The sequence below is a fragment of the Megascapheus bottae genome, chromosome 8 (assembly GCF_031878675.1).
Source record: "Megascapheus bottae isolate mThoBot1 chromosome 8, mThoBot2.hap1, whole genome shotgun sequence".
Taxonomy (NCBI): Eukaryota; Metazoa; Chordata; class Mammalia; order Rodentia; family Geomyidae; genus Megascapheus; species Megascapheus bottae.
Genome location: NC_143516.1, coordinates 21,376,154 through 21,520,332, shown reverse-complemented (window position 1 = coordinate 21,520,332; position 144,179 = coordinate 21,376,154). Strand labels below are relative to the sequence as shown.

Sequence of the window (144,179 nt, the reverse complement as noted above, 5' to 3'; positions counted from 1 at the left end):
AAGTATGCAGGGTGTGTGTGTGTGTGTGTGTGTGTGTGTGTGTGTGGACACACTCTGAACAACAGGCTTTACTTTGGAATAAAAGCCTGCAAAGGAATACATAACTAAATTTTATTCATCAAAACAGTTTAGGGACTTAGCCAGGCTCTGTCTGGCAATTCGTGCCTCTAATCCTAACTACTTAAGAGGCTGAGATCTGAGGATTTCAACTCAAAGCCAGCCTATCTGGGCAGGAAAGTCCATGGGACTCTTCTCTCCAATTAACCACCAGAAAACTGGAAGTGGAGCTGTGGCTCAACTTGGCTCAAAGCACTAACCTTGAACCAAAAGAGTTCAGGAACAGTGCCCAGGTCCAGAGTTCAATTAAGCCCATGACCAACAACAACAACAAAATAAATAAATTTAGGGATCAACTTAGCCATGCCGTGTCCACTGTTGGAGAGCTAGGCACAGTGTGACAGGTCACTGGGTTTCTTTAGAAACCAGATCAGATTTCTGTAAAGATTCCCCCACCTCTACACACACCATGGCTAAACACGTGTCTAGCCACTGGTACACTTGGTTAAGTGCATAATTAGAGGAACTAGATGAAAAAAAAAGTCACTAGCCTGGTTATTCAGTAGATTTCCAATAATGCCTGTCTCACATGTCTGCTCCTACACCTGTCAATGCTAAGGCAGAGCTTATCCGAAGCTTAAAGTGAGTAGCTTCCATCTCTACTGCCGACTTCTCCTGACAGCATTCAGATTGTAATTCCAAACAATACCAACCAATCTACTTTCCCTAATCCAGAAGTCACTTACAATCTGAAGTCCACCCATTGTCCACTGGAGTTGGTTTTACCCCTCCGCCTTATCTGAAACACGTTTATACTCAATGCACATTTTCCATTGAAACTCAAATCCTATTTTTTAAGTATCTGGGTTTGAAACAATAGGCTACTTCCAACCCTACCTTTTGTGTTTAAATCAGATGTAAAAATAGCATTTTTTCCTGTCATTTTGACTGTAGCTGTAAAGATGTGTTAAAAAGAAAAAATAGGGGCAAATTTCCAAGAGACGCTGACTTTCTAAACTCTCCAAAGAATCTATACTCTAACCTGCTCTGTCTGCTTTATACATTAACATCAATCATAAATAAACAAATAAAAGTTGTCACTCTACCCTGTGCTGTGACCTAAGGAAAGCATGAAGATTTAGGAATAAGAAGAGTCTGTGTTATATGACCTCAAGTCTGGTGGGAAAGTTGGACACATGAAATTATTTATAGCACCAGGGGCCATCAGAATCAATAAATCTTTTCCTATCTTATTCCTTATTCTGTTTTGTCTTTCTTTCTTCCTTCCCTCCCTTCCCCCCCTTCCTTCTTTCCTTTCTTCCTTCCAGGTTTTTGGTAGTTAGAGATGAGTCTCATGGATTTCAAACTTGAGTCCTCACATCTCAACCTCCTGAGTAGCTAGGACTAAAGGCATGAGCCACCAGCTCATTCATATTTCTTATCTACAATTTCCATAGAATTAAATTTAAAATTTACTTATTAAAATAGAGACTTATTTAGATAGAGCTGCCAATCTCAATTTGGAATTTCATAGAAATAAATTGAGAGTCAGCCAAGCTCCGTGGCTCACACCTGTAATCCTAGCTACTCAAGAGGCTCAGATCTGAGGATCAAGATTCAAAGCCAGTCCTAAAGAATGTGACTCTTATCTGCAATTAACCACTAGAAAAGCAGAAGTGGCTCTAGTTGTAGGGCGGTAGCCTTGAGCTGAAGAGTTCAAGCCCCATGATTGACCAAAAAAAAAAAAAGTAATAAGTAAAACTTGAGAGTCCATAATGAATAGGAAAATGGAGTGGGGTCCAGAGTGTAAGAAAGCTCAATTGGATGGGCCCAACAAGAACTTTCACACCTCCTAGAATTTACTAAGAGCCAGAGCTCTATCCAAGAAGCCAGTTTTACAAGAACGATTATGCAAACGTATCCCAATTCTCAGTGATTAGAGCATTGTAAAAATTGGCATGGTAATGTATTGGAAAAAAAATTAACTAAACTAAAGCTGTTTCTTGTACTTCACTTTTGCATTTGGCAAATGTGGCAAATGAGAAGAAAATGGAAAAATTTTAAATGCTTTTGGCATTTGGCCTCAGTCACAGACAAGAAATTAAAATGGAGAATAATACTAATACTAATACTAATACTAATACTCTAGTTTCAACATCTTCCTTGGAGTTTCTGGAATCAGAACAGGGGCCACAGTGTTCCTCACCCCGCTCTTACCTTCAGTGCCTTGAAGAAGATACTTTGTCAAATTAAGTGATATTCCTTCTTTACAAATATGATATTTGAGCCTTTGAGCTCTTAAGAGACTAGTTTAGGGACAAAAGGTGTGGCTCAGGTTATAGAGTATCTGTCCAGTAAGCCTAAGTTTTCAATCCAATACTGAGAGAGAGAGAGAAAGAGAGAGAGAGAGAGAGAGAGAAAGAGAGAGAGAGAGAGAGAGATAACTTTCAATCTGACAGCCATTGAATTACTGATTCCATTTTATTCGATCTCAGAATAGCTGAAAATATTTGTATAGAAAGGACAGATAGCTACATTTTAACTTTTCTTTGTGTTAGCATTTTATCTTCCTTATTTTGAACCAGTTTATTGTAAACTAAATTCCTCCTCCTCCTCCTCACATGATAGCATAGCTTTGTGTGAAACAAACTAAAATACCCCCCCAAAAAAACCAAACTATTCCCCATATTAGAAAAACAATCACATTTTCATCATTCATATAACTGTTCCAATGTTGGGAAGAAAGCTTGTCCAACTTTTCCCTTCCTATCCCAACTTGTAAATCTTTCAAAGAAAATCAAATTATTAGTAGCAATAATGAATTCAATGACAGGAGTTTTGTAGGAGGAAGACTGTACATAGTCTAAATGAAATATGTTAGTCCTGTTTCGGAGTGTAAATTAAGTACTTGAGGATGTAAATGGTACCTCTATCGAAAAGCCATTTAGCTTTACTTTTCACATCATTGCCACTTGCCTGCCATATTCCCACAGCTAAGGATGCTGCCAGGCATATTGTGAGTAGTCAAGTAATGTTTGAATGAAAGAATGGATGGCTACTTCAGTGGTTTATTCAACAAGGACAGGATGGTGTTACTTCTGTGTCCAAGGCCAGGACTCATTGTGGCTGGTGTTTGAGGAAGTTTATGCACAGCATCCCTTTCTGCTTGATTTCAAAAGCAACTAAGAGACAGGCATAGGTATGGTGCCAAGGGAGCTAATACCAGCTTCACACCTGGATGTGGTAGGGATGGTTTGGTTTGCTAACATTAGACCTCAGAATTAGACTGGTTCACCATCTAGCTAAGGCTGCTCTAGGCAGCTGTGTCCTGCGTCCTTGGAGCACAGCCCAATAAACCCACAGCTGAGCAGAGCAGGGAAACATGGCCGGGTGTGTGTTGCGGGGAGGGGAGTGTTGGGGGTAAGAACAGGAGATGCACATCCCTGGTTCCATCCTCCCAACTTCTGTACAACAATGGCTTCTTTTCCTCTGGAAAGACAAGCGATGATAAGTGGAAAGCAGTCAAGTGTATGACTTACATAGCATCTCTCTGCATGGAAGGGAGAACCTAGACAGAAAATAGCAAACAAGTCCTATTGTCATCAGCCTTAGAGCCTCTCTTGGTTAGGAGCTGCCCAGGGAAGAAGGTCTTAATGTCTTCTAAAATCATAAGCACCATTCCATCAGACTCCAGACTACCAGGCCCTCCTCCGTCGTGGAAGCCATCACCTCCTGCATTTCTGAGTGCTCATTTCTCCCTCTTGTGCTTACCACATCTGTCTTCTTCCCTCAGGCTCTTCTTCTAGGACAAAAAGTGAGCATGGAAGCAAAGGAGATCTTATTCGAATACCTTTCTCCTTCTGCTTTTAGTTCTTTAATTAAAAGTGAAAATCCTACTTGTTTGTTAAACATGTCATTTGAAATATTATGTAAAAATCAATGTTAATAAATTCTTTAAGAAAAAAAATAAAAAAAAAAAGAAAAGAAAATCCTAAAGTCATGATTCACAGAATCTGGATTTGGTTTCTTAGAATGTGAGGGGAAGAAAACCAGTTCTCATTCTGCAAGCTTCCTACAGGAGTCAGAATAAGATGCAGATTCCATGCCAATCATTTCTCCCACTTACCTCGTTAACATAGTATTTGTAATTTAAGTAATAGACATCTCAATGAGTTGTTTTACTATTTGTCGTTGCTAAGATACATGACAAAGTTTCTCTTCCAGCTCATGCACAGAAGCTCCATCATTGTAGGTCAGCAAAAAAGTGGTGAAAATTGCTGAGCATGGTGGCTCACCCCTGTAATCCTAGCTACTCATGAAGTTGAGATCTGAGGATCATGGTTCAAAGCCAGCCCAGGCACTAAAAAAATCTGTGACTCTTAGCTCCAATTAATCATCAGAAAATCGGAAGTGGTGCTGTGGCTCAAGTGTTAGGGTGGTACCTTGAGCTGAAGAGCTCGGGGGTAGCACCCAGGCCTAGAGTCTAGAGTACAAATCCCATGACCAAAAAAAAAAAAAAAAGAGGTGAAAACTAGTGAGTCTGGCCAATTACAAAATAGCTAATTTTTTAATGTTACTGGAGATTGTCCCCAATGCCTTAAATGTCCTAGATGATTGCCCTATTACTTTTTTGTTGTTTTGGGGGTCATGGGGCTTGAACTCCAGGCCTGGGCGCTGTCCTTGAGTTCTTCAACTCAAGGCTATTGCCCTACCCTGGAGCCTAGCTCTACTTCCCATTTTCTAGAGGTTAATTGGAGATAAGAGTCTCAGGTCCTTTTGTGCCTGGGTTGGCTTTGAACCTTGATCCTCAGATCTCAGCATCCTGAGTAGCTAGGATTACAGGCATGAGCCACCGCACCCCTGTCTGATTTCCCTATTACTTGAACTAAGACCCCCAAAATAGTCTATTTTTATTGATCCCCCATAAAAGTGGGCCTCTTGCATGCTAGGCATGCTACCACTATGACACATTCCCAGCCTGAGGAATAAATGAGCAAACATGGAATAACCCATAATAAACCCAGAGAAAAATCTTTCTCAAACTCTTCCCACATACCACTTGATACAAACCCAGACCAGATATGATTTTCTTGCCTCTTACCGTATGTTCCATCATTTTCTACAGGTATGCTTTCCTTTGCTGCAATAAATCAATTCAATCTTTATTTAGTAAACAAGATAAGTAGGCTTTGGCTAAAGTGCTTTGATACAGCTCAGGAAATTGTTTTCTGTAGCACTATGTATACTTTTCCCATATGTATGGAATATCCTGGCAAACCCTTAAGTTCCTATCATGTCTATTATCTTATGAAAATGTTCTATACATCACTGATTGTATTTTATACAACACTCGGTTTGCACTCTGTTGCTTCAAAAGCAGATTTCTTAATTTTATTCCAGAAATAGAAGATTTCATTATCTTCCTACTGTCATTGTCTTGCTGTAGTTTTCCCCCCTCTTTGTAAACTTCAATCTTTCCTCACATAATTCTCTGCTTATTTCGAATAGGTAATTGTGAATCTTATTAAAGTTGCAAAAAATCTTTCCTATTTTTTTTCTGGAAGTAATATGAAATAATTTTTAGAGATTTCTTGCTTTGTGTTCAGCATAATGAGTCCCTACTTTCCTTATTCTTGAAAGTCTTTATGATGTTTCGTATGGTAGCTTCTAGAGTTTCACAAAAAACATATTCACCTCATTGAGAATATAGTTGGTTAAGCCCAGCTTAAATCAGCCAAACCCTAAGGTCTAGGATGATAAATACTTGCTATGGCATGCCACTGAGATTATGTGCTTGTCATTAAGAATCAATTGCTAATGGGCACACTTCAGTTTCTCATTTGTGCTCATTTATTATTCCACAGATTACAATCCAGTCACAAAATTTGTTAAAAAGGATAGATGCACACCCTTTAATTTCACTGTTTAGCAGCTGGGGGCTGGCAAAGTTTTCTGTTGAGATACATGACTGGTTTATGGCTTGTGTACCGGACTCCTAGCTTAATTTTAAGTGGCTGCCAATTACTTTCATCTTGCTTTGATTCGTGCAAGGAATTTTATTCTGCATCACCTACTAGACGCTAAAGACAAGAGAAAATGGGAGCTGATTTCCTACGGCGTTGTGACTCTGTCAAAACACTTCGGTCATGGAGAGTGCAGAATCCAAGATTCAATGTCTCCCCTTCTTCTTTTCCAACTGTTTTCTGAAAGCTGAAGTGCCAAATGAGAAAGAAGAAAGATATCACAAAGCATACAGAAAAGGCAGCCAAGGTAGAATGGTAACAGCCAGAGCAGAGAAGAAGATATGGGTTTTGTGTATTTTCTTTCTTTTGCTTTGTTAACCAAGCTCTTGCATTTCTGTACTCCAGGGGATGAAGGTTAGAAGGCAGCTGCTTAGTTTTCTTTGTCATGGCACAATGGACATTTCTACCCAGCTTATCCCTTAGACTTATGGGTTTAGATGTTTGTGGGTCCTTGTTTTTGATGCTGAAGGCTTTTAAATATTGCTCTTTTCCTGAAAAATCTTAAATAAGTAGGAAAAATAGGTCAGAGGCTCCTCAAGAGATGCCATTTTAAACGAGGGAATATAATGAATCAAGTTATATAATCAGAGGATTTGTCCTTATGGAAATAAACTTTCTATATTTCTTAGCTAATTTATATAGTTCTGAGCACACAAGGATTAATCAATAAATTTTCTTTGATGGGTACAATCAATTTGATATAAATCACAGACAACCCCTAATTATCCAAATGGTGTTTCTTGGCAAGCAAGAAAGAAATTTTTCATCCATTTCTAAGGTTAAAATATCCTGCTGCCAAGATACCAAGCCAAGTCACTATTTACTTGATTAAATTAGTGCCAACCTCATAATCTGATTGTGAAGATTAAATAAGAGTATCACAATCAATATAATGCTTTATAATACACTGTACCAGCAAGTGTGTCTTCATATCCATTTAATAGGAGCTCTTAATATGAGCCACCTGGAAATCAAATTCCTTCATAGTACAGTCTTAAATGCCCTCCAGTCTCATAGCCGTGGTATCTGGGGGCTTAATACCCATTTATTAAATGGATATATTAATTAGAGAATCAGTGAATACAATCTCATCTAAAACTAAGTCCTGTTTGGAAGATTAGTCCTTTGGAAGAATACTTGTAGATGTTTGTTATATATGATAGAAATATTCCTATACAAGCTCTGCATTTGGTAGTCAGTGAAAACTCCTGTATCATTAATCTCAAAATAGAGACAGGCAGTTACATATCAAAAGAGATATTTCCTGTTTAAACTTGTTCATGATTTAAAAAATGAAAACAGAAACATGATAGGTGTTAACAGGAGGCAATCCACATAAACTGGAATGGAGGCCCTAAAATAAAACAGAGAAGTTTCCTTGAATTTGAGTCTAGCAGGTCCTTGAAATATTCAGTATGCACAGTTGTCATCTGTGTATTATAAAAGTTATTTTTGCTACTACTAGTGGGAAAAAAATTGGCTTGAGAAAAACCTAGATACATTAGGCCATATAGGATGAGGCTAATTGAAAGGACCTCCAGGATATGGAAACAAGAGCCATACCATGTGTGATAGTTGTTCTTAATGTACTATGCTATTTCTCATCTCTTTTGTTGTTCCTTGGTTATTCTCATACTGTTACAGTATCTTACCTTGTTATCTGGTATATTACATATACGTTTATTTGTTTATTTGAAATAGGAAAAGGAAGAGGGAAAATAAGATGAGGGGGAATGGTGGGGGGAGGGAAATGGGGACAAAAAGCATCAGAAGGGATATCAATGTGTGAAGTAATGCACCCTCTATCTGGCAAATAAAACTGTAACTGTTCTATTAATTACAATAAAAAATAAAATAAATGGCTGAGCAATGGAATTAAGCATCTCAGGAAACAAGACAAGTAAGTACTTATTCATACTGTTACATGACACAAGAAAAGTGGCAAGAGATTTTCTACTAAATATTCAATTTTATCTTATTTCATGGTAGTTCTATGACTTAAGACAAGATCTAATATATATGGAAAGATATGAATGTAAACTCTGACTTATAATAGGAAATTTTAAATCTTAAATTATTTTCAGCTTTTGTTTCTTATGATTTTATCTTCAGTTCTAGGGCAAATATATGTTGTTTCTCTTTCCAGAGAAGCAAAATTGAAGATGAATGTTGGGCCTGGAGTATGGCCTAGTAGTAGAGTGCTTACCTAGTTTGCACCAAGCCCTGGGCTCGATTCCTTGGTACTACATACACAGAAAAAGCCGGAAGTGGTGCTGTGGCTAAAGTGGTAGAGTGCTAGCCTTGAGAAAGCTCAAGGACAGTCCCGAGGCCCTGAGTTCAAGCTCTAGGCTGGCAAAAAAACAAAAACACTCAGAGATGCCCTTCTTAAATACTTGTTTGTTAAACATGACATTTGAAATATGATGTAAAAATCAATGTTAATAAATTCTTTAATAAAAAAGAATAATAATACCTAAAGAAAAACAAAACAAAAACAAAAACCAACAACAAAAAAAACTACCTTTTGGAGCCTGTAGTATGGCCCAGTGGTAGAGTGCTTATCTAGCATGCATGAATCCCTGGGTTTGATTCCTCCATACCACATACACAGGAAAAAAGCCAGAAGTCGATGCTGTGGATCAAGTGGTAGAATGCTAGCCTTGAGCACAGAAAGGCATAGGGACAGTGCTCAGGTCCCGAGTTCAAGCCTCAGAACTGGGAAGAAAAAAAAGATGACTGTTGTTTTAAGTTTTTTGAAGGGACATGTAAGCATACTTAGTTTCTGTTCTCATGTACAGTTTGGCTCTGAAAACACAAGTCCAACCAAAGTGATTCTAGAAATCTTGTGTAATTATGGTTTCTAGAATTTTCCTCTGCTTTTGTTCTGCCTAAAGATTAGAGAGGCCCAGAGTGGTGGCTCATGCCTGTAATCCTAGATACTCAGAATGTTAAGAGCTGTGGATCACCATTCAAAGCCAGAAACACAAAAGGCTGAAAGTAGAGCTGTGGCTCAAGTGTTAGAATGCTAGCCTTGAACAAAAATACTCAGGACAGTGCTCAGGCCCCAAGTGCAAGCCCAAGTACCAGTAAAGATATGATATGATATGATATGATACCATATGATATGATAGATAGATAGATAGATAGATAGATAGATAGATAGATGATAATGTTTTAAAAAGTGACTTGTTACAGGGTTTTCATTGGTGGAGATTGGTGTTCAGTTCCAATTTGATACCCTTGTGGTCTGAGAGAATGCAGGGAATAATTTCAGTGTTTCTGAATCTGCACAGGTTTGTTTGATGCCCTAAAATGTGGTCTATTTTGGAAAATGTTCCATGTGCTGCTGAAAAAAAATGTATATTGTGATGATGCTGGGTGAAATAATCTGCAGATGTCTGTTAGATCTAGTTGGGCTATACAGTTGTTCAATTCTGAGGTTTCTCTGTTGAGTTTTTGCCTGGTTGATCTGTCCATAGGTGAGAGTGGTATGTATTAAAGTCACCAACAATTACTGTGTTTCGATCTATGTGTGGTTTTAGTGAAAGTAAAGTTTGTTTGATGAAGTTTTTTGCTCCGGGATTAAGTGTGTAGATATTTAGGATGGTTATGTTCTCCTAGAGGAGAGATCCCTTTATTAGTATGTAATAACCTTCTTTGTCTTTTCTCACTAATTTTAGTTTGAAGTCTATTTTATCTGATATGAGGATGGCAATTCCAGCCTGTTTATGGGGGCCATTAGTTTGAAAAACTAGCTTCTGTATGGCAAAGGACATAGCTACCAAATTAACTAGAAAGCCTACAGAGTAGGAGAAGATCTTGACTAACCATATAATGGACAAAGGCCTCATATCTAAAATATATCAACTGCTCAAAAAATTGAATCACTCCAAAACTAATCTCCAAAGAAACAACCATCCCATTAAAAGATGGGCCAAAGACTTAAAGAGAGTCTTCTCTGAAGAAGAAATAAGAATGGCCTATAGACACATGAATAAATGCTCAACATCTCTGGCCATAAAAGAAATGCAAACCAAAACAAGTCTAAGATTCCACCTCACTCCAGTTAGAATGGCCAGGATCAAGAAATCTAATAACAACAGATGCTGGAGGAGATGTGGCCAGGAGGGATCACTACTACACTGCTGGTAGGAATGAAAACTCATTCAATCACTGTGGAAAGCAGTATAGCAGTTTCTCAAAAGACTAAACATAAAGCTTCCCTATGACCCAGCAATTCCACTACTTGGCATTTACTCAATCGTCCAGAAACAAGGACATACTAAATCCACTAGCACAATGATGTTCTTTGCAGCACTATTTACTATAGCAAAGATATGGAACCAACCCAGATGTCCCTCAGTTGATGAGTGGATCAACAAGATGTGGTATTTATACACAATGGAATTCTACGCTGCAATTAGAAAGAACAACATCGCCCCATTTGTTAGGAAATGGAAAGACTTAGAAAAATCACATTGAGTGAAGTAAGCCAGACTCAAAGGAACATAGGCTCAATGGTTTCTCTCATTTGTCATAATCAGTAGAAACCTCGGGCTCTCCTAGCAGAGATTTACAATAGAACAAAACCTAGATTCATAAGGCCATATAGTATGACTAAATGAAAGGACCTCCAGGATATAGAAACATAAGCCATATAATGAGTGACTGTTGTCCTTAATGTACTATGTTATCTCTCATCTCTTTTGCTGTCCCTTGGTTATCTCATATTGTTACAGTATTTCACCTGGTTATGTGATATATTGTATATATGCGTATTTGGTTATTTGAAATTGGATAGGGAAGGGAGGAAAGCAAGATGAGAGGCTGGGGTGGAGGGAGGGAAATGGGGACCAAGACATGAGAAAGGGTATCAATGTATGTGAAGTAATGCATCCTCTATCTGGTGAATATAATGGTACCCTTCTATTAACCACAATAAAAAATATATGGAAGAAAAAAAAAGTGACTTGTTTCCCCAGTGCCAGAATTTTCTGAGGATCACTTGTAGTGCTCTAGGTAGACTTTTGGGTGCCTATACTGCCATCTATTGGTGACGTACTAGGAAATGAAGCTGGCATGGTGAATTCTTTCATTTCAGTTTTGCTTTGGATTGTTCTCTCAATTTCATTTAAATTTTTTGTTGTGGTGATGAAGAACAGTAATTCTCAAGGCCGCTCCACTTCTTATCTGAGGGGCCTCAACAAGTTACCTGAGATCTCTCTGTCTTTGCCTTCTCAGGTATAAAATGGATGTACCTGGATAGGTAACAGGCCGGAAATGTGGTACTCTAGGTTTTTGTTATTTTCTCCTTATGGAAAACCTAAAAGAAATTTAATTAATTATTTTCTAGGAATACTTTTTTCTTATTTCTTTTTTAAGACTGGGAGTTGAACCCAGGGCTTTCTTATGTTAGGCAAATTTCTACCACCCGTGTCCCACCATAGTTCACTTGTCTGTATTTTAGCTTTGCAATAGAATCTTGAAGCTTTTTTCTAGCCTGACCTCAACGTTGTAATTCTCCTGCCTCTCCTTCTCAAGCATTCTTCCTTCTTCTTAGTGGGGATTACAGATGTATGTCACCACATGTGACCTAATAACTCTTCTGATTTCTAAGGTATTTCTTGTTTTGTGTGTTTAATAATCATATAAGAGCAGAACATAGGGTCTGGGAGTTTGGCCTAGTGGTAGTAGTGCTCGCCTAGCATGCACGAAAACCCAGGTTCCATTCCTCCAGTACCACATACACAGAAAAACCTAGAAGTGGTGCTGTGGATCAAGTGGTAAAGTACTAGCCTTGAGAAAGCCCAAGGACAGTGTTCAGGCCCTGAGTTCAAGTCCTATGACTGGCAAAAAGAAAAAGAGCAGAACATATCAAAAAGTCTAAAATTTCAGTTAAACTTTTTTTTCTATCTCTTAAAACATGTTTAACTGAATGCCACTGCAGGATGCAGCACCTTTGTTTTTTAAAACAAAAGTTTTGTTTGAAATTTTATATTTTTCTACAAATCTAATATATTATGGTGACAGCATTTTAAAAAAGATAACTATAAGCAAATAATGAGTAATGCTTAGCAATTATATGTTATATAATTGCTAAGAGAAGTTCCTAGAACATGGAACCTAATATAGAAGGGAAACAGCATCTGAAGTTCACAGTGCTGTTTCTATATCTCTTCTCTCCCAGCAGAGGTCTCTGTACTCTGTCCCCCTTGCTATATTTAACAATGCATTCATGCTCTTTCCAATGTAAATTTGCCTGTCTTTTCTTGGCTCCTGCCAGACCTCGTCTCTATCGATCACTCTGATCAATATCACTCTGATCAATATTATTAAAAGCCCAAGAGTGAAGTAGAGCCCTGCAAAGTGCTGCTCAGAAGGTCATATACAAGATGTTTCTATCTTGATACCTATGTCCTAGTCTCAGGCATAAATCACAATTGCTATAAATCAACATTAATCCAGGATGTGATTCAACAAACAGCCCATATTCCACCTTTCAGAGACTTGGCAAAAGTGTTGTCAGATGTTCTTTTCATAGTCTCACTTGAATCTATTTCTTTGGTCCTTTCACATCTGCATTATTTTCTTTTCTGAATCCTGCTCCAATTAAAGCAACGTGGTCACTTTTCCTGTGATCATTTTCTTTTATACCAGTTGCAGTGAATCTGGCAGCACACCCAGAACCCAAGTTAGGATCTGCCTACTCCCTCATGTAGTCCTCTAGCCTGTTCTTTCTTATCCTTCCTGTCAGGGACAAGCAGACTGCCTGTCTCACTGAGGATGGTTCTTAACAGACCACATAGCCCTTCATCTTACCCCCAATGCTTTGACCTAGGAGAGACCTTTTCTTGTCTCTTGGTATCTGACATATCAAATTCACTCCATAAAGAACTCAATAGCTTTACCTTCAAAATACTTCTTTCATACCAAACATAAAGCTCCCCTACGACCCAGCAATTCCACTCCTTGACATTTACCCAAATGTCCAGAAACAAGGACACACCAAAGCCACTAGCACAACAATGTTCATTGCAGTATTATTTACCATAGTGAAGATATGGACTCATTTCAGCTGCCCCTCAATTGATGATTGGATCAAGAAGATGTGGTATTTATACACAATAGAATTCTATGCTGCCATCAGAAAGAATCGCACCATTTGAAAGGAAATGTAAAAAAATCATACTAAGTGAAGTAAGACAGATCCAAAGGAACATAGGCTCAATGGTTTCCCTCATTTGTAACAATTAGTACACATCTAGGACTCTCTTAGCAGAGGATTACAATAGTTCAAAACCTCAGTACATAAGGTCATATAGGATGAGACTAAATGAAAGGAACTCTAGGATATGGAAACAAGAGCTTTATCTTATGTAATTGTTGTCCTTAATATACTATGTTATTTCTCTTTTTTTTGTCCTTCCTTATGGTTAATCTCATATTGTTACTGTATCTTACTTTGTTACCTTGTATATTGTATATTTGTTTATTTGAAATGTGGAAGGGAGGGGAAGGAAACATGATGATTGGGAAGGGAAATGGGGACAAAATCACGAAAAGGGGTATCAATGTGTGAGAAGTAATGCACCTACTACCTGACGAATGTAACTGTAACCCCTCAGTATATTATCCCAACAAAAGAAAGAGAGAGAGAGAGAGAAGAAAGAAAGAAAGAAAGAAAGAAAGAAAGAAAAAAGAAAGACTTTTTTCATTGGTTGTTCTAATCTCTCAATAGTTCTTTAGGCCAAGCTGCCATCTTCTCTTTCTGAACCCATCAAATGCCTTCTGATTGAATGCATTCTGATGTAGCCTTGAAAAAATGTCAACCACATCATGATCCTTCTCTATCATAAATCTTACCACTGCCCTGAATCCCCACTATCCAAAAAGGCCCTGGTTTCCGCCAGTGTTCTTTTTCCCATGTGCCTTGCTGCAATAGCCCTCGAATACTTCTAATATTTCTTCGATACCTTTCCTACCAGCTTCTTCCCCTGCTGTTTTCTCTACCTGGAGTTCCCACCCCCCAAGTGTGAATGAAACCTCTTGATTCTGACACTGTCTGACTTCTCCCCAAATAGAGCATGTACAGAGAGGCTTACCTTAAACATCCCTCTTCCAGTCCTTTTCCTACACTGGTTCTGTGTTCATTGGAAGCATCAGTTATTCCCTGGAATCATGTATTTCTTCTTTGTGGATGTGTCTCTAAGCTTATGATTCATCAAGACAAGGGTGTCTTTGGTTGATTAGTTCTACATTCTCTTCATGGAAAACAATACCTGGTATACAAGAAGAATGTAAAAACTTACTAAGCCATCCACTGGTGGTTTGTGCCTATAATCCTAACTACTGGAGAGATTGACATTGTTGGGACTGTGGTTTTGGAGCTACCCTGCCCCATCCTGGAATGTTGAAGGTTAACAACAGTAAAATAGCCCAGCCACCCTTGCCCTTCATGGAAGGAGCCTTATCCTAGGCCCCAAGAGTGAGAATATCCACCTGGTGGGGGGGAGGGGAACAGCCAAATTCACATGCCAATTCAAATGAAAATGATAGCTTAGTTCAAGCGTTACTATGAGGCAGACCATAACTCCACTGGCCACCTGTGTGTGGTTTCTCTGTGTATGCTACAATCCCATTGGCCACCTGCGGGTGGCCGGGCTTGACTAAATGGGTTTTGCCCTTAAAAACCCAGCTTGAGAACCGTTGAGGGTCACAGTGTTAGCTCCCAAGTCTGTGCTGTGTCCCTGGCTGATCAGCACACTATCTGCTTTCCCAAATAAATTCACCCTTTTGCATGGGACTGTCTCTGCATGGTGGAGTCCCCACCAGGAAGGATGTGGAAGCCCCCCACCCCACCCCGGGATCCTATAACATTTGGAGACTAGCTAACCAAAAAAAAAAAAAAATGAGACCCTCTTTAATTGCTGGATAGGTGACAGGCATCTGTAATCCTCACTTGTGGGAAGCCTAACACAGGTAGATTGTGCTTAGGTACACCCTATCTCAAAACAATAAGCAAAAATCTGAATTACAGGGATGGCCCAATGTAGCAGAATCTGTACAGTTGTAAGGTCCTGAGTTCAAATTCCTCAAAACTAAAACAAGAAAACCCACTTTACAGCATCTGTACAGAAATTATTGAGTAAATGAAACTTTGGGGTCTCTATGAATGTCTTCTCAGACTTTTCATTTAGTCACGGAAAGTAAAGATTACTAATTAGGAGAGTACTTATCAAACTACACACAGTAGGTCTACACTCTAGGGCAGGGTATAGCAGCCTGATTTAGTTGTTGGGTTATAGTTATGTGAGGTGTGGCTAGAGGAGGTGTGACTGTTAAACAAGGAATTTGACTTAAGAGGCTGGGGTCTTTGCCCACTCACAGTCAGGTGACAGTTATTTCTGGTAAGACCTAATAATTCCATGTACTATATAGCATTAATCATTATTTTATCCTTTAAATAAGGTGTAGCAATAGTTTGTGTTATTTTCTACATCGTTGTTCTGCTACAGTGCTAGCTAATGTGTGTGTGTGTGCATGCGAGAGAGAGAGAGAGAGAGAGAGAGAGAGAGAGAGAGAGAGAGAGAGAGAGAGAGAGAGAGAGAGAGAGAGAGAGAGAACTGAACTGGGGCTTGAACTCAGGGCCTGGGCTCTATCCCTTAGCTTTTTCAATGAAGGCTGGCACTCTACCATTTGAGTTACACCATTACTTTTATTCTTTTGCTGGTTAAATGGACATAGGAGTCTCTTGGATTTATCTGCCTTCACTGGCTTTAAACTGAGATCCTCAAATGGCACACTCTTAGGTAGTTAGGATTACGAGCATGAGCCCTGATACATACCTCAAAATTCATTTTTTAATGTGGTAATGAAGTAGGCATGCTGAGTCTCACAGGCCCCATCTTGGCCATGTGGTGGATGATAGGCATTGGGTTTAACTGGTGCCATTTTGTCTTCCTGGTGGAGGCAGGGAAGTCCCACCTCCAGGGTGATGGGTATGCCTACATTCCTACAGGCTGGAATGGGGACTTGGACAATAGGTTGTTGGACCTGCCAGTCATGCTTCATGAACTCTCAAGCTTCCTGTGATCCTGTCCCCTGACATGACCCTGTTTAGGCCTGGACCAGCTCAGGTGCCATTATGCCATGCCACACATATCAGTGTTCATGTTCTATCTCCTGGCTTTTCTCTGGTCAGCATGGCATTCCACTTCAGCTCTCCATTAGAGCTGATCTGGTTTGTTGGCAGTGGTTTTTCTGCTTTTTCTTTCCTCTCTAGCTCTCGAGGCAGTTTTCTGATAGTGCTAAGAGTATTTGTAGGGCTGCAGGTCTTTGCAGCAGGAGTTTATCTGCAGTAACTGGCCTTCTAATAAAGACTCCCAATTTGACCTCTCAAACTACAGCTTCTCTGCTTTCTTGCCATGCAACAGTAGCAGATATCCAAACAAAATTAGTACCTGGGATATGAATTTTGCTATAAAAATTCTAGAGCATATCTTGTGTAGTAGCTTACACCTGTAATCTTAGTTATCCTGGAGGCTGAGATTTGGGCATCTCAATTAGAAGCCAGCCCAGGCAGATAAATCCAAGGGCTTCTTATCTTCAAATAACCAATGAAATGCCAGAAGTGGAGATATAGTTCAAGTAGTAACTTGTCAGCATTTAGTGAAAAAATTAAGTGAGAACACAAAGTGTTCAATATAAGCTCTGGTACAGGTACAAAAAAAATTTCTAAAATATATATTATTGGTTTGGGGACTGAACAACCTGGCAGATGTTTGTAGGGCCCTCAGAAGTTTGGTAAAATCTGGAATTGCTATTGGAGGCCAGGAAAAGGAGGCTATCAACTGTGTACAGGGAAAATAATTTTAAAAGAAATAGATGATAAGCCAGATGTGGTGACTCACACCTGTAATCCTAGCTACTCAGGAGGCTGAGATCTGAAAATCAAGGTACAAAGCCCGCCGGGGCACAAAAGGAGCTGACTCTTATCTCAGAAAAGAGGAAGTGGGACTTGGCTCAAGGGCAGAATAGTAGCTCAAGGACAATGCTCAAGCCAAGTTCAAGCCCCATGACCCACCCACCAAGAAAGAAAGAAAGGAAGAAAGAAAGAAAGAAAGAAAGAAAGAAAGAAAGAAAGATTAGAAATACAGGATGATATAATACTGGAGGGGTGAATTGAGTTAAACGATGATATATTTCTATTTCAAAAAGAATTTAGAAGAAATATTTTCATCTTAGGACATGCTGGGTTATAAATGACATGGTAACTCATTCTCAAGTTGTCTAGACACCAACAGACTCTTGAAGTAAGAAATGCCTCCAGGAAGGAATCAGATCCATAAAGCACCCTGTAAAAAATATTGCTAGGATACAAAAATAAAAATCAGATCAAGGGTATAACCATAAGGCCCTTCCAATTGTTGAGAGTCTCCCATAAATAATAGTGCTTCTAAGAATATTAAGGCTATTTGTCACAGCTCAGCCCAAAGACAAGGAGCCTGAAGCAGAGTTTACAGGTATGACTTTTGTTAATGGAATGGTCTGTAACTTGATACACAGGAAGCCCATGCAGCTGTTTTCTTGTGTTTGGGGATTTTTTATTTTTTCTTTACTGGTTATTTGGAGCGAGAGTCTCATGGACTTTTCTGCCTGGACTAGTTTTGAACTGTAATTTTCTGGATCTCAGCCTCCTGAGGAACTAGGATTACAGGCATAAATAAGCCCTTGGCATCTGACACCCATGGAATATTTTGGGGGATGGGTGGGTCATGGGGCTTGAACTGTGGGCCTAGGTGTTGTCCCTGAGCTCTTCAGCTCAAGGTTGCTACCCTTCCTCTTGAGCCACAGCTCCACTTCCCATGCTCTAGTGATTAACTGGAGATGAGTTTCACATTCTTTAGTGCCCAGGCTGGCTTTGAACCTCGATCCTCAGATTTCAGCCTCCTGAGTAGCTAGGATCTAGGATTACAGGAGTGAGCCAGCTTCACCCATGGGATTTTTTTTTAAGGCCAGCCCTGGAACTTGAACTTGGGGCCTAAGCATTGTCCTTGGGCTTTCTCAAAGCTAGAGCTCTACCACTTGAGCCACAGCAATGCCACTACTGGCTTTCCTTTTCTTTTCTTTTTATGGGTCATGGAGCTTGAACTCAGCCTGGGCATTGTCTTTAAGCTCTTCAGCTCAAGGCTACCACCCTACCCTAGAGCCAAGCCCCATTTCCCCTTTTCTGAGAGAAGAGTCTCGGGTCCTTTTGTGCCTGGGCTGGCTTATAAAGCCTTGATTTTCAGATCTCAGCCTCTGGAATAGCTAGAATAACAGGCGTGAACCACCTCTCCTGGCCAATAGTGGAATTTTTAACTGGGCTGGAAGGCCACAGACTTTTATGCAAGGCTGAAATACAAGAGGCTTGAGACTGTTCAAAATTAAAGAGGCATCTGGGCTCCCAACTTTTTCAACATAAGATGCAATTTGGTAAAAACAAGCTGACCACTCAGTTTAATAAGAAAACCATTTCCTCCTCCCCACCCCCCACCGACCCCTCCAATCCTAGAGCATGAACTCTGGACTTAGGCACTGTCCTTGAAGTTTCCTTCGCTCAAGGCAAATGCTGTACCTGTGGAGTCACAGCGTTACTTCAGGCTGTTCTGCGTTGTTTATTGGAGATAAGAATCTCCTGGAGTTTGCTGCCTGGCCTGGCTTTGAACTGCAGTCCTCAGATCTCAGCCTCCTGAGTAGCTAGAATTACAGGTGTGAGTCACAGGTGCCTCTTATGAGGAAGAATGACTCAAAAGACACACTAGCAGAGTCTATTCCTGAGGGATGGTTCCAGAGAATTATTTCTGGGAATCAGAATTGAGATTTACCTAATCAGGAAAAGTTCCTTGCCACTTGCCTAAGAGAAAATAGTGTGGACCTGTGTAAATTTTAAACTTTATGTGGACCAATTAACTCCTAAATACTTCCTGCCTCCCCTCCATCTTTTTGAATAGATGTGTCTATTTCAAGTATCCCACAGATTGTGTGTCTGTTTCACAGGTCTCATGACCAACAAACCTTGACTAAGACATTACACCTGTGGGACCCTTATATAAATGGCATAATCCTGGAATCAAGCTAGAAAGAACCCATGAAGAGTGAATAGATTTCTATTCACTTCAGTACATGAATACTTTATTAGAAGACACACTATGGTGGGTTATCTGCAAAAATGGTCACCATACATCCTTTCCTGGCCTATAGAAATATTCACCTCCCTTCCTTTCATCAAGAAATCAAGTATTTTTCCACACCCTTTGAAACTAGGCTATTCTGCTGTGTCAACATTGAGTAGAATATGGTGGGAAAAGCAGCCTGTTAGTTTCAGGTGGAGGCCTTAGGGGAACTGCTCAATTCCATTTCCTTGCAGTCGAAACATTCTCTTGCAATTCATCTACTACACTTAAGCGAAGCCCCAGTTATCAGTGGAAAGGGCATCGTGGAGACCAAGACACGTGGTCACAGAGCTTGAACTCTGAGCCTGGGCACTATCCCTAAGCTCTTTTGTCTCAAAGGTAGCACTCTACCACTTGAGCCACAGTGCCACTTCTGGTTTCCAGTGGTTAATAGAAGGCAAGAGTCTCTGACTTTTCTGCCTGAGCTGGTTTTGAACTGCAATCCTCAGATATCAGCCTCCTGAGTAGCTGGGATTATAAGCATGAGCCTCCAATGCTTGGAAGGTCTTGAGCTGACAGACCCAGCAGAATTCCCAGCCAGCAGCACCAGTCTTGTGAGAACCTCCAGTCATTTCTACCTCAACCTCTCCTTTCTGTAATGATAGAGACACTCCAGCCAAGATCGATAAGAAAACCTCTCAGTCAAGCCACAGTATTGTAAAACAGAATATTCTGTTATAAGCCACTAATTTGTAGGATGAAACTTATTCCAATTGTTGCTGCATAGCATCTTATCTCCAAATGGAAGAGCTTAAAATCAAAATAATATATGACTTTTCACTATTGTGTGAGTGAGAACAAATAGATACACTCTGCTTCTCATAGTATCTGCTGAAACAGAGGCCTGGCTGTCAATAGTTTAGCTGGTTGTTTAACTTCCTTATAGCTGGATGCCTAGGGGTCCAAGAGGAACTATCCCAAGGAGAAAAAGAAGAACCTGTGGATCACTTCCATACCAGAATTGAAATTTATATGCTGTCACTTTCTGGTCGTCAAATCAAGTTCTCAGCCAGCCCAGACAGATTAGATACAATAAATGGGGGATGGGATGTGCCATGTCACCAGAACCACTTACCTGGCCTGGCCTAGGAACTCTTCTCCCTCGTTTAGATTTTTTCCTTCCTTCCTTCTTTCCTTCTTTTCCTTCTTCCCTCTCTCCCTCCCTCCTTCCTTCCTTCCTTCCTTCTCAGGCACTGTTTTTCTGTTTCTCTAGGTTTCTCTGTCACTGAGGGGAATCTGCTTTGTTATCATAACCCAAGGTGCAGCCCACTGACTTCACCTATTCACCTTCCCCCAGAAAACGTAAAAGTGAAAGTTCACTTCCCTTAGGTGACAAGCACCTGGCTTCCTCCAAGCTTGCTACAGCAGACCCAGCCATTAACCTACACAACAGGTTCCCACAACCAGCCATGACCACAAACTCTCCAGGCAATTCTTGAAACTCCTTGCATTTCTCTAGCTACCTTTGACCCTACTCCCACCCTACCTAAGTCTCTCCGCCCCTGCCCTCATTATGCCTGCATCTCCTGACCCTCCTCAGGCTTCCACAGCTTCCTCGTGTTCCTCTTCTACTTTCCATTTAGGTTGACCTGGTCTGTTGAACTTGCTTTCATTCTTCCTGCTTTTCAAACCCTGCTTTCTCATAACATCCTCCTTCCCTCCCTCCCTGCCTCCCTCCTTTTTTCCTTACCTTTATTTTCTTTCTCTCACTCTCTCTTTCTGGCTCCCTCTCTCCTCTCTGTGCTAGCATGGAGGCTCAACTTCAGGTCTTTGAACTATTGTTGAGCCTTTTTACTTGACTGACACTCTCCCACTTGAGATAACATCATAACATCACCTCCCCTCCTGTCTTGCTCTTTAACTATTAAAAAAACAAAACAAAACCCCCTCATCTACCTTTCAAGCACCAGGTGGAGCTAGTGATTCATAGATGCTATGGATTCCCTGCCACTGGTGTTGCAATTGAACACCAAACTTGCATTATAGCAGAGGATCTCTATCCTCTGAGAAATAATTTTAAACCTATCTCTTATGGGTCACAGTGGTGCCTAACTTGAGGCTTTGCTAGAAATGCCATAAGAGAAGACCACAAACTACATAATTTAGAAAAAACAGAATTTACTCTCACAGTTGTGGAAGTCTGAAGACTGAAAGCCAGGTACTGGCAGGACTGTGCTCCTTCTGAAGGCTCTAAAGAAGAATTGTTCCAGGCCTGTGTGACAGTGGGACTCTAGTCTTCAGTGTCAGATCCTTCTTCATCTCCAGATGTCCATTTGAACTTGGATCTCTGCCTCACTTCTCAATAATGCCCACAAAACTGAGTAGGCGGATGAAACAGGGGAATGTCAATTTTAAAAAGCCATTTCGACAGCTATATGAAATGCCAGACTCAATAGTTAAACTCAGGAAGTAAACGCAAGAAACAGATAAGTTCCCACTGTTCATACTTCCTTTCTAATGTTAAGTTACAAGATTTAGGATATAAATTGAGCGGTTATCTACATCTGCCTCCTCTGAAGCGGTAAAAATCTGGGGACTGTAGGAAAATCTGGGGAAAGGCAGAAAGTATGAATTATATAAGGACATTCAGGAGTTAACCTGTGTTCTGCTTGGGCCTCATCCATCTTACCCATGCAGAACTACTGGCTAAGGATTAAAACACAGGACAGATAGGACCATGTGTACCTGCCCAGCTCAAAAAGTATAAAAGGTACAGATAGAAACTGATTCTTATTTATTTATTTTTGGTCAGTCATGGGGCTTGAACTTTGGGCCTGGGCTGACTCTGTGTTCCTCAGCTCAAAGCTACCACCCTACCCCTTGAGCCACAGTGCCACTTCTGGTTTTCTAGTGGTTAATTGGAGATGAGAGTCTCACAGACATTAATGCAAGGCTGGCTTTCAATTTGACTCTTTAACTTCCATTTTCTGCATTGGGAATAGAACGTGTTTTATTTTCTTCTTTTTTTCCTATTTCTCCTTACTTTACTTCTCCTATGATAAAAAAAAATCCTTACTAAAACATGAAAAAAATGCCCATATAACTGAAAATAATCTCACTGTTACAGAGAGAAAGTAAGCTTGAGATTGGCTTTTAAACATTTTTTTTTTAGTCCAAGAACTGATTCAAAGCCATTTGATTACTATTTTTAGTTACTTAGCCTAATTAAATGCTTTTTCTACTATCTCCCCCATCCCTGCAATTTAACTAGTGTGAAGTGGAATGCTACAGATAGCAGAAAGAGAATGTATAACTGTCCTCTGGGAAGACTGTCCCTTAGCCTTTCTATCTTGCTCATCTGGCCTTCCACTTGTAAGTCCTGGGATGACTTTCCTGTTGAAAATATAGCCTTGTCTTCATCTCTCTGGTAGTGTAGCTGTCACAAACAAGATCACAAGTCCTTGGACAATATCTGGAAGTCAAAAAGGCTCACAATCTTGGAGACACTGAAAAATAGCAATGGCTAAGTAGCATTTCTATAGGAGGCAGCTTAGGACAGATGTTTTTACTAGGGCTTGAGAACTATCCAAAACTCTCCTAACTTTGTCTCCATGCCCTTTGATCTGAACTACATGGTTTCAGTCACTCTACAACCACCTTGGACTCTGGAAAAAAGAAAATTCACTGATAAGTACCTTCGGCAAGAAAAGCAAACTCTCTCAAACTGACAGGCCTTCTTCTTATCTTAAAGGAAGCAGCCAAAAGCTCAGGAGATTACCTGCCAGGCAACTTGTAACAATAACTTCTCTGCAACTACTCCAGAGATAAACACTGAGCTAGTGGTCAATCAAGCCATATGGGTGACTTGAAACATATCTTTTTTGACTCCCTGTCCCCCAATTCTCCCTATGTTTTCTGAAGCCAATAACCACCTCAGAAGATGCTCGAATATATACTGAAGTGCTATCTTTCATAGCAGCCATGTTGCCATGTAATAATTCTGCTTTCTCTGCCCTTCCCGATGTCTTTTCATTTGGCATATGTAGGTAGTTTGGCATATGGGGATTCCTGGGCTTTAGGCCTAGGGTCTTAAAAATCCTTCTGCGTTCAGAGCTGGCAATGTACCTACCACTGTACAATTCGAATTCAAATTAATTGTTTTCTGAAAACATTCACTTACCTGTACTTCCAGAGCTAAGAGGAAATAGGCTATAGGAGCTAAGAGGAAATAGAAAATTGAGATAATTGAGGAAATAAAATCAATAATAAATGAACATTTTTGCACTTTTTTTTGCCAATTCTGGATCTTGAACTCAGGGCCTGGGCATTGTCCTTGGACACTTTTTGCTCAAGGCTAGCGCTCTGCCATTTGAGCCACAGCACCACTTTTGGCTTTTTCTGTGTATATGGTACCTAGGATTCAAACTCAGAGCTTCGTGCATGCTAGGCAAGCACTCTACCACTAGGCTACACTCCTGGCCCAATGCACTAAATTTTTAGGTGAGGAATAAAATTAGATGCCAAAACATATGTAGTAATTATTATTAACTAGAGTCAAGATTTTGTTGCATAAGGATTATGGCATTTGTGTATAATGAAACAAAAACAGAAGAAGTGCCTCCCAGGTCTCAGGAGAAAATAGAGAAAAGGGGAAAGAAAACTGAAAGAGGCTGGGATATAAAACTTCAACTTAACTGTAGTAAAGAAGAAAATGCATAGGCTTTGGGGTCAGAGTTGCGAGGAAATCCTATTCCTCTGACCTTAAACCATTTAATCTCTTTCAGGTACTCTTTCCTCACCTGCAAACTGAGGCATACCTATCTTATTTTGCGGTTGAGGCCAATGCATGAAATGTAAATCTGTTTAAAATGCATGCTCTGACAGGAACGTAATTAAAATTGTAATTGTTATTGGTCCATTAGTGTTTATGTTTTAAAGATGATACACTTGATCATTTAAGGTGCCATGACATAGGTGGAGACTATGCAATTGCTAAGTCCTAAAAATATGAAAATATTAGAAGTATAGGATAAGTGACAAAGTTGTATAGCAACAATTAATTGATACAACATGAAGTCATACAGCCTACAATTTCATTGTATGGCTCACACCTAAAAATATCTACAGATTCCTAATATATGAGTCTTTATTCTGTGTGATCCTTATGCCAGAATTTAATATCTGACATAAAGCATCTATCTTTTCTGTGACCAGTAACCTCAAGAGTTGCTTGGCACTAGAACTGTGGACTGGGAAGAAGACACTATAATAGATGGTGACACCCTCAGCCAATCAGAATTTCCCTTTGGGATGCCTGAATGGCAGATGTTCAGAAATGGACACTGTAAATGACTAAGAAATAGCCACACATACAAAAGATGACTGTGAGGAAAAACAACAACGAAAAGATGCATAGAATCCGTGAGTGAAAAGACTGCTGTCTCAGAAACTGCAGGACAAGTTGTTAACTTAAAGAGCAGCCTCAGCCAAAGAATCAATGTGGAAACAAAATGCTGGACTGGAATCAACTGACACTTGCTTCCTTCGAGTGATCTAGACTTGTAGGGATTCCCAGAAAGGCTGGCCAGCTCTGTAGCCCCCTTGTGTACTCTCATGGCTTCCTTCCCTGATCCTGCAGCTGTCTCAAGCTTTCTGTCTTTCCCCCATGTATTCTGAGAACAACCCCTCAATGTTCCTCTGTCTCTAGCCAATTGGAAAAATAGAATTAACACACTCTGTCCTGAGCACCAGGGAGATCCAGGATGACACAAGAGACTCTTTCCCCTCACCCTTACACCTATCAATGGAACTGTCTCCCCTCTAAAGTAGCTCTAGCAAACATAGCTATTCCTACTACTTTAGTTTCTCCTCTGTCCCTTTGTGTCTCTATTTTCTGCATTCATTTGGTTTTTTTTTCATAATATATATATATATATTATTTTTTTTTACCAAGAGTAAAAAAACCTGAGGGTACCACAATTGAGTGTCCAGTGTATTATTTCCTAAGCTTAACAATCTCCGTGTTACAACAAAACTTCAGAAATGGATGAAAACAGAAGAATCCAGGACAAGTGATAGTGGAGGAGAGATCACTGACAAAGGAAGAGCAGATGAATGCTCCTATGGCTTTTTCTGGGGGGGGGGGGGAGGGGACAAATGGGTGTAATCATTAGAGCCACATAGAAATTCCAGTCATAACCAGCAGAGTGTACATTGCCATTGCACACAAGGCCAAAGACTCCTACAGTCTACTCAGTTTATCAACAGCTCTGCCTACCTCCTTTCACTCTTAAAATGGCTTCAATTTGTCCAGTAGTTTGTATAGCCAACTCTAATATACATTTTGAGGCATGGCTGGCTAACAAATCAAGAACAGATAAAATGTATACTTAGAACTAGGATAGAAAAAATTTTTCTAAAAGACACCTTTGAGAAAGTTGTCTAGTGCTTTACCATTTGAGCCACAGCACCACTTCCAGCTTTTTCTATATATGTAGTACCGAGGAATCGAACTTGGGTCTTCGTGCATGCTAGGCAAGCACTTTACGACTAGGCGAAACTCCTACATACTTTTATAGATGTTATTTTACCTCAGTTTTAGCCTAAGTGCTAAAGCATTTGTTAACCACCAACATGTATATTTGCTGCTTAATGAAGTAGAATCTGTTAATTGTGTTTATTTCCTTCAATGAAGACTTCAGAGTGTGCTCATGACCCTGGAGTTTACTGATAATCATCACTCATGTTTATTAGACTAGTAATTTTTTTTAACTAGAAAATAAGAAGGAAGAATGAGCTTCAAAGCACTTCAAAATCAAGCTTCTTTCTCGTCTCTCAAATGTTCTTGAAATCCTTGAAGGAGATGACTGCCACCAAAAAGATTTTTTAAAGAAGCTTGTGAAAAGCACTAAACATAGGGCTAAAGGCAAGAGCTGTGTTAGCTGCAATGATAGTGCTTATCCCCCATGTAGGAGCAAACCAGAAGATCAGAAAGAAGCCCAGATCACAGGATTAAAAATGAGATACAGTCATGGTAGATAGCTATTATTGTTACTCACACAGGTTTTTCTTTTTTTTTTTTTTTTTTTGCCAGTCCTGGGCTTGAGCTCAGGGCCTGAGCACTGTCCTTGGACTTTCTCAAGGCTAAAGCTCTACCACTTGAGCCTCAGAACCACTTCCAGCATTTTTTTTTTCTATGCATGTGGTACCGAGAAATTGAACTCGGGTCTTCTAGGCAAGCACTCTACCACTAGGCTAAACTCCCGGCCCTCACACAGGTTTTTGTTTTTGTTTTTGTTTTTCCTTTTCAACTACAGTAACAATACTCTCCTCCTTCTGTGGTGAGTTTCTTGGGGCCCTTTTCTGAGAGCCTGATTCTACAGACTCATGAAATTGCTAACCACGGTATTGTGTTCCACGGGCTGTCCAAGTAGCATGTGTTCTAAACCAGACCTGGCTCTGCACTTTTCTGGGATTTATTGATCTGATAACAGAACAGAAAAGTCCTCCCTGTCTCCTCAGGAAAGTAAAATGAAATTTAACAAATGGTCTAACATTAGCCATCTGCCCATCCATTTGGGGAAAAAGAAGCATATCTGTACCTCATATCATTCACAAAATTTATAAATAAATCAAAGGCTTAATACAAGTCCAGATGTGTTAAAAGAGGAAAAAATATGTAGTTTAGTTAAGACTTTTTAAAACAAATACCATACGGGGTTGGGAGTTTGGCCTAATGATAGAGTGCTTGCCTTGCATGCACGAAGACCTGGTACCACATTCATAGAAAAGCCAGAAGTGGTGCTGTTGCTCAAGTGGTAGAGCGCTAGCCTTAGGGAAAGAGCCCAAGGACAGTGCTCAGGGCCTGAGTTCAAGCCCCAGGACTGGCAAACAAAACAAAAAACAACAACAAAAATAAAACAAACACAAATACCATAAAGAAAAAAAAATTATGGACGAATTTAATCTAACAAGTTTTTAAATTCTATTGAACAAATATCATGGCAAATGAAGTTAAAAGACAACTAGAAGAATGGGAAGAGGGGCCAGGAGTTTAGCCTAGTGGTAGAGTGCTTGCCTAGCATGCATGAAGACTCAGGTTCAATTCCTTAGTATCACATGTATAGAAAAAAGTCACAAGTGGTGCTGTGGCTCAAGTGGTAGAGCCCTAGCCTTGAGAAAACCCAAAGACAGTTCTCAGGCCCTAAGTTCAAGCTGGCAAAAAAAAAGAGAGAGAGAAAAAAAGAAGATTAAGGAAAAAAAAGGTTTGGGAGGAAATATTGGCAAATTATATAAAATCAATGGATCATTATTAACATTTACAAAGAACGTATCATACATAAGAGAAAAATAATAGTATGAACAGAAAATTTACAAAAAAAGTTAGAACAGATAGCCAGTAGACTTTTTTTTTTGTCAGTCATGGGGTTTGAACTCTGGGCCTAGGCACTGTCCCTGAGTTCTTTCACCTCAAGTTTACTGCACTACCACTTGCCACAGTGCCACTTCCAGTTTTCTGGTGGTTAATTGGAGATAAGAGTCTCATGGACTTGGCTGGGCATGGTGGCTCATGCCTGTAATCCTAGCTCATGAGACTGAGATTTGAGGATCAAGGTTCAAAGCCAGCCTGGACATAAAAGGACCTGACACTCTTATCTCCAGTTAACCTCTAGAAAATGGGAAGTGGGGTTTGGCTCAAGGATAGGGTGGTAGATTTGAGCTGAAGATCTCAGGGACAGTGCCCAGGCTGTTCAAGCCCAAGACCCACAAAAAAGAAAGAAAGAAAGAAAGAAAGAAAGAAAGAAAGAAAGAAAGAAAGAAAGAAAAGAAAAAGAGATGAAATAAAGAGTTTCATGGACTTTAGTGCCCCATTTGAACCGAGATCCTCAGATCTCAGCCTCCTAAGTAGCTAGGATTATAGGCATGAGTCACCACGCACCACTTACACTTTTGATTTTTTTTTTTTGGTATGGATGTGATACCGAGGATTCGAACCCGGGCCTTTGTGCATGCTAGGCAAGCACTTTAACCACTAGGCCAAACTCCCAGCTCCTATACTTTTGATTTTAAATAAACATTTCACCTGCTTAAATAAATTAGAATTTCCCAATAAATAAACTGCAAGTTTTTACTGAGGACTGTGTGTGCTCAAATACCCAGCAATAGTCTATTACAGAAGGCCAAGACCCTTTGGGGAGCTCTTTCAGTAGCTGAGATTTTGACTTCAGTCTCAAGCTATTTCTCTCCTGCAGACAGGGCTCACTTCCTTTCCTGGCTTGTAGAACAGCAGCTATGGCCTAAAAGGGAAATCTAAGAGGATTGACATGAATTACGTGTACTCCTCAAAAGACAGGGAGCCAAATCCTCTTAGAGCAGTTAAACCATCTCCTGGGAAAGCACTGCCTACTCTGTTACTGTAGGAACAATTTAAAGCTTCTCAGAAGAATAAGAAAAGCCATCAGAAATGGCCAGTTGAGGGAGAATCAGGAAAATTTATTGGGGTGGGGGAGAGGGAGAGAGGCATAGGGAGAGAGAGGAGGGAGGGAGAGGGGAGGAGAGGAGAGGAAAAATATTCTTTCCCATCCTTTCAAAGAAAAAATAATTTGTATTTGAGCACCAGTGGCTCATGTCTGTAATTCTAGCTACATATCTATACTTAATAAAAAAAGAATAAAAAATAGTTCTGTGGGGACTCTGAGGTGGGTGGGACAGAGGAAAAGAACACTGATGTGAAATGAGCCCTGGGTACAGATACTTTGAGCTGTTCTTCCTGTATAAGCTGTAGAGCTGGGGAAAATCAGTGTGGCAGTGAAGGATTCAGGGCCAGGCTTGGTCGGATTTGGAGGCTGAGCTCACCAGCTGGGCTCTTACTGGTTCTGTCTCTATGGTTCTGCACTCAGGAAAGAGTGAGGGTGCCTTTGTAGGTACAACAGACCTGAGGAGCCAACAACAAAGACTTCATATCCTGAAGCCAGAGAAGTGGCATCTGGTCTTTGCTCTCACCTCATTTGTGAAGAAGAAATGACAATGGCATCAGTGAAGGTCCTGTGAAACCACATCAACACACGGAGACACAGGGTGCTGAACTCCTACTTTAGAAACAACTTAGAAAATGCTTTTGTACCATTCACCAGGACAATGCCCAGGAGAAGGCTTCCTTTGGAAAAGTTAAACTAATGATGTTTGTTTGTTTTTGTCATGGGGCTTGGACTCTGGGCCTGGGCACTGTCCCTGAGCCCTTCAGCTCAAGGCTACCACCCTACCCCTGGAGCCACAGAGCCACTTTTGGTTTTCTGGTGGTTAATTGGAGGTAAGGGTCTCACGTCCTTTAGTTTCCAGGCTGGCTTTGAACCAAGGTCCTCAGACCTCAGACTCCCAAGTAATTAGGATTACAGGAGTGAGCCACCTTGCCTGGCATGCTTTTTTGTTTGTTTGTTTGTTTGTTTTTTAAACTGATTACTTGATCTCTCCCCAAACTGTGCCAGATTCAATACCAGTTTTGTACACTACTTACCTTTTTCTTTCTAGAATTCCAAAATTAAACTTCTATGTCTAGCGATGGATGAAAGCAACAGAAAATTATATATATATATATATATATATAAAATCAATTTGAGATTTGACTTCAAAGAAAATACAGTATGTATGTCCATGAAATCAAATTCCTTGAAAGAAGACTGACTGACTTTAAAGAACATGATGTTTAATGAGCAAAAAACCACAGACAGCCGGGAATGCCAGATTCCCTGCTGGGCTCCAAGGAAAGAGCAGATTGGAAGAGGCTTCATTGTAAAGCAGACATGATTTCATCTAGTGTTGTCCTCGAAAAAGCTTGAGCTTGAGGACAATGGGCAATCTTCTCATTAGGTCTGGAAGCCATAGTCTGTGTAGGAATTTTCAGGTCAGCCCTCTCTGACTCTAAGGAATGATCCTAGAGAACTGAGTTTTCACTGAAAGTATTTGATTTGGAAGTTGATTGAAATCAGTCTAGGTTTCCCCATGGTTCACTTTCATATTTTTCCTGCCTCAAATTTTGGAGCATCATGCTGCAGCCTGTTTGTCATTTAGACACAGCAAGGGCTAGCACGAGCTGCTTCCAGAAGGAATGCTCTGTAGTTAGCAGATGTTCCCTGCTCTAAAATCCTGTCTCACCTTGGAATCAACTCAGATTTTGTCTGCAGTGACTTAACTGCCCTCAGGACAGGACAATGATGGGTTCTAGTGACGTGGATGCAGGCAGGCAGAAGTCTCTGTAGCCCCGTCCTTCACGCCTGCTTCCTATCTCCCTGACAAAAGACAATCCAGCTTGGGGATGGTACTGGACCAAGGATGGATTTTATCATCTTTACCCCCCCCCCATGCATTCCAGGGTTTAGTAAAGCCCAGCCCACACTGTCAAAAAGGAGACACAAACCTGCCCTTGGGAGTCTGGGTGGGGCTGGGGAGATAAAAATGAGGAAGACCAGGGAAGGTCTGCCTGTGCCTGAGGCTGATCTGGCAGATGTGGTAATATTAGTTTATGGGGAATGTGACTAGTCTTTCCCCAAGAATTTTGTAATCCTCTTTTCTTGGAGTATTCACTGAGAAACATCAGTGGCTCTTTCCAGGCCTGCAGCAGGGCCTCTGTGGCTGTCTGCTCCGGAAGCAGCTGTCCCAAACACTTGAATAGGTAGCCCAACAGAAATCATATGATCACTTAAAATAGTCAGCTAAGGATTTGTCTGTTTTCTTATTATAATTCCACTGTGGATCAGAGCTGGAGGGAAATTTATGTTTAAATAATATTAATACATTTACTTAGTGCTAGTATTGGGCTTGAACTAGGGGCCTGAGGCCACTGTCCCTACACTTTTATTATTATTATTTTTTTAATCAAAGCTGGTGTTCTACCACTTGTGCTGCACCTCTACTTCTGGCTGTTGGTTGGTTGATTACAGATGAGTCTCACAGCCTTTTCTACCCAGTCTGGCTAATTTTGATCTTCAGATCTCAGCCTCCAGAGCAGCTAGGTTAACAGGAACCACCAACACCCAGTTCATTTTTTTGTTTTTTACAGTCAAGCTTGAGCTCAAAGGCTAGCGCTCGGCCACTTGATCCACAGTGCCACATCCACCTTTTACGTGTATGTGGTACTGAGGAACCGAACCCAGGGCTTTGTGCATGCGAGGCAAGCATTCTACCACTAGGCTATGCTCCCAGCCCTCAGTTCAATTTTTAAAGGCAGTAAAATCTTAATGGCAGATAAAAATAGTAGGTTATGTTGACGATGAACTTTCATATACTTCCAAATAGGCTTTGTACACTTTTTCCCCTAAATATTTTTGTACATTTTTATACACTTCAACAAGGCCGGGGAGTTTGCTTGTGTACCGGAGTATAGAGAACAGACCTCTCCAGGACAAAGACCCTTAACTGGCCTCACCTGGCACATTGCAGGACCATTTCAAAGGAATCGGGAATTATAAGCTGAGCTGAGCAATGTCCAGTAGTGGTTGGGCTCCAGGACTCCCCGGGGCTATGAGATCCAAGTCCCTCATATAAAATGTCATGGTGTTTGCACATGACCTATGTACACCTCCTCAATGTTTTCAATCATTCCTAGATCACTTCTGAGACAAGGCAAATACTGTGTAACCAAACCAAACCAACCCAAAACACAGAGCTATTATACTCTATTATTTTGAGAATACTGACAAGAAAAAGGCCTGCATGTGATCAATACAGACACAAGATTTTCCTCTCAACATATTTTCAATCTGTGGTTGCCTGTAGGAGCCTGTAGCAGCAGTGTGGATATGAAGGGCAGACTGTAGTCCTGTTTGGAAGGTCTCTGCCATGCGAGCCCAGCATGTGACTGAGGGGCGGGCAGTCATACTCAGCTCTTGCTTCCCTGTGCGTGACTCCTCAGCCATTGTCCCTCTGTTGACCTTGTCTCCTACTTTGAATCTTTCATCACCACATTGAAGTGCCACATCAGCTTCACCGTCATCTGGAAAATTAATCTTCAGGTCTAATAACACCAGTTTCTTGTCCAGTCTAGCTTTGGCTCCTAATTTCTCTCCTTCCCAGATTCTATAAAACAATGAGGACGCAGCCAAGAAAGAATCATGGTGGGAGGAATCCTTCCTTTTGGTCCTCAAAACAGAGAAAAATGGCAAACATGTGGCCACAAGTTAACAGATCTTTTTTTTTTCATCCTAGGACTAGACCAAAGGGGAATCTTTGCTATAACTCCATCTGTGGAGATGAATAGGCTAATAGCGCAGTCTGAGGGTGACGGAGAGAAGGAATACTGTGCCAGTGAACTGGAGCTTATGAGTGACTTACTTGTGATTCACATCTGGTCAGAGAAGACCATGTGTCTTGGCCATCAGTCACCCTACGTGCTACAAATGGTGGAAAAAGGAGGACCAGTAAGACTTGATTTTTGTCTCTGCCATTTTCTAGGTCCAGGGAAAAATTACATATCCTAGCTAGTTTGCCTGCCCTGTCTGGAACTGGAAGACCTTTGTCCTTAACTGATTAACGGGCATCTCTGCAATGGCCAAATCATATGTATGTACATGCCAGCCAATGTGAATTGTTTAACCTGTCTCTCCCATCTCACAAATGTTGGATTGGGTGTAAAACAGGAACAGCATTTGATACATTACCTCTGCACATACATACCCTGTGTGAGTTACCTGCAAATCAACCTATATGGTGAAACTTCTAGCACATCCCTCCTTCCTTTCCTTTCCCTTCCTTCCTTCTTTCCTTCCTTCCTTCCTCTCTCTCTCCCTCATTCCCCCACTCCTACTTTCCTTACTATTTTTTCATATGTTTTTTATTGTAATTAATAGAAGGGTTACATTATATTCACCACATAGAAAGTACATTAATTCACATACATTGATATCCTTTCTCATGTCTTGGTCCCCATTTCCCCCACACCCCCACCCCTCATCTTGTTTTCCCCCCTTCCCTATCCTATTTCAAATAACCAAATACGCATAAATATACTATATCAGATAACAAGATGAAATACTGTAACAATATGAGATAACTAAGGGAGAGCAAAAGAGATGAGAGATAACAGTACATTAAGGACAACAATCACTTGCTATATATGGCTTTTGTTTCTATATCCTGGAGGTCCTTTCATTTAGCATCATACTATATGGCCTTAGGTATCTAGATTTTGTTCTATTGTAAGCTCTGCTAGGAGAGCCCAAGGTTTCTACTGATTATGACAAATGAGGGAAACCATTGAGCCTATGTTCATTTGAGTCTGGCTTACTTCACATAATATGATCTTTTCTAAGTCTTTTTATTTCCTTACAAATGGGGTGATGTCATTCTTTCTGACAGCAGCATAGAATTCCATTGTGTACAAATACCACATCTTGTTGATCCACTCATCAACTGAGGGACATCTGGGTTGGTTCCATATCTTTGCTATGGTGAATAGTGCTGCAATGAACATTGTTGTGCTAGTGGATTTAGTATGCCCTTGTTTCTGGACCGTTGGGTAAATGCCTAGTAGTGGAATTGCTGGGTCATAGGGGAGCTCTATGTTTAGTCTTTTGAGGCACTGCCACACTGCTTTCCATAGTGGTTTCCTTACTATTTTTTGACAGTACTTTCATTCCAACAAGAGTGATGAATTAGATCTTGTGACCTTGGCAATTTTCTTTTTTTTTTCCAATGCTGGGGCTTGAACTCAGGGCCTGGGCACTGTCCTTGGACACTTTTTTTTGCTCAAGGCTAGTACCCCGCTACTTCCAGCTTTTTCTGGGTATGTAGTACTGAGGAATTAACCCCAGGGCTTTGTGCATGCTAGGCGACCACTCTACTCCTAGGCTATGCTCCCAGCCCATTGGCAAGTATCTTAAGCAAAATATTTACTAATAATTTAGTCTATGTGATGCACTGTAACAGTCACAGTCTTTTCTTTTTAAAAGAAGCATACTATTCCTGTTATACAAAAAGTAAGAAATGAGTATCAGGAAGATAATATTCCTTTCTGTAGGTTGTAGGTCATAAAACTGTAATTGAGTTCAGGATTCAAACCCTTGGTTCTGAGCCCCAAATCTTACTTTTTCCCCATTTAAACTATAATATGGAGACAACTTTTCTCTTCGTGATGATTGTCAGGTTGAAACAAAAGACATTTAAACCCTCTGCTCTCAACACTACATGAGGAAAATTAGTTCTATGCAGAATGCAGTATGTATATTGTTGTCCCATAAACACAGACTCTTGTTTGGCAATAAACTTGTCTATGTCAGGTGAAGCAAAGACATACATATGGTCATTTAATTATTGTTATTCCTGATTGGACTACAAATCCTATGAAGGCAGGAACTGCAATCTTTCCACTCATTGTTGTTTCCCTAGCAACAAGGGCAGTGTCTAACATCAAAAAAACACTAACTAGATTTTTATTGATGTGATGACTTGTGTATGAACTATAATAAAGGTTTCAAGTGTGGGACACATCAATTTGATGTACAGTTTAGGACAAAAAAGAAAAGAATCTTCCCTAACAACATCTCTCATATATAAGATCTCTCATGGATAAGATCTCTTATGTATAATATTAAACAACCAACATGAAATTTTGGCAAGGACAGCTATCTAGGTCAAAGCATTCCAGGTAAAATATAGATTCTTGATCTGAAATTTCTGACCATGAATTAAGAAATAAGATTTAGTGGCAATCTTCATGAGTAAAAATGCTGAGAGAAATATATTGAGTTGGTAATAGTCCTGAAGTAGGAGCAGTAATGCCAGCAATACAAATGCAAGAGCATACATTTTGTGCCCAGTAGGTGGAGATATAGACCACCATTAATGTTATTTCACAAAAGGCCAATGTCAGAAAAGAAGCAGTTACTCAACTTCTTCCTTTTGTTTGTCACAATCACTCTGCAGAATGTACAATGTTTGTCACTGTCTCTTAAACACACCATTAAGCATTAAAACGACTCTACAGATTTGCAACAATTTTTAATGGAGCTATTCACTTTAAAATGGCCTATTTACATTTGAACTTTGTGTTCCAAAGTTATTAAGTGGTGACCCTGGGTTCATTTCTTTAGTGTTGAAATTATGCCTCATTAAAAAAAAAAAGACAATCTCTGTGTCAGGGAGACTAAAATAGCTGTTTCATATCTTCCTAGGCCTGACTAGACAAAATGCTATCATGTCCAAATAATTGATTCAAATCTGTCTTTCCACCTATCCATAAGTCTCCAGTCATACTTTTCAGGCAATATAAATATTTTTGTGTCTTTTTATTTTTATTTCAATATTAGGGTTTGAACTCTGGCTCTTTCAATTGGTAGGCAGGCATTCTACCTCTTGAGTCAGATGCCACTTCTAGTCCAATAAGATGATAGAATGAGTCATCACATGATAGCTCAAAGCTTTTTGGGATTCTCACCTCCTTGAAAGCCTACTCAATCATTGCTAAAACCTTTCCCAGAATTCCATCTTCAACAAGTTTCCTGTGGAAGATGCCCTGGACTGCTAAACTGTGTGGTGTGCATGTTCTTTTCATGTTGGGAAAAGTGTCATCTTTCCTGTCTATTACTTATCTGATCACATGACTTGATGTTCCTGGATATTTTTTTTCTATTAACATCTCGGTTTTACATTTCTTATCTAGGTCTTTAGTCACCTGATAGTATTTTCATATGTCATCATGTGACTTAGGAACTCTATCATTCCTCATTTTCTATTGTTTGCAGAAGAACCTATTTTCTAAATTGACTTGAGTTGATGCACTCTCATACACCACCTCCCCCCTCCTTTACTCAGTGTATCCATTTATCTGCCTGTATGCCAACAGCATCCTGAACCCAAGCTCATTTTACTTTGTTTTTCCTTTTACCTTTCATTGTTAGTTTCATTTCAGTGTCTTTAAGAGAACATGCATTGCCTATAACTCTGATTGGCTCATTCTAACATGATTTTCAAGCTTGGCTCCTAAAGGCAATGAGTTCATGACCTGTAGACTCTGGATACCTCTCATTTGATGTTTTTATAGTCCTAGGAAATTGAAAAGGAAGGATAGTTCATAGAAAATGTGACTCACAGCCATGAAGGAAGTCCATACTCCAGTCTCAGTAATTGTACCTTTTTATTTTTAACCTGTAGCAGAAATGTAAATGGTTGTGTCTATATTCAGCAACAGGTAACAAGTTAATATGCGCTACTGAGAGTACATCACACCAAAACTCTTTGAACACTCAAATCATTTAAAAAAAATACAAGGTTGTGAGTTGTAGGCCAGCTTGGGCTCAACAGTGAGATTTTGCCTCAAATACACACACACACACACACACACACACACATATTTATGATATGAGAATAAGTTGAAAATCAATCAACCCTTTCTTTTCTGCTCTCTAAGATTCTGCACTTAATTTTAGCCAAAAGTCTGAGAAGTAATTTCAATTCTAACTGAGAAATAACTATTTATTATTGGGACCATTTATGCCTATGCATGTATATCAAATATCTGAAAGATTCTACTAGAAAAGTTATAATTGGTTATCTATACTCAAGAGAAATTGGGATGAAGATGACTGAGAGATGTTGATAAACTTATTCTCTGTTTTCCACCCCTTATGTTTCATGAGCATGCTATCTATGCATTTTTTTAAATTAAGGAAATGTTATTTATTTCTATTCTTTTCTCCTTATTTCCTCTTTTGTACATTTAAAGTAATTTGTATCTATGTTTTATTTGAAAAAATATTTTCTGTAAATTTCTCTGAAGTGTTCTTTACTAGATAGCATATAATTTAATTCAAGCATGGAGTCATTTCCGTACTTCTCCATTTTTATGATTTGTCAGAAGAAAATATAATCATAGTTTTCTACTTGGACCTTAGATGATTTGGGGCTTAATTTAAATTGATCTAATTAAATAAGCTTTAATTTGATTATTAACAAAATGATATATCTGTACTGAGGTTTGCTAGCAACACTATAGCATACTTAGAATCCAGCAGCTTATTTTGGTTTAGGGAAAGCAATGGCCCCTAGAATAGTATGGGATTTTGTTGTTTTATTTATTATGTCTTTGTTATGGGATTTTTTAAAAAATGGGTCTTGAATTCAGAGCCTCATGCTCTCCCTTGGCTTTTATCCACTTAAACCACACCTCTGTTTCTGGCTTTTTGTAAGAATTTCATGAATTTGCCTCAGTTAAGTTCAAACTGATTCTCAGATCTCAGACTCCTATGTAGCTAGGAATATGGGTGTGAGCCACCAGTGCTGAGTTAAAATACTATTGTAAAAATAAAATATTAGTTGGGTGTAGTGCTGTTTGGGAGTGTAAGGCAGAAAACAGAAAACAAAAGACACAGTTCCAGGTCAACCTGGACTTTGTAGTTAGAACCTATCTCAAATAAAAAAATAAATAAAATACAAAAATAGAAACAAGAGGAGCTGAGAATATGGCTTAGTGGTAAGAGTGCTTGCCTAGCACGCAGAAAGCCCTGGATTCAATTACTCAGTAACACATAAACAAAAAATAAATAAAAGAAAAAAACATATTAAAAAGAGAAACGAAGAGTTAACAGAAAGAGTTAATTTTTTTTTTAAAGAAAAAACAACAGCATAAGATTGAAGACTGGAGGTATGGCTAAAGTGGTAGAGCTATGGTCTAGCACATACAAAAAAAAAAATGAGCTCAAACTCCAAGAATTAAAAAATGTCTCTCATGTTCTCGTCAGCCAGATGCAGAGATTCATGCCTGTCAGGCCAGCCTTGTAGAAGGTTGAGACGGGGAGGAGCAGTTCTAGCAGAGCTTGGGCCAAAAAACTTCACATGACTTCATTTAGCTAAATACGATGACGTCATATCATCTTAGCTATGTAGGAAGTGTGAAATAGGAGGAGCACAGTCCGGGTAATTGCCCAGACAAAAATGAGATCTTTTTTTCCAAATAACTAGAGCAAAAAGAGACTAGAAATGTAGGGCTCATCAGTAGACTGCCTGCTTGGCAAGGGCAAGGCTCTGAGTTCAAATCCTAGTACTGCCCCTGAGCAGAAGTATATTGAAATTTAGCTCAATGAATTGGTAGCCATCCAATATATAAGTGAGCTTGCCTCTATGCTGGTGACTCTTGGTCTACTGTTCGCAAGGAGTTACCTGTATGCTTGTGTATCTTACTGTGTACAGTCTGTACCTCATCTACTGTCATTGTAGCATCATTATCATGCCTAGCAGGTGGAGCACAGGGCAGAGGAAACTAAGAACCCTGCCCATCAGACAGGATGGGCACTGCTGCTATATTCCTGAACAAAATGTAACACAAGGTAAATGCTAAGTAAACTGTGAAGATTGCTCCAAGCCTAGCTGTTGAGTCCTTCACAGAAAACATGTGGAAAGCAGAGAGAATGTGTATACTCAAGTGGGCTCTCATCTACAGAGGATAGTGGCAGAATTCCCCTATGATAGATGTCAGGAAAGCAGTCTTAATTTAAATTTGGGCTTGAGTTATTAGTCAATAATTCTCATTCATTGAGGAAAACATTTAAATCACTTCTTCAATTGGGCTTATTTAATTAGGCTGGGCCCATGGGTTTTAATAGAAATAATATTCTCAAAATCATCTGTGTTTCTACTATCAGGAAAATAATATTCTTTTTTTGTTTCTTTTGTTTTGGGGCCCTTTCTGAGGCTTGAACCCAGGTCCTAGACAGTATCCTTGAGCTTTTGTGCTCTAGGCTAGCACTGTACCAGTTGAGTCACAGCTCTAATTCTGGCTTTGTGTAGGTATGTGTGGGTGGGGAGTGTTAGAGATGAGTTCTTTTCTGGGCTAGCTTTGAACTATGATCTTCTGATCTCAGCTTTCTGAGTAGCTATGATTGCAGGCCCAAGCCAACGGCACCCATATCATTGCTGTTATTCTAAAACTTTCTTCTCTCCCCCCATTCCAATGCCCCATCAAGAGCCACCAGAATTCTCCGCCTCTTTGGATCACTTTAGCTTCCTGAAGTAAGGAAAGACCACTAAGAAAAGTGCCTTCCATGGCTGTTTTAGATTTCTATAAAATCTAAACTTCTTTAAGTGATTTCCAAGAAGATAAATGGCACAGCTCACAGCTGTGATGATCAATCCTCAAGTCCATATCCCAAGAAAGTCCCTTGAACTAGAATTTGTAAAAATAAAACCAAACAAAACTCCCTCACAACTTAGGATGTCCTTTATACCTGAGTCCGCAGGATTTCCCCAGGTTTCAGAAGTTCCCTTTGGCAGCTACCATACTTTGTAGATTGGTGCTATGTCTTTGCAAGATACAGCATGTGACCCATTCCCCAGGTATGGTGACTAAGTTACTCTTCACCATAGCACTTACTGTAGGATAATCATATGTTTTGTTTGTTTTGTTGTTGTTGTTGCCAATTCTGGGGCTTGAACTCAGGGCCTCAAGCTTTCCCTTAGCTTTTTCACTCAAGGCTGGCACTCTACCACTTAAGCCACATTTTCACTTCTTAATTAAAGACAAGAGACTCTTGGATTTGTCTTCCTGAGCTGGCTTTGAACCATGATCTTCAGATCTCAGCCTCTTGGGTGGTTAGGATTTCAGACTCAAGCCCTCAGGGCCTGGCTAGAGTCACTTTTGAAATGCTGGGAATGTTTGCTGAATGCTGAACGTTCCCCTAGACTCACAGTGAAAGAGGTGGGAAGGGGCCACTCATCTCCATTCAATCCCTGGCATCCCGTGTAGACTACCTGGCTTCTGGGTATACCATATCAGAGATATGCCCCTTTACAGCTGATAAAAGAAATGTCTGCTAGCTTGTTATTTGACATCTAGGTGCTTAGTAAATATTTGCCATCTGTCTGTTAATCTCTTGTTCTTTCGTGACTTCCCTGTCCTTGCCCTGTTCCCTTCCCACCCAGCTGTCCTTTCATCTGATCTCCTATTGAGGGCATTGGAGATGCCAATAACATTAAGTTTTAGGTATCAATTTACTACAATCCAATCAGCCAGATGTCTGCCTTTAAAAAATCAAACATTGGGCTGGGAATGTGGCTTAGAGGTAGAATGCTTGCCCAGCATGCTTGAAGCCCTGAGTTCTATTCCTCAGTACCACATAAACAGAAAAAGCTGGAAGTGGTATTATGGCTCAAGTGAGAGAGTGCCAGCTTTGAGCATAGAAAGGCTCAGGGATAGTGCCCAGGGCCCAAGTTCAAAGCCCAGGACCAGCAATAATAATGATGATGATAATAATAATTTATATATTTAAAAATATATAAAAGCTAAAATAATCCCAGGTATGGTGACTTGTCTGTAATAATTCTAGTCATGTGGGAAGTGGTCAGGGGATTTTGGTTCTAACCCAGCCCAGGCATAAAACTTTGAGAGACTGTATCTCAACTAACAGCTGGACACAGCACTGTGTACATATCTATCTAAGGGTGGATAGGTAGGTGGAAACCAAGGCTGGTCCAGGCATAAAGTGAGGGGCCTACCTTGAGAATAACAAACTAAAAAGGAGCTGGATGGGTAGCTCAGGTGAGTACAACACCCCCAAAATCAATAAATAGAAAATAAAAAACTACATAACTCACAAAGAGTTGTTCTGACTTACCAACAATTATATCAGAGATACCTAGCCTGGAAGGACTGAGTTCAGATTCAAGTGTGACTTGAGCTTTTGTGTTTTTAAAGCTTATATTTCTATTTTTTTAAAGAGGAAAACTTTAAAGTTCAAACAAGTGTTGAATTATTTTTATTACACTTTATCAATAGTTATAAAGTCATAAATAGATTGGCACCATAACTGCCACAAGAGCCTTCTTGCTCTAGAAGACTAATTATCCAAGACTGTTTTGAGACATAAAAGGATCAGTGGGGGATACACCTGACTGATAAATGTGGCTTGGATTAAAGCACACTGTAAAAACCAAATACTATTTTTGCAACCTAATGATTTTTGAAAAGTATTTGCTGGGTAATTATGATTAATCTAAAGAGAAATCTGGCAATTGGTGCTTTTAATTCAAGTTATGAGTCTTTTTAAATCTTTATGGATGTTTTTAAATCTTGTATTTTTATTTTTTAAAAAGTAATTTGACTTAAACATCTTTGCTTGAGGAGGAACTTAACTGATATAGGTAATAAGAATGAAGAGGAAGAGGGAAAGGGAAAGGGGGATAAAAACATGAGAAGGGGTTTCGAGAAGTAATGCACCCACTACTTGACGAATGTAATTGTAACCCCTCTATACATTGTCCCACCAATAAAATACAATAATTTTTTTAAAAAAAAAGAATGAAGGGGGAACAGATGAGCCATCTCCCCAGGGTGCTGGCATCCATCTTCCCTAGGAAAGTGCATGTTTGGGCGAAGGAATGGAATCGCTTATCCAGCAGGCCTGAGCCTGACCTGTGGCTGACCTGTGGCCTGAATGAGCTGCAAATCTTTAACTCCACTTACACTGGTGTTAGAAGAATTGTCCAATGCTCAGAAGCCATGGAGGTGGAGAGGGAGGGAGGTAGAGAAGGGAAAAAGAAAAAGATCAACACTTTCCTTCAGGGAGATTCCTGCACAAAGTGGGAGGTCCAGCTTTACAATGTTAGAGGTGGAGATGGCAGTCAAATCAACTCTTTGGGGACTGCCTAATTGCCAAAAACATGAGTGAAAGGATTTGCGAAGAAAGTCTAAACAAGTTGGATTGGAGATGGTTTCCTAACAATGGGCCACCATCACAGCTTCCACAAGAGCTGTGCATCCCAGTGAGAGGAGCTGAGCCCCGCCCTGCAACACTAGTTCACTAAGACTCTAGGTCAAGCCAGCAATGTCTTGCCTCTGGGTTTCTTTTCTGGTCCTGCTCTGCATGTTCCCGAGAAACCAAAAGTCTGGCAGGAAGTAGAGGTATGCACACCTATAATCTCAGCTATGCATCAGGGTAAGATAGGAGAATCCCAGTGTTAAAAACATGACCCCTGATTGGAAAAATAAGCACAGCAGTAAAACACTAGGGGACTGTGACTCATGTGGTAGAGAGAAGCACCCTGAGATCAAATTGCAGCATAACTAAAAAGACAAAAACAAAAGCAAATAAACAAAAAAGAAAACCCAGAAGTCTGACCAAGATGTTTTTGTTTTGTTTTGCTTTGTTTTGGTGCCAGTCCTGGGGCTTGAAATCAAGACCTGGGACATTGTTCTTGTGCTTTCTCAAGGCTATCACTCTACCACTTGAGCCACAGCACCACTTCCAACTTTCTCTGTGTATGTGGTACCAAGGAATCAAACCTAGGGCTTTATGCATACTAGGCAAGCACTTTAACACTAGGCATTTATTTAAAAAAAAATCCTTTACCCTTATTAATAGCATTCATTTACACCTTGCAAACTATTATCATAAATGTGTATGTGAGGGGGTATTAGGACTTGAATTCAGGACCAGGGTGATGTTCCTTATTTTGTTTTTTCCTTTCAAGGCTCATGCTCTACCGCTTGTGCCTTACCTCTCCTTCCAGCTTTTTACTAGTTATTGGAGATGAGAGGTTCCTGCCTAGAGGAACTGCTCTTAACTGTGACCTTCAGCTTTCTGAGTAGGTAGGGTTACAAGTATGTGCACAGTGCAAGTATGTGCTCAAACTATGACCTTGACTTCCAGTTCAACAAGCTACTTCAGAGTTCTCCCTGCTGTTCCACCAGGTTCTGAAACAGCAGCGATTTGTCTGCATTGTCCACTGCCATTTCCCCAGCCTGTGCAGAACAATGTGGTTTAAGTGAGATTATCAATATTTATTTAAAGAATCACCTGTGACTTAAGCCACATATGGGGACAAACAATCTAGCTTCACATAGCAGTCAATAAAACACAGGGAACATTACTTCACAGCTGTCCTCAAAAGGTGACACATTTATTTGGATGAATTCATGACTGACATCATAAAATGCTTCTAAAATAACCTAAAATTTAGGTTGTCCTTTAAAATTTTTCCTTCTGGCCAAGTACTTATCTCAGCAGCTACAGTCCAGCCAAGGTGGGCCTTAACACCTTCTATTTGACCTTTGATTTCCCAGGAATACAGTCCTTTGTTGCTGGAAGCACTAAGTTAGAAATGACAGCACCATATTCCTAGCTCTTTTCATCGAACTATACAAAATAACACAACCACACAATTTCTGTAGATATTTTTCAAGGTTTTTTTTTTTATTGCAAACCCAAATTGGTTTATTACACACAAAAAAAGTTGTGTGGCAGGGAGGGAATTTACATTTTATAACCATGTTAATTACAGTACATTAAAATGGAAGCTGACATTACACATAAGCCTGTAAGTTTAAATATACTAATGTTATGTAACTCAATGTACACAATTTCTTTACAATACATACATACAATTATCAGGAATGCAAAAAAAGTCCATAAATAATGCCCATTTTAACAATGAAAACACCCACGGCTTTGACCCGACAACTGGGGCGTTGGTCCATTTAAAAACCCTTTCTAAAAATAGAAATATTTGTAGCAGCAATGCTTTCCTTAAGCATCTGGATACAAGTCAACGCAAGACCATTTCAGTTAAGTTTTAGTTATTAAGTATATCTTACAAATAAAAGAACAATCTACACATTAATTTATCTTCCACATATGGAAGAAACAAACAATGTCCCACATTGTAGTAGCATCCTGCAAGTGTCACATTGATTCTTGTTTATATAACAAAACCCATCTGTGTGTGACCCGGCATACCACACCGTACTGCTGTTCACACAGTCAGCCCACAAGGGGAAAAGGAAAAAAAAAAAAAACACTAACAAACTGAAACACACGATAGGAAAGGCTTTGGAGCTAACACGATCTCATCAGAAAAGGCACATTGCAGAATATTCCTTATCACTGCCTGGACAGACCTTAGACGGGGCGTCTTCCTTCTCATCAGACTCCTGCACCTGTCTAAGGCAGCCCTCTAATGCTCACTTCCAATATAGCACCACAACGGAAGGAAGAGTGGAAACCAGACAGCTCAGGAGCTCACCCAGAGGATGTGCCCTTGGAAAAGCTTCCAGCAAACTGTGCAACAGGACTGCCGAGCCTCCAGACATGTGCAAATTCTCTTTTAAGATGTCCTGTCAGCTGGCAGTTCCGCCCAAGGGCTAACATTGAAACACCCACGGCAGGATCCTTCCAATCCACACCCCCCCCCAAGACCTTCAGAGGAAGGAATCCACAGGAGGAGCATAAGAAAAGCCCAGGAAGGCTTCGGCAGCCTCCTTGACGCTGGCTGTGATGAGGATGCTGTCTGGGGATCTGCCGATGGAGCTGGGGACGGGTTCCTCTGTGAACTCAGGGTCAAAGTGCCTCAGGTCACTGGGTCCGCTCTGTGACAGGAAAGAGGAAAATGCACCATGATGTTAAATATTCATGTTCTACTCTCTTAAAACTATATAGACGCAAACTTAAAGCCAGGGACACTGTAAGATGAGGAAGCTGCTCTCGGTCTCTTGGTGTCTTGGAAATGAGGTCTTTTTTTATGTAGCCCAGGCTGATTTTAAAGCTTCTGATCCCCCTGCCTCAGCTCAGATTACAACACGTACCCCCATACCTGGCACTGCTCCTTGGTATCTTACTTGGGAGATTTCAAAATGAAAAAATAAGCTTTTTTGAAAACTTTCGTAAGCTTTATTGGGATAACTTTTCTGGCAGATATGCTAAGTCTATAATTGACTCCTTGGAAGTAAACCTACTTCTTGATATAGATACAATTACAACCCACCCAACAATTCTGACTTAAACACAATATGCTCTTTAGGCCTCAGTATACTTAGCCAAGAAGAGATACTCACCACATTTGGGTTAAAAGGGGGAGTAATCTTCTTATTAATGAGATCATCCCAGTTAATGAGCGAGAAGAAGACGTGATTCTTAATCTCCATCTGTGAAGAAAAAAAAAGAAATTGAAGGTTAATTCGGACAGGCAAAAGAATTCCATCAAGAATTCAATGTCTGGCGAGCCATCAGAGCCACCAGAGGCCCAAGAGAAGAGGGAAATGACTCACAAAGTCATTCTGGGCGCCGAGTCTCTTCGTCCTGTCCTTCTGCAGAAGGCCCTCCAGGACATGTCTTGCGGAATTTGTGATATTTGGTTTCAACTGGAGTGGTTTGTTCAGAATGTTGTCATACATCTCTGCCGTGTTTCGGCTGTAGAAAGGAGGCTAAATAAAAAGAAGAGGAGGAATTACTTCATATGTAATTGGAAGTGATGCTAGCATGCCTTATCACATAGAATGAGCTAGAGTGGGTGAAAATGAGTAGGTTTTTTTTTTTCTGTTATTGAATACATTTGTAAAATGACCAACACATCTTATTCACTTTAAGGGCAAGCATGCTGGCTGTGCCCAGGGCAAATTTACCCAGTAGGGGGATATTCTAGGCCATGTCCCATCATCCCCATCCCTTCTCCATGTCCTCCTAACTCACCAGGCCATAGAGCATCTCGTACAAGACGGCCCCCAGGCACCACCAGTCCACTGTCCTGTCATAGGGCTGTTTATGAAGCACTTCAGGGGCGAGATACTATAAGACAGAGAAGGAAAGCAGAGTTTAGAGAACTTGTGCAACCACACAAGCCAAGGCCAGACATGAGACCCAAGGCTAACTCTGCAAAACTCATTTCAGACACCTCCACCACCCTGATTGTATCCTGATATTTATGAAACAACTAGATGTCTATATCTCTTTTAGGGATTCAGGTATCTCATATAGCACGGTTTTACAAACAGTTTTAATGGAGAGGGGTTTTTGTGCTTTCTGTATTTAAAGCATTACTGTATCTTTTTTTCAGCAAAACGGGGTAGAGCAGGCATCAAGTCAACTCGAGAGCGCCTACCTCAGGTGTGCCACAGAAGGTGGAGGTCGTGCCATTGTGTTCAATGTTCTCTTTGCAGAGTCCAAAGTCAGTAAGGACAATGTGTCCCTGTGAATCTAGCAAAATATTCTCTGGTTTCAAGTCTCTGCGAAAGAAAAAGGAAAATAAAAGTGGTTTAGGTTAATTTCACTGTGCAAGAAATCCTCTGTGAAGATGATTGCTAAGGGTATTAGAAGCAGTTTCAATTCACTGTATTGTGAATAATGTAAACAGAGCCCTTGTTCTGTTAATCAGTTATGAATTAGCTTTTGACTTACCTATACACGATGTTCAGAGAGTGCAGGTAGCCCAAGGCACTGGCTATTTCCGCAGCATAGAATCGAGCCCGTGGTTCCAGGAAGCAGCGCTCCCTCTGGAGGTGGTAGAAGAGCTGCAGTGGATAGAACCAAGTTAGTCAGCCTGCAGCCAAAGCACTTAATTTAATCCTGACACTTAACAATTATAGGAAGTGGCCCTAACTAATTCATTAACTATCTGAGATCCCATGGTTTTTCCTCAACTATTCTTGAAAATCTTTCTTCTCAAATTAAAACCAAGGCAGGTTGTACAGAAACCCCAAAGCATTGGCTTTTACTTCTCCCCAGCTTACCTCTCCACCATTAATGTAGTCTAGGACGAAGTACAGCTTGTCAGCAGTCTGGAAGGAGAAATGTAGGCCCACCAAGAAAGGGTGTTTCACATTCTTCAGGAGAACATTCCGCTCAGACATAATATGCTTCTCCTATGAAAAAATGCAATGAAGATTCAGTGGCGAATTTCAACTTGACAGACACACCCGCACACACGCACAGCACACACCTCACAGTAAAGGTTATTCTGTGAGTGCCTACATCCACATCTGACTTCAACCCATCAGGTGAGCGTGCTCATACCTCCTTCTTTTTCAGGATTGCCTTCTTCTGCAACACTTTGACTGCATAGAACACTTCTTCAGCCTTGTGTCTTGCTAGAAGAACCTGAAATTTCAATCAAAGTGAATTACTTTTCTAGCTCCTCCTAGGAGATTGTACAATGAATGACCACACAGAAGAGCATGTAGTAGGAAATTGTTTTGAAATTACCTTTCCAAAGCTGCCCTTTCCAATCACTTTCAGGAAGTGGAAGTCGGATGGTTTGGCATGGGGATTGGATGATGGGCCAAGGTTGATTTGTTGAGAAGGACTTGGCTAGAAAATAAAAACATGCACCTTTAATACTGGAAAGACAGCTACGCTAAGATAAGACAATGTAGAAGATATTACAGCTACAGCAAAACACCTATGCACACTATTCAAAATGACGTTTGGCTAACTTATGTTACCACTACAAATGACTAGAGATTGCACATGACCATGTTGTAAAATATGCCTTTAAAATATCCCACTGAATCAATACCTAAATACTTAAATCACTCATTACATAGTGAACCAAGGATCATTGTGTGCCATGACAATAATTTCCAAAAAGGCCAGTTTAACCCCGACTGTAGCAATACTGATTCGTTTACAATTTTCCTCCATAAATTCATCACAAACAGATTACTTACCGGTGGAGAAGGGTTGGCATTCATAAGCTCAGGCTCTTGAGGCTGGGAGATTTTCAAAATGGACTGAACTTCTGGACTGCAGAGAATAAAGGAACGGTTGAGAAATGCTTACTTTGCCGCTAGAGGGCACACCGACATAAGCAGTGAATTTCTGGCTGACTATTTCAGGAGAATACAGTACTCAAACTGGAAACATCCAAATACATTAGGTAAAGAAAATGACAACACAGCTGCTATACACAACTGCCTAATACAGGCATTAGGGCTGTCCGCGCAAGGCTATGAATCAGGTAAACATTTAGAAAAATCTATCCTGTTCCAATACAAGCACAACCCAGAAATTAATTTTAATGCTTAAAAATGGTTCAAATACATCCGAATAAGGAGAAAAGAGATCTCCAAGCCCCCTTCATCTCCCCCAAGGAAAGCCTTCGGTTTCCCCATCCACAAAGTGATGTCAATCAATCTTTGCTGCTGATCAATTCAAATTGTTCTCTATCTTTAATTTCTTCCAATTTCCCCAGACTTACTGTTTGCAAGCATAGGAGTTATTGGCAATCTTCTGAATAAAGTCGTTCAAACCCATCCTTCTCTGTTTCATGAAAGCTGTGGATTTAAAAGGAAGGAAAAGAGAAGTATTTAGACGGCTCCGTAAGGTAACGTCAGCCACTACGCAAGCCTAATCGGATCCCGGACTTTTCAAGCAGGTCCGGATCGGATCGCCTAACCCAAGAGCAGGAGTGAGGTCGCTTCCCTACACTCATGGGCGAGAACAGCTACCATGCCCCTTCTCGACTCACCGATGAGAATCGCTACCATGCCCCGCATCCTAGAGTAAGTGAGGGTGCCACGAGCAGCTTCGGTTTTCACCGTCATTGCCCCGGGGTAAACGCAAGACCTGGCTGCGGGGAGACCGGCTCAACCAACACTGAGCTCCGGAACGGCGCGCCGGCTTTATAAAGGCTGCACCGCCGCGGGGGCGGGGCCGGCGCCACAATGAGTAGGCAGGGGGCGGGGCCACCGCGTGACCACGCCCTCGACCACACCCCCAGGCTGTCGGAGCTGAGGGCGGCGGCGGCGAGGCTGCGGATGGTCAGCTCCCAGCCCGAGTTAGGGGCGAGCCCGCCCCCCCCATTCCCGGGACCGAGCCCTTCACGGGGCGGCATTCAGCCTGCATCCTGCTGGAACTGGTGCTAGGGAAGCACAGGCGGAGGGGGCGAGGAGGGAAGGGGAGCTCCGAGTAATTTTCCATGTTTTCCTCCCCTGTATTGTGTTGGGCCGGGGAGTCGAGGACGCCGCGCGGAGTCGCGTTCCTCCCGGAGCGCGGTGATCCGGGTGGCGTTGTTACCCCGCGTGCACCCCATTTCCACCCGACCAGGCCTTCCCAGCGTTCCCGCCTGGGCCACCCCAGCCCGGACCCGTCCGGGGTGTGTGGGGGAGGTTATCTCGGGTGCTGGCGGCGCGCCCGGGTCAGCCGGGGATCCGCCTGGATCCCGGGACTCCGGGCTTGGCCGATCCTCGCTCCCGCAGACCTGCACCCCATCTCCCCCCTCACCGATCCCCGCCCCACCGATCCCCGCCCGGAACGGACGCAGCCGCCCAGCTCTCCCGGAGCGCGCGCCCGGGGCGGGAGCCGGGCGAGTCCCCGTGGGGCGCGCGGCCACGCTTACCCAGTCCGCTCAGGAGGAAGGACTCGCTCCTTTTCTGCGCCTCGGCCCTCTTTTTGTGTCGGGGCCGGAGCAGGGACTCGAGCCGAGCCCTGGCCAGCGCGCCCTGCATCTCCCCCATGGCTCCGCGGACAGCGGGGACCTCGGCGCGACCGGCGGGCGAGAGCGAGCGGCCGGCGCTGCCGCGTCCCTGGAGGGGCCGCCGTGACTCAAGCCCGGAGAGGTTTCCTGCCCCGAGTCCCAAAAACAAACAAATGGCCCTGGTGCGCTTCCGAAAACGCCTTTTTTGTGCTTTTGGCCAAAACCAAGCAAAGCTGAAAAAGTCCCAGAACTTAAGAGGAAGGAAGGAAAGAAAGAGGGAAGGGGCGGGGGGGGGGGAGTGAGAGGTCAGGAATGTGGAGGGGAGGGGGCGGAAATAGAAGTAAGTCTGCACTAAGCGGGGCGCGGGGGGGGGGAGTACAATCTGCATTTCACTTTTTTTCCACCCCTAAAGTAATCTCTGAGAACATTCTGTCCGTTCCGCGCGTAATTTTTTTTTTTTAATTCCCTTCCACGTTAATCCCTGCCATGCCCACAACACGTGAGAAGGTGGAGAGTTTGGGGGAGCACTGGTTTGGCTCAGAAGTGTAGCCAGCCTGGATTGACCCTGACATCCTGGATTACAGCCCCCACTCCTCGTGGGGAGGGATGTGTGATCCCCCCACACACACCCCGATCACGTTGCACTGACTTCATTAAAATCCCTTTGATTGTCCCCATCTTCTCCACCCTCCTGGGGTTTATCTCACGGTTGACCCGTGCGTTCACCTCGATCTTTCTCCAGAGTTCATGTAGAGACTGTAACCAGTGAAAGCCTGGAAGATTACCCTGGAGACTCGGCTCCAGCCAGCCTCCCTGGACACCGGGTCTGGAGGCGCGGCGACGCGCGCCAGCGCCGGCCGGGAAGCTGCAAGCACCGAGGCTGGGGGTGGGGGGACGGGGGAGGGTTGGGAAGAGATGACTTACAAGTTACCAGTATTTGCAGAGCCAGTACCTGGCGCTGGCTGGTGCCCTGCCGTGACCCCTTACTGCCAAGGGTTGTGCCATATTAGAGCCCACCCGCTCCACAACACCAGCTGTCGAACCAGGAATAGCACGCCAGCGCCTCGCCTTCGGTCTAGGGCAGGGTGGTGGTGGTGGTGTGTGTATGGGGGGGGGGTGTAGCTTTGCAGGCACAGCCATCTCATTTGCCCTAATAGGATCTGCAGTCTCCGGTGCCTTTTCATTTGCTCAGTTATAATGGCCCCAAAACCGGGAAAAGGGGGAGCATGTATCCCCTCTCCCGGAGACCCACTGGCAAAGTTGGCTTAACATCCACGCTGTTCCCCGAAACCAATGCTCCCACCTAATGCAAGGTATCTGCGCCTTGTCTGCTTCCCGGGGCATGCACTCTGCGGAGATGATGGCCGGTACTTGCCAGTGTGCACCCACGCCCCACACCCCATCATCCAAACAACCTAGCCAGCCCAGCATGACCCCCCTCTAGACAGCCAGAGCTGCTCTGGCTGACCAGAAAACCTCCCCTGCTTATTTATTTTTAAAACATTAAGAAACCTTTCTGACTGGGTGTAGTGGCCCCAAGCCTGTAATCCCAGCACTGGAAGGAGGGGTCAAGATGATTATTATGAGTCGAGGTCAGCATGGACTAAGTGACACTGTCTTATTAAAAAGAAAGAGAAAGAAGAAAACGTTCTACCAGAGATTCCCCCCCTAGAGGCTACTTCTTGTGGCTTCTCCATGCCAAGTAATTCCACCTTTAAAAAAAAAAAAAAACCCTCCCCCGCCCCCCAACTCGAGTACTCAAAGCACGAACCTTTCCAGGGGGATGTTAGAGCCTTCTCTTTCATTCTTCAGGTGGCTCAGGATGTGAAGATGATGATTACTTTGTGTGGGGAGGAGGACTGCAGTTCCTCTACTAAGCCTGCCAGCTCTGAGATGCCCCAAGAGCTGTCCCTCTTCTACGAGGAACCCCACTTTATATAAAGGGAATTTACATACAGGAAGGGTGCAAGTTGCAAAGTTCAACACTGGGCCATTTATTCTCTCCTTGCAATATCATCTAGAAAATTACAGTCATCAGTGTCCTGGGTTTATGACAGCCCCAGCAAAGCTCACTATGGAACTTAACTGAGTATCACAAATGGATTCAGAAAAAAAAATCATATATGTACATACATATACATGTATACATATATTTATATTTAAAGCAGTTTACTTTCCCAAAGTCCCCCTCAGGCCCCATTCCAAAGGGACAAGAAAGGAATTTGAGTTCCAGGGCTCTTGAGTGGAATAGGAAAAGGCACAGGATTTGCGGCTGGAACAGCAAAGCCACAAGTCTGCTCCTCCCTCCCCCTCCCTCCCCAGTGCTCCTCACCGGGAGACGGGTGGTCTGCTAAACTTATCATTTAAGGGAGAAAATCGAGTTGTTGAGACTGGCTGGGCTTCCAACCGGATACCTGACGGGTGGAGCAGGCGCCCCCAGCTCAGTCCCTGCAACCTACTAAGACTTCCGAACAGGAAGGTGACACACGGCGGAGGGGGCGGGCGGGCCGGGGGAGGCGAGGGGACAGCGGGCGACCGCCTGGTAACGCGGCGCAGGCTCTCGGTCGCCCGCCGGCCGCTATTCAGAAAGCTTGCTCCGTCCTTCCTTCCTGTCGCCAGCCTCTTTCTTGAGTCCAGATAGTCTGTGCTCCTACCCGCGGGGGATCTGGCAGCTTCCTTCTCCCCTCTTCCTCCCCCTCATCCTCCCCCTTATCCTCCGGGTCTTCCTGGCCCGCTGGCCGGCCGGAGCTGGTAAATGCAACCTAGAGGGCGATCGAGCCCTCTGGGTGAATCGCCCCACTACGCCGGGATTTCCTCCCCACCCCCCCTATCTCACCGGGCCCCAAGAAATGCCCTGCAACGAATGATCCACCCTCTCCCCAGTCCAGTCCTCCCGCACACCCGCTTCTAGAACACGCATATTTTAATAATTCGGAGGATTGCTTTTTGTTACAATCTTTTATTTCTTTTTAATGAATGGCTAGACATATTGAGACTTAAACGGTTTTGTTTTTTTTCCCCTACAATTTTACTTTTTCCCCCTTTCTATTCAATGTATGTGGTACTGAGGAATTAAACCCAGGGCCTCATGCATGCTAGGTTTCTATTCAATTTAAAGGCTCACAAATCACTACCAAGATATTAGAGGAAAGTGTGTGTGTGTTTGTGTTTGGTGATGAATTGGAGATAAGAGTTTCATGGAATTTCCTGCGGGGGCTAGTTTTGAACCAAGATTCTCAGATGTCAGCCTCTGTAAGCTAGGATTACAGGTGTGAGCCACCCTCAGCTGGCTGAGGAAATTTAAATAATAGCAATGATAATAATAAACCCTTAGCCAAATTAATTCTTGTATTAAGAATGTCAGTTGTGTGGGTCTTGATTTCTGTGATACAAAATCTTGCATTCATATCAGGGTAATCTCATTGTTTTGCATTGCTCAAAGTATTTAATTTGGGCAACTTACTGACTGTGCAGTGTAGATCCCCATTTTTTAAATTTATTGTTTGATGCATATAGAAATCTTTGCTTGGAGCATCCTCAAAGCACATAGAAATGGCAGAAAGCATAATTATTACTCCAGAGAGCCACCAAATGAATCAGCTTGTGTTGGTAGTTGCCAGCAAATGCACATCTTTTTTTTTTTCATAGCATTCATCAAACACAAAATGATGATGACAAATGGGTTTATTCATGATTGCTATTATGGACAAGTAATCAGCAAAGTGGGTAATTTAAATATCTATTTATAAAGGCAAGTTCTGTAGTGATGATCACTGTGCATATTCATAAATGTCAAAAATGACATGCGTGAAAAATATGTTACAGTAGGCAACTAAGAGGAACACATTACCCATAATAATGGTGTTAAGAGGTTTTAAAACTCACAAAACTCCTGCTTTATTTATTCTGTGATATCTTTCCCCTAAGTCAAGCTGATAGCACTTGTGTTCTATACCCATCCTTTCTAGAAATGGGAGGCCACAGGAAAGCTGATGGTAGAGTTTTGTAGCAGCTCTGTGTGTGTGTGTGTATGTGTGTCTCTGTGTGTGTGTGTTGGTCATGGGGTTTGAATTCATAGCCTGGGAGTTGTCCCTGTCCTTTTTTTTTTTTTTCCTCAGGGATAGCAGTCTACCTCTTGAGCCACAGCTCCACTTCTGGCTTTGTGGTGATTCATTGGAGATAAGAATCTCATGGACTTCCTTGCTTGGCTGGGTTCGAACTGCGATCCTCAGATCTCAGCCCCCTGAGTAGCTAGGATGACAGGCATCCATCTGTGGCAGGTTTTTAAATGTTAATCTGGAGAGACTGTAGAGGAAGCCAGTGGAATCTCTTGAGTATGAGAATTGATAGATGGCTATAAATCAGCATGTCTATGATTGGTTGGAAATTCAGCCTCTCTTCAGCTTTGTAATGTTGGCAATACAAAGTTAGTATAATACAAATGGAAGTAAAAACACAGTCACCAATTAGGATATGATAAGAAAAAAAGAAGCCTGTCATCCTAGCTACTCAGGGGGCTGAGATCTGAGGATCTAAGGTTCAAAGCCAGCTCGGGCACAAAAGGACCTGAGACTCTTATCTCCAAATTAACCTCTAGAAAATGGGAAGTGGGGCTTGACTCAAGGATAGGGTGGTAGCCTTGAGGTGAAGAGCTCAGGGACAGCTCCCAGGCCAAGTACAAGCCCCATGATCAACAAAGAGAGAGAGAGAGAGAGAGAGAGAGAGAGAGAGAGAGAGAGAGAGAGAGAGAGAGAGAGAGAGAGAGAGAGAGAGAGAGAGAGAGAGAGAGGAAAAGAAGGGTAAGGTATACTACCTCAACGAGAGCTTTGTCTGTAGCTCTCAGGGTTTGTAACTGGCACATAGTGAATAGGGAGCTTTCTATATGATTATGAACAATGACACAAAGTTCTGGATGAAAGAGAGAATGGGAAAACAATCTAAGGACTATGGCCTTACCAATCCAGCTATATTATTAACATAGCTTTATGTTTAATCATTTACATCTAAAAGATCATTTGTCAAGTTACAGAAAGTACTTTGCCAGGATAACTTGCTAACACAGAGGCAAGGAGAGGATCAGAGAGCACTGGAGTAAGGATCCTCATTTCCTTTGCCTTTCCAGGGTGAAGCCACCTGTTCAGCCACATCCTCCAGGCTGTAGAGGCCAGCCTCGGAAGCTGTAATCTAGTCCCTGGCTGAACCCCTCTTGAGTCATATATAATGAAAGTTGGAACTGACTTGAAGGCACCCGCCCCCCTCACCCCTACTTTTCTTACAGATTGCCAGAAATGAATAAGGAGCCTGGATCTCTGGTGGACACCTTTTGTCAAATTGAACTGAAACTTGAAAGCTTTCATTTGCTCACTGTACGCCTCTCCCCAAGTCTCTGCCTCCATGATCCTATAATTGATCTAGAAAGAAGCCTCAGAAGCTCAGGCCACCCATAACCATGGTTTCCCCAAAATCCTACCTACAAATTGCTACAACAAAAGAAGACACATGGCATAGTGACCAGCAGTGGCAAAAACAGCTGCAGGGGTGGTTGGCAGGTTTCTTGGCATCGTTGTAATACACGTCAGCTTAATGAACTTCCTTTTGACATTCAACCCTGAGTGTCAGCTACTTACCTTTTTAGGCCACCGGCACAGAAAGCTCAGGAATAGCAATATGAGGCTATGAAGAGCTCTTTTTCATATGCCTGTCTATCTTAACCACCCCTACCCTACAATGCAACACACCCACAAGACAGAATACCTCAGACAACACAAGGACACCACCAAATCAAAATAACACACAGAGTGGTGAGTACAACATTTACACACCACGAACCACTTAATCCACTGCACCTGTGTCACTAGGCCTGAACGTTGGTCTACATTGTTCTTTGACTTCCTTCTTAGCTATTGTCTTCCCCAAGAACAACCCTCCCCCCCCATGCCACACACACACTCAGTCCAAAGGTCCTGAATGTACAGTATTAAAAGAACCGAATGCCAAGATAACAGATAACACTTATTTACCAAGTGTTTGAAGTATAGGCTACAGTGGAGGGCAAGAAAGCAGGGTCTATGAAAAACTAACTCCAAGAAGTTCTTCATTGTTCCTGGTGGATGGGAGACAATAGGAAGCAAATCCAGGCCTGTGGAGAGGGTGGGGTCAGAAAGAAGGTCAGAGAAGGTCAGAGAAGGCCAGAGAAGGCCAGAGAAGGCCAGTGGGTACCTAAGAAGCTTTTCTAGGTCATTCAGCTTAGTCTTCAGAAAAGAGAAGAGAAGCAAGCTCCAGCTGATCCTGGTCTCTGATATTTTTAATCTTTTAAATCTCCAAGAAGCATGTCTCTTCTAGCAGTCTCTGTGCTAAATCCTGGGTTTAAGCAGAAGTCCTTGCATGCAAGGTCTCTATTTTGATAAATTGAAGATGTAAGTTCATAGATAGTTATTTTCTCCACTAAGGCCTTGTTGTATTTTAATATCATTAAAATGTAACATTTGCCATGCTTCATTATTTTCAATAGGTACTTTTTTCAAGTGAGGAGTGACCTGGAAGTTTTGTATTTCAGATATCTCATAGTTCTATGATATCTGGGCATATATAAATACATGGAGTAGGAAATTCTAGAGACCCAGAACTGCCTCACCTGGTTTCCAGTCGGGTCATTCTGTGGAACTCATGTCCCCGAGTCATCTGAACTATTTAACTCTCTGGCTGCTCAGAGACCTTGAGTTCCATGAAAGTCAAGAAGCTCAAGTCCTGTGTCTCACCCACCCACCATTCTCATCAACTTTCATCTTATCTTTCTAACATCTACTCTCCTTCTTACTTTCTAGTCCGGATGCATGGTGGACTCATCCCCCAGCAGATTAGTGGACCAAAAAGTAGATAATGTTTTGAATTCCTACACATGTCCTCATTTTCTCTTTCCCAGCTCCCTCAGCTTCACATATAGAGCTGTATCTCAGTTTGAATTTCTTCCCCCGTCCCCACCAAACACTTGTGTCCACATTCAAGTTTGTTTTCATTGCTGTATGTCTCTTGCCTTTCTGAACCAATGGAAAGAAAATTGGAGGAATTTCCAGGAAAACTTGATTTTCAGTTGATGCTGTCTCAGCATTTATCATTTATTATATAGTTTTGGCCAAGTATTTAACTTCTGTAAGTAATCTTGGGGTTAATATCCATTTCATTAGTCCCACGAGGTGATTGGAATGATCAGATGAGATTAGGCATGGGACAACAATTTGACAACTCAAATATGTTATGTAATTTAATTTCCTCTAAGAAATAAAAATTTAATCAGAGCTGTTGAAAAGGGAAGGTCAAACTATATTTTGGGCTGGGAATGTGGCTTAGTGCTAGAGTTCTTGTCTAGCATGCAGGAAGCCCAGGGTTAGATTCCTCAGAACCACATAAACAGAAAAAGCTGGAAGTGGCACTGTGGGTCAAGTTATAGAGTGCTAGTCTTGAGCAAAGGAAGCTTAGAGACAGTGCCAAGACCCAGAGTTCAAGCCCCAGGATTGGCCAAAAGAAAAAAAAAGCCACAAAATAGCTATTTTTATTTAACCAAATATAATATACATGTCATAAAATGGAAATATTCCAAGAGTATTTTTTCTATTTTTCCTAGGATATATTGCCATATACATTGTTAAGCTAAAATTGTTCTGAAGTAATCTTCACAGCTTGAATTTTTTTTTTGATAGGTCATGGTGCTTGAATTCTGGGCTTGGACGCTGTCCCTGAGCTCTTCAGCTCAAGGCTACAGCCCTATCCTTTGAACCCCAGCCCCACTTCTCATTTTCTAATGATTAATTGGAGACAAGAGACCCATGGACTTTAGTGTCTGGGCTGGCTTTGAACAGAGATTCTTAGATCTCAGACTCCTGAGTAGTTAGGATTACAGGCATGAGCCACTGCTCTGAGCTCCCAGCCTGAATTCTAAACTGAAGATTTACAGTCCAACTTAGAGTGATTTAGGAGTACTGTATAAATTTTTGTGACAAATAGACATGATACAACTGACCATATCAGCCACAGCTCAATCATATCAATGATACTTCGATCAATCGTATCAGTTATACTTTAAGCCAGTCACACACACAGGTATGGATTTGATTAGACCATGGTCAAGTAAGGCAAACCTGGGGACTTAAACAGATCAGTCTATCAAGCATCTCATTTTATTTTCTGTTATAAATGCTCTCTGCTCACATGTTGCCCGAGTGAGTTCCCTCCTGAATATTTTTTCCCTCTTGCTTTTTTTTAAAATAATGATTACTCTTTTTATTGAGTTTGTACAATGTTAGGCATGAAATTACTCGATGTCTGAATATTTTAAGTTGTCTATATCATCAAGGTTCCTCTTGCTTTTTGATGCATAGTCTTACTGCGTAGCCCATGTAGGCTTGGAATTCAAGATCCTCTTGCCTCTGCTTCCTTAACCTCCAGGGACAATAGGCAATAGGTATAATGCCTAGCCCTGAAATTCTTTTCATTCTGAAGGCTGCCAGATTTGAAATTGAGTTATTACTAAACGAAAATCAAATGTAAGCAGAGTGCCTGGTAGTGGCTTACACCTGTGATCCTAACTAATTGGGAGGCTAAGGATAGAAGGAATCAAGTTCTAGACCAGCTAGAGCAATAAAGTCTGAGAGACATCATTCAATGGAGAGAAGCCAGATACAGTGGTGCAGTAGGTACCTGTAATCCCAGCAACTATAGGAAACCTTCAAATAGGTGAATCAAGGACCATGCTCAGGAGGGAAGAAAGTGAGACCCTATCTCAAAATATAACCACCAAAAAAACAGGGCTGGAGGTGTAGCTTCGTAATAGAGTATGAGGTTTGGAGTTCAAACTTCATTGCTACCAATACAAAAGAAGTTAATTTGCTGCAAATTTTCTTTCAACAGCCTTGTGTTTTAGAGATTTTTCTGGGTGAAAGAAAGCTAATAAAGGCTGAGTATTTCATCATGTTCAAACCAATAAAATCATCTAAACATTTAAATTTAGTGGCAATTAATAACTAGTAGTTCACTTTGATCCTCTTTCTATATTAGGTTTATATAAACTAATAAGATGTGAAACATAAGAAAAATAACTGCTAAAATGTATAGCTAAATTTAAATTTAGATTCTTAAGTTTTCTTCCCAATTATTTACTTTGGTGCTGATTCTGGAGCTTGATCTTCAGGCTCTCACTTGGTGTTTTCACTCGTAGTTGATAGCTCTTTGAGCTACATCTCCAGTTTTGGTTCTTTGCTAGTTAACTGGAGATAAGGGTCTCTGGAATTTGCCTATCAGCTGTCTTTGAACCACCCAGATATCAGTCTTTTCAAAGTATGGATTCTTAGAGTATGGCAGCTGGGGTTACAGACATGAGCCACTGGCATCTGGCTTTTTCTACTGTGTTTCAAGTGAGGAAATTTCCTACTACCATTTTAGCCACAATACAATTTCTTTTAAGACTGAAAATCAAAGTTCTTTGCTATGAAATGAATTCTTTGATAAAAGAGACACCATGAAATAGGAAATGTTGTCAATTTATGATTGTTCAACTTGTGATGTGTTGGTGTTATAGTTGTGCAAAAGTGATGTGCATTCAGTTAGAACTAGACTTGAAAAAAATTCTTATCTACTCTGCCCTGGTGGCTCAGGCCAAGCTATCCAGAGGCTATGGTGTGAGGATCACTGAAGCCAGCTGGGAAAGTCTATGAGACTCTTTAATTAAGCACCAAAAAAGCCAGAAGAAGAGTTGTAGCTCAAGTGAAGTGCTGGACTTGAACACAAAAGGCTAAGACAGTACCAGAGCTCCGAGTTCAAGCGCAGAACTGACAAAATAAAATAAAAAGCTGTTGAGCGGTCCCTGAACTAGCTATATTCAGTAGCTTAGATACATTCTCATGACATCCTGCTGTAGGCTAACGTAAGGGTTCGGAGTATGTTTAAACTAGGACAGACTAAGCTCTAATGTTTGGTAAGTTATGTGAATTAGATGCATCTCAGCATAGGTTTAATTTACAATGGTTTTATTAAATGAAACTTCGTTGCAAATGGAAGAGTATTGGTACAGTGAAAAAAGAAAAAAAAACTAGCTGAAAGAAAAAAGGAGCAGTGTGGGGGAGAGGGAGGTGCTTGCTCTTTTATCTAAATGATTGAACAATGCCTGTCTAATGTTATCTCCAGCCTGAGCATTTTAGGCCAGCATGTGTGTGTTTTCAAGAAGCTTCTCCATCTATGTCTGGAATCCTAGACAAGGGGATGAGCTTTATGGTTTTGGGAGAAACTCATCCTCTTTACTATAGATCCAGTACAGTATAAAATAGCAACTGCAACACTAAAGAGGAACATATTCTTTAACCATGGGTTAAATGTCCTGGTTAAATGTCATCCTGTGCTTTAAACAACACAATTCTATCTCCAAGTAAAGGAGCACTAACAAATTGCCAGCAGAATACATGCTATGTGATTCTAAGTAACTCCCATAACTCTCACAAACCTCTAAGATCAATTATTACTATCCCATTCTTCCAGACATAGAAATGAAAGCACTGAAGAATTAAGTAATGAGTCAAAGTCACAGCTATTGACATTTGTGACAGACTCAGGAGGTGGGGCTCAGAGTTCACTACACTCATCATAACAGATTGTGCAGTTGAGGGTTAGTGGGCAGCTTCCTCTGTGCTCCACGTGTGGCCTGCTGGTCAACCAGCTTCACTGTTAGTTCACTTGAAAGAAGGAGATGTGGTTCAGGACACTGTGAAGGATGCTGGCCACGTGTTCAAAGAAGGAGTCAATAGATGACAAGCTTGATTTTGAAACGTTTGATTTGGAGAAGTATGGAACATAGGAAATTGTGTAGGAATAGTAGAGTGGATCTCTGTCCTTCTGGTGGATCTGCAGTTACCTCAATTTTGAGGAGAGATAATTGTTTTCATGTTTTCGCACATGCATTTGATTATGCATGCAGCCTGTACATAAGACTCCATTGATAATAATATCCTGGACATTATTTTAGGGAGTAATGAGAAATGGTTAAGGAGTTGGTACTCTAGATTGAGATGTGAGTTTAAAGGTTAAAACTAGTTAAGAGGGAGAGGGATAATATGACCAAGGTACAATGTATGCGTATATGGAAATATCACAGCAGAAACTTCTACAATTAATGTACATTGATTTAAAACAAAAAAAAACACTGAAATATAAAGGAGAAAGAAAAAAGGAGAGAGAGAGAGAGAGAGGAAGATAGCCCCTAGCTCTTCTTTTATCTAAATGAGTAGGCCGTTTATCTAATGCTATCTCCAGTGATACTCTGATCCTTTTGAGATTTTATCTCTCTCTGCAACTTGGTGTAATGTTTTAGTTTGTATTTGGTGTGAGATACCTTGACTCTGAAGGGAGGTCTTTCATTTGATAGTGTAAAAAAGTCATGACAGGTCACTCTGATTGGGTTAATCAATCAAGAATATTCTGCAGGTATCGCTATAATGAAGTTATTATTGATCAAATCTGAACATCTACAAAAGACAAATAGTCTAAATGGCAGTTTTGAGTCGGATGATTTCCTTGGTGGAGCATCCTTAAATGGTTGAGGACATCTCTTCCTGACAGGTGAACACGGGCCCCTGTACATAACAGGCCAATACTCCATCATTAAGCTGTACTTCCAGTTCCTGGAAACATATATGAATGTCTTCATATCACATTTCTATGCTTTATGAAGAGGAGATTAGACATACTTAAGTGAAAGAAAATTTCTGTTGTTAGAGTTATATTCCACCTTTCCAAGGACTCCCTTCATTTCTGGTCCTATTTAATGGCATTGTGTGATTTTGGAATTCTTTGCTGACTGTAAGATGATATTATTATTATTATTATTATTATTATTATTAATTTTTTGCCAGTCTTGAGGCTTGAACTAAGGGCTTAGGCCCTGTCCTTGAGCTTTCTCAAATCTAGCACTCTACCACTTGAGCCACAGCACCACTTCTGACTTTTTCTGTGTATATCTTACAGAAGAATAGAACCCAGGGCTTCATGCATGCCAGACAAGCACTCTACCACTAGGCCACAATCCTGGTCCCAAATGATTTAATTATTGAACTTAGACATTGTTTTTAAACTAATGACTTATATAGATGAAGTCAGGCTCTTCAACAGTTTTTCCATCCATGCCAGGCACTGTACCACTTGAGCCACATTTCCATCCTGACTTAAAGGATTTGTATATCTTATTAAATTATTTGTCTGAAGTATCAAGAAGTAAAATACACCAGGAAAATACTGGCCAATATGCATCAGATGGAAAAATTCTTTGTAAGCAGATTATGTTTATTGCTTATCATATTTCCCCGATTTGGTAGATAATATACTTTGGAGGAGCTCTTGTTAGTACACATAAATATGGGAGTGCTTTACTTTTTCAGAAAAAAAAGACTAAAAATTGTTTTTTTCATTATACAAACTTTATAGAATGAACTCCTCACAGTACTTATATTAATTCAAGGATCCAATTTTATATGTTCTCTGAAATACCAGAATCTTTCTATAGTCCATATGCTTTTAAACTATGAATTACTTTGTTTTTATACTTGGCACATAAAAGAATACTGCAGTTTAATAAATATGTGTCATTTTCTGGTGATTCTTTTTTTTTTCTTTTCAGGCTAAAATCCAAGCTTTTACTTTGGTACTGGTCCTGGGTCTTGACCTGTGGAATCCCAGCATCCAGTGATTTTTACATTCCAAGAAATATGGACCACATCTTAAAACGCAATAAATCATAAAAAAAGAGCGAGAAAGAATATGTAATTCTGACACATAAAGAGTTTCCTCCTCTCAAAAAAAATTGATTCTTGCTGTTTTAGTACATACCCCTCCCCACCCACCCCTCTTCCCCAGCCTGGGGCTTGAACTCAGTGCCTGAGTGCTATCTCTGGGCTTTTTTGTGCTTGCCCTCTAACACTTGCACTATAGCATCATTTGCAGCTTTTTCTGAACATAGGCCATAAGAGACTCATGGATCTTTCTGTCTGGGCTGGCTTCGAACCACATCCTTAGATCTCAGTCTCTTGAGTAGCTGAGATTTCAAGCATAAGTCATTAGTATCTGGTTCTATTTAAGTTTTGTTTGAAAGAAGTATAAACAGTTTGAATACTTTAAGCCAAGAACTGTCTTGTTACCAAAGACTTGAGGGAAAGTCCAGGAAGAATATAGAGGATCTGCCTAGCTAAACTGCTAGGCTCCCAAAGAAATCTTATGGTTTAAGCACTTTATTGTCTGACTTCCTTTCAGGGAAGGACATGGATTGTGTTGCAAAAATGATTCTAGGTGAAAACACACATTTGAAAGTGTAAAAGGCTCATCCTGCCTTGAAATCCTAATTTAAAGGACATCACAAGCCACAGCAGGAGCAGCAATTGAAAAACAAAGGTGTGTGAAAACAACTCAGGCTTCAAAGTCTAACAAACAAAGGCAACAGGAAAAAGCTCATACTTGGGCAGCCAGTTTACTTATTGTCTGTGCAAATGCTGGGAATGCTTAAGGAACAAAAGTGAGGAGTTAACTTGGAGTGATTGATTTTCTTCCTTTTTCCTCCTCTCCCTCCTTTTTGCCTATAATAAACAAAAGTCACCTTTAAAGAATAATAAATAGTGATAAAAGCAAAGTTTTATTTTAACTGACTTAAAAAAAAATGTACCAATGCCAGCATATAGCCCTGAGCATTCAATCCAATCAGTTTTAGAGTGAGTTCATCCTGAGACATACTTTAGGTCTTGAAAAAGTCTTTAACTTCTGTTCTATCAAGCAATGTGGGCTAGTATCCATTAACATTCAATTGTGTTTAAACAGAACAGTAAGATATATAGCTCCGATGAATGGATAATATACACTGATGATGGCAGACAATGGAACTAGTCCATCAGTGAAAAGTCTTTTTTCCCCCATAGGAAATGAGTCATTTTTATTAAAGCTACTTCAGAAATTTGTAAAAGTCACAATAAGAAAATTCATTCTCTTCAATGACTAGAACATTGTCTGTATGATGAATCTCCTATTAATTATCAAAATGCTTGAACTATGGTTCACATGATGGAACATTAGCCCCGAACACAAAAAGCACCCAGGCTCGAAGTTCAAGTTCTAGACTCTCCACCCCGCCCCCCAAGACAACCTCTCAAACCAAAAACAAAAAATAACAAAAACATCAAGAATCATTGAAGTTCTAATTATAATGCTTCATTCTAATTGCTTCTTCACAACACATACGCTGTAGGTCTTAATGGCATTATTAACCAGCAGATGGCTTGTTCATTATGATGCTGTACTGCTAATTGATTGAACGATAGCATAAATAGATCAATTCACTTTTATGTTTCTTTGTCTTTTTTTTCCTCCAAAGACTTGCATAAAACAAACAACAACAACAACAAAAACATTGACAGATAAAATGGATAATGATTTTAGTCTACAAGCCTGGTCTCTGGAAGAAAAGAAAAGTCATTGAAGAATGTGTAATTTCCTTCCTCCTGCTTCTGTTAACAGATATGATCTTGGACTCTCTCTTTTTTCTTTTTTTAATACCAGAAAAGATTAAGCACAGATGAAGCCCAACCTGCTTCTCACAGGAGAGCTGCTGCTTTTGGGAAGTAGACCACCACAGACCTGAACCTGCAGTTCTGCCATTCTCTTGCTCTTGGCCTGCCAGATTTGTATGTGCAATCAGATGATGAGCAATCCAATTTCTATTACAGGGATGCTGAGATCGACCACCCCTCTTTGTTCACTTACTGAACGAAGCTTACTAAAAAATCTAAAATTAGATTTTTGTAAACACACTTTGTGAAAGTGTGAGGTACAATAGAAATACTAGTTTTTCACATAAATTTTCTCTCTCTAGTCAATTAGAAAAGGTGAAAGCCCCATTATCACTCTCTAATTGTTTTAGCTCCTTTCTACTTTCCCTCTTCATTTTTAGTGTCTGCTTAGTGTCATTAGGCCTTATATCTCATATAGGTTTGCCAAAATCTATGACACCTATCCTACTCCGTGTGTGTGTGTGTGTGTGTGTGTGTGTGTGCTCACGTGCACGGGCGAAGAGCTTGAACTTGGGGCCTGGGTGCTTCCCCTGAGTTTTGTTTTCTTTCTTTTTTTGTTCAGGATTAGTGTTTTACCACTTTGAGCCAAGGCTCTGCTTCCAGTTTTCTGGTGGTTAGTTGGAGATGAGAGTCTCATGGACTTTGCTGCTGAGCTGGCTTTGAACCATGATCCTCAGATCTCAGTCTCCTGAGTAGCTAGGATTATAGGTGTGAGCCACCAGTGCCTGGCTCTGTCTTATACGGATTCTGAAGTATGATTTAGAATTCTGGTTTGCGAATATCCTATTCAGCCTAGGAGGAGAGACTTGAGTTAACATACTTGTCCATTTTATTCTACTCCCTTTTCCTTGACTCCAGGAATAAACCCATTCCTCTGCTCCAATACCAACACCTCAGTAGATTCCATAGCCCATGGAGTTGCACCTGATGGCATATCTACCTTACCTACTGAATCAGAGATCTAATGAAGCAACACTTATGGTAATGAAATTGATTGTGAAGCAGGGGGTGACAGTGTGGGGCTAGATATCACCAAACAAGCAAACCATGTTAGATGTGCAATGTACATTCCAGGGCCAAAACTTCAATTTCTAATACCTGAATCATCATTAGTCCAGAAGGTCCTGGGATCAGGCTTGGTCAAGATGTTGGTGTGATTACACGGATCTTTCACCTTGAAAACACAAACAGAAAGGAAAGGATGTGTTAATTTTGCAGTACCTGCAATCCTATAGTTCTGGACCAGGAATTCTAAGACTAAAAAATGTCAGTACACCGGGCACTTCTGGGTCTTGATGTGCTTTGTTTAGGGCTGTGCTGACTACTGTAGCATTCAAAGTCCGACCTGTTGGGAAACAGATGCTGGGGGAAGTGCGGTGCTTGTATACCCTAGGCCTGGTGTACTTTCACTAACAGAGCTGATGGCTGGGGATGCACATGGGAGCTAGTGGGGTTTCCACTTGCTCTCTCTATCAGGTGTGTGCAGTGCTCACACTACACAGCCGACCTAAGGAAGCCCCTCAATGATTCAACCAGTGCAATGACATCCGCTACATAAAAAAGCCCTCCGAGTGGTCCCATAAGGGAAATGGCAATTTTAGTAGATACTGTTTGTAAGAGTATATATTAATAAAGAGCTAGTTCTCCAACACTATACAATGAATTATTTTATAATTATATTGTAATATTTATATTCTTAGCAGTACATGGGCATATGTAATAGGTGCTATTTATTTAACTTAGAGGCTTTGCCAAGTACGTCCAATGAATACAATTCTTATGAGTTATGAAGAGTAAGCAGACTTTTTTAAAATCAACTTTTTACTACTGTAATGTGTAACTCTCAACCAGAGAATTATAAACTTCCATGTTAAAAGAGACTTTCCTCCTCCTCTCTCTCTCTCTTTTTCTCTCTCTCTCGTAGCATGAAAATTCAGTTACTGTGAAAAGTCTATGTTCTTATGAGCTACTTAATAAATAATTCATTCTATTATGGGCATAATCAAAGTACTCAGAAATATTACTAAGGATATTGTTTAGCTCCAATGGCATGCTCTTTCTCTAGCAAAACCTCATAGTGGATGAATTTGCAGCCTGGTGCAAGTGTCTTCTCTTAAGGATTAGAGTCAAAGAACATATGGGAATCAGGATTTCAGAGATATTTATACATTCTCACAGTCACTGAAATGTTAGCCAAGATGAGAAAACAAAGTAACTGCCTATTAATGGATGAATGTATAAAGAAACAGTATAAATATAAATCTAGTATATATAAATAATATTTGCCTTTAAAAAGAAGGAAATTATGTCACATGTGAAATGAATGAGCCATGAGAATATTTTGCTAAGGTGAAGTGACAAATAGTATCTAAAATTCCACTCTCGCCCCCCTCTGTGTATATATGTACTGTATATATATAATATATGTCAAATATATAGAAGCAGAGTAGGTGCTTATGGGACAGTGGAAAGGGGAAATGGGGGTGTTGATGTTTAGCTGGCATAAAGTTTCTGCACCTTAGCATTTCTGTTGAAGATGTTTCTGACAACTCCACATGCCTCTTTCAGGAAGCATAATCATCATGACAATTTCAACAATTATTAGATTAGTTAAAATTTCATGAAACTATGAAAAGCGTGACATGGACCAAGATGCATTGTACTTATAAATAGATTTGTTGAATAATAATTCCTTTGTACAACTGCTTAAAGATAACACAATATAATTAAAACATTTTCATGAAATTTATGACATTTATTTATTAAATGAGAACTTTTTTCTAAAAGACTTGTACTTTTTTCAGACAAAACAATTTGTTAGAGATACTTTAAATTGTAAGTTCCATTAAAAAAAATCAGTGGAACTTAGCTTTACTTGTTTAATTTCGAATTGTTTTCTTTGTGTTTGCTGAGAGGACATCTTAACTAATTACTTTGCTAACCTCAAGTGGTCTTGGTTTTCAACTTATTTCCACCAAGTCTTAGGCAGTTTAAAAAAAAAAAAGTCTTGGGCTGGGAGTTTGGCCTAGTGGTAGAGTGCTTGCCTAGCATGCACGAAGACCCAGGTTCGATTCCTCGGTACCACATACGTAGCAAAAAGCTAGAAGTGGTGCTGTGGCTCAAGTAGTAGAGCCTTAGCCTTGAGAAAATCCAGGGACAGTGCTTAGGCCCTGAGCCCAAGCCCAGGACTGGCAAAAAAAAAAAAAAAAAAGTCTTGTCTGATAGACATAATTGCAAATTGCTCAGTCACTGTAGTTCTAAAACCTACAAGTTTCATTTTGACTATGATTTAAACATTGGAGGGTGAAATGTTAAAAGAATATTACATTTAAGGAGATAGAAATTTTCAATAGACTCAAGGGAATGAACCCAGGAATAAATCATTCATAGAGCTATTGATGTAAGAAATGAGCCAATGTTTTAGTCATTAAACTGTTCCCAGGTTAATGGAAAATTGAGCTCTTACCTCTAATTAACCACTCTTAAATCTGAACAAGAGCTGTGACTCAAGTGGTAGAGTACCATCCTTGAAAAAAGTTAAGGGAGAACACCTTGCCTCCGAATTCAAGCCCTAACATAGGCATAACAAATAAACAAATATGCTATGAACCCGTTTGTTATTGACCCTAAGATTAGGAATAGGGCCTAGATTCACAAAATATAGAACCCTATATGAAGTTCCTCTACACATGAGTATGCGGGATCACTACTAAGTTTTGTCAGCGTTTGAAAGCAGAAGCCACAATGTGGGAATCTTACTGAATCAGGCCTTAATGAAGAAGAAAGACTCAAACAGATTTTTTTTTGGTGGGGGAGAGGAGGAGGGGGGTGGTCATGTGGTTTGAACTCAGCCTGGGCGCTGTCCCTGAACTCTTCAGCTCAAGGCTACTGTCCTACTCTTGAGCTAAGCCCTACTTCCCATTTTCTAGAGGTTAATTGGAGATAAGAATCTCAGGTCCTTTTGTGCCTGGGCTGGTTTTGAACCTTGATCCTCAGATCTCAGCCTCCTGAGTAGCTTGGATTGCAGGCATGAGCCACTGTGCCCACCTCCAACAGGTTTTTAAAACACTGGAAACTTTTTGGCCTTAGGAAGAGGCAATAGATGGGTGTCCAAGGTGTGGGGTGTGGGGAGGGACTACACAAAGGTGTCAGAGCAAAACTTAGTGAGGCATGTTTGGAAAACAATTAGGTAGACAGCTTCATGGGAACTAGAGGTTCCTGAGAAATGATTGGAAATGAGGTGGAAGTTGGATGGGAAAAGGTCTCAATTGCTTATGTTCTTGCTGCTGTGGGAATTCAGGATCCTTGATTGTCTATAGGAAAGACCATAACTGAAAAACATAGGCTCTGAGAGATGAAGAGGTTGCTCTAACAGACAAGAGCAGAGCCTGACTCTTATTTCCATAAAGCCAGAAGTAGAGATGTGGCTCAAGTGGTGCAGTGAAAATGGGAAGGCGAGGTTGGGGATGAGGGACTGGGGAGGAAGAATTTGTGAAGATGTAATGAATGACAGAAAATGAAGGGAAGATTTCTGAGCTTTGGACGCTGGTGGCAGAGGTGAAAACTGTTCCCCATCTTTGGCTCTTGGAGAAAAACCTACCCTTGTGTACTCAGGCTAGTGTGGCTATTCTGAAGAGCTCACCAGGGCCTAGTTCCTGTGTACTGCTACAGGCCTCGTGGGAGCACTGGCTCCCCTTCTGACCCACTAGACCACATCACTTTTGGGTGCTTCCAGTACAGCCTCTCTCACAGTTGAGTGAGTTTCTCATGGCTGTACCCCAGGCTGCCGTCCTCTACTTCCCATGAGACAGGATGTACATGTGCCCCAGTGTCTCACCACAGCAAACACGCTCCTCCACGTGCATCTGTCATCATCGACCTTCACTCTCAGAAACAGGGCAGTCTGGACAGAGCAGGAGGAGTTTGATCAAGGATTAGAGGAAGGTCAGCCATCCTAAGTCTTTGTGTAGTCTCTGTGAGCTAATGATTTATCCCCATCCAGTTGCTTAATATTAATTGCATCCATATACTAGGAAATATAGGGATGATATTGGACCCTTGAAGAGACGGTGACGCCAAGCAACTAGACAAATGTTCCTTCTTTTGTGGTTTTCTTTCATTTGCATTCTTGTTGGTGTCGATATTTTTCAGTTTGGCCCTTGTGACCATGAATTGTTTAAAGCAATTTACCACTCAGCCACTTCTCTTATTTCTGTTTCCTGCTTGGCCCAGAAAAAAATGTTTTTAAAATATCAGCTAAAGCTAGGTGCTGATGGTTTATGATAATCCTAGATTCTTAGGAGGCTAAGATTCACAGATGAGGGCTTAAAGCTAACCTAGTCCAACTCTTACCTTTAATCCATCAAAACAAAGCAAAACAAAACACCCTGAAAGTGGAGGGTCCTTGATTGAAAAAGCTAAAGGAAGGTACCAGGCCCCAAGTTCAAGCCTCAGTAATTACATCCAAAGGGGGAAAAAAAGTCAGCCGAGAACTGAGATATCTGTTTCAGCTCAGATTTCTGGTTAATTTTGACTTTCTTTCAGTTATTTACTTGAGTAAATCTCTGAGGACAGCAGTGAGCACAGTGCTGGGGGGTCACAAGGGTGGGTATGAGCAAATGGGCAGTCCCCTTGCTCGTGGGCTCTTTCTCTGATGCTGTGGATTAAAGTGGTACTGTGAAGGCAAGCAGAGTTACAGAATTTCAGAGTGAGGTGATATACGGTTGCTTTAAACTTTTTGAAGGGAATCTATTTTCATATGGGTGCGTGTATGTGTGTGTGTTTAAATACCATTACCAGAATGAAGCATTGCACACCTGCATTTGGAAGCTAAAATGCATGTTAAATAAGATGCAGAATTTTGGTTTGCCTTTCAATATTTCAGTAAACAAGTCTCTTGGCACAGAAACGTGTCCACACATTTCACTTCACTTACTTAAATTTCCTGCCTGGACCTGCAGCCATTTGAATTTCCACCTGGGAATTGACACAAGGCCATGACAGCTACATCAAACTTTTATGTGTTCTATTCCAAAGCACATAATTAACTTCTTCAGTAAAAATTACTTAGGGCATGGTGTTTGTAGATTGTGCTTATTTAGAGAGAAGGCAATCAATACATGTTTATTGACTACATCATTGATTTGGCAGGACTCGAACTCTGTTAAAGTAAACCCAGTTAATACTTTCACAGAATCACAGTATGTGTGTCTAGAAAAATATCTGACAGGCAATATAGTAAAGTCTTCTTATTTGAAATAGGTGGTCTATGGAAAAAGTAAAGTAAATTATAGAAGGTTGCATACATAGAAGTTATTTGTATTCTTTAAAATCCAACTAGTGTGGGTAAGAGTTGACCCCTTATATTTGATGAAGAACAGAGTTGGTAAAATAGATACAGCTGTTTGGATCATGAGCTACACACACACACACACACACACACACACACACACACACACACACACTGACACACAGGTTCCCTAGGGAAAGTACTTAATCTCTTTTAGCATTAGTCTTCTAATTATCAGAAAAATTGACAAAGAGTGTTAAGGCTAGGTCAAGGTTCATTCTAGTTTTCAGTAATTGACAGCAGCTATTATTAATTATCCATGGTCATAGCATTAAACATGTCAACAGGAGTGTGATGACTCAGAAGGAGGCTAAAGGAGATGGAAACTTCTCAGAGAAAAACTTTGCTATTGAGTAAGTAAGCTGTATGCAAATAATTACAGTAAAAGCAAAAATATTTCTTTGTAAATCATTTGGCTTGCTAAGTCCTCAGACTGGAACTTTCTTTACTCAAAAATCTACTTTATAATCATCTCCTATATGTATAGGTTTAAAAGTCACCTTCTGAACAAACCCTCTCCTGATATACTGCTGTATGGAAATTCCCTTTCTCCTTCCTATTTGACTTTTCTCTGTGGCATTTAACATCTAGAATATAATTTTCTTATTTAGTGTATTTGTGGTCTTCTGTAAATTTCATGATTCCTAAAAGGGTTCTTGCCACACAGTAGGCATTCAATAAATATTTGTTGAATGGATAAATAATTAATCCCTAAACTTCTAAAATGATAATCGTTACAAGTCCCACTTAACTTGACCTACTAGAATTAAAGGAGATACTCATTATGCTAAAACATTTTGTCTTAACACATGTCTGCGTTCATCTACTGTTAACCTTTGAATTCCTGGCAATAAAATTATATAGAGTCAGGGTATCTCTGCGTAATTAATGCTTCCATAAAGGATGGGAAATGACAGGAAGCTACTTCTAGCCTCAACTAAGGCAATGACCTGGCTTGTTGTTCACCTTCTGACATTGTAATTCACTGCTATTTTAAAAATTCTTTCTATAAGGATGTGGGGAACTATTAGGGTGTAGACTATTGATTATTCATTGTCATCTTTTGGATTATCATCAAAAGCAATATGTGGCTGGAGAAAAAACAATCTTGAGACACATTTACATAAATTGAAGTGCAATTCAATCCTTTGGATTGTCCAAAAACTTCAACTAGATTTTCTTCCCTGCTCCCCATATAGAATATTGTTTTCTAATAATTTCAACTATGGCTTTACATTTCAATGAGGCACTTAAAGCAACTACAACAACAACGATGCCAACATCTCATCCAAAGGAAGTGAAAGGTTTTGGGTATTCGAATTTATTTTTTATCCTCCCCAATAGCCTAACTTGCTTCAATCACCTGCTGTTAAATGGCAGTAACATGAATTGAGAGGTATTTAGGCAGGGAGTTCAGTATGATGATTTCCCCTTCCTGGTTAGTATTAAAATGTATTAAATGATTTCCAAGCATTGGTTAAACAATGAGCACACATTTACTGCTGAGCTTTATGGGGAAAATAGAACTATATTAAATCTTATTGCAAGTGACATTACATCTCTTAGTGCTTTTCTCTCCGGATTTACCAGCTGAAATGCAAGACAGGTGAAGAAAAGACACATGAATCCAGACCTGGATTGGATGTGAAATTGTATGAGACATGTTCTGACTGCTTCCTGAAATATAAGCTTTGTCTGACTCAGACCCACGTGATGGTCATTTGCTCTATGCTATAGCTAGCCATGTTGAATTTTCTTTTTCTTTTTCTTTTTTTTTAAATTTAGAGAATACTTTATTAGTTTCTGTAATCAAACCCACATAGATAAGACATTACATTGAATTTTCTTATAGAAAAAAATCTTATCTTCCATTTTCCATTCATACATAGGCATAGAGCACGGCCTTCCAAAGGTAATGTCCACAGATGCATGGTTCTTTCCCCACCCTCCAATTGTGCATGGAATTAGATATCCCATTAAAGTATCTGCTGTTTCTCTTATACACTAGGCTAACTGTGAAGTACTTGATGGTCCCCAGGTCTAAAATATCTCTTCTATGTCCTGGCTTGCACAAAGAATATTCCTGCAAAACCAGTTAATAATTTGGCCATCCCAAGAGTCCAGAATGTTGAGTTAATTTTTCACAGAGGTTCCCAGATGTGCTGGAAAACTTGCTCACATATATCCTGCCAGTATTTGTTTTAGATTTTCATTTGACCTTTCTTGTATTTGATATGAAGCACATGTTAAAAAGCAATACCTGGCAAATAATAAAGTGCACTTTTCTGCATAAGCAAAAAACCCCATAAATACCTACTTTGCAAAGTTTTCAATGGCAGCAGTGTAAGACTTTCATTGCGAAACTGGGTTAGCATTTAGCCAAGTTAATCACACATCTTGACAATGATACAATGATTCTTTATCCAGCACCACTTTGGTATTCAGTGGGTGGATCATTAAGCTCATGAAGAAATAAATGAGAGAAATTCTCGGGTAATGAGAAACATCTATATACCATGTGGGGAAGTGCATAATTTTTTTTAACTAATTTCTGAATTTCAACTTTAAGAGGTACTTTGCTCTGATCCTAGCTGGTACATTTGATCTCTTAACTTCTGGGAAGTTAAGAATAACAAGGTAATTCTGTAGACATTCCAAGAAGCTCCTGCATTAGTGGCTTCCCATTTTAGGTACTTTTCATGTGTTTGCTCTTGGGGGCTGGCAGAAGCATTATATGCAGCTTTATTTTTCCTTTTCCTTTATTCCCACATTTTCTTTGATATTTACTTTTTAGAGAACTCTGGGGAAAACCATACTACATCATAGGAGTCTTTTCCTTCTTACATAAATTTTATTCTTATTTTACTAGGTTTTTTGCCCAGATCTAGCTTTAAAAATCTGGATCTATGAAATATAATTGTGGATTCAGACTCTGGTGAAGGATAAAATAGATATTCCAGATATTTGAGGGCAAGGAACTGCCACTGAAGAATAAACGAAACTACCGTTAGCTATCTTAAAACACAACATAAATTCCACTACAATCCCACTGGTATTAAAGTTTTCCGGGAGCTAGAACATTCAGCATTTTAACTCATTCTGTATTTCAGAATAATAATTACTACTAATGTTTTTAAGGAGTATCTATAATGACCTAGACACATTTAATATTTCATTTTTCTGTCCTCAGAACAAACCCTTTTTGGAGGGAGTGGATTCATGGTCAAGTTATCTTTTCTAGGATGGTGACACCAATGTAGTGATAGAATGAGAAGCTCCAACCTTCTATCCCTTACATGAAAACATAAAAAAAAATGCCAAGCAGGACCTAAATTTGATAAAGTTTGAGAAAATATCTCAAGGTTTATAGCAACCAAACAAATACTAAAACATACTTCCAACCTGTTCTAATTCCACCCTTCTGGCTCAGGAATCATATTCTCTCTCTGGGCTTCTGGTTAATGTCTTTTTCCTAATCTCTGGAGGAACTCCCTGACGATCAAATGCAAGCCATTTGTCAATTAATCTGATTGGAAAAGTGGAAGTCATTACTGGGAAACTTGATAAAGCAGATGAACAAACTGTACTTGCCCGAGACAAAGGATTATGTTGAAAGCCAAGGAGAACAGTGTATTGTTCCAGATGGTTTTTTTTTTTTTTCAGTTGTGGGACTTGAACTCTGGGCCTGGGCATTGTCCCTAAGCTCAAGAGTACCACCCTAACCCCTGAGCCACAGCACCGCTTCCTGTTCCATACATTTTTGTTTGTTTGTTTGTTTGTTTGCTAGTCCTGGGCTTGAGCTCAGGGCCTGAGCACTGTCCTTGGACTTTCTCAAGGCTAGAGCTCTACGACTTGAGCCTCAGCACCACTTCTGGCTTTTTTTTTCTATGTGGTATTGAGAAATTGAACTCGGGTCTTCGTGCATGTTAGGCAAGCACTAGGCCAAACTCCCGGCTCCTCCATATGTTTTTTATATTAACTTTTTCCTCACAGTGCTTCCATCAGGAAAGAAGTATCATCATCATCATCATTTCATTTTACACTTGAGCAAACTAAGGAATGTTGGAATAGGTCCGTGCAGTTAGTAAACCCAGTTAGGAGAGCTAGACAAATTCAGGTTTTTGATGACTTCACCCTCGTACCTCCAAATGTAGATAGATGTGAAGTCAAACCACTGCAAAAGACTGTGATGGTTGCTTATGTAATAAGTATGCTTATAAAATGCTATTTGAAATTTTAATTTAAAATTTATTTCTTTTTAATAGTAGAGCTTATTTCTGTCTTATTTGATTTGTAAGACAAGAATGGAATTCATTCCTTATAGACTTCCTATTCATTTTCTTCTCAGTGGTGCAGAATAGATGAATGATTTCCTGTGGAAAAATAAGGATGATAAGGTATCATTGCGCAAGGAGATGGTTAAAATCTATGAAAGGCAAATCTTGATTTCTAGGACATAGATAAAAATGGGAGGAGAGAGCAAAGATGTCTCTATATGTATTTCTTGAATAAAATAGTACATTGTTTTTGCCTGTTATTTGTCATTTAGATATCTCTAGACTGTAAGCTCTGTAGAAGTGTTCTAAAGAAACCAAATTCAAGGGCCTTAGCATAGTAGCATGTTAACATTGTCCATGCAACCAAAGGATAATTGTTAAATGAATGAATGATAAATATATGTTCTCTCTCTTCTCCCTCTCTCTCAATGCATATCTATATTGCTGCTAGGTAGATGCTGTTCAAGGTCAAAAGCAGATTCTATGTAAATAGATAGAAGACAGTTGCCTACTCTATATTATTTTCTATGTACATGAGGTCCCCCTTGAGTTCCAATGTTATTTATAAAAGGAATGAAAATTTACATCTTGCACTTGTTATTGAGTTACAACCTTGGGATTATAGAAGAGCCACACTTAGGAAGTATGCAATGGTCAGGTTCTGTGTATGTGTGTTCTTGCTCTGTGAACTTCTCTTACCATTCCCATTGGCCCCAGAAAGCCTTTAGCACTCAAGTCTACAAACAAAAATGAATCTGAACAGTCTATTACTTAAACATCTGCTGAAGTGATCTCATTCTGTTACATTTACTTTACAACTGCTACAAAATGCAATTCCATGTATATTGGCCTCTGGTGCTTAGTTTCTTAAAGGAAATGGCTGAATATCTTGGAATAGTCATGGAAGTGATCCATTTTTATACTAAATTATTTTCAAGAGGAAAGGTAATTCCTGACTATCTGATAAAATGCCTGAGGAGCAATTCTGCTCTCATACCTTACAAACCAGTGCAAGCAGTTTCTCATAGAGTTTTCCAGCAAGTACTTATGCATACATACCTACAACATACATTGGAATGAATTCCTCTGTAAAGAAGAGTACTAATGAGGTCTCAGGGCCAGGAAGGAGAAAATCAGGTAAAAAGAGTCCAGATGAAATATTTAGAGATCCTGAGCTAGACACTTCATTTGCCAACACTTTGTTCTCTTAATTAACACTACTAAAAAGTCTATATGCAACAACAAAAGAAAACATTCATTTCAGGGCACACATCTGGGTGATAATTAAGAGCACTTAGTCTTACAGTAATTAGATGCTAAAAGAGCCTAGAGGAGATCAGCTCCAATCACAGTAGTTTGTACTACTCTCCTGAAAACAAGTCAGACTTTACTACAGAAAATGCTGCCCCAAAGATTGGTAAGATAGTTCAAAATCTGGCAGTATCTATCATCTATAGCTCAAGTCCTCCAAGTTATTTAAAGTGGAAAATGCCTCCTCTCTATATTTTAGCAGTACATATTTATCTTTCATTACCACGTAAAAAGAAAGGGTCAGCAACAATAATATTTGGGTCCATCAGTCATATTTGAAAATAAAATGATAATCCACAATTATACTAATTTTTATCATACTTTTGTGCCAGGACCAGGGCTTAACCATGGGGCCACACATACTCTTACTTTTTTTTTTCACATGTTTTATCATTTGAGCCACACCTCTACTTCCTGCTTTCTGTGAAAATAAGAGTCTCAGATCTGTCTAGATCTTCAAACCTCAACCTTCTGAGTAGCTAGGATTACAGGCATGAGCTAAAGGTGCTCAGCCAGAAGTAATTTTCAAAACGTCAGTATTTAGTGCTGATGAAGTTAAATGAATGTACACACAAAAAAGAAAATAAAAGAAAAACTGTAAAAAATTCTCATAGGCTGTGTGCATTTTTCATTTTTAAAGAGTTTTGAAAGCTATTATACTCTAAAATACTTTTAACTCCCAATATTTTTATCCTGTGTACCTAAATAAATATTTCATAGATTTATAAGCACAAAGACTTAGAATTTGGGTTTTGGTGTCTGTTTAAACTTTTTTTTTTTTTTTGGTGGGTCATAGAGCTTGATCTCTGCCTGGGCCCCATCCCTGAGCTCTTCAGCTCAAGGCTATCACCCTACCCTTGAGCCAAGGCCCATTTCCTGTTTTCTAGAGGTTAATTGGAGATAAGTCTCAGGTCCTTTTGTGCCCTGGCTGGCTTTGAACCTTAATCCTCAGATCTCAGCTTCCTGAGTAGCTAGGATTACAAGCGTGAGCTACTGCCCAGCAAACTGTTTAAATTTTTGAGGCTTTGATCTAAATCTCTTTACACCTATTAAATGCATTGTGCTAAATGGAACTTGTCAAATGAATCATCCTTTTGGAAATAAATGAAATCAATACTTATACATCTTAATATTATTCACACTTTCAAAGGACTGGAAATATCTAACACAGAAAGAAGGAATGGTTGAATAAAATATGACAAATTCACTATTCATGTGATAGCTACAAAGTGTTTGTCATGTTTGTATGTTTTTCTTTTGTTGTTGTTTTGTTTTGTCTTGTTTTGTTTTTTGTGGGTCATGGAGCTTGGACTCTGGGCCTGGGTACTGTCCCTGATCTCTTCAGCTCCAGGCTGTTGCCCTACTCCTGAGCCTGGACATTGTCCCTGAGCTCTTCAACTCAAGGCTATCACCCTTTCCCTTGAGCCACAGCACCACTTCTCTAGTGATTAATTGGAGATAAAGGTCTCACAGTCTTCAGTGCCCAGGCTGCCTTTTAACTGCAATCCTCAGATCTCACCCTCTTGAGTAGCTAGGATTCCAGGCGTGAACCACTGTTCTCTCTCTCTTTTTCTTTCTCTCTTCTCTTCTCTAAATGTCTTCCTTTATTGTGCTATGAAAAGAACAGCTCGGTTGGTATCTAGGATATGGAGTTGAGGGATAAATGTTATGATTCAAAAAGTGATTTTACAAAAAAAAAAGAGGCAAATGATATAGGATTCAAGGTGACAGTGTCATATTTATTTCACTCAGGCTCTGGGTGCCTTTGAGGGTATGTGTATTTTTCCTGTAGTCTTCAGTTTTCTTTTGGAGTTGTAGAGTTTCTATGGGCTTTGTACAGATGTGTTTTGCTTTAGGTAAAAAGTGTTCTCCAAGAGGGCACATAAGCTGGTGGAGTTTGGTTTTAGTTTGGTAGTACTATTTCAGGAGGTTACTAAAATGTTAAATTCTGTGATCTGATCATAAAGGTAAAGTACTGAGGGGGCATGCATTTGATGCTTAGACCAACTGTCCATTCCCTTTCCCCGTCTCTCTATACATGAGAGGAAAAACTCTTCCACTACATATCCTGCTCCTCTGATGCTCTGTCCAAATACATGGAGTCCTGCAAAACTGAGCCTTGTAACATCATGAGCTAAAATGAAATGTCTGATAGTTTGGTCACAGAGATAAAAGGGTAATGGATACAGAAAGTTGGAAGTGTAACAAGGGCCATTGCTGTTATTACTTGTCCCTGTTGTCCTTTGAAACTGACAAAGGGGAATTTGGAAACATTTGGAAGCACAAGCTGGCAAAATCTTAGAAAATCATGAGAAGAGTTTAAGGGGAGATTCTGGTGGCATCTCAGAAGACCAGAAGATGGCTGTCTGCCTGTGCCAGAGCCCTTTAGAGCTGTGAGATGAGGGGTAGGGAGCTATTGGACTTGTTTGCTCTGCTGTGTTTTGAGTCTTGCTTTGGTTCAATACTACTTGACTATTGTCTATTCCTTCTATTTGCAATGGGAATGTTTTACTTCATGCAACTGTCATTAGAGGTATGAAACTTTTTTCTTTTAACATTTTACAGTGACTCATAGCTAAGTTGCCTTAAGTCTCAGCAAATGCTTTGAACTGGGCTTTTGAGTCACGTTGGAAGTGTTAACACTGCTGACTCTTGGAAATGGAATCAAAGAATTTTGCCTTCTGAGATGGACAAGAGAGCATTTTGGTGGCCAGAGGGAGAATGTTATGGTACAGATAGCAATTGTGCACTAAAAATGCTCTTGTGTTGAGGAGTTGAGTCCCTGCTGGTGGTATTATTTTGGAAGGATATGGAAACATCAGGAGTTTGACCTAGCTGAACAAAGGAGTAACTTGTCTTCTACTCCCTTCCTTCGACTCTGCTTCCTGTCTCCCAAGGGGTAGATTAGTCTTTGCTACATATGCCCTCTGCTAGGATTTTCTTCTCCATAGTAGGTTTAGAAACATGGTGTGGAGGGACTACACACAGAACCCTCTAAAATGTTGTTCTCTCAGGTATTTTGGCCACTGTCAAAAGACAGAAACTAATGTACTAGGACTGTCTGACACTGATTCAGGACAATTTCTTTCTGTGTTATTGCCCAAAAGAAAAACGGTACAGGGAGTATGTCAAACTTTCCCCCTCTGAATTTCCTCTAAATCTCATGGCTTTCAATCATTCGTTCTATTGACCAGTTTCCCCACAGCTTTATCTCTCCCAAAGTAAATCCACATTCCAGCAAAACATTAGTTAACTTCCCAAAGACAAACACAGAAAATGCCAGGCAAAGGTTACCTGCGGATACCATAAACTCTGATTGCATGCTGATCTATATGGTAATGATTTCCTGCTTTCTTGGGAAAAAATAAAACAACAAAAATAAATGGAAGAAGAAAAAAGAAAGAAAACCCTAACTGCATATTTTAATATAAGTCATGTAGCAATAGTCCAAAATGTTCCTGAAGACTTTAAATTTGTTCGTAATCACAGGGATGGCAGACTAAATTGGCATAGTTACCTAACTATTCTTATGTGCCTTGTTTCTGATTTTTTTCTGGCAGATAATTGGCAGAAAACACAAAACTGGAAGATTCATCTAAGATCATATATAGAAAAAAATACTAGAAAAAATTATAGTAACAAAAATATATTTCTTGTCACAGTTATAATTTCTAAATAATTTCTACAATCCAGTATTGTAAAAAAAAAATACCAACCTATATCCTCTATAAGTGCCCTTCTATGAAAACCATCAGTTATATGAAAAACAAGTCCAAGCTGGGTGCTGATGGCTCACTCCTATAAGCCCTGCTGCTGTGGAGGCGAGATTTAAGGATTATGTGCCTGTGCAGGCTTATCTCCAAGGAACTACTAAAAAGCCTGGATGTGAGCTGTGACTCAAGTGGTAGAGCACTAACCTTGAGTAAAACAGCTCAGGAACAGTACCTAGTGCTTGAATTCAAGTCCCAGTATTCACACACCACACTTGCACACACACACACACACACACACACACACACGAGCACATGTGCGCACAGACATACTTCAACTTTTAAATAAAAAATTCATTTATCCATAGGATACATAGACTTTTATCAAAATTAAGAAGTATCAGCCAGGCTACTCAGGAGGCTAAGATCTGAGGATCAAGGCTCAAAGCCAGCCCAGGCACAAAAGGACCTAAGACTCTTATTTCCAATTAACTTCTATAAAACGGGAAGTGGGGCTTGACTCAAGGGAAGGGTATTAGCCTTGAGTTGAAGAGCTCAGGGACAGTGCACCCAGGCTGAGTTCAAGTCCCATCACACACACACACACACACACACACACACACACACACACACACACGCGAAAAAAAAAGTGTAGTCCTAGGGCCAGGAGTTTGGCCTAGTGGAAGACTGTTCGCCTAGCACTCACATAGACCCAGGTTCGATTTGATTCCTCAATACCACATACATAGAAAAAGCCAGAAGTGGTATTGTGTGGCTCAAGTGGTAGAGCTCTAGCCTTGAGAAAACCCAAGGACCAGTGCTCAGGCCCTGAGCTGAAGCCCAGGACTGGCAAAAAAAAAAAAAAAGTGTAGGTCTAAAAATGCAGCTCAGTTGACCCTGAATTTGATCCCTAGGAGTGGGAAATAAATATAGATAAATACAGGAAGATAGTGTGACAAAAAAGAGCTGTAACATCAGGTGATCTCAAATTAGGGGTATTCCCAAATGTGAAGTCTGAGTTGTAGAGTCTGAGTTCAAAGGCTGATTGGAGAAAGAACTTGTCAATTATTTAGAAGATAGTCACAAAGGTTCTAAAAATTGAAAAATATTTCCAGTGAAGACAGGACTATCATATTAATTTTCTTAAAGACACGACTAGACCTAATGCATTCTTTTCTGTGGTGGTTATTCTCACCTACTATACCATTAGGAAAAAACAAGCATGACGCATGATGGGTTTGGATAACAGAGTCAAGCTGGTGAAATGCAGGTTGAGGTTCTGGAGCCTTCTTTAGAGCTATGAAAAGTAAGACCACATTTTTCTTGTATGTTTTGGCTAAGGATGAGGTGTATGCTGTGCAAAAACTTTCATGTGTCTTCAGAGGGTCAAGTGTTTGGAGAACATATTTCTGAACAACTCACTTCAACTCTAAAGCAAATTAGAACAGGGAGGCCATAATGGGTCAAAATGAAAATGTAACTCCAGCCACATTTTAGGCACATGGAAAAAATAATTTGTTTAAAAAGCCTGAGAGAAGTTATGACAGGGAGGAAGTGCAAACAATATTTATTGGAAATAATGAATAATAAGATCCAGTGTTTTACTTACATTATAAAGTAGGCATTTCTAAGCAATTCATTTTTTGATACCTAGTGCCAAAGAAACATGACTTTAAAACATGGAGAGTATGGTAGTTGTGATTTGAGGACACAGATCAACTCATAGCCCTATGTATGTGAGTTTCCCTAATATTTGGTAATTATTTTTATAACTCTGACTTTTCTGGATAACTTTTTTTTTTTTTTGCCAGTCCTGGGCTTGAGCTCAGGGCCTGAGCACTGTCCTTGGACTTTCTCAAGGCTAGGGCTCTACCACTTGAGCCTCAGCACCACTTACAGCTTTTTTCTATGTATGTGGTACCGAGGAATTGAATCCGGGTCTTCATACATGCTAGGCAAGCACTCTATCACTAGGCCAAACTCCCGGCCCACTCTGGATAACTTTTAATGCATGCCAAAAGAATTGTAGTACTGATCAGTTTGTCTCAAAATAGAGTATGAGTCAGTTAGGAGGGATTCCAGGAATTAGAATTTAAGAACGTATTTTTTAAAATTACATATGACTCATTTTCAACACATTTTACATACTATTGGTTGATTCCTCCTGTAATTGCTTCTATGTATCAATAGCCATAGTTAGCTTAGAAATTCATTAAGGAATTACTGCGTTGAGGTGGATTTCCAAACCACTCAAATATCTAAAATAGCCTTATTCTAAGTATTGAACATGAAAGGTTTGGGGAGATGATTATGCTAATTATGAAACTTAATGGTTTGCTACATAGTGAGCTCCAATTCTGCCTTCAAAAGCCAGGAGGCTAATAACTCCTAAGTGCTAACAGGATTAGGTAGAAGCCATTAACACTATTTTCAATTTCTCTGCACCTCTCATCAACATTTCATTTCAATGCATTCACAGCAATCATCCCCATACTTCCTGCTGTATTATTTGGAAATTAATCATTGCTGAGTGACTACTGTCCATTTTCAGAATTTAGTTTCACTAACCTTATTACCATAAAATAAACTTGATTTTATTTATATACAGTTTTTAAGGGATGTGGTTTGCTATTGTGGCTTTGTTTGCTGAGTCCCAACATATGGTCTGATTCCTCTCAAATAGTTTTGTTTTTAAAATTTTTTATTTTATTGTTGGAGTGATGTACAGAAGGGTTACAGTTACATTAATCAAGTAGTGGGTATATTACTTCTTGAACATTGTTACCCCTTCCCATGTTTTTCTCCTACTTTCCCTCCCCCCCCACTCATCTTGTTTTTCCTTTACCTTCCCCTTTTCAAATAAACAAATAAACATATATACAATATACCAGGTACCAAAGTCCGATACTATGGCAACATGAGATAAACCTTAAGGAGAAATGAAGAGAAAAGAAATAGCTCCACATAGTACATTAAGAACAATAATCACAAAGATAAACCTCAGTCCTGGGCTTGAGCTCAGGACCTGAGCACTGTCCTTGGGCCTCAAGGCTAGAGCTCTACCACTTGAGCCACAGCACCACTTCTGACTTTTTTTCTGCGTATGTGGTACCGAGGAATTGAACCCTGATCTTGCATGCTAGGCAAGCACTCTACCACTAGGCTAAACTCCAGGCCCATGAAATAGTTTTATACCCACGTATTATCTTCTCTCAAAAGTGGCATGGTGGAGGGAGTAAAGTCACGTGCTGGTAATGACAGACAATCCAAATTGGAATAAACTTGTCATCAGGAATGTCTGTAAATAACTTACCAAGCTCACAAAGTTTTATATCAATAAGAGTGTAAGTGTAAATCATATTCTCCAATCTGATAGTTCCCTTTGTTTATAGGAATTTAGGTGACTTTATGATTCTTTTTGTATTTTTAAGAGCTCAGATTTTTTTAAAATTAAAGAATTTATTAACATTGATTTTTACATCATATTTCAAATGCCTTGTTTAATAAACAGGTATTCAAGAAGAGATTCTCTATATACAATCACTGGCACTTAGATTTTAGAAAAGAGATCAGATTTTTTAAAAAAATGATTAACTACATCTCTGGGAAAGGATTGTCTTCCAGATGGAAAGATAATCTCATTTTCATTCTCCTACTATTCCCATCAGAAAAGTAAATAACATACATCCTGTCTAAACACACCTGGATTATTTCTCATGAAAACAAGAAATGGGTTGGCTTATAAATTTAGAAAGTGGCCATAAGGTCTTAGAGAATCATTGGCTTCAGATGTGGGAAAGAACTTAGAAACCAGTTTCACTCTCTCACAAGTGAAAAGAACTAGGAAAACTGTTTTTGGAGAAGCCCATTAGCATCTGGAGTGAGGTAAGTCCCTTTTTTCAGCATTGATTACACACTCACTGCTATATACAGAGCTGATTCTGGCAACTACTTTCCCATGTGGCACAAGTCCAAAGCAGATTTGAAATGGTAGAAGTTGGCCCAGTCATCTAATGAACTTGCTTGAAATAATCTTTATTTTTTTTTGATTTAGGACTGAAGAATATTACATTTTCACATGATTCCCCACATCAGTCCTTTATATATAAAAATTCCCTCAAACCTTTCATGTATCACCAAAAGATGATCTTGAAACAGTAACATGGAAATAATTAGTACTTTTAATTAATACAATTGGGAAATAAGACAAACCAACCTTAATTAGGATCTCCAATCTGGAACACATTTAGGAAAAAAATATATACATTTACAAAAACCGAAGCACTAACACATAAGATGAATTACATTGAAAAATGGAAAGAGCATAATTGGATTCTATACAAGTTCACTGCATTAAAAAACAAAACAACCTCCCCCCCCAAAAAAAACCCGCCATAAACTCTGGGACCTGAAAATTAGATTGCTTCAAATATTCAATGATACATTTTTAGGACACATTACTTATATAAGACAGGGTCTTGAGGCCGGGAGTTTTGCCTAGTGGTTAGAGTGCTTGCCTAGTATGGAGACCCAGGTTCGATTACTTGGTTCCACATACATAGAAAAGCTGGAAGTGGTAGAGCAGTAAGTAGCCCTGAAGAAAGCCCAAGGACAGTGCTCAGGCCCTGAGTTCAGTCCCCAGGACAGGCAAAACAAAACAAAACAAAACAAAAAAAACCATAAAAAAAAACCCAAACAGGATTTGTTTTAAAATATATACTATATGCCCACTTTGAAGATCAAAAAAATGAAAATGAGACTTGTCATATATGTTAGAAGCCTGCTGAAACAACATCACTTAATACAGTCTTGGCAAGGAGGGAGCTGGTGTTACAGGACTGCTGACCCGTGGGGGCAAGCACATCTGGAATTGTCATGATCCCAGGAGCTGGGGATCTTGGGGGTGCAGGGAAGCAGCCATCTGGTGCAAAGGAAATCTGGACCAAGTGTCCCACCCAACTGAAAGAATCTTATTGTGCTGTTATGAAAAGCTGTGTGCTGTACTTCTCTTGGATACTGTATTAGCCTCTAACTGGCGAATGATGGAGAGAAGTACTTACTGCTCACTAACTTCCCCGGATTGAAATCCACTACAATACCACTGATAAGAAACGCTCCAAAACCACCCCCTTCTAAAGGATATAGGTATATTCGATTGCCTTTCCCCAATTTCTATTGCTGATGTTGACTTCAGGCTACTGTAGGACTCAGCTCTTTATCTGAAAAAATGAAGAAATGAGGGGATTTGGGGGGGCCTTTTTTCTTTGGGTTTTATTTTTAACTTAATCTTTGTTTGATTTTTGGCCCTTTCTACTCTTAACATACTATTGGATGGCAATTTTACAAAAACTATTCTGGACTTCTGAGGAACAAGGAATGACAGCGAACATTTGAAGCCGGTCCTAAGGTAGCATGTGGCCTGACTGGGGAAGAAGGTTTAACTAACGAGGACCTCTAAAACAATCAGAAACCTGGTGGCGCTCATTCCACCCCGAGTGCATCCAATCTTAAAAGCTAAGAAGGGTTGGAAATGGTTGTGACTTGGATGAAGGAAATGTAGAGCACTGTCTTGCAGGAAATTTCAGTAGCGGCTTCTCCTCTTGAGGCTATCTGCAGACTGTGCACAGATGTTGCGACCCCCACATATGAAACACTAAGCCTTCATCCACCAGGGAGCTCCACAACTTGAGGATCATTGGTGGAGGAATGGAAGGCGAGCAGCTGATAGTACCATCGGTTGAAAGGTAGCAGGATAAAGGAGAGAATAGTTAAATACCAAAGAAATAAAAAGAAAAAAAAACGGTACTGGATTTTAAAGGGGAGTAGATGAAGACAATCAAGGGCAATGGAAAGGGACTTGTAGGACTTTTAGAAGTGATAATATTCTGGAAGGCTAAGTTAGGGAAGAAGGCCTGCTAGTAGGAAGTCACATCTCAATTAAATGAACGCTTTTCTGAAGACATAATTAATTAATTGTCAGTACTGGGGCTTAACCTCTGGGACTTAGATGCTGTCACTTAGCTTTTTTTGGCTGCAGGCTGGGTACTGCGTTGAAGCCATACCTCCACTTCTGGCTTTTCTGAGGCTAATTGGAGCTAAGAGTCTCAGATTTTCCCTGCCAGGTCTGGCTTTGAACTGTGACTTTTTTAGACCTCAGCCTACCTAGTAGCAAAGATTACACATGTGCACCATTGTGTCTGACTTCTAAAGATAATTTCTTTGAGAGAGACCTTTGTTCAGGCACCAGTGTGGCTCGTGCCTGTAATCTTAGCTACTTGAGAAGCAGAAGGAGGAGGACTGAAGTTAGTAGCTAGCTTAGAGCAAAGTGAGCACAAAATCCTATCTAAAAAACAAGCTAGAGGCAAAAGGTCAAACTACCTACTTAAGTAGAATATGCACAAGGCCCTGAGTTTAGCCCTAGTATCCCAATGAATGAATCACTGAATGAATAAATAAAATGGGACTTTGAAATAAGAACTAAGACTGAGGAACGTGAGAAGTTAGGGCCAGTAATAGAGCTGTTCTGATCGTGCAAGATTTATCCAATGTTGCCTTGGAATCCTTTGAATATTTAGACTTCAAAGTAGTCATCGCTGCTTGAGTGTGAACTGGATGGCACACTGAGAGTCTGAACGGACATTTCAACTAAGGGTTTGAAAACAAAATTTGATTCTCATGTCTACAAATACAAAAATATTAAGCTTCTGCTTCTGACACATGAAATACAGATTCAATAATTTACCATTAAAAGAATAATAAAAAAGATGTGACCTCTTTAATAGAGTGGTTATATTAATTCTAAGATGAGAAATTCCCTTCAGTTACAACAAGAACCATATACAGAGACACAAAGTGTTTAACCCAAATGCTTAAGGAAGTTTTATTCTTACCGTCTCTCCTGTACTCCATTCCCTGTCACTTCTATCCCAGTTCTTCTCCCCACTACAATTACCCACATTAAGGTAACTGTTTTTTGTTTTTGTTTTTGCCAGTCCTGGGGCTTGAACTCAGGGCCTGGGCACTGTCTTTGAGCTTCTTATGCTCAAGGCTAGCACTCTACCACTTGAGTCACAGCACCACTTCTGGCTTTTTCGGCTTATGTGGTGTGTTGAGGAACCCAGGGCTTCATGTAGCTGGACAAGCACTTTACCACTAAGCCACATTCCCAGCTCAGGGTAACTGTTTTGAGATTACTTCCTTATTAGAAGGTACAAGAACTAGGAAAGCACAGCCTACCAGAGCAAATCCTTTTGGATGAAGTAGCCTGCATGGCAGTGGAGAAGCATGAAGCTAGAGCATCCTTTGCTAGTGCTAATTATTTAGTTCAAAGTCATGCCTGCCATGGACTTCTGTAAAATTTGTCCATCTATGCCCACAAACACAAGACTCCAAATAGTCTTCACCATGTGTGAGATGCTGTGCAGAACAGAACTCTAATACTTTATGAATCAAATGCATTACATCAGTCACAAGGGGGAAATGAATCCTATTAGCTTGAACTTGAACATGACTGAGGATATTTGTGTTTAGATATGAAAATGATTTGGCTGATTAGGAAAGCAGAAGCTGGAGGATGCACCATGCCTGAGCCTCAGAAGTATGTTACTGATCCACAGGCTGTCGCATGAAAATGGGAGTCAGAGATGACTCTGTAGGACTCTGTCATATAAGTTGGGCCAGATAACTTTATCCTGTGCATTTGTAGACTAGTATATTAGATTTCTTTTGTACTTGGTGTTTCTAACTTGTCTATTATCATTCACAATAGCCATTACCAATCCATTATGAGATTTCATGTGAATACATAGTTTTTATTCTTAGCCCATGAAATCAAGCCTGTGACTTCTGCTCGAATCTTTGATAAATAGTTCAGTTCTCATAATCATTAAGATTTTGACTAGAAAGAAAATTGGAATTTCTTTGCTTTTTTTTCTTTTAACCTCATGCATATAGGGAGCCACGGATCTCACTAGTTGATTAGCGTGTTGGGGTAAAAGACAAAATCTCCTTGTTTACACTGGAGATGTTCCATGAGAACAACACTTCCAGGCTATTGAACATTTCTCCTTTTAGTCTTCAGTGAGATCCAGCAAGACAGGGCCATACAAATTTAGTGTTCAGTGCTAACAAATGTAGCTCAGAGCATACTCAGTGTGGAACAGAGCTACTACGTTATCTTTCCAGACAAAGACAGATAAACACATGGACAAAAGCATTTGGAACATCTTTCACAGCATTTTGTTTATTCAGGTATAATTAATGTCAACAGAAAACAGCTCCACTGTCTACTCCAGATTGGCTCAGCCTCTCTGAGAGAGGAAGAGTTCAAGCCCAGGGACTGGCAAATTAAAAAAAAAAAAAAAAGGAAAGAAAGAAAAGAAAATCTGCAGAGTATTTGAAGGCAGCTTGTGCAGGAAAATCTGTGAAACTCATCCCCAACTAATCACCAGAAAACCGGAAGTGGCACTGTGGCTCAAAGTGGTAGACCACTGGCCTTGAGTGCAAAAGCTTAGACAAAGTGCCCAAGCCTTGAGTTCAAAACCCACAACTGACCCAAATAAACAAACAAATGACAATAACAACAGAAAACTGGGGAATATAATGGAGATGATGACAGTACCTGTTGTCTGAGCATAATCTTGGAGATTTAGGACAAACTATGGGAGGAAAGTAAAGGATTATAGAAGGAACAAATAAAAATGAAGCAGAATAGCCAGGCGTGGTGGCTCATGCCTGTAAGCCTCGCTACTCAGGAGGCTGAGATCTGAGGATCAAGGTTCAAAGCCAGCCTAGGCCCTAATGAACATGAGACTTTCATCTCCAATTGACCTTTAGAAACTGGGAAATGGTAGGTAGAGTGGTAGCCTTGAGCTGAAGAGTTCAGGGCATAAAAAGCCAAGATTTTCATGAGAAAGATAAACTAGTCAGTAAAGAGATGAAAAAAGAGCTCTTTCCTCGACCTATTCAAACTAGGATGGAAGGGGATACATCTGCTCCACTCTTGGAAAAAATGACTCCTCAGTGGATCCCACCAGCACTGGTAAAACCATCTAGCCAGTATCCTGGATGTTAGATACCCACAATGAATGCATTATGGAAAACTCATTCATTTACATGAATGTGCCAATTTTAACAAAAGAAAGTAGTCAAAAGTAAGAGAGAGATAGAGAAGGAGATAGTGTTTTGGAGTTGAACACAAATGGAAAGCTTATGGTAATTAATTAACATATCCAAATATTCAAAGGATTTCTTCTTTTTCTCTTTATCCATCTTTCCCTTCATGGCTAGCATTTTTGAATCCTTGAAACTCTCTCAGATTCAATTTTTCCCTTTTTTGTTCAGTCACTAAATAGTGACAACATTGATAAAGTCTGTTTGTGATTTGGAACTTGCCTTATTTTTTTTTCCATCTTAGAATGGAGAGCTCTTTAGTTAATAGTACAAATTCTCAATTTTGAAATTGCTTGACAATCAAGCTCATTGCATTAAATCTCAAGCATATTTAACTGTAACTGGGTCAAAGCCATAAACCTTAATCCAAAGTCATAAATCAGCAGTGGAAGAATTTCTGGAATTTAACTCTCTGTCATCTATTTTTTTTTTAATTCCTGCTCATACTGCTTTTGTGACTGAGCATTAAATGGATCTTTATTTCCTGAGGATAGAAGAAAAATGATTTTACATGCTTATGAAAACGCTTTGTGATCCAAACTCTAATTTTACTGCTGAGTTACATTTTACTGCCTCTGAATTTTCCTTATCATTCCAGGCCTCTATGCCCTGATTCTTTGTCACATCTCTTTGGGCTTCTCTTCTTCACCCTTTGCTTATATCCTGTCCTTCAAATGTGAGCTTAGGTTTCTCTTCTGTGGGGAAAACTTCACTGAGCTCCAAATAGCAACTATGACATTCTCTCCCGTGCAAGGTGTCTCATCTCGTGCCATGGCATTTATTACAGTGGATCCGGCTAGCTGGTTACTAGTTCATATTTTTCCCCTCTTTGGGAAGCACTGCCAAACTCACAATCTTCAACACCACTGAAGAGAGCAAACTAAGGTTATATCAAGGGCTAGAAGAGGATTCAGTGTCCTAGGGTTTCTTGCTTCCATGTCACATAGGTGGTCACTACCTGAAAGATCTGGCTTTATGCTGTGTCAGATTTTCTTGTTTCAAAAATAACTCACCATTGCTGATCCATGCAACTCTAAGCCAAGAAGAGAACTGTAACTGTCATCAATTTCTTTCCTCCCTTCCCCCACATACTCCCAAGTTAATACATTAAACATTTCCTAATCTGCAAAGATCTGTATAACCTCTGTTCCCTGTATTGCTTAAGTAGGGAAAGAACTCCTTGCAGCTTATCTAGTCCAACCAGAGGTGCTGAGTTCTGGCATTTTTTTCCCCATCAAATCTAGGTGCACCTCCTGAAATAGACATTTAAAAATCAACCCAGTAGGAAAACAACAGGAAATACCCATTGGAATGAAAGACAAAAGTTTATTGACACTAGACTTACATATTAATAGCTATCTAAGCTGATGGAAAAGTAAACTAAAATTATAGATAGCAGGCTGTGGAATTTGGTGGAACTTCAAAGAGAGTTTTAATGTTCATATACCAATAGCTTCTACTCAAGGTCGATGAGGAAGTTTTACCTTGTGGAATAGAACTGAACCATTTATAGAATATCAGTGTAATTCTATGAAATGATGTCAAATTGAATTTTGGTAGAAACTTACCTAGAAATAGTTCAATTTATTTACCAGCTCAAAAAGATGAGAGGATACAACAACTGAAGGTAGAAATGACTTATTTAAGTTTCAGCACATTTAGCTATTTATTCAAGATTTTCTGTGGAAACAGAACAGAGTAGAAACAATTTACTTCATATAGCTAAAAAATATATCAAAGTAATCCCAGTAATTTTTATTTCCTTTTTATTTCTTTGTAAGATTTAAGAGAAGAATCTTTTCAAGCTGGGCATCAGTGGCTCATGCCTGTAATACTGACTGTATAGGAGGCTGAGATCTAAGGATTGAGGTTCAAAGCCAGCCTGAGCAGACAAATCTCACAGCCTTCTATCTCCAATAAACTAGCAAAGGTCCGAAGTGGAGTTGTGCCTCAAGTGGTAGAACATAAGCTTTGAGCAGAATAAGCACACACACACAAAAAGTAGGAGGCCCTGAGTTCAAGCTCCCAGTACTAATATTAGCACAAAAAAAAGAGGAAAAAGAAAAATATTTTCAGTTCTCCCCAAAGATAAATTTTAGGTTATTATATTAAGAAAATATTATTATATCTTTAAGAAAGTTTTGTTATTTCTGTTTGTTTTCTATGGAGTAGTTTGTCCTATAGGGATATTGTTTGGCAAATTAAATTCTATCTTTATAGTGAACAGTTTACAGCACTGCTATAAACTTTGTGGAAAGGAGAATGAATGTGAAAAAAATCAAGTGGCATGCAATTAACCTTCAATTTATCCCTTCTATTTTATTCTTGCTTATAGATTTTTCAGCAGTTTGTAAAAAGTCTCCTTTAAAAAATTTTTAAAGGCTGAACATTACTCAGAAGGAATATTATTTTAGTGGAAAATAGTCATGTGGTTTCTGGGAAGAACTATACTGAAAAAGAATAAATGTAATTAGAAGCAGGAAAGATCAGATTACATATAACAAAAGCCAACAAAATACTCTCAACCTCAAGAGAAACTGCTGGTTGGAGATTTATAGGAGCGGGCAGGGAACAGTTTTTTTCTACAGTAATCTATGTCTTGAATAGCCTGGACAGAATCCTTTATCCATTTCCAGATTCATCACTGGGATCTGGCATGCTGGTGAAATGTAACTCGTAGGAGAGCTTATGTAATAAAAATAAAGAGACCTATGACTTTTACTCTTAATTTCCCACTCTAAGATTTACTTTTATGATTCCAGTCATGTCTCTAAATACAGTAGAGATATGAGTTACTTGGGTTGGGAAAGAGATGGTTTCATAGATGTTGAAGGTGATGCCAGCACCTCAGAATTCCTGGTCTCTCCCCCATTTAGATCTAGGGTCCCAGCTTTTGGATTCCCAGGCCTTGCTTCTAGAAAACGAAAAGGCAGCACGGAATATGGTGAGGGTCACCTTCTGGTACCAGTAGCTTTGAGAACAGCACTGGAAATTTGGGCTACTCCTGGGAGAGGACCCTGTGTCCAGATCACCAGACTATTTGGTTCATCATAAAATGTGTCCAGAGGGCTAGAGGAAAAACTGGTTAAATGCATCTTTTTTTTTTTTTCTCCAGTCCTGGGCTTGAATTCAGGGCCTGAGCACTGGCCTTGGACTTTCTCAAGGCTACAGCTCTACCACTTGAGTCTCAGCACCACTTTCGGCTTTTTTCTATGTATGTGGTACCAAGGAATTGAATCTGGGTCTTTGTGCATGCTAGGCAAGCACTCTACCACTAGGCTAAACTCCTGGCCCTTCCAGCCTTTTCTATGTATGTGGTAAAGAGGAATAGAACCCGGTCTTCATGCATGTTGGGTAAGCACTCTACCACTAGGCCAAACTCCCGGCCCCTTTGCTTAGTATCTTTTTGAGAGAAAGAAAGTGTACTTATTTTTAGTTTTAAAGTAATATGAATATTACTTTTCTAACAGTAAAAGACAACAAAGCAAAGCAAAAAACAAAAACAAGATTTGTTTCAATATTGTGAATTTAATAACCAAGACCCAGAATTAAGAAAAAAATGCCCCAGATAGAATTGAAAGAGATTTTAAATCTATTTAGAAAATAGTTCATTCTGAATTGTTGAAAGTAAATGAAAAAGAAGCAGAAAAACATTATAGAGGCAGAAAACCAATTTCCACAAAGAATTACAAGCAATAAGTAAAAACTGGTTAAAAAAACAATCCTTAAGATCTTGTGGTAATCAAAGAAATGCCTACAGGCTCATGTCTGTAATCCTAGCTACTAAGGGGGCTGAGATCTGATGATCCTAGATACAAGGCAGTCTAGACAGGAAAGCTTGAGAGACCTATTTTTGGTTGTCGTTGGTCATGGGGCTTGAACTCAGAGCCTGGGTCATGTCCCTAAGCTCTTTTGCACAAAGCTTTCACTCTGTCACTTTGAGCCAGCTACACTTCTGGATTTTGGGTGTTTAATTGGAGATAAGAAGTCTTCCAGCCTTTCTTGTCCAGGCTGGCTTCGAAGTATAACTAATATTACAGGCATGAGCCACCAACACCAGGTTTTATAAGACTTTTTTTTTTTTTTTTGGGGGGGGGGGTCATGGAGCTTGAACTCTGGGCCTGGGTGCTGTCCCTGAGCTCTTCAGCTCAAGGCTATTGCCTTACCCCTGGGTCTGAGCGTTGTCCCTGAGCTCTTCAGCTCAAGGGTACCACCCTACCCTTGGAACACCAGCCCCACTTCCAGTTTTCTAGTGGTTAATTGGAGGTAAGAGTCTCTCAGACTTTAGTGCAGGGAGCTGGCTTTGAACAGAGATCCTCAGATCTCAGCCTCCTGATTAGCTAGAATTACAGGCTTGAACCACCACTCCTAGCTTGGCTTTATAGGTGGAGCCATGGCTCAAGTTGTAGAGTGTTCGCCTTGAGCAGCAAAAGCTAAAGGACAGCACCCATTACCAAGGTAAAACAAACAAACCAGAAATGCTTAGCAAATCAGTGATGTATCATTTATGTAAATTAATGAGAAAGAGTACTACTACCTTCAAGAGATATTCTGTTAGTGAAATAGGTTTATTCCTCTATTGTTAGCATTCAGCTGTCTGACTTGGTTTAGAAAGGATTTTGACATCATAATCACAAATCACCCTATTCTTAGGAGTTTACATAAAGGTTTGATTTATGCAAAGGTTACTCAAAGTGAAAAAAAAATCATAATTTTCCATCTTATCCAAAAAGGAAAAGAAATACAGTTAAATGAAAAATCTAATAGTAGGTTTGTGGTTAAATAACAGCAGTCTGATGAAATATTAGTCATGATAATTAATGAATTTATGTTGTAACTTAGAATGTGTCTGAATATGCAAACAAGGGTAGTTTTACCAATCTAGGCACAAAGACTAAAATTACAGACAAAAAAGAGAGAAGCATGGAGAAACACTGAGAGAGAACGCACACAAAGTAAAAATAGTTGCTGTAAAAAGAAAATATAATTATTTTTCAAGGTCTCGATAGTGCACTTAAAAAATCTTACATAACTTTAAAAAATCAATCAATAAGTCAAGAATCTGAATGTGGAAATTTCAGTTTATAGCAGGAAGTAGAGGATAACAAAGTAATTGATTTTTTGATTTTTATCCAAACAGAATTGCATGAATTGAGGGTAATTTAGGACATTTCAAATTACTGAAGGCCAAGATCAAAGGAAAAATATGAAAGCTTCAAAGAGAAATTTGCAGGGTTTCCTCTAGCCTATGTATGCTTGTTTAGACTAAGTATTTTATTTAAAAATCTGTCTTTCTCTAGGCCTTTATGGCTTACACCTATAATTATGTTACTCAAGAGCTGAGATCTGATAATCATGGTTCAAAGCCAGCCTGGGCAGGAAAGCCTCTGAGACTCTTATTTCCAATGAATTTCTGCAAAGTTACAAGCAGAGATTTTTTTGGCTCAAGTGGTAGAACTCTATCCTTGAACAAAAAGCTCAGGAATGATACCTAGGCCCTGAGTTCAAGTCCAAAGACCAGTACCAAGAACAACAACAACAAGAAGAAACAACAACAACAATAAAAGCTACAGGTCCTTCCTTAGAAGAAAAAAAAAATCCAAGACTTTTGGAGTGAAGTGATTTGTTCTAATTGTATTTCCAATAATAACATTCAGATAAATATTGGAACCAGTAGTTATTGATTTTTACTGTGCTAAGAAGGCAAGTTAATGAATTATTTTAATCTTTCTCTAGACTTAAAATTATCCAGATAGTATTATTTATTATTATTTGTATTATTAGTGTTATTTTTATATGTGCGATGCTGGGGATCAAACCCAGAAACCTCATGCCTGCGAGAAAAATGATCATCACTAAAAACAATACCTGAACTCCTTTATTTTTAATTGGAAAATGAAGATGTATGCTTCTTTTTTTTTTTAAGAAGGATGTACTTATTTTAAAGGCCAATGTTTAATGTATAAACTTTCCTCTAGGCATTTTCATTTTAACAACTGAAGGACACCTTGAATGATAGCAATGATTCCCTCATAAGTGAATTTTGGTTATTATCTAGCCAACAATTACACCAGTCCAATATTGTTTCATAGCCTTTTGTACTGTTTATGCCTTAAATATATCTACCAATTAATCATACTTCAAATGCTTCTTTAACAGTGTTGTTGTTGTTGTTTTGGTATGGAACCTTGAACTCAGGTTTGCATGCTATGCCTTAGCATGTTTCAAGTCTGGTGCTCTACTCTATGTCTATCTCTACTTCTGACTTTTTCCTGGTCAACTGGAGATAAGGGTCTCACAGACTTTCTGTCTAGGGTTGGTATTGAACAATGACTCTCAGATCTCAGCCACACAAGTAACTAGGATTATAGGCTACTGGCGCCCATTAGTAATATGCTTCTTATGGAGCTTCCACATAGGTTCCTCATTTGATTCCCAGCATCTCCGCAGCCCTGTGAGGTGGGAAGTGTTCTCTTCTTCTTGACTTTCAGGTGAGCCTTAGGAGTTCTGGTAACATGTAAGAGGTCACATGATCTCCTAGTGGGAATCAGGTTTTCTGGGTAGGGATACCATGTCATCCATTTCCAGGGATTCAGGGCAATGGATGAGGGTATTTGCTGTTCCCTACTTTGTTTCAGTGATGAGTTCTTTCTCATGATAATGCATTGAAAACCAAAATATAATTTGGGGTCCTGCACCAAGCTGTAGGTGACAACCCTCACCCCACCCCCAGCCCTTTTCATCCCATGACCATAGCATGTAATGACAAAAGCAGAAATCTGGGGGAAGAAAGCAATTTGAAGCACTGTTATTTTAATCCATAGAACCCTTCATAAAATATTATGGTGTAAATTAAAAGAATCCAGAAGTCTTTTAAGCCATCTGGCTGATTTAAGTGCATTTTTTTATAGCATCTTTTTGAGAAAGATCAGAAAAGCTCAAGAAGATATAAATATAAGTCAGTATGGAAAGAATTCCTCAGCTGACCATTGGCTCTTCCAAGCTTCCTGACCTTCAAAGGAATAGCTCAATTATTTGGAGAAGAAATGGGAAAGGCACTGAATACCTTTTGGAGAACTGCTAACCTGGCAGAGGGAGATGAGGCATCAGAAAAGCTGAACAAGGGATGATTCTCTGTCTGCAGTGCAAAATTGTATGAAGTGTGCTTAATTAAAATTCTTGCATTCATTTCTTGGCCATTTGGCAAAGATCACTTGTAAAAATGCATTCTCTCACTGTCTTTGGTAAACTGCTGAGAAGGAAGAGGCTGTGACCTAACACTTAATCATGTCAAAAACTCTGTGTTAATTTTTCTGTTGGTATTAATGTGCTCCAAGTTGGACAGTGTCTTCCAGAGGGCTGTAACTTCTTCAAGCCTTGAAAACAACCCACATTGTCCTGGATTCAGCTTTGCTTCTTGACTCAGTAATTTCCAAGTTGCCTCCAATGGAAAAGACAGTCTGAGGAAATCCTCATATAGCCAAATCCATCCCACCCGAGAGGGCAAACTTAATAAGAATCAGCTGTGAGCCCTTGGAAAGCAGTCCACAAAATGTACATGATTTACAGCCAGGATGGGCTGCTGAGTTTTCTGTCTTAGCCTCTCCTTCTTTCCTTTCCATGTTAAAAATGATTTTGAATAAAAAATGATTTTGAATAAATAAAATTTCAATTTCCACTGGTCAGGGCAAAGAGAACAAAGGGATGCTAACTTTAGAGTATATACATAGCTCCTGGAAGTTGATGAGGAAAAGGAGTACCTTAAGATTTCACGATTTCAAGGTGCTTTGAGAATGAAGGAACAACAAAACAAGTATCACACAGGCCAGAGCCAGCTTATGGAACCCCTGATTGTACTCAAGATGCTGTGGAAGCACAGGATTGTGTTTTCCATTTTCCCTGAAAGCCTCTCTTTGTAGTGATGGAATGATCTCATGGTATGAAAGGATCTTTTAGTACTACCCAAATAGTACTAATACTACCTACCAGTAGGATAGAGTTGTAACTATTTCCTTTCTACAAGTTGGTCCCCCGATGGGTTCACTTCTACCTAAAAGTAATATATAAATATAGTCTCAAAAAATTCAAGTCTTTCTTGCTTAATCCCCTATACCTTATCATCAGCCAATTCCAATCCCTAAAGTTGGTGATGAGCCTTTCATCTTGACACATATTTTTCTACACCTTTCCATTAGCATTTTAACAAAAAAACACATACATATACAGGCACGAAAAAAATGAGAGAGTTTAAAAAAATACATGTCATCATGTTATGTACATACTTATCTTCAACTTGTTTTTGCTAGTTTAATATACCTTGGTTTATGTCTGAGCATATAAGTGCTCTTTTTTTATGTGTGTGGTTTGCCTTTTATTGTTTTAGTATTTGTGAAATAGTCTTTCTGTGTAACCCAGGATTGGTCTCAAAATCTTGATCCTCCTGCTTCAGCCTCTCTGTTCATTTAAAAATGTTTACTTCATAGTCGATAACAGGGATAGGCCATAATTAATTCCTTATGCATTTACAGCTTTGCTATCCACTGCCATCTCCATGCTTTCATTATTTCCAGTACTGTAGTAGACATTGTTATTCCTAACTTCATTATCATATAAACACATGTTTTTCTAGGGTAGTTGGGGACACACAGATTTACTAAATCATAAGATATGAAATTTCTAAACTTTTAGTACACAAGCAATGCCTAAAACATCTTCTAATAATAGTATTCTCCCCACCACTTTTTACCAACATAATATTATCATTCAACTTTTGACAATTTGATGAATTAAAAAAAATGGGGATTTCATTGTTTCAATCTGCATTTCCCTTGGGGGTATTATAAGCACTAAAAATAGTTTTTAATTTCCTATACAAACTCAGGGCTAATAGGAAGAACGATTGTGAATTCCAGGTGGGCCGATTAACTGGAGATGGAAACTGGCTTACATATTGTTCTTAGTTTCTAATTTTAACAAATTGTGATAAGCTAGTGGGTTTGCATGATTTCTGCTTCTTGGAATTTGATGAGATATGCCTTATGATCTAATTCTTAGTATGTTTTTATAACTGCTCCATGTGGCCTAAATCAATGTCAATTTTTTCTTTATTAAATGTAAGTCTTCAAGCTGGCTGTAGCTAATTGTTTCATTACTATTTTCGATATAAATATTTTCAATATTTTTCTTTTCTCTTTTCCAGTCCCCAGGATCAAACCTAGGGCCTCATGCATATGAGGCAAGTGCTCTATCACCAAGTTATAGTCAAACCTTCCATTTTCTTGAACTAGAAAATTTTAGAAGTATGATGAAAATTCTCTTAGGATGATGAATAATGACTAACGTTATCTTCTCCCGCATGTATTCCCTGTCCCTCCATCTGTGTTAGTGGGGTTTAAACTCTCAGCCTCATACTTCATTAGGAGCTATTCTACCATTCGAACCTGTACCTTCAGCCCTACACTATCTATTTTGTATTTTTTATTTGTTACTTTAAATATTTCCATATTGTACACAGTACATAATAGTTTGGCAAATGTGTCTGATCAGTACAAAATATTTTAACTTAGGTTGTATTTTATCTGAAATTTACCTTGCTTGCTCTCCTTTCCCTATATTAGATTTTGCCTGGAAGACCTTTGCTTTCTGACTTCCTGTGTGTTAGAAATAAACTCAGTGTTGGTCCATTGGCAAGACATGGCATTGACACGGAGTGGAAATTTACCAATAGTTTGGTTCCATAGTGCTTATCCATATGATGAAGTTCATGTAATAGAAAGCCCGTAGATAAACAGGAAGACTGGTAGGAAGGGAGGAGGGGTAGTTAGCAAGAGGAAGAGAGTTAGCAATAGTGGATATAAACTGTATGTGCCAGAAAGCTTATACCCAGAAGAATCTTCTCACCTCAAAAGAACAAAGGAAGGAGGTGGAGAGACAGAAGTACACTTCTAAAATTTATCAAGCTCAAGAGGCATATGTATTCAAATTACTCAGTAGAAAGTAATGTAATGTAATATCTAGGGAGAGAATGTAAATTCCATAGTAGTCCAATGAGAAATTGAGAGAAAGATCCACACATGCAATGGATCAAATTGGTTGCTATAATCTTAGAAAGCATACCTGGACATCATACGAGATACCCTGTCTTGAAAGACTTTCATTAAAGTCTTTTCTGCCTTCTTGTCTCTGAGACCATCCTCTGAGCTCAGGTGGGTGAGTTTTTTGTTCTCATGTTGGATCATTTTGAAATCACAGTGTGCAGTGACCCTGGATTCTGCTGTAGCCATTGTCATGATCATTTTAGATGGTGCTTTGTGACCTGTTTTATATTTTTCATAGACTTTTAATCATCTCTGGTCTGGACATTGGTTTATGCTGTTTTCCAGTACTGTGATACACTGAAAAGTGTGTTTTCTGTCATTAATTTAAGGCAGGAAGGAAAGAAGACATTGCAGTTCAGGCCACTGTCTTGATCCAATTCTAGACTTCCTTAAGAAGGGATCGCCTTTCCCTTCTCCTCTCTAGTGTATATATATATTTTTAATGTCTTTCATCATGGCTGATCTTGGTACTGAAAGTCCTGTGAGAAATACGTGTGGAATGGACTTTGTGAGCATGTTTAGTCACCCAACTAAAAAACTGCTACAGTCTCCATTTCCACATGCCAACTTTACATTCATGCTACAATTCGTATTCTACTAGCATGAACTGAAAAGTATCAGGTCTCATACCAGTATTATCATCTTTCCTATCTCATTCCCAGACAGATCAGTTTGGTTTATAAACAACCCATTTTAGTCAACACTACCAGTGACATCACACTATTGCTAGACCCTGATTTATTTACTGGTAATACAAGTAGTCCTATTTCTTCCGTGGGAAACAACATAGGTCCTCAATCAACAAAGTGAGAAAAGAACTAGCATAAACTAAGTGCAGTATGAGTCTTAGTGGTTTGGCACAATTAAAGGTAATGTTTAGAATATATTATTTTTAAAGTAAGGAGGAAAAAATCTCCATAATTATTTTTATAAATTCCTGGAAATATTTTTTCTTTTTTACTTCACTTGAAACATTCTAACCTCACTTTTTTTTTTCCAGTCCTGGCCTTGAGCTCAGGGCCTGAGTACTGTCCTTGGACTTTCTTAAGGCTAGCACTCTACCACTTGAGCCTCAGCACCACTTCTGCCTTTTTTCTATGTATGTGGTACCAAGGAATCAAATTCAGGTCTTCGTGCATTCGAGGCAAGCACTCTACCACTAGTCCCGCTCCCAGGCTCTTGTTTTATTTTCTTAGACTACAAGAAATAAGATAAAGCAAACGATTATTTTTGGAATAGCAGAGGAAAATTTAAAACAGTAGAAAGCTGATGTAGTACTCTGTAAGTGCATCAAATCATATTACGCCAAATGTTTCAGAGGATGCTCAAACCTGTAAATGGCTCCTAGGATTTAGGGTTTGGGCTAGCAGTCATCCCCAAATCCATTTTTGGCATGAGTAAACACATGATAAGGCAGTTCCAGGTAACAGACACAGTGCTGTCTCAGCTTCAGAAGAGGATAAAAAGTGAGTAGAGTGTATTATCTGGCACCTGTAGTTCACAACCATGAGTAATCCTAGTTACTCAGGAGGCTGACATCTATGACAGCAGAAAGGAAAGTGATTGTTAGGGCTGAGGTCAGGGGAAATGAACAAGCAGTGGATAGGAGAAGTTGAGGACAGTGGAAATGCCCTGCCTGACACTATACTGGTAGACGCATGTCCCTTTACATTTGTGAAATCCCTTAAGAGTAAGCCCTAGGAGCTGGGCATGGTGGCATGACCCTGTTACCCCTGCTGCAAAGCGAGATCCAGAGTTTGAGGCCAACTCAGGAAATATGTAATATTTTGGACATTCTATGGCACAAATATAAGAGAAACAAACCTTTAAGAATAGACACACAGCAAAAAGAACTTACTTCACACCCAGATTGGATTTCCCATGAACAGGACTCCTTCTCTGGAGGTGGCATCCCTCTTTGGAAAGTATGGTCTGCCAGGCATGGTTGACACAAGGCAGGCTCAAAGTCTGTATCTCCTGGGGGGAGGTGCACCACAGAGGGGCCCGTGTACTTCAGGCTGGGACTCGGATGCTTCTCCACACTGACCATCGGGCTCTTGATCCATCTTCGCACCTACAAAGGGCAGAGGAAGAGAACAAACAAATGCATTAGCCATCTTTGCTCTTAAACGCAGAAGTGGGAAATTCAGTGAGGTAGAGACTTGTAAGAAGACAACTCAGTCTCACAACCTCTCTATCTTTCCAGCCTGAAGAATGCGAGATGGTCTGTCTCACCTGTCACTTAGTGTGCCTCTACATTTTATAAGACTGAGGGAATCTTTTCTTCCAGGTTGCAAAAATGTAACCGTGTTTTTATTACTTTATTTGATTTCTCATTGGTAGTCATTGAAGCCAAGTGTTAGGAAGTGCTCTACCACTCAGTCCGGGACTTGTTATTGTGTAGTTACAGTCTCCTGTCTTGGCCTCTTGAGTGCTTAGATTATGCACTATCGTGCCTGGTTTTTAAATGTCAGGTGTTCAATAGTGACTATTTTATTTCAACTCCTTTCTAAGGTGAGGAGCTAGTCATACTTTCTTGGGGGAAATTCTAAAATCATATTTTAGGAGTTAGTTGTTTCTAAGTCAGTTAAAATACATTTCTCTATTGCAAAAACTCAGCTATAAGCCAGGCGCAGTGGCTCATGCCTGTAATCCTAGCTATTCAGGAGGCTGAGATTTGAGGATCAGTGTTCAAAGCCAGCCCAAGCACTGAAGATGGTGAGACTCTTATCTCCAGTGAATCACTAGAAAACCAGAAGTGCCACTGTGGCTCCAGGGGTAGGGCGGTAATCTTGAGCTGAAGAGCTCAGGGACAGCACCCAGGCCCAGAGTTCAAGCCTCATGACTGACAGAAAATCAAAACAAACAACAACAACAAAAAACTTGACTATAAAGGGAAAAAGGAGGGGAGGGGATGGGGGAGGGAAATGGGGACAAAGACACGAGAGGGGATATCAATGTATGAGAATATATCTGGCGAATTATATATATATATATATATATATATATATATATATATATGGAAAAAAGTAAATAAGAAGCTGGGGAAAATGATCAAGGCCTTTATGGGTAGAAGGCTTGGTTTTAAGCAGTCTGAGGAAGGCAGGACTCACTGATAAACTAGCCTTTCAGTGAAAGCCTACAGCTGGGGCGAAGCCCTGGGGTTAAGAAGTGTTCTAGGCTCATTACTATGTCTGGATTTTAAGGGAAAGATTTAGGTAGCAGATATAAAATTGAGACTTACAGCAAATAGCTGTATTCTAGGAAAAGAAAAACCACGACTTTTTTAGATCTATTTGGGAAGCAGGAGTCCAGATGTTAACACCAAATTCTAGCAGAGGGTCGGGGGGGACTGAATCTGAGAATCGATTACACACGTCATTGAAGCTTAGAGAAATAGACTGGCTGGTGTTCTCAAAGACGGTATGTGTTTTGTGCTTTAATGCTCAAGGTTGACGGGAGGTGTTATTACATTTTTGGAAAGGCAGATGATTCCCCTAACTCCTTTGACAAATGAACCTGTGTTGAACAGCAGGTGTGAGGACAAGATCATCTCCCTGTCCACAGAACACAGCAAGGCAAATGGAGAAAGACTCCAAGTCTCCAGAGGTCCTGGAGTAAGATGTTGTAAGCCATGCCTAATAGAACTGTATCTGGGGCTTCTTACATGCGTTTCCTTTGTCCAAGTCCTCTTTTTCCATGTCACTCTCTGGGGGCACACTGGCATGGCTGCCTAACAAATGGATTTTATAGACCCAGTGAAGAACAGGCTTATGGTGTTTACTTTGATCCCCAGAGATCACCAAGGGAGTGGCTGGGCTGTGAGGGGACAAAGGGTCTTGGATTCAAATGAAGAGTCCTCCACAAAGGCAGAGCAGAAAACCTTTAGGTCTTGGGAGAATTCAAGCTACAAAGAGCTCCTGTGAGTGAATGGCTTGGCCAGAGGCAGTGACAGTGATTGGCTCAGGAGTCCCTCAGAGACCTGTCACAATGGCTTTGGGAAGGGCAGCAGCTGTGTGTGAGAAGACCATGAATGCCCGGATACAGACTGGCTGCAGCCCTGGCTGGCCAGCCACCTGGACCCTTGTTTTATTCACTGCTCCAAAGCCTTGTAAACAAACACAGATTGGAGGGAGACACCCCACTCCCACCCCCAAAACAAATCAAGAATTCCCTCACTGGAGGCTGAGAGGAGCTTATTTACAAATAGACCCAGATCTGCCTGATGCAATTACCACTCTAGCTTTTGGAGTCAGAGAATAAGACCCTTCTAACCACACAGGAAGTCTGAACACTGGGCCTATAAATTGCAAAAGGCATTTTGTTGTTGTTGTTGTTAAATCCAGTCTGCTTTGATTTTTTTAAGTTTAGTTGGAAAAGAAAAAAAAAATTGAGATCCAGAAGCAAAAATCCCTCAGACTCAGACTTAAAGATTGCCAGATGTGAATAGGGAGATTGGCCAGCTTCTGGGGATTTTCCACTTATGGTCCCCCCCCTAAAAAAAATTAGGTAATACTAAACAGATAGTATTCTTAATTTAAAATGCTTCAGCTGATCATGATAAGCGGAGCAGAGACATGATAGGGCCTCAGGTACTAATGTATAAACAAACTCTAATGGTGGTGGTATCTTATGATTTTTTCTTTTTCCTTTTTTTTCTCCTGATGGAAACAACTGGCTCCTCTACAGTCTAGGGAACTTGAAGTTGAGACAACTTCTGCCATTTCCCAGGAGGCATCTTTTTATTAGAGGAAACTGATTTTTTTATGCTGCCTCAGTAATTCAATTTGGGTATAATTGACCCCATTTTCTAGTGAGATCACTTGGGCAATAAAAGGGGACAATAGAAAGGGACCTTTCCCTCCGCCACCCCATCTACCCCCAGAAGATGGCTGTTAGCAGACTACTTATAATACATGTAATTCCCCTCACTAGTGTATGGAGCTGTTGAATAGCAGTACCCCTGAAGTAAAGACTATAACATGAACTTAGCAGTAGTAACCTGATTTCTCTTTTCTTTTCTTTCTTTCTTTTTTCTTTTCTTTTTATTTTTTTGTGGGTCATTGGGCTTGAACTTGGCCTGGGCGCTGTCCCTGAGCTCAGCTAAAGTGAGCCAAGCCCTATTTCCCATTTTCTAGAAGTTAATTGGAGATAAGAGTCTCAGGTCCTATTGTTCCCGGGCTGGCTTTGAACCTTGATCCTCAGATCTCAGCCTCCTGAGTAGCTAGGATTAGAGGCATGAGCTACCATGCTGGGACCTAACATGATTTCTTTACTACAGCTGCAGCCTTTGTAATTTTCATCCTGTGGTTAGCTGTCTGGATAAAGCTGACTTTTTAGGTTTTAAAAATATTCTTAAAATGCATTTCCTACAGGCTAGAATTCTGTTTTATAAATAAGATAGGCCCAGGCATGGTATTTGACCCTTATCATCCCCATTATTCAGAAGGAGGAAAGATCAAGGCTCAAGGCCAGCCCAGGCAGAGAGTTATCAAGACTCCATGTCACAGGGAAGTTGACAAGATATGGTGGCACTCATCCGAACTCCCCAGCTCTCAGGGGGTATGGGCTGAATGTGGTCTAAAGCCAACCCTGAACAAAAATTTGGGATCTACTCAAAATAACCAAAGCAAATAAAAAAAAAAAGGAGAAAAGAAAAGAAAGAGGAAGGAGAAAGGAAAAAGAGAGCCTTAGGGGGTATGGCTCAAAGCTTGCCTAGCAACTATATAAGACCTCAGCTTCAAACCCTAGTAACTCCTACCAAACAAACTTGAAAAATCAAAAGTAAAAATAGTAATTACTTAATTATTTTTAATAACCATATTCACATATTTATGGCTGTCAGTGTGATTTGCTAGGCTTTCAAGACAAAAAAATAATGGACTCTGTCTAACCACTTCCCTTATACACCACCACGTGGCTGAAGGGACACCATGAGAAAATCAAGTGGTGGCTTCTGGAATTCCCCACCTTCCTTATCCCCTTGAGATCTTCTAGTCCTCTAGCATCCTGATCTGGCTTCTCAAGTCTGGCTCTAGACCTAGTCTGGAGGATTGGAGGAGGAGAAGGACCATGGGGAAGAAGAAGGAGAGGGGACACATTTCTCAACCCTTTCTACATTGCAGCTCAGAGCAGTCAGCATCCTGGCTCCATCACTCACAGCCTCCAGTCCTCTCCCCATGCAGTATTCAGGGTTAATCACCAACACAGCCCTCCTGTAACCAGCTGTGTAATTACAAATACATCCTCCTCCAAACTCCCCCATAACTGCCCAGGATCATTCCAGGATCTTACTCTCCCCCCCCCCCCAAGTATTAAATGTAAACAGAGCCCAGAGATTCATTTACCTGGGCTTTGCTTTTGACACGGAATTGTTCTCATTTCCTTAAATAAGACACTAATTGCTTTTGTTTGAATTGGTCTTTACTAAACTTAGAAGTGTGTGTGTGTGTGTGTGTGTGTGTGTGTGTGTGTATTGATATTGGAGCTTGAATTCAGAACCTTGGCATTTTTCTTTCATTTGAGCCAGACCTCCACTTCAAGACTTTCGCTGTTAACTGGAAATAAAAGTCTCACGAACTTGAATCTTGATGCTCAGATTTCAGCTTCCTAAGTAGCTAGAATTAGACACGAGAGCCACCAGTATCCAGTTAGGAAATAATTACTATTTTTTAAGGAAGAAATAGAACAATTTCAGGTACTACCTGCGTATGTTATTTGCTTTGGGGATTAGAAAGTAAAACTCTAGGTGCTGGGCTGATTCCTGGCAAAGAGTTGACAGCCTATCGACAAGTAGTCTACCAGTTTTGGAAACTTTCTGTCCTGTCACTTCCAAGAAATCTGTTTTCCAGTATTTTCACTTCTTTCTCTAGGTTACTGTCTTTGCATATTAAAAAATGTTCTTGCAATATTCTAAAAGCTAGCAAACTAACTAAAAACAGCCCTTGCACACCCACAGATGCTGCCTTGTTCCAGCTCCTCTTTCCCCACCACCTCAACTTTTTCTTCTGTTAGCCAAGCTTCATGAAAACATCATTCCATTTCCTCACCTCATCTTCTCTCTTCCACCCATTTCAATTTCTTCAGTATATATTGATGGACCCTTTAATATTTACTAGGACTAAAGTGAACAATAATACACAAGAGCTTCCCTCCATTGCAACAAATTTTTTAATCCAGAGGTCAGTAAACCTCACTGCCAAACGGAATAGACGTATCTCTGTGCTTACCTCATTTGCCCACACAGATGCCCCTTAACTTACAATGGGGTAAGCTCTAGAAATCCTTCACACATTGAAAATACAGTGCCAAAAATCCATTATTCCATTTGAGCTTAGCAACAGGAGTGCAACGTGGCATGTTAGTCCTTTTCTGGGAGAGAATGTAGGGGTAACCAAGGCAAGAATCTGTGTTGGGATGTTTGGGAAGTTTAGCCTCGCACAAAGGAGGGTCAAAATAACTAAACAAACAAAGAACTATGCATTTTAAAGGAACAGAACTAAAACTAGATAGGAAGCTTGAATCCTGGGGCAGGGAGGGGGTAATTAATGAGCTGTCATAGGAGAGTGGTGTGGGAAATGGGGTCAGATCTCTTCCAGTGTGGTATGAAGGATGGGTTTGGGGAGAATGCAAGTAGCTAGGTGAATCAGGAATGGGTTAGAAAAGAAATGGTAAGGACCAAACAAGAATAATGTTATTGCTAATGAAAAACAGGAATTAAGAATGAACCATCAAGTCTATCTAACAACCATGTTGTTCTCCCTAAGCAAAGATCACTTTAGGATCTTTCTTCTGGAAGCTACCCTCCTAAATGATTTTGCCTTCTAAATCTGTTCACCTTCCAGATACCACTCACTTCCCATGTTTTAAAAAAGGAAAAAGCTTATCTGTGCCCTACCTAGCATAGCCCACTGTGGCTTTCAAACATATTTGATCAGGACTGGTGCGCTGTTAAAAAAACAAAACAAAACAAAACAAAAGAAGCCTTAAATGCAGCACGGGTGGCTCATACCTATAATCCTAGCCAGTAAGGAGTCTAAAACTTCAGGACTGAGGTTTGAAGCCAGCCCAGGAAGACAAATGAGAGAGACTGATATCTCCAATCAAGCAATAAAAAGCTGGAAATGGAGCATGGCACAAGTGGTAGATTACTAGCCTTGTAAGAATTGAACACTGCTGCCTCTCCTACGTTTAATAATGAGAATTTTAATTAAAAAAATCTCTCTGTGGGTTCCCTTCCTAGCCTAATCCCACCCTATTTTCTATTTGCCTTCATTTTGACTTTGACCACTCATAGAAAAGAGACTCAGAGCTTAACCCAGTTCCTATCCTAGAAGAGGATGGATTAATCTTTCTTGGTTGATTCAAGGCACAGAGGAGTTAAAAAATGGCAATTATGCATTTATGAAGACAGAGTTCTTTTAAAGAAGCTGACAAAGAAATCAACAGTCATAGAAGCATTAAAGGTCAATCCTTCTTTGGGGTCATGATAGGGTTGTAGAAGAAATGAGTGAGATGCAGGGTTTGGTTGGAGAGGCATGCTAGAGACACGAGTGAGGGTAAGCATGCAGGAAATGGAAGACCAAAGGGCTAAGTGGCTTAGAGTGCATTAGGGCTTCAATTTGAACACTGAACACGGTTCGTTTGAAAGTGCTCGAATACTGGACCACATTAAGTGAAATGAATGGCTCTAGATTTGCATCTTCCTTAAACACGACTTTTCCTGCCTACCAATTTTCATTGTGATTATCTCTAAAATGAAAGTGGTGAGGCAGGTCGTTGCAAAGCCTTTTGGGAATGTCGCTGATCCAAGGCTATTTATCTACTAGGCTCCTGCATATGATTTGGGTCCCATTTTGATGGTGCCTAGCTTCCAGTACAGGTTCGTTGAATGAATATATGATCAAAGACCATTTACACTTTTTAGTACATTTTCCTCTGCTTGGTATTTCAGTCACATTCTCCTATAATTGTTTCTTTTACTCATCAAACACAGGCTTTAGAAAAATAATGCTAGGGTTTCTTCAGGGTAGTTGCTAGAAAAGCCATTTCTAACTGCAAATATAAAGACTGAGGAAACGTTTCATTTTTGAACTGGGAACATTATTTAATTAAATTGGGAGAGGCAAGTGAAAGGAAAGATGATTAACAACCACAGGACTTGCTATCGTTCTCTAGGATGTCTGCTCATCGGTGCAGTCTTCTCCCACAATGCTCTGCTCTGCACGGTACCCTCAGTTGCAGTTTTTTACAAAACCACTTTCCTCCAAATTACACTTGTGCTGTATTGGTAATGGCTTCTATTTCTGCATTCTATTTTTTCCTTGCTTCATGTTTTATAAATGAAGAGAATGGCAAGATTTAATTATTCCCTAAAAATCAAGACAGCCAAGGATAAAAAAGAAAGAAAGAAAGAAAGAAAGAAAGAAAGAAAGAAAGAAAGAAAGAAAGAAAGAGAAAGAAAGAAAGGTATTTACTGAGACCCTACTACATCCAAAAATTGTGTTGGTCCTGAAATGTAAAAGCTAGGGTGTAGATAGAAAATGCTGTGCAGATGTTTGAGAATCGTACAGAAATTGCTGAAACTGGAAAACTCACTGTGATCTCAAGACAATGAGGACAGAAAAATGGCTGTCAAAATGAATCTGTATAAGTGAAAAGAAAAACAGATAGTTTTTCAAGCTAGACACATTTAAATAATGATGACAATTATAGAATCAGTGGCTCAGAATCAAAGAAAGAACCTGATAATGTTACCTGCAATGACCACTGCTGGTAGATCTCAATTCTAGGCAGGAAGAACTGACTTGTTAATGAAAAAATAATAATAGTGGGAGGGAACATGTTATCCACAAATATATATTTAGTGACTTAGATTTGAATGACTGTTATTCAACCTCAAAAGGAAATAAACAGCATGCCTTTCAGTTTTATTTGGAGAAGTATATATGAAGAACTTTAGAGGACATAGGAGTTTGTAGAAAGTGATCATTTATTGGTTTCCTATCGTGTGTGTGTGTGTGTGTGTGTGTGTGTGTGTGTGTGTGTGCTGGATACATGACTCTGGTCACAGTGATTGGTTCAATATGTTGTCATGTGACCAAAACAAAGCCAATCACATCATTTTTATGGGGCTTGAGTTTTTGTGCTCAAGGCTAATGCTCTACCATCTTGAACCTCAGCTCCACTTCTGGTTTTTGTTGGATAATTAGAGATGAAAATCTCATGGACTTTACTTCCTGGGCTGGCTTTGAACAGTGAACAGTGATCCTGCCCTCTGGAGAGCTAGGATTCAGATGTGACCTTGTTACCAGTCTGTTATGAGGAAACCAGTATTCGAGTGCCAAGCATGGTAAGTGTCTATTTCAGCCATGCAGGAAGCCAGAATGAGAAGTTCAATGAGTATATCAAGACAAAATACAAACTAAATGTCTGGAAGTATTGTTTAAATGGTAGAGTACTTGCTATTTGCTTATCAAGCTCAAGTCTCAGAGTTCAATCCCTAGTACTGCTAAAACCAAAAATAATAGTAATTACTGTAACTAAATAAAGAAGAAAATTAACCAGGTATTGAGCCTACATCCAGATGTGAAGTTAATAGGTGCTCTATAAGCACTCTTGCAATCTGACATAAAAGAACAATAAATACTTGCCTTATTTAGCTTTGCTGAGACAGTCTAATATTTGGATCATTATTTACTTTTGTCATCATGGAATCTTTTGCTCTTTTTTTTTTTTACCACTTATGACATTTTATTGGCATATGACAATTTACAAGGGTCCCCATTTATACATCACACTGAGTAAAAATCTACATTCATTCTTTTTTTTTTGCCAGTCCTGGGCTTGAGCTCAGAGCCTGAGCACTGTCCTTGGACTTTCTCAAGGCTAGAGCTCTACCACTTGAGCCACAGCACCACTTCCGGCTTTTTTCTACGTATGTGGTACCAAGGAATCGAACCCGGGTCTTCATGCATGCTAGGCAAGCACTTTAACCACTAGGCCAAACTCCCGGCCCCTCTACCTTCATTCTTATTGGGTAGTATCAATTTATCAAATTATTAATTCCCAACAATGATTTCAACTATGACAAAAAGTTTTTGTCCTTTTTTTTTAATGATAAAAGCAGCCTCACTCCACCTCTGCTTTCTCTGATAGGTGCTACTCATCTCAAATATTATGTTAGAGGCTTGATCAAGGACTGTATATCAGATGCCTATGTGATATGTATGTAATTCAGACAAAGACAGTCACAGAACTCCATGCCCCTGGACACATGACTCTGATCATGGTGATAGGTTCTGTGTTGTCATGTGACCAAAACAAAGCCAATCAGAGCATCTTTGTGGGTTTTTTTAGGGGGGGGCAGTTGAGTTGTTCAACTCTGAGACCAGAGCGGAGCCCTCTCTTTCCTTTTGCATTTCAAGCTGCAAAGGAAATGTTAGTAGCCATATCTCTTGCTAGGTGGAAATACCTAAGATACAGTATGCTTAGCAAGAGGCAAAAGTGAGAGGCAGAATCACATTTTATCCAGATTCCAGAGTGTGCCCTTTAAAAATGTGGACTGCTACATAGCTAGTTAGAAGGAATGAGATTACTTGGGAAAAGACAATTTTTGTTGTTGTTATTGTTAGTCCTGGGCTTGAGCTCAGGGCCTGAGCACTGTCCTTGGACTTTCTCAAGACTAGCGCTCTACTACTTGAGCCTCAGCACCACTTCTGGCCTTTTTCTATGCATGTGGTACCAAGGACTCAAACCCTGGTCTTTGGGTATGCTAGGCAAGCACTCTACCACTAGGCCAAACTCTCAGCCCAAGACAATTGTTTTTAAGAAGTAGGTAGACAAGTTCAAAATAGCTAAGAAGGGCAATGAATGCAGGTATCAAATGCAAAAGCCAGGAGACATTTTACAGTTCTTGTGCCAAGCTTTAATCCTCTGCTTGCTGGGGTGTGGAGAGTCCTCTCCCTTTACGTGTGGAGAGTTCTTGAAGAGTTCTTGGGGACAAGCTGGATTTTTTGGGGTCAGGCATTTTGAGGTGACTAAAAGTGGGTAACCATTATGGAAATATTTCAGTATTCAAAACCCGTGTGGCTTGAGAAGAGATGAGATGAGGTTTTGGAGTGCTCTTTGTAGAAATGACAGTGTACTCTGCTATGTAGATTGAACATGGCAATAAAAACTATCAACTTGTTTGAACTCAAATTGTACAGTTCTGGTTTTTGTGCTCTTTCATCTTAATTGATTACAACCATGATTTTGGTCCTTTGCCACAATCCAGCTGCACCGAGCATTCCACTGAGTAATAAAAGTTAACAAAGGCTTTAAAAAAATCATTTGTCCATGTCTAGAGTTTTTTTTTAAAACCTTACATTTTATAAAGAAATTCAGAGAAAATATTCTGAGTCTATAGGAAACACATTTTGAATAAAAAACAAAGAAGAAGAATCTAGAAACATGTAATAAAAAACTTTGAGTCAGAAAACTTAGTTAATAAAGTCACGTATTCACAGGGAAACAAAGAGATTCGAAATCCAGACATGTTTGTAGAGGCTATTAAAGAAAGATTACTGAAACCAGGTGGAGTGGTTCATAACTGTAATCCCAGCTACTCAGGAGGTAGACACAGGAGAATTTGTGATTAGAAGCCAGAGGGGTCAAGTTAGGGAGACTTCATCTCTTTTTATTTTGCCAGTCCTGGGCCTTGAACTCAGGGCCTGAGCACTGTCTTTGGGCTTTTTCAAGGCCAGAGCTCTACCACTTGAGCCACAGTACTTCTTCCGGCTTTTTTCTATGCATATGGTATGGAGGAATTGAACCTGGGTCTTTGTGAATGCTAACTAAGCACTCTACCACTAGGCCAAACTCCCAGCTCCGGGAGACTTCATCTCAAAAAATAAAATATAAATGACAGGGCTGGGGTTATAGTTCAAGTGGCAGAACTCCTTGCCTGGCAGGCATGATGTCTTGTGTTCAAACATGAAAGGGAACCACTTTTCCACGTATGTCTCTTCTTTTCTCTACCTCTTTCCAATCTGCTCTACAGTTTTCTGCTAAATCTATTTTCTCAAGATAGAGACTTATTCTAATTGCTTCTTTGCTTGGTACCTTTGATGATTTTTTTTCAGTCTATTGAACAAGGTCCATGACACCCTGTTCAGTACTTTATCTGGCCCTTGTATTCAGGCACCAATAAAATGCACAATTCACATTTGTTCTACTTGCCTGCTGATGAGCCATATACCAACCTAGTAGATTATTAACATTTGTTTTTTCCTAATAAATACTACATTTTCCAGTTTTTGAGTCTCTGGCTAATCATGTGCCTGTCAATAAAGCTATCCCTAACCCGCTCCCTCCTCTCTAATCTGTTAAATCAAACTGGAACACTAATTCTAGACACATTCTTCAGGGGCATTGCTAAACAAGGAAACATCTGAATATCAATAGTGAAGAAGACTGTGATGGTCCATATATTTTTTAACTTCACTAGCCAATCATACCCAGTTATTAAATTAAACATTAATATATGTTATGCTGTGACAGTTTTACAGATAAGTTTATATAATGATTAAGTTTGGCCTCATTCCATCGACTGAAAGCTTCTAAGGGCAACACTGTTGTTTCCTTGAGAAGGAAATCTGCCTCAAAACTGTAGCTCAAGTCTTCTGGCTTGCTCTAAAAGTTCAGACTAACCACCCTTACAGGGACAAGCGAGTCAATTCCTTCTCTTCCAGTCTTTCTCCTAATAGTTTTGTTCCTCTGACAATGAGATCAGACAAAGACAAAGATCAAAATTCAGAAAGACTATGACAATAATATTATTATTTGGGCCAGGATTTGAGGGGCCATCGTGTAAAAGATGAGTCAACGGATGTAAGTAAGAGGGAGGCATCTTTAGGCTTCTCTCAAACCAAATGTAAACAGGGGCCGGGTACTGGTGGCTCATGCCTGTAATCCTAGCTACTCGGGAGGCTGGGCTCTGAGGACTGTAAAAAGCCAGCCTGGGCACAGAAGTCTAATTAACCACCAAAAGACCAAAAGCAGTCCTGTGGCTCAAGTGGTTGAGTGATGCAGTCCTGTGGCTCAAGTGGTTGAGTGGTAGCCTTTAGCTGAAGAACTCAGGCACAGTGCTCAGACCCAGAGTTCAAGCTCCATGACTGGGGTGGGGAGGGAAGCTAATCAGGGCTTTCTTCAAAGAAGGCAGCCACCCTACAAAGCAGACATCAAAGAGGAAGGCTGAGCAATTCCTTACTCTCTGAAGTGTCAAAATCACATATTTTTGGTTCTAGGCATGAAATGGTCCCTTCCTTACAGCTTTTTCAAAAATAGGTCTTTGGAATTTTATTTGCTCTTATAATTCTTCCCCCACAACAGGGCTGTGGCTCATATAAATATATAATATAACATAAAAGTGTGATCTGTGGAACACTGTACAAAGCTTGAAGCTCTTGGACACATATGTCCCAGTCAAGCTGTTCATGGGACTCTCATTCCATAGAAAGTAATGTAGGTGTCTTTTTGAAGTCTTCCAGATGTTTGGTAACCCATCAGGACTTTGGTAAGTTTAGTGAGTGATAAACGTACAGTACAATGTTTTTCTTACCACATTGGATATCATCTCTCAGCCAAATACCTTCAGTCATGTACAGTTTATACGTATTTTTCTATGGGACTCTAGCCAGACGTAATGCCAGTTAAGCACAGAATGGAGAATGGGATATTTTTTCATATAAAAACATGAATATAAATTTATTGGGGAAGTAGATGGTGAATTGACCGGCCAGGGACACAGTGCAGACTCCGGAGCTGACACTGTGACCCCCGAGCAGTTCTCACGCTGGGTTGTAAAGGGCAAAACCCATGCGGTCAAGAATGGGATTTTTAAAGAAGCTTTCTCTGGTTAGGTACCAGTGGCTTACACCTGCAATCTTAGCTACTCAAGAAGCTAAGGTCTGACTATTTCAGTTGGAGGCCAGCCAAGGTAAACCAATTCAAGAGGTATTTCTCTCCAATTAACCGGTAAAAAGGTGGACATGAAGGTATGGCTTAAGTGGTAGAGCAGCAGCTTGAAAACAGCTAAGCAAGAGCTCGAGGTCCCTGAGTTCAAACCCCAGCTCCAGTATAAACACACACAAACACAAACCTGATCTGAAATGAATTACAAAGAGCATTATTACATTGGAAGGCCCAACATATCTCTCAGTGTGTGTCTCAACATGATTGAATGAATCTTACCAAAAAAAAATCTTCAAATTGAGAAGTGACCTGGAAATCAGCCTCCTAAGCCTATGAACTATGTCATTTATATGTGCGCATGCACCCCATCCTGGAAGAATCTAAGGTCATGCTGGTGGTGGCTTCTTCCTGGGCTGTTAGCTTCTGCAATGTACACTTCATTCAATCTCTTGTTATAATTATATTTCCTACTCTTCAACAACGTTGGTTGAAATATAGAACCAATATAAACCAGAATTACAATATAATAATAATGCTTTGCCACTGGAGATGAATATAATGCATTTCCTCATTTGAAAGGAGACACCTTTTAACTGTAATCATTAGTACTTAGATGGAAATTATACATGTTTTCACTCCATTTGTCTAGTATCCTTGAAGGATATTGTGTGTGTTCTAGCACTGGTTAACATTATCTTGTTCCTGATTTCTTTTATTTCTTTAAATTATATGTAATTATATTAGCTCAGTAAGAAGTAGACTTTGAAATATTTTAAAAGTGAATTTCTAAAAAGGGAAAGGTGTTATTTAGTATCAAGCTGGAGAGAAATTGTAATGCTTAGATTTACATATGGTCCACTGGCCATCTTCAGTTCCCTCAATTTTCTTTAGGTCAGTGATTCTCAAACTTAAGCCTTTCCTGGTTGTCCAGTGGTTAAGGAGAAACGAAAGGAAGGGAAACAACAAAACATCATACGCTTGTGGTTATTGAAACCACAGAGAGCTGGGCTCCCATCCTGAGATTCTGATTCATTAAGTCTAGAGTGGTGGCAGGATTTGCATTTCTATCAAGTTCTCAGAGGAAGCTGATGGTGCTGGTTCAGAGCCCACTGAGAATCATGAGGCAAGTCTTCCCCACAGTTCCTGCTTTCCCCTCAGCATCTCTGTACCAGCTCCCAACCCCAAGTCAAGCAGGGTTTTAGCAGCCTGGATAGTCTCTTTCTCACAAGTGAAATGCTTATCTTTCTTTCTTTCCCATAGGGCTAAATTATCAATACTTTCTAAAGTTACTGCTAATCTGATTAACTTCTTTGTGTCCCAGATCTCAGGTGCCTGTTTGTGTAAAGACAGTTGAGAGCTATAACAGCCAAATCATACTCTTAGTTCCAATTTCTCCCGGACTCTCCCTGGTGATAAATCTGATTGCACATACATGTGCATGTGTTGCATGTGTGTGCAACCCTTTTCTGTTCTGTTCTTTTTGGCAATATTAAGGATTGAACTTAAGGTCTCAATGTTGATAAGGAAGTACTTTACCACTTGACCCATGCCCTCAGTCCTTTTGATTTTTCAAATTTGTTTTCCAGGTAGTCTTGCTCTACGTTCCCTTGGATGGTCTTGAACCGCCATCCTCTCCATATTTGTCTTCCTAGAAGGTGGGGTAACTGATCTGAGCTATTGCACCTGGCCTGGGGGCCATTCCTTAACTGTTCTTGGGCCTCAGCACCACTCTTGCTTCCTTGTCTATATACTGTCACTGCTTGGGGTCCTACTGCCACTTTAGCTGTTATGTGTTGGTGCTGGTATGAGGGGGTAATGATGATAGAGGGGCAAATGTTAGAATAGTAAACATTTCCCTCTCACCATCTCTGTCCTATATGGCCATCCTCAGAAGCCAAGTGGTGCCAATCATGCTCAGAGTTTCTAGGCTACTGGTTTGGGTCTAAAGAATGAGCTTCTTCAGTGTGTTGTAGCTTCTTCATCATTGGGTGAGTTCATCCCTTGATGTGCTCAGAGAAACACATGGTTTCCATTCTTTCTAAGCTTTCAGGAATAATTAAAAATGTCTTCTCTCCTCAGAAGAATTCACTCTACAATCATGGTCTATTAGGAATAAAATGTGACGGGTTCAAACAGAACTAGGCCTGGAGTTCAAATCCTAGCACAACCCAAATCAGAGACATTCTTTTAAATGTTCTCAAGGGTACATCAAAGAGGAAAAACTCATGATAAATTAATTTTAATAGCATAATTTATTTAATTCAATGTACTTCCATATTAATATTCCAAAGTGTGCTCAGGATAAAAGTATTACTGGCATATTTTATTTTAAGTTTATAAATGCTTGGTCTTTGACACCTGATTTGTATTGTACAGTTAAATCACACCTTGATTAGCCTAGCCCCACGTGTAGTTGGTCATTACCCCATTGGACTTCCTAGGTCTGGTATATAGAAGAGACAATGTCACCAGTGACTACAGTACAAACCAGTTTGCTTCAGGAAGAGAGACACTTTCAAACACCATTCGAAATTGGTGTTTCAGCCTGGGATATGTGTAGCTCGGTGGTAGAGTGCTTGCCTAGCATGCACAGGACCCCAGGTTTAATCCCCAAGATGGAAAAAAACAACAACAGCAAAAGGTAGACCTGATGCCTAGTGCTGTACCTAATGGTGATGAGTGGATTGAGGCAGGAGGACACGGGGGGATTGAGGCAGGGAACACGCTCAAGCTGAAGGCCAACCACAAGCAGCAACCTAGGGCCTGGCAGCCTAGTTCAATACAGGGACCTGTAGGATCTACATCACGTAACAGGACCCCTTAAGAAAGTCTACAGGGCTGGGAGTTTGGCCTAGTGTAGAGTGCTTGCCTAGCATGCATGAAGACCTGGGTTCGATTCCTCAGTACTACATACATAGAAAAAAGCTGGAAATGGTGCTGAGGCTCAAGTGGTAGAGCTCTAGCCTTGAGAAAGCCAAAGGACAGTGCTCAGGCCCTGAGCTCAAGCCCAGGATTGGCAAAATTTTTTTCATGTATTTTTTATGATAATTAATAGAAGGGTTACATTATATTCACCAGATAGACGGTGCATTACTTCACATACATTGATACCCTTTCTCATGTCTTGGTCCCCATTTCCCTTCCCCCACCCCTGCCCCTCTTCTTGTTTTCCCCCCTTCCCTATCCGATTTCAAATAACCAAATATGAATATATTCAATATATCAGATAACAAAGTGAAATACTGTAACAACATGAAATAACCAAGGGACAGCAAAAGAAATGAGAGATAACAGTACATTAAGGACAACAATCACTCATTATATGGCTTTTGTTTCTATATCCTGGAGGTCCTTTCATTTAGCATCATCCTATGTGGCCTTATGTATCTAAGTTTTTGCTCTATTGTAAAGCTCTGCTAGGAGAGCCCAAGGTTTCTACTGATTATGACAAATGAGGGAAACCATTGAGCCCATGTTCCTCTGAGTCTGGCTTACTTCACTTAATATGATAAAAAATTTTTTTAAAAAGAAAGTCTACAAAGTCCTGCCATTTTCCCCCCGCAAACTTATCCTCTAGTTTGTGGATAGGCTTGTAATAAATTCTGCGAGTAAAGCACGCCCATATGGGCCAGGCACATTGACTATTGATCTACAGTTCTGCCACATGGTGGGGATATTTTGGGGGGGAGAAGAAAAAGGCAGAGGAAGGTTATGAGGAATCTCTTGAAGGGTCACAATGAGAATCAATGAGGTCCTTACTGCAGAAGAGTGGTGGGTGTCTGAGTTACAAAGCAGCAAGACAACAATTCTTTGGCAGAAATTGTGTGCTGTTAGCATTTAAATGAACTTCTGCCATTTTATGGAAAAGGAAAGCGAGAACTTTTGCAGATGAAAAGCGAGACCCAGAGAAGTAGATTTAATGACACCTCAAGGAATTCATTACTCTGCACAAATGGATTTCATCATGAAAATGAAGCCCACAAGCCGATTAATATTTCACAAATATTAAACTAGTTAAATAGAGAAAAGTGGAAGTAAAAGGTTTTAAAGATCCAAAAAGCACTGGAATTGTTAAGAAATGGCTGTAAAACGTTTTGACATCAGGCATCAAGTACTTGGCTGGGGTGGCATAGGAGGGAGAATGATGGAGGGAATGACTGTGATGAAGATATGGACATATACTGACATGTTGAAGTGAAAGCCCTGGTACAACTAATTTAGGTCAATTATATGTATACATACATATATGCATACATATACACACATGTGTGTGTGCATGTTAACCTGGCTATATATTCACTCAATGATTCTGATTTATCAGCTAACTTAAATATTTTCGTTTGTAAAAGAATGTCAGAAGTACCAATTCATCTTCCTGATGATCAAAATGTCCAAGGGTTCCCATTTGACAGAATGAAAAAAAGGATAAAAGAGAAATTAAAAGGACAATATTATTGGTGTGGAAGGTTGTTCTCTAAGTCATATTTCATCTTTATAATCAGGTAGTTCATGTGTATCTCAACTGTGTTTTCAGTAAACTATATATTTTGGGGGTGAGGCTCTGGATGCCTCTAGAAATGCTGAGAAGATGGAGAAGATTTTTTTGTTGTTGTTACTGGACCTGGGGCTTGAACTCAGGGCCTGAGTCCGTCCCAGAGCCTCTTTAGGCTTAAGGCTAGCACTCTACCATGCAAGCCACAGGACCACTTACAACATTTTTGAGTTTCTTGGAGATAAGAGTCATACAATAACTTTTCTACTGGTTCAAATCACGATCCTCAGATCTCAGTCTCCTGTGTAGCTTGTATTACAGGCGTGAGCCACCAGTGCCAGGCTGGAGAAGGTATTTTTAAATTAGAAAGAATTAGGCTCTGGCAATCAGTAGGTTAAGAACTAGAAATGAAAGGAGGCTTGTAAGCTGGCAGTTCCTAATAAACTATACAACTTTTATTGTTAAATTGAAAAAAATGTATTTAAAAATATTTTAAATAGTTACAACCAAAATAACATTTCAGGCCAGTTGCCTTAATCCCAGCTACTCAGGAAGCTGTCTGAGGGCTGAGTTTTAAAGGCACGAAAGTTCATGAGACTCTTAGCTATCAGAAAGCTGAAGTGGAGCTGTACCACGAGCTTTGAATGGAAAAAACTAAGGGATAGAGCACAGACCCTGAATTCAAGCCCCACGACTGACTAAAATAAAATAAAATAAAATAGAAGAAGATTAGATTTAGGAGTCCATGAGGCTTTGCTAAGCATACTGTCACTAACTGGTGAACACTTTAGGTAAAATGTAAGCAAAACGATTAGAATGTCCATATTTGCTTATTGGTCACACTATTAAAAAATAAACTAAAAACCATACTATGTAGCTGACCTTGTAAAACCAGCTAGCCTTGACAGATAGAAATTTTGCTTTAAAACTTTTTGTTTAAAAACTACTACTTGTTTTGATATTGTATAGATCAGATTTTGATACCAAATCTTTACATTTAGATTTGGTAATATTTTATTAAGACTTCGATTTAAATTTGAAAAGCGCTAGAGCCAGATAACTCATAAAGGATGACAATTAGACTTGAAGTCCACAAAGACAGGCAATCATTTTCTTTCAGTGAATATGAAATATATACTGGAAAGCTAAACTCCAGGAAACAGGATACAAAAGTGATTTATGGAGACACTGAAGATATAAATCATATGTCATTATCTGATTTTGAAAAACAAGTCATTTTTACCTTTGCAGATAGCCTCATAATTCTTTGATGACACATGACAGAAAAATGTTTAAACTAAAATTCCAGCATGGAAAGATAAAGGACAGGCCTGAGTAATAGTTTGCGATCTCATTATTTGTCTTGACGATTTTCCTAGTGTATGTCCAGAAGATGTTAGGGGAATGGAAAACATCTGGTTCAAGGAAATTACCAACACTGATGACAAAAGCTGCACTTTTCTGCCCACTGAATCCAATGGAAGATTCAGCTCTGAGTAAGGGCAGACCCACAACAAGAAGAAGGCAAGAAACCCTGTGGCAGTAAAGCCCCTCTGGGGCCTCTCATCCCTCAGTTTTCCTTATTTCATCTTCCCATCTTTACTTCTCTCCAGGATTTTCCATCTAATATACTACACTTTAAGAGAGAGAGAGAGAGAGAGAGAGAGAGAGAGAGAGAGAGAGAGAGAGAGAGAGAGAGAGAGAGAGAGAGAGAGAAAGAGAGAGAGAGAGAGAGTGTGTATGTGTGTGTGTGTGTGTGTGTGTGTGTGTGTGTGTGTGTTGCTATAGATCAAACCTTGGGTCTTACAAATGATAGGCAAACACTCTACCACTGGGTCACATCCCCAGCCCCATTTCAACCATTTTTTAAATGTGTGATTCACTGATGCTAAATACATTGACATCATTGTGCAACCATTTCCACCCTCCATCTCCAGAACTTTTCCCACCCTCTCAGATAGAAATTCACCACCATGAAGTAACATCTCTTCATTTCCTCCTCTCCCTTTCCCACCGTGTTACATAAGTAAGATCCTGTTTAATGGAGGATTCGCGACATCTGTGTGTTTTTTGGAATGCCTGTTAGAGAATTCTATAGGAGGGACAGGCAGCAGGAGGCCAGTTAGAAGGTGGGGGCCACTCTCCTGCTCAGTGCAAATATGAGTAAGGGAATGGGAGTGGGGACCATCTCTACTTATGAAGGGAGAATAAACTAGGTACTGGTAGCTCACATCTGTAATCATACCAACTCTGGAAACTAAGAGTTCAAAGTCAGCCAGGGCAGCACAGAATACCCAGTGAAAAACCACAAGTCACCAGAGGAAACTGATGTGATGTAATGACATCTCTAGATAAAGAGACTATTTAGCTAAGAGGGTGGGATGCATAAGCAAAAGGAGGAGATTTTTGATAGAAAAAGAGTGAGAATAGAAGGACACAAAGTTGAAAACAAAGAAATTTGTGAAACTAGGTGCCAGTGACTCACTCCTGTAATACTAGCTTCTCAGTAGGCTAAGCTATGAAGATTAAGGTTCAAAGCCAGCCCGGTCAGAAAAGTCCACAAGACTCTTATTTCTAATGAACTAGCAAAAAGCCAGAAGTGGAGCTGTGGCTCAAGTGGTAGAGTGCTAGCCTTGCAACAAAGCTAAGGGATAGCTCCCAGGTCCTGAGTTAAAGCCCTTACTACTGGCAGAAAAAAAGTATATTAAAAAGAAGGAGAAATAAAAATGAACTAAATGAAATTGTTTTGAGGGTGAGATGGGATAGGATTGAAGGAGGAAGAGGGACAAGAGGATGCTGAGAGGCTAGTTAGCCAAGGACAGAGCCTAATCTCAACCCAACATGCATCTGTGTTAGGGTCAGAGCAAGAAGAGCCTAAAAGAACACTAAAAAAAAAATCTTCAAAAGTAGGAGGAGTTCCTGGAGCAATGTCACAGAAGCTACACATGAGCTCCCATGAGAGAAGTGTAGTCCACAGAGAGTCATGAAGAGAAGGGGCAAAGTTAGGTAGAAGATGGAGAGATGCCCATGTAACAAAGAAAGTGCAAAATGGAGTGCCATTTTCCAGTTAAAGAAAGCAGAAATGAAGAATGAAAGAAGGAAGGAAGGAAGTCTGTATTAAATTCATGATGTTATGGTTATACTCTTACCTACAATCAAGTATATGCTGCACATTTGTGTTTCTGCTCCTCCACCAGTATTTGTGTTTCTGCTCCTCCACCAGTATTTGTGTGTGTGTGTGTGTGTGTGTGTGTGTGTGCACATAACTAAAGCAGAGTAGTTTGGTGTCATTTGAGTTAATGAGACTGAGTAATGAAGGACTTTTTCTGCAGTGCTGCCAGACCACTGTGTTGCTCCAGGGACAAATGTCTGCAGAAGATTAATCAATCACATTCCCTAGTTACTGCGCCCCAAGCTTATAGCATCAAGTAAATAACTCAATAGAAATGCGACCCTGCTGGCCACGCAGAGATCATTTGATGAATGATCTTAAATTAAGAAAATCTAACCTCAAACAGATTTTATGGCAGCATGTCTACAGTGAGACTTTAAGAGTGAAATCACAACCAACCAAAGTTTAGAAAGGCAGGCTACATAGGTAGGTCAGAATTTTGAGGTCCTAGATTTGGGATTGTAGCTTCAAGTAGAATGCATGCCTACCATGCAGGAGAGTCTGACTTTGATCCCCAGCACTGCAAAATAAATAAGTAGAGAAATAAAAAGTAGAAGTCTATTTTATATGTTTTCAGTGTTTAGTATGCCTCAGGGACTGGGGCTAAATTCTTTACATAGATTATTATTAAATCCTCACAACAGTTCTACGATGTAGTAGTTATCTTCAAACATAATTTACGCATAAGGAAATAAGCTTAGAATAAAATAGCTTGCCTATTGTTACAAAGCCAAGGAGTAATACTGTTAACAGTCCACCAGTTAAGTTAAAAGTTAATTTGTGAATTATGAAGAGTAAGAGATTAACCATAAAAACCAATAGTAAAAGAGAACAAGTATCCCTATACACTGCAATAAAAGTTATGCCAGTGTTATCCTTTTTTCTTTCTCTCTCTCGGGTAGACTTTTCAATTTTCTTTGGCACAGCTGAATTGCTGGACTTTGTGATAGTATACAATAATTTAAAATATATGTTAGATGATGTGCATATATGTGCACGTGTGTGTGTGTGTGTGTGTGTGTGTGTGTGTGTGTGCGTGCGTGCGTGCGTGTGTGTGTGTGCCACTACTGGAGCTTGAGTTCAGGACTTCTATATATTGCTTAGCTTTTGCTCACTCAGCATCAAGGCTGCTGTTATACTACTTGAGCCTCACATCTACTTCCAGATATTTTTGCTGGTTAATTGGAGTTAGGAATCTCAAGGACTTATCTGCCCAGGTTGGGTTTGAACCTGAATCATCAGATCTCATTCTCTTGAGTAGCCAGGATTGCAGATATATTTTATTTTTCTTGCTATATAGACTAGGTTTGAACTTCTAATCCTTCTGCTTCAGCTTCCAAGGGCTGAGATTTCAGATTTGTAACACCCTGCTCAGCTTGGGACCATTATTAAATGAAATAAGGGTAACTTATACACTGTGATATTAGGGCAGTCACTCTACTAACTGAAATGCCTACTAATGTGTGGACAGTGTATAAAACATGATACAGGGGAAAAAAAAGATGATTCACTTTCTGAGTAGGATGGGCCTGGACAATGTGAGATTTCATTATACTGCTCAGAACAGTCATCAATTGAAAACTTATGAATTGTTGATGTCTGGCATTTTCCATTTCTTATTTTCCACACTGATGTTGGCCAAGGGATTAAAAAAGAGAGGTGAATCCAGGAACAACAAAGGAATGTTGTAATTTTCAAGACAGGGCTTTCTGAGATTTGGCAAGCCACTGTCAGGAAGCTTAGGCTACATGGAGAGCTAAATAGGCCTATCCAGAAAGTCTGGACAGAGGGGGGAGGAAGCTGTCTTGGAATTTCTGGCCCAGCTTAGTCCAAATTAACAGCTGAAGATAATCAAGGAAGGGTTCTGATCTACCAGATCTTCTATGCTGACTGCCCTTACTCTCACAAACTCAAGAGATAGCATGATGTTCTAGTTTTTTTCCCCCATGGAGTATAACTCTAGGGATATTTTACTTTTGGATATTGTGTGTGTGTGTGTGTGTGTGTGTGTGTGTGTGTGTGTGTGTGTGTGTGTGTGTGTTGGTTCTGGGGCTTAAATTCAGGGAATGTGTTTTGTCCTTGAGCTTTTTTTGGTCAAAGCCAGCACTCTACTACTTGAACCACCGTTTTACTTAAAGCTTTTTTTGGTAGTTTATTGGCAATAAGAGTCTCAGAGTTTCCTACCCCAGCTAGCTTTGAACAATCCTCAGATCTCAGCCTCCAGAGTAGTTAGGATTACAGTCATGAATCATTGGTGTGCAGCTGAATTCTCTTTCTGCCTTGCTATAAACTTAAATTAGTCTTGCATAGTTTAGAGAGAAATGATAGAGGGAGGGAAGAAGGAAGAGAAGGAGTGAGAGAAATTAGGGAACAAGGAAAGAGAGAGAGAGAGAGAGAGAGAGAGAGAGAGAGAGAGAGAGAGAGAGAGAGAGAGAGAGAGAGAGAGAGAGAGAGGGAGGGAGGGAGGGAGGGAGGGAGGGAGGGAGGGAGGGAGGGAGGGAGGGAGGGAGGGGAGGAGAGGGGGCGGGGTGGGGAGGGGGGCGGGGGAGAGGGAGGGAGAGGGAGAGAGAAGGAGAGAGAGGGAGAGAGAGGGAGAGCGGGAAATGATACATGAACAGTCACTCTCCCAACTAAATGGCATTTTGAGTGGATGCTCTGACCCAGGAAGGGAAAAGACACCAAGGTGACCCCAATTGTATTGCTAAGTAGACTCTTCCAGAAAAGTGCCACAGCAGTCTCTAGAAAGCAGTCAGAATAGTATTTTAGCAGGTTTGTGTTTTGGAAGATTCTCCTACTGCTCTAGTTACATCCTTCATTTTTATTCCTTCTGTAAATACATATGAAGTCATTTTAGAATGCTGCAAAGAAATAGGTGTGAGAGTAAACACACTGTAATAGCAATACTTTCTCCAAATGCTGGAACAGCTACTGCAAAGCAACACCTGACGTGCCAGGCTGTCTGCTTGTCCTGTAACTCCTGCCTGGCTCACATCAGTGTGCCAGCATCACTGTCCCGTCTTCCTGAAGACCCTGACCCTTTGCTGGGAAAGGTTGTTTTCATACCAAAGACCAAGCTAGGTCACTGCACCTGTCAGGTCTGGGCCAGAACAATTCACTGAGGTTGAGATCCAGAGCACTTTGCCTTCTCAGTAGGAAGGATATGACATTTCAAAGAGGTAGTGAACATTCATTCCTTCAAGTGCTGGTGGCACATGCCAATAATTTTAGTTATACAGGAGGCTGAGATCAGAGGATCTTGATTTGAAACCAGTCAAGGAAAACGTATCTGTGAGGGTGTGTGTGTGTGTGTGTGATTGTTTTTGATTTTTTGTCCATCATGGGGCTTGAACTCAGGGTCTGGATGTAGTTTCTGAGCTTTTCTGCTCAAGGCTGCTCTATCACGTTGAACTACAGCTCCTCTTCTTCTGGTTTTCTGGTGGTTAATTGGAGATAAGAGCATGAACTTGCCTTCCTGGGCTGCTTTTGAACCACAGTCCTCAGATCTTAGCCTCCTGAGTAGTTAAGTTTACAGACATGAACCACCAGTGCCTGCCTGTGAGATTCTGATCTCCAATTAACCCACTAAAAGCCAGAAGTGGAGCTATGGCTCCAATGGTAGAGTACCAGTGGTGATTAGTACTGTTACACACACAAAATAAAATAAAATATTTTGGGGAGACTGCTTGTGAACTTGACTTTCTTCAACCATATGGACTGGGCATATAGATTTTCATTCCTTGCTTTGATGAGCTGATTTCTATACTTAGCCTGTTAATAGGTGAGGAATTCTGGGCTTTGTTAGCAGACAGAAAACATCATCCCACACAAACAGCAATCTCTTCCAGGGGTAGAAATGTTGATGTTTACCATCTATCTTTTTGGATTTACTTCCAAAAAAATTTAACTGGCATGTAGTTTTAAAATACCACACTAAAAATACGCTTCTACAAGAGAACTATCTTTAGTGTGACCTAAATTACTAATTAATTTTTTTTTCTATTGATCCAATTCCCACTAAAGTCCTTCCCCTCTATATTTCTATGATCAGAAATCTCCAACAGGGGACACACTGGAGGAAGCTTCTCCCAACCATGAAATTCTGCCTGACCTCGTTAAGGTCATGAAGTATGGGAGCTCTGAATCTGTACCCAGTGTTTTATATCAGTTCTTTAACATGGAACAAGGCTTCAAGGAATCCTGCTAGTCTCCCCATTCAAAATATCTCCCCAACACTGTTATACAGTAAGAGCCTACCATCAAGCTTTCTGGAAAGCTTCCAAGAAGTCAAAGTATCTATTTCATGAACATGGTTTGCTGCCCACATTCTGTACTACACAGTTCTGGAGGTTAATTGTCCAGCTCAACCAACCCCACTCAGCTCTATTCCATCCGAATTCTCAACGCTCTCATGGTGATTAAGGTAAAGACTTCTTGAGTTCAATCTCTTTACATGCCATAGCTCCTAAGACTTCATGAAAACATGAGAAACAGCAGGCCGGGGATGGGAATCAGTGGTTGAGCTTGGATTGAGCATACAAAAGACCCTGGCCTCCACCCTTAGCACAATAAAAGGGAAAAGAATCATCAAAAAGGTGTTTTTAGGTTTCTAGGTAGGCAAATAGATTATGCATACTCTGTCTAATATTGAAGTCAGTGACTTATATCAATATAAAATAAAAGATCTTTCACTCACTATATCGTCTATCACATTTGGTCTGACAAGAAAAACACTAAAGAAGAGAAACTTTGGCAACGACACTCAGTAAGCAATCAAATGGAGGTCAAATTTTCCTTGGTACCTACCAACTGCTAAGGATTTAAATTAGTTTTCAGTGATACTATACATCCAATCTCTAAGCTCTTTGGATATTATTTACCCAAACACCAAACTTCTTGGGAACAGTTTGTATATTTTAATTATTTCTTTTCTCAGTGTTATCTAGTTGTGAACGCAATGCTTTATGCTTGCTGGCTGGCATTCTATCACTTCAGTCCCAACTGTTGTATAGTTATTTTTCGGTAGTCTTGTGTTTTGAGCTAAGGGCCCACCTTGGATTGTCTAATTTCCAAGTGGGGAAGATTAGACACATACCATCTCACCAGGTTTATTGGTTGCAATGGGGTTTTGTTAACTTTTGTTGCCTCAACTCATCTTAAACTTCAGTCTCCTGACTAACTGGGATTATAGGCATGAGTCACTTCACCTGGCATGATCTTTTTTTTTTTTTTCTGAGATAATATGTGAGAATTTATATGAACATTATATATATAGCTCTTAGAACAAGGCCTAGTAATAAGAGTAGTGCTATATTAGTGATGTCCTTATGAAAGCGATTGTTGTTACAGAACAATACAAGGCATTGTTTAACTGTGCCACTTCATGACATACTGAGTCAAGGCAGGCGTGTCTTGGTAAAGCTGATGGTCACCAAGCGGTTGGCTCTATAAAGACAAAGCATCATATTTTGTTCTTATTGTACTTGTTGAAGAATGGGTGAGTGATGAAAAGATGGACTGTGTCTGATAAGGTAATGAAGAAGAAAGCATTCTGGATCTTAAAGTCAATGCCTTAAGCAAGGAAATTAGCTTAGTCTCATTCTAATTTTTTTTGTGTGTGTGTTTTGTTGGTCATGGCGCTTGAACTCAGGGCGGTCTCTGAGTTCTTTCCCTCCTTACCACTTTGAGCCACGGGCTACTTCCTGTTTCCAGGTAGTTAATTGGAGATAAGAATCTCATGGACTTTTCTGCTCAGGCTGGCTTTGAACCCTGATCCTCAGATCTCAGCCTCTTGAGTAGCTGGTATTACAGGCCTGAGCCACCAGCTCCTGTCTCTGATTTATTTTCTAGGTGATTTATTTTTCCAGGACAACAGAATATCAGAGAATTTCTGATCTGTGTTTAAAACTCAAGTTATAAATGGTTAAATATTCTTTGAAATCTTACCAAAGTAAATGTAATTGTGGCTATGGGGTCCTTCTGTATACCTAGTATATTTCCAAAAACAATTGTCCAGTTTGAAACAATGCCAGTGGTATTTGTTTATGTTTTCTGAAATCATTATGTAAGAGATAGATTCAGGAAGGAATCTTCAAATCCATGAAAATGGATTATAAACTGGGTTACTTTATATCATGACTGATAACTTTCAAAACTCTAAGATCATCAGACTAAAACTGTTAAGGATAATTTTTTCTCTTCATTTTAAGTGAATTTTGTAAGAGTCTAAGAATAAAACATAACCCACACACATTCCATGCTAATTTATCATTAGCATACAGAGAACGAAAGTAAAACTCTTATCTGCTTGAGCTTTGCAATTCTCAACTACATTACAAAATTAAGTTAATTTAGACAAGCTTTTAAAACAAGAGTGGAAGGCCCAGAGGATTTTGTGGACATCAGGACTGCATTTGTTTGGGTAATGTTCCCAGCATTACAGTTCTCTGTCTCCACTAAAGATCTCCACAGCAACAACCCAGATGCCCCACTACAGATGAATGGATACCAAAAACATGCTACATATATGCAATGGAATTCTACATAGCCACCCGACAAGATAAAATAATGGCATTCACTGGGAAGTGGATGAAACTGGAACAAATTATGTTGAGTGAGATAAGTCAAGACCAAAGGAACAAAAGGCACATGGTTTCCTTGATAGTACAAGAGCGATGACTCAGTGTTCGAGTACTCAAGGTCATTGGCACGATCTTGGAGATATAAGTATAACTACATAGGCATAGAAATAATGTTATATTATGTAGATCAATATATATCTATGACATACAAACTCTCAGCTTAATTTTAATTATGTTCTTACCTTTATGTGCTGGTGATTGCATATAGAGATTCCCTTCTTGAATACTTGTTTGTTAAACATGACATTTGAAATATGATATAAAAATCAGTGTTAATAAAATATTTTAACTTAAAAAAGATCTCCGCAGGAGCTGACAGGCAGATATTTTAAATATTGCATTATGATGTACACATGTCACTTTTTTCCAATGGGAAAAGCAAAAGAGAACAGTGAGGAGAAGACAGTTTGAAACAATCAAAGTCTAGATTAAGAATATCAGACAGGGCTGGAAATGGGAACTCACACCTGTAATCCTATCCTAGTTCTTGGGAGGCAGAAGCAGGACATTGTACCATACATAGTGGAAACTTGACTTAAAACAAGCAAACAAACAGACGGGGCCTTCTGTCAGATAAGGTTCACAGTTTAGCTCGGGTACTTTTTAGGTATGTGATCTTGAACTGATTGTTTCACCTCTCTAAGCTGCATTTTGTATATTTAATAACTTTTTCATATTTATGGGGGTTTCTGTGAAGTTTAGTGAGATAACACACAGAAAGCACGCATCCCACAGGGCCAAGAACATAGTCAGCATTAATGAGCAGCGAAGGGGAAATCAAGCCCTCTGCATTCTCCTTGAGGAGCCCTAGCTTCCTTCTGGAACATCGCAGAGGTGTGCATGCACCCATTAAGCCTTTTTGAAAAACAAAATTTCAGTGCAAGGTTCAGTCTTTTTGCTGAGCCCTTAAAAAAAAAAAAGGAAAGGAAAGAAAACCAGAATCTATTCATGGTTCCATGTGGGCACTGGACAAAGGTTCACTTTATAAGACTGTCTAGCTAGGTTAAAAATAAAATATGCAGAAATGTGCAGAACTTCAACAATAGAACATAAGAAAATAGATCATTTGTACCACCAACAAAGACTATATAGTACATGGATATGTATGTAAATACATAGAGAAAAGCTCTGGGAAGTATCAGTACCTCTGAGGAGAAGGTAGGATACATTCTGGAATCCCATTTTTTTAACTACTTAGCACATTTATTTGCATATTAGTTGGGCAAACAAAATAAAAAAGGAAAAAGCAACCTTATTATCCAATCTACAATGAACATTTAGAATACAGTAGAAACCTGATGTGGAAGAAAGGAAAATAGACAGGAATGGAGGCTGCTCTCCCTGGGGCTGTCATTAACCTGATGCAAAGTCATTCTACTCAGTAGGTGTCTTTAAGGAGGAAAGAACTGGAAAGGGACAGGAAGGATCCTGATCTTGTCTTCAGCAGCTGACAGGCCCAGATTAAAAGACAGGCAAAGCTGCCTACTGATTATATCTGTAGAAACTTCATCTCTCTCAGTACTCTGAGAAGACATCAGTAGCCTGACTTATTCTTCGCTAAATTGAAGGTCTGCAGAAGCACTAAGAGGATGGTAAACTTGTTTTTTCAAGTAGTATATTTTGATGGCAAAAAATAAGAGAGAATTATTTTAAAAGTCTACATGATTGATTGCTGCTGGTTAATTGAAGATACTTTACTAAAACAATTGGAAATATCCCAGGGATACTTTGTATGTAGTACTTGTAGGTCTGAAATACTGAGTTTGATCCCAGAACTGCAAACAACAACAACAACAACAACAACAAATGTACTACCAATAACAAAAAACCCAAACAAAATGAAACTCCTAATACCAACAAGTAAGTTAATGAGGACAGGTGTCTTGGACTGTAAGTATTCTCCTGTAGTCTCAGTACACAAGAGGCTGAAGCTTGAGCATTATTTGAGACCAGGAGTTGAAGTTTAGCCTGGTCAATGTAATAAGACCCTAGCTCAATAAAGTAATGTGTGTGTGTGTGTGTGTGTGTGTGTGTGTGTGTGTGTGTGTGTGTTCAGTACTAGAACATGAACTCAGGACCTGTGCACTGTATCTTAGTCTTTCCACTCACAGCTAACACTTTACCACTTGAGCTACAGCTCCACTTATAGCTTTTTGGAGCTAAAGAGTCTCACAGACATATTTGCCTAGTATGATTTCAAATGACAACCATAAGATCTCAGCATCCCAAGTAACTAGGATTACAAGGGAGGAGCCTCTGGTACCCCGCTTCAATTTTTTAAAGTAATTAATTAATGAGAAGGGTAAGAATTTTATGTATTGAATAAAGGGGCTATGGCATTTTTTGAATTAGCAAAACATTTATTCTCAAAAAACTAATCTGTATAAAAGATTTCTTCCATTGGAAAGAAACATTTTGGTTACAATGAAAACTTAATAGCTGCATGCAAGTCTGTGAAGTTCCACTGATTGGTTTCAGTCAATTTGCTGACTCTACTAGTGAGGGACTTTGCTTGATACTCCAGCTGGAAGAGTTGGTTTTGTCCTGATATGAATACACATGGTTTTGACCATAGACTGGGGGAGAGGTTTTTGCCTGGCCAATGGAGAAGTCAGTCAAGAGAAGTCAGTCAACAGAAGCTTCTGTTGGTTTCTAGCCAGGCCTGACAAGGTACCTGTGTCCCCCCAGTCCTGGCTTTTCAACCTGACCATTTAGTATAGGGAGGCATCCAGCTCAGCCTGTAATTCACTATGTTCTGTTGGTGAATTAACTGAAGGGCTGCATTTCAGGCATAGCACAGGAAGGACCTGAATGAACGGCAGGAAGAATGAATGGAGAAAGCCATTTTACTGGAGCTGCCCTAGGGTATTAAATGGGATGGAACAGCTGGGGGCCAGAGGAGGCTTCCATGTTTAAAAAACAATTCTCATAAGAACATCAGTCATTGATCTTCTAACAATCGTTCATTTTTAATCCCCAAGTTTTATATAATTTTGCAGAATTACAGGCCACCAATTTGGCCATTACAATGAACTGAGTTTATTTGTGAAACACACACACACACACACACACACACACACACACACAATGGTCTATTTACAATCTACATGCCATTATCAATACTATAAATGGAAGGAATTCAAACAAATATATACTCCATAGACCTGAATTATAATTCAAATACAGGCCAACCCCTGCTTCTTAGAAAAAAATATTAAGACTAATTGAAATAGAGGATTTTTCTTGTTATTTTCTTTTTGAAACATGATATTGCTATGTTGCCCAGGCTAATTTTGAACTCCTGATTTTCCTGCCTGCCTCAAGTCTCCCCAGGGCTGAGATTAAAGGTATCTGGTGAACTAGGAGAGTTGAAATGTTGAATTCCATCTTTTCTGGAAAAGGCTTTTCTAATCCTTTGCTATTTATACCATAGAGGCAGACAATTATTAAGGAGCCAAAGCTTCTGAATGTGACACATGAAGGTGATGACTGAGTGAACGAAAGGTGTGGAAAAGTTGAACCCTCCAAAGATATGAGAAAGGATGAGAGAGAGAGAGAGAGAGAGAGAGAGAGAGAGAGAGAGAGAGAGAGAGAGAGAGAGAGAGAGAGAGAGAGAGAGAGAGAGAGAGAGAGAGAGAGAGAGAGAGAGAGACCCAGTTAGCCAGGACTAAATTACTGATCATCACTTCACACAGGCCAGGTGTCTTTGAAATTGCCTTGTAATCTCAGTGAGGCTTTGATGAAAAAATACCTAATGGAACATTTTTTAAATTTAAATTAAAGGCATCTCAGCCCAGCCCTCTTTTGCTCATTGCAACTCCCAGGGGCCCCCTTCTCTCCACCATGGCCCCCCAGACAAATTTGAACCAAGGCAGGAAACTGATGGGCTCTTACCTGGACCAGCTGTAAGGAAAGCGCGCCTTTCATGCAGGAACGAGCCACAAAGCCGAAAGCTCATTCATTCAACCCCAGACTAGCACACATAAGCATTTTAAAGAGAAGCCCAGAAAACAAAAGAAACAAACCCAACCTGTCCTTACCCGCTTCTTAAAAAACTGAAAGGCGGAACATTTATTCACTGGGAATCCATTCATGTCTTTGTTCACCATTTTCCACCGTGGGGGCTTGGCGGATCCAGGTTGGTACCCTCCTGCCTCTCTCTCTCGGTTCCCCTCCTGCAGGCAGTGGATGGAGACCGGAGCGGGATGGAGAAGGTAACGGGCTCAGTTCTTCACTCGGGCATTCTGCGGCACCGGCTACTGCAGCAACCTCTCCCCATTTTCAGTTGCCACGGGCAGTGGCTTTCCTCTTGCCATCCTTGCTCTGAAGCCGATGCATGGCCACGACCAGACCCCCCCACTCTCCCCGGGAAGCCGGATGGCGGGATACCGCAAATCTCCAGGGAGATGCTCCTGCAGAGCCCGGAGCGAGCGGGGATCCTCCACGCCCCCAGCTACCTAGCTGCTCCACAGACTGGCTGGGGAGCCAGGCGCTCAGCTCTCTCTGCCACCGTGCTGTTTTTGATTGTGTAAGTTCCAGTGGGAGCTGTCGTTAAGCAGCCAGCTGAGAGGAGTAAGAAAGAGCAGAAGCCAGAGGGAGGAAGAGAGGGAGGGAGAGAGAGAGAGAGAGGAGAAAACAGCAGCGCCGGGAAAGCAGAGGGAAGAGAGGGAGAGAGAAAAAGCCAGGCTGGAAGAGGAATCAGGATTCATGCCTCTCTGAGCAGGAACAGGGAACAGGCAGGAGGCAGGTGCAACAGCTCAGGGCCAGCTGGAGGGCAAGTTGAGTCTCCTTGAGAAGACCACTTCAGTAGCTGGGTTTTTTTTTTTATTGTTGTTGTTGCTGTTCTGTTAGGACCATTGGGAAAATATAAAATGTGGACTGTTTTGAGTTTTATGTGCGTGTCTTTATTGCCTTTCTTTGGGTACTTGGTCCAGCTCCACAGCAGAAATGTAATCAGATGCGCCCTCCAGTCCCAGCACAATGCAAACATTTTCTACCTATGGTCTTGTCGCCTCCATTCTCCCCTTAAAGGTCATGGTGTAGGGGTAAGGGAGAAAGCCGTGGTGTCTTTCTTATTAAAGAAGCCTGGTTAAAGAGAGGAATAAAAGAAACCTAACGGACATAAGCAAAGTAGTTGTTTTATTTTTTTTTTAGGGGGGGGTGGAGGGGACACCCATGAGCATTACTCAAAAGTTTCACCATTCCATTTATTGCAGAGAAAGTTCAGTAAAACAAAAGACCTGTTTTTACTTCCTATCAAGTGAAAATTTGCTCCCAAATTCTTATGCACCCTAAGTTTGTTTTAGCACCCTAAGGTTATTTTTTAAATTTTAGCTATATTGCCTAAGGACTTGCTTTTCTACTTTTGTTATTCAATGCTGATACCTGATGAAAAATTTTTTTAAATGTTTCTAGTGTAATGGAGAGAGCAAACAAAACAAGTGCAGTCTGGGGTTTGGCACCGCGTGGATGCTTCCACCAGTGTGTGGCGTTGTGCCTGTCACCTGGCCTTCCCAATCCTTTCAGATATTGTCCATCTATCAAATGGAAGCAACTGACAGTACCTCCATTTGTTCATTCATTTATTCAGCCATTTATTGGTTTGCTATATCATTCCATTGATTCATCATATCATATCCAAATGGAGCAAGTGTCCCCTGGATGTAGAGCTTTTTCTACAGTCATCAGAAAGAAATTTATCCATACAGATGGGAGAGGCCCAGTGTCAACTTGATGCAACTAATAGCTACATCATGAAAACAACACATCTATTATTGTTAAACTATTTCTATGATGAACTCTTGAAAAAAAAAGAAAATCATACAGATGAATTGGGAGATTAAATGTGTGTTTCATTGAAGTAGAGTATGAATCTCTACTGTGGAGCCAGAAGTGTGGGGACTAACAATGAAATCTTATTTGCTACATGCCTTGAGGTTTCTAAAAGGAAAATACATGATAACAGGGAAAACAAACTGCTCATTTTGGAGAAATGCATTCAATTGTCCCAGACACCAGACTACATTGTGTAATCTGCAGCATTGAAATGTTTGGTGGTTTTACAAAAGAGTTCATTTAAAATTATGGTACTTCAAAGGAATTATTTGTGGATGAAAGAGATGTTCTCTATCATGACTATGAGGATGGTTATAAGACTATGCATTTGTCCAAATTCATCAAACTATATATTAAAAAAGGCAAGTTTTTACTATATGTAAAGGATAACTCAATGGGCTGCATTGAAAACCTCAGCCATTGTCTGGTGCCAGTGACTCAATGCCTGTAATCTTAACTACTCGGATCTGAGGATTGAGGTTAGAAACCGACAGGGGCAGAAAAATCTCTGAGACTTTCATCTCTAATTAACCACCAGAAAGCCTGAAGCGGAGCTGTAGTTCAAGAGATAGAGCGCTAGTCTTGAGTGAGAAAGCTAAGGGAGCATGACCCTGAATTTAAAGTTCAAGTCCTGGCAGAGCACAAAACAAAACACTGAGTCCATCATTCAAAATCTTTTTGCTCCTTTCATTATTTCCTCCCACAAAATATTCTGATAGGCATTTATTGAATATAAATGATACACAGGGTTCTCTAAGCAGCCTGGCAAAAAGGAGATGCAGGAGGCTAGGCTTGATTCTACACTGTTTTAGGATGCAAATGAGTTTTAGGTAGAGAGTGTATTTCATTTGGGGGTGAAGTGGGGTGGCTCACTTACAGAAGAAAAAGATGAAGTTAAAGACTATTCCTGCTATTTGGAGAAATGTAACCCTTAGATGCTGCCACGCTTGTAACCTTGAGTATGTTAGATATAATGAAAGAGTTTGCTTTTTGTTGTTGTTACTGCTGTTGTTTTTATCCCCCTCCTCCCATCTCCTGGGGATCAAACCTAAGGACATGGGCATATTTCTCTTCTCTTCTTTTCTTTTCTTCTAGGTCTGAGACTGGTACTGGAACTTCATACTTGCGGTCACTTTCACTTATTGCCTAGAACTCTACCACTGAGGTTGGAGCCACACTTCCAACCTCAGTCTTGGGCATATGAAACAAATGCCCTACAATCGAGCTGCAAGTTTCACCCAGGAAAGGTCTCATGAATGCAAAGAACACAGGTTTCTGTCACTAAGGAACTGTCACCCGAATTGTAAAAATGTGTGTGTGTGTGTGTGTGAGAGAGAGAGAGAGAGAAAGTGTGTGTGTGTTTACTAACTTTTTTTTTTTTTGTAGTCCTGGGCTTGAGCTCAGGGCCTGAGCACTGTCCTTGGACTTTCTCAATGCTACAGCTCTACCACTTGAGCCTCAGCACCACTTCTAGCTTTTTTTCTATGTGTGTGGTACTGAGGAATCGAACCCGGGTCTTCGTGCATGCTAGGCAAGCACTCTACCACTAGGCCAAACTCCTGGCCCCCTAACATTTTTTTTGTCACTATACATACTTATTTTTTATGTAGTTACAGTTATGTTCATCAGGTAGTAGGTGCATTATAGACATACTTATCAATCTTTGTATCCTCCATACACAGTCAAGGACAGTGCCCGGTTAGGCTCCATGAGTGATTTTCTTTTTTTTTTTTAATATTTTTTATTGTAATTAATAAAACGGTTACATGATATTTGCCAGATAGAAGGTGCATTGATTCACATACATTGATACCCTTTCACATGTCCATGAGTGATTTTCAAATGACTTCAATGAAAAGGCAAGTAAAGCTGACAACTGTTATTGGGCTATTTGCAGAAATCATTAAGTACTTCTGAGATTTTGAAACCATTTAGTTAACTCTCGTCATAACCCAGTGCTAAGCTCTAGAAAAGCCAGTGGCCCCCAGTTCTCAGCTTTAGTCCACAATGATATTGTTACCCTGAGATGATATGACTGTTTTCTTTTCTTTTTTAATGGAAACCCTAACACTAAAAAGGAATATTTTAGACCTCCATATTTTTCCTTAATAAAGTATCTGCTGGTAATCCCAATAATACAGTGTAACACAAAGAATAAAACCAAGGAGCTAAGTGGGAGTAATGAGTGCTGTATACCTGGAGTGGAAAGAATGTGCTGTTGATTTGGAAAATCTTATTATGAACCTTCTCTCCTTTATTGTGTGACAATGAACAAGTTCCCTCAGCTCACCAAGTCTGTTCCTCATTGGTAAAATATTTTAAAAAGTTCCACTTATAGGGGTATTGTCAATACCAAATTATATGAGAGAACTTCATATATATATACATATTGGTTTTACTAAAAAGTTATATATGGCTTTGACTTTTCTGCATGATACATTTAGATGCGCTTTTTTACTTTGTTCTTGTTTTAGTATCTTTGAATAGCTGTACAAAAGGGTTTCAATCCAACTTATTACGGCTTAAAAGTAATGCTACAAAGGATTTCAGTTAAACAGATCAGTTTATAAGTACAATGTATCTTGATCAATGATGCTTTGTTTTTGAATATGTGATTAATTTCTATAGTATCCCAGAAAATACAAAAAACAATAAAGTTGCTGTTTAGTGACAAGTGTGCCAAGGAAGAAAGATCATGTTATGGCATATGCTTTATGTTCTTGATCATATACTTACCATTCCAGCCTCAGTGGAAGTGATGTATGTAATTAGGAGGTAGGAAACTCCAGTAGGAATTACAGGTTTGCTGTTATACATGGAAAGGCCTGCTCTTAGGTTTTTACAAATCTGAATTCCTTTAGGTTCATCCAATTAAATTATCCTATTTCTCTTTCTCCTTCTTTTCTTATCTCTCCCTTCTCCTCCTCTTCCTTCTGCTCCTCCTCCTCCTTCTCTTCCTCCTCCTTTTCCATCTCCTCTCCTTACTCCTCCTCTTCTTCCTCCTTTTCAGCTCTTCCCACATGTCAGGTAAATACTCCAAGGAGAGTTATATCCCCAGCCCCCAAAATAGGTTTCTTTTAATTCATTCATATACACCATGAAACGTTACAAAAGAAAAAAAATGAAATCTACTTATTTTATTTCTTTGCTTTGAAATAAAACTCTATTTAAAAAGTTAGAAAAAAATGCCAGAAGGGAGCACTGGATTTGGCAGAAAAGGTGCAAGCAGTAAGAGCTCACACTTCCCTTAGTAGATAAGAGATTAAGTAAGGATGAAAATTCTCCATATCTGCAGTTATTACCATTCTCCTTTGGTTGATAAAAAGTTGTACAATTTATAGATATACTGCTTCTTTGCAGAAACAATATTTATCAAGTATTATATTCTAACTGGCTAAAATGTCAGTGATAATTAATACTGAATATTCAATATGTACCAGGCACTACATTTACAAGGAAAAAAACCCCCCACCAAACCAATCTAGTCATAGTATTTAAATCAATCTAATCACAGTATTTAATCCTCATGGGAGACATGGTATCCTTACCCCTCATCCCCTAAAACTAGGGATACAGATATATCTAGATCATTAAATAAACTGGACTTTTTATTTTTATCTTTTTGTGTCAGCACTAGGGCTTGAACTCAGGGTCTAGGCATTGTCTTTTGCTTTTTTTTTTTGTCAAGGCTAGCATTCTGCCACTTGATCCATATGTCCACTTCCAGCTTTTTAGTGGTTAATTGGAAATGAGAGTCTCGTGGAGTTTTCGGCCTGGGCTAGCTTTGAGCCTTCATCCTCAGATCTCAGCCTCCTGAAGAGCTAGATTACAGGCATGAGTCACAGTGCCTGGCTAAACTGGACTAGTATTTATGCCTCTTACCTGAAATGTATCTTGATGGAACTATGAAGCATACTTCCTTAGTTCAGGAGGAACTGTAGCAGCTGATTAAAGATGCATTCTGTCTATTTCTCTGTTATTCATTTCTTCCCTGGGACTCTTTCATGTGTCAATGTGACAGCATATAGCCCAAAGGAACAGATCAATTTGAATATTGGTGCTAATTCATTCAACACTAATGAAGAGCATTACAGCTCTCCCAGATTTCACATTTATAGTTATTTGATTCCCCTGTTTAAGCCATACAGGGTGAGGGTTAGAACCTGCAGAGTGTTTATCTGAAAGAAGAACGTATCCTTTTGAACTCTGCTTTAATCAGACTCACCTTGTTAGCATGGTCGCCTGTCTCCTCAGCCAGTTGCAACAAGATTTTATCGCGGTGTAAATCTCATTGCTAGAGACCTGGATAACATTAGAGACATGCATTCCCACATACCCAAACACACACATATGGACACACTCAGTGGGACTCAACAATTAGCGAGCATCCTGCTAAAGCCATTATCATTTACAAATTGGATAGCCTTGTGAATGACTTTGAGAAATGAACTAGAACCTACAGATGGTAATGGATTTAATAGCCTTCTCCATAGATCATGGTGGAGGCATTATTAATTATTCCTCTCTCTCTTTTTATCAACATTCAGTCTTGGTGATCAGGTTTATATAGTCTCCTGACTGATAGGACAGAAGGTTATATTTTCAACTTGACTTGTCCTGAAAGATGTGCATTCTCTCCTGGATGTTCAGTGCAAATGAACCGTGGTGGTGGAAGCTGCTGCAGCTGATCACATGACATTGCTGTGTGCTTGACAGAGGAAAAAGAGGAGGCACAGTCTTGTTTTGTCCGCTCTGAAGGCATGAACTTTGGCTCTAGCTCTATGTCATCAGATAAAACACAGAGCCTATATCCCAGGTAATTCAAATGGGCTGAGACTTTCCAGGAAAGGAGAATGATCTGAGCAAATATGTCTAACAGTAGGAGCAGTCCCAGCAAAGAAACAAAGACTCACCCAGGAATTTCACATCCTGGTATTCTAGAAAATGTTTTACCTCGGGGTCAATCAATCCCTGAACCTGATTGCTTTCAATTTGAAATTCTTTTGGTCTACCTACGGTTTATTTGTTTTGTAAATGATGTTTATTTAAATTGAAAGCAATTTCATTTCCTCCTGCTTATTTTATTTTCAAGGGAAATCAGCCACCATAAATATAGTATCAACTCAAAATTATTGGAGTGGTAATAATGAACATTAAAACTAATGGAGTGTCCTCTCAAGTCAATATGGTTTAGGAGAATTGGGATGGAATTTACTATAGATGAACTTGAATCTTGCCTCTACCAATAATTGACTTGTTACAAGAATTAAATGAAACTTAAGGAACATTTAATATACGTATATGTGTACATATACCTGTATCTAATTATATATTTGAATTTTTTCTTTTGTCAGCTTGAACTCGGCCTGGGTGCTGTCCCTGAGCTCCTTAGCTCAAGGCTACTGCTCCACCCCTGGGCCTGGGTATTGTCCCTGAGCTCTTCAGCTCAAAGATACCATCCTACTCCTTGAGCCACAATATCACTTCCAGCTTTCTAGTGATTAATTGAAGAGTCTCACAGACTTTAGTGTCTGGGCTGGCTTTGAATTGAGATCCTGAGTAGCTAGGATTACAGGTGTGAACCAACATACCCAGCTATATATTTGCATTTTGTCTTTACTATTTTATTTATTTATTTTTTGTGTGTGCTGGTACTGAGGCTTGAACTCAGAGCCTGCATGTTATCCCTAGCATTTTTGCTCAAGGCTGGCACTCTAACACTTGAGGAACACCTCCATTTCCTGCTTTTTGCTACTTATTTGGAAAGAAGAGTGGCATGCCTAGGGCAGCTTCAAACCATGATCTTCGGATCTCAGCCTCTCGAGTAGATAGTATTACATGCACGAGGTGCCATAGGTGCCTGGTATATATTTATATTTGATACAATAACTTTAAAACACAGCTGTTAAACTCTCCAATTCTGCTCCCACTGTCAGATCGCCTTGGATCAGTTAGGGAAGTTGGGAGAGGGGTATGAGAAAAAAAATGATGGACCAGTTGAGTTTGATTTAGGAATACTGTTTGCCTATATGTGCACATAAGAATGAACTTTCCCCCTCTTTATATAATGCATTCTGAATAGATGATGGCTGTTTTCGAAATAAAAAATTGCAGGGCCAGGAGTTTGGCCTAGTGGTACAGTGCTTGCCTAACATGCACGAAGACCCCGGTTTGATTCCTTGGTACCACATATATAGAAAAAAAAAGCTGGAAGTGGTTCTGAGGCCCAAGTGGTAGAGCTCTAGCCTTGTGAAGGTCCCAGGACTGTGCTCAGACCCTGAGCTCAAGCCCAGGACTGGCAAAAATAAAATTGCAACAGCAGTCCCTTGGCTTGTGAAAAGTTAGATCTGTAAATGATTTAATACATGTCAGTGACTGTATTTTTCATTTTGATTGGGATTTTTCTTACATGCTCTCTTGTCCCTGAATAGGGAAAATTTTTTGTGCTAATCAGGCCTATCACTTTTTATTTCTATTTTTATTTTTTAATATAGGGTTTTACTATAGAGTTATAGTTAGAACTCCTCAGATTTACTTGAATAGAATGCCTATATTTTGGCTTTTTGGAAGGGCTTAAATGATACTTAGGGTGAAAATTCCATTTCTTATTCAGTAAATACTACTTTTATAATGAAACGTACCATTCAGAAGGCTTTCAAACCACAACACAAGTTTATGTTTGATTGCAAGGCATTTTAAATAGTATGCAAACATAAAGTCTTTAGTAAAAGAGAAAGTCTCAAAATGTCCCTGTTTTTAATAGTGTATATGCTAAGCCCTATTTAGTCTATTTGATGTGTCCTGTCGTTGTGGGTAAAAGAAGAGAAGGTTAAATAAAGGACAAAAGCTTCATCTTTTTTACTTAAGAAATCAATCAATCAATCAATATATATATATATATTTATTTATTTTTCTGCCCAAAGGAAATGTCTCACTGTATATCCCAGGCCTAAACTTGAATTTGAGATCTTATTGCCTCCGCTCTCAAGGGCTGAGATGATGGAGGTATGTCACTATACCAGGCTGTCAAATATATATTTAAATCCTCCTCTTCCTCCTTCTCCTCCTCCTCATCATTCTCCTCCTCCTCCTCATCGTCATCCATCGGGGTGTAGCTAAGAGTGATAATACATGTCTTCACTGGAAGACAGCTATGCGATATGACCTCAGCTAAATCATGTCAGCTTTCCAAGTATGTTCTCCATTTTAATTTTTTTTTTTCAGTTGAGAGTTTAAGATCAAGGATTTGAGTGTGCTAGGTAAGTGTTTTACCAATGAATTACACCCTAACCTTTATATAAAACGTTTGTTTTGAGACAAGATCTTATTAAATTGCCCAAATTGGTCTTGAACTTGCTACATAGTCCAGACATTCTTCTAAACTGTGATCTTCCTAACACGTTCTCTCAAGCAGCTGGAATTACACGTGTGAATCACTAAGCCCAACATGCTCACCATCTTTAAAGAGGATACAAGTATGTCTCTGAATGTTTAGCAAATTAAATACAGTGTATATAAGCCGCTTAATGTACTGCTTGGTACAGGAGATCTGAAAGGACTGTCTACTGTTATTGTTGTTTGAGAATATTTACAAAGAAAGTTCTCCTTGACAGCAGTGGCTACCCAGTGGCCCTTAGAGCTCGGGAGGTAGAAAGGGCTTTGTCTATCTGTTGGATGGTAGATAGCACTTTCTAGGGGCCATTGCCCTAGTTTTCAGAGAGGATTGAGTGCTATTCCAACCATCTGTAAATAAGAATTTTCTTTAAGTTTTGTGCTTTATCTTTTTAAAAATTCATGCAGACTTTGCAAAAAAATTTCCATAAATACACTCTCAGGTGTCAACGCAACAGTAAATTGCCTCCTTCACCTTGGGGATTTCAAGTCCTCAAATATAATTTCTGCTCTAGGTGGATGTGACCTATTTATTCTGTGGCTTCTGACACCTTTTCTCAGATGGAGAAACACCGGTCTAAGAGGAGAAAAGTCATATATACAGTGCTGGGAGCAGGAGTTTAAGAGAATCTGTGGAATATCTCCATACAGGGGGGTTTGCTTGTTGTTGGAGACAGTCTGGAGTTATGGCAATCCTCCTGCCTACATGCTTGGATTATAGAAATGTATGATTGTGCCTGGTTAAAAACAGAAACACTCAATGAAATATTCTAGTATCCACCACACTAGAAGACACTATGTTGTGAATACTTTTAAGTATCAGGCACTTCATAGAATTTTCTCATTACATTCCCACATCTTTGAGAACTAGATGTTATCAGTATTTTCAGAGAACATTGCTGCAGAAAGCTGAAAGTCCAGAGGCATTCATTTCAGCGGGCTATTTATTGGTCCAAATCTGACATAAAGATAATTTGATCTGACAGGGTTAGCCTTATAAAGTTAAAAGTTCAGGGCCAGGAGATGGCCCAGTGTTAGAGTGCTTGTTTAGAATACATGAAGCCCTGGGTTCAATTCCTTGGTACCACATACACAGAAAAAGCTGGAAGTGGTATTGTGGCTTAAGTGATTGAGTGTTAGCCTTAAGAAAGCTCATGGAAAGTGCTCAGGCCCTGAGTTCAAGCCTCAGGACTGGCAAAAAAAGGTTAATTCCCTACGTCAGCACTCACCTAGTGAGTGTCTGTTGCATACCATAGAGTGGTATATAAGACACTTCCTGAGCTTCAAAAGGTAGCATAGAAATTCACCTGGCAGGTTCAAGGTTGTGTGGACACAGGATGCAGGGGGTCTGTGAGCCAGGAGGCAAAAACCTTAGCTTTGGAGATCTAGAACACTTTTCATGTTCATGAAAAGGTTGAATAATTACACTCTAATTAGATTTTTAATCTAGAGATAAAGATAGAATCTTGCTGTATTGTCTGGGGTAGGCTAACTTCTGAGCAATCTTCGACTTATGGAGTTGCAGGAATTATAGGTATGTGTCACCATACCTAGCAAGTATTGAATTTATTTAGTGATTTACTTAGTTATTATCTATTCGTCATTTGTGGAGCTTGGACTCAGGGTCTGGGTACTGTCCCTGAGCTTTTTGCTTAAGGCTAGTACTCTACTACTTTGAACCACAGATCCACTTAGGCTTTTTGATGTTTGACTCTTGCAGAATTTCCCACCTGGTCTGGTCTGGTTTTGATCTCAGCCTTCTGAGTTGCTAGGGTTATGGATGTGAGCCACTAGCACCTGAGTAAGAACTGAATTTTCAACTGAATGGATATGAGGTTATGGAAACAAACTGTTTGGAGTAGAAGCCAAGACTCCACAGTCAGACAGTCTGGGTTCAGTTCCTGGCCCTGCTACCCACTAGCCATGTGACTTTCATTGATTTACTTCAATTCTGGCCCTTGGCTTGCTCATCTGACAATGAGGCAGAAACTTCTTTCCTGTAATGGTTTGAATATAAGGCATCCTCCCCAAAGACTCAGATGTCAAAGTCTTGGTCCCCAGATGATGAATCAGAACACTGAGAAGTGATTAGGTAATGTGAGTCCTGACTGAGTCAGTGGATTAACCCAATGGTGATGCTGCAATTGGAAGGAGATGGAAATTGACAGAGACAGAAGACTGGAAGAAATAGGTCACTGGGGCTATGGTTTAGGGGATTACCCCAGACTCTTTTATGCTTTATTCTGCCACTATATATCCCAAACTGGCCTGGAATACACTATATAGCCCAAACTGGCCACAAACTTTGAATCCTTCTGCTTCAGCCTCCTGAGTGCAGGGAGTACAAGCACTCTGGAGAGCCAGCCCCTGGCCCAGGCCTCCACACCTGGCCCAGGCCTTTACTCTGCTGCTCGTTCTGTTTCCTGGTTGTCATGAGGTAACATGCCTCTCTACTTGATAATGTGTCATCTTGACATTCTACCTCACTTCAAGCTCAGTGCAGTGGATCCAGCTGATCTTGAACCCTAATCTCTGAATCTCCCAGTCAACATAGGTCCTATTCCTCCTTTTGCATATTTCCCCTCAGGCATTTGTCTCAGAGATGCACAACTGACTGTCACTCGAACTCACAGAATTGTTGTGAAAATTGAAAAGAGCAAAAATGGAATTTTGAAACTACCCATCCATGATAAATTCCATGTAAGAATTTATGACTATAGAGAACTTGCCCAGAAGGGCAGTTACAGGTAAGAATATACTGGATATAGGAAGAGTTAATGCTAGCTACATTCA

At 40.0% G+C, this 144,179-nt stretch overlaps 1 protein-coding gene across 4 annotated transcripts; it reads right to left on the bottom strand.

The window, feature by feature from the left end:
* Positions 1-43,398: 43,398 nt before the first annotated feature.
* Positions 43,399-132,586, bottom strand: Sgk1 (serum/glucocorticoid regulated kinase 1). Of its 4 annotated transcripts, XM_090338095.1 has the most exons (14): positions 132,200-132,586; positions 100,761-100,976; positions 65,086-65,161; positions 48,182-48,257; positions 47,652-47,727; positions 47,188-47,292; positions 46,999-47,082; positions 46,716-46,847; positions 46,384-46,496; positions 46,088-46,211; positions 45,679-45,774; positions 45,258-45,413; positions 45,045-45,134; positions 43,399-44,579 (listed from the first exon to the last, which is right to left on the bottom strand). In XM_090338095.1, the coding sequence occupies exons 1-14, from the start codon at positions 132,266-132,268 to the stop codon at positions 44,412-44,414; spliced, it is 1,581 nt and encodes a 526-aa protein (XP_090194221.1). In that variant the 5' UTR covers positions 132,269-132,586; the 3' UTR covers positions 43,399-44,411. The 4 variants fall into 4 exon arrangements, with proteins under 4 accessions (XP_090194221.1, XP_090194224.1, XP_090194222.1 ...); XM_090338098.1 differs by lacking the exons at positions 65,086-65,161; positions 100,761-100,976; positions 132,200-132,586 and adding an exon at positions 51,171-51,243; XM_090338096.1 differs by lacking the exons at positions 65,086-65,161; positions 100,761-100,976; positions 132,200-132,586 and adding an exon at positions 49,322-49,611.
* Positions 132,587-144,179: the final 11,593 nt, after the last annotated feature.

What these genes read in the sequence shown, in the direction of transcription:
- Sgk1 (XM_090338095.1), bottom strand. Translation starts at nt 132,268, where the DNA reads ATGGTGAACAAAGACATGAATGGATTCCCAGTGAATAAATGTTCCGCC. An exon ending in TCGGCGCCCAGAATGACTTT is followed by an intron (nt 45,135 to 45,257) that starts GTGAGTCATTTC and finishes TTTTCTTCACAG; the next exon opens with ATGGAGATTAAGAATCACGT. An exon ending in CCCCTTTTAACCCAAATGTG is followed by an intron (nt 44,580 to 45,044) that starts GTGAGTATCTCT and finishes TTCCTGTCACAG; the next exon opens with AGCGGACCCAGTGACCTGAG.